The 132,996-nt window shown below is 40.9% G+C and overlaps 4 protein-coding genes and 1 long non-coding RNA gene across 6 annotated transcripts; 1 reads left to right on the top strand and 4 right to left on the bottom strand.

Annotated features, from left to right (window-relative positions):
* The first annotated feature begins 5,922 nt into the window (after positions 1-5,922).
* LOC143127128 (SPRY domain-containing SOCS box protein 2) lies at positions 5,923-7,594 on the top strand. The gene is made up of 3 exons (XM_076288433.1): positions 5,923-5,946; positions 6,271-7,012; positions 7,443-7,594. The coding sequence occupies exons 1-3, from the start codon at positions 5,923-5,925 to the stop codon at positions 7,592-7,594; spliced, it is 918 nt and encodes a 305-aa protein (XP_076144548.1).
* A 3,773-nt stretch (positions 7,595-11,367) lies between these two features.
* Positions 11,368-71,856, bottom strand: LOC143127127 (retinal guanylyl cyclase 2-like). The gene is made up of 18 exons (XM_076288432.1): positions 71,169-71,856; positions 65,816-66,117; positions 65,183-65,558; positions 64,857-64,941; positions 64,524-64,635; positions 47,227-47,346; positions 46,679-46,762; positions 46,190-46,366; positions 39,547-39,703; positions 39,183-39,326; positions 37,947-38,095; positions 37,593-37,756; positions 21,899-22,091; positions 21,438-21,612; positions 19,413-19,511; positions 19,190-19,284; positions 18,859-18,944; positions 11,368-11,458 (listed from the first exon to the last, which is right to left on the bottom strand). Exons 1-18 carry the CDS (start codon positions 71,854-71,856, stop codon positions 11,368-11,370), a joined length of 3,297 nt encoding a protein of 1,098 aa, XP_076144547.1.
* Positions 53,925-57,083, bottom strand: LOC143127816 (uncharacterized). The gene is made up of 4 exons (XR_012987709.1): positions 56,821-57,083; positions 55,620-55,687; positions 55,265-55,439; positions 53,925-54,884 (listed from the first exon to the last, which is right to left on the bottom strand). It is a non-coding gene; the product is annotated as an uncharacterized LOC143127816 (long non-coding RNA).
* A 20,284-nt stretch (positions 71,857-92,140) lies between the features above and the next one.
* On the bottom strand, positions 92,141-120,417 carry cntrob (centrobin, centrosomal BRCA2 interacting protein). Of its 2 annotated transcripts, none has more exons than XM_076289530.1 (20): positions 119,203-120,417; positions 118,239-118,540; positions 117,533-117,800; positions 116,400-116,484; positions 113,682-113,751; positions 112,787-112,949; positions 109,669-109,785; positions 109,339-109,455; positions 104,291-104,389; positions 103,832-104,056; positions 99,189-99,314; positions 98,634-98,767; positions 98,328-98,453; positions 98,096-98,243; positions 97,668-97,785; positions 97,422-97,580; positions 95,202-95,935; positions 94,808-94,986; positions 94,422-94,497; positions 92,141-92,373 (listed from the first exon to the last, which is right to left on the bottom strand). In XM_076289530.1, exons 1-20 carry the CDS (start codon positions 119,344-119,346, stop codon positions 92,236-92,238), a joined length of 3,528 nt encoding a protein of 1,175 aa, XP_076145645.1. In that variant the 5' UTR covers positions 119,347-120,417; the 3' UTR covers positions 92,141-92,235. The 2 variants fall into 2 exon arrangements, with proteins under 2 accessions (XP_076145645.1, XP_076145646.1); XM_076289531.1 differs by having other exon boundaries at positions 92,141-92,370.
* An 89-nt stretch (positions 120,418-120,506) lies between these two features.
* Positions 120,507-123,943, bottom strand: eif4e2rs1 (eukaryotic translation initiation factor 4E family member 2 related sequence 1). Its single transcript, XM_076289532.1, has 7 exons — positions 123,731-123,943; positions 123,269-123,374; positions 123,033-123,167; positions 122,262-122,366; positions 122,009-122,161; positions 121,482-121,618; positions 120,507-120,887 (listed from the first exon to the last, which is right to left on the bottom strand). Exons 1-7 carry the CDS (start codon positions 123,745-123,747, stop codon positions 120,848-120,850), a joined length of 693 nt encoding a protein of 230 aa, XP_076145647.1. The 5' UTR covers positions 123,748-123,943; the 3' UTR covers positions 120,507-120,847.
* Between the last annotated feature and the right edge of the window lie 9,053 nt (positions 123,944-132,996).

Below are 132,996 nucleotides of genomic sequence, written 5' to 3'. Positions count from 1 at the left end.
CCAGAGCATCGCCAGGCGTCCAACATCGTATGATGGCATACTGTTATAGAGTCAAAATAGGGTCTTTAATATTGAGAGCTTGTGAAAAGATGTTCACATGTGTAATAAAGTTTTGCAGCTGTGCAAAAGGAGTTCTGCATGTGAAAAGAAATTTCGTACCTGTAGAAATATTTTGTACATGTGTGAAAAAATTATGTACCTGTAGAAATATTACGTACTTGTGTGAAAGAAATGTGTATTAAAAAAAAAACTAAATTTAGGCTACTTCGCTATGCAATAAGGTTTCCATTAGAGCACAGCGCACGTTCAATGAATGAAGGAAAGGCCTTGTCTCGCAATAAACAGCTGGAAATTCCAACACTTTTTCAACTACACGAAACTTTACAGTGATCATCAAATACCCTCTAGATTTGCCCATCAGTCTCAACATTTAACTATATAATAAAAGTCAAAAAGTAAATTAAATAGCGTCCACACTGAGGCATTGACATTCTGTAGAAAATATTACAGATTCACGCCCCCCAGGTATTGATTCGAATGGCATTATACATGTGGATGGGTCTGAGAATGTTTTCTGCAGGGTAACATACAATACTACTACCATAGATCAAGCTGCTTCATGCAATAGCATGACTTATGCTTATAGTTCTATTCCAACGTTGATTTCTACCAAACGTATAGTAAAAAGAAAAGACAAATTTAAAACTAGAAACCTAACAAATATTCTTTCCATACCTCAGCATATTCCTCAAAAGCCAGAGGCATTTTCAGCTAACATGGGTTTACTGAATATAGGTGCACTTACTAGCAAAACCTTTGCAATCAATGATTTTATTAGTGAAAAACAATTGGATTTTCTGTTTCTTGTTGAAACCTGGCTGACTTCAGACAGCGAAGCTGTTCTTGTTGAAACTTGTCCCCCAAATTATAATTTCTTCCACTCAATTAGACAAGGCAAACGAGGTGGTGGAATTGCCTCCATTCTCTCAAACAAATATAGTTGCACTAGAGTCAACTTTGGTGAATTCGCTACCTTTGAGTACATTGCCCTCACTCTGAAGGCTGACCCAGCTGTACTTCTATTAACCTTATACCGCCCTCCTAAACTATGGGCTGGCTTTCTCGACCAGTTTTCTGAACTTATGTCGCTCATCATCACTAGCTATGATCGGATAATTGTAAATGGCGACTTTAATATTCATGTCAATAAGACAACTGATGCTAAAGCCAGTAAGTTCCTTAATGTGTTGGACAGTTTAGAGCTAAAGCAGCATGTTACAGGACCCACCCACAACCTTGGCAACACCCTCGATCTAGTCATTTCTAGAGGGATAGAAGTCACAGACTTGTCAGTAAATGATATAAATATGTCTGATCATTATTGTGTATCTTTTAATATAGTACTACATACTCCAAAAATGCATCCCGAAATTGCAATCAAATCGCGACTCTTGGACATTAGAGCAGAACAGCAGTTCATAGCTCTTATAGACTCCATAAATTTAGATATTTTACATCATCCCATTGATCAAATGGTAGAGGCTCTCAATCATGAATTAGGCGCTATGCTTGATAGAGTGGCACCCTTAAAGACTAAAAAAAGGCCCTGTAGCAAACTGACACCTTGGATGAACGAAAATATCCATGATCTAAAAAGATCATGTAGAAAAGCTGAGAGAACATGGAGAAAAACTAAGTTACAGGTTCACCGTGCCATTCTAAAAGAAAAAATAGCAAATTATAATAGAGCTATTCGGAATGAGAGAAGGAACCACTTCTCTAAGGTAATTGCTGAAAACAGTGGAAACTCTAGGGTGTTGTTCTCTACCATTGATAGGCTATTGCATCAAACACCTTTTGATACACTCAGTCAGGCATCCTCTCTAAGATGCGAAGAATTTGCAGACTTCTTCAAAAACAAAGTAATTTCTATAAGGGAGGCTATTGGTAACACAAGTAATATGTTTGATAGTACACCCAAAAACAGCCCCCCAAAATTAAGGTCCTTTAGCAACATTACTCAATCTGAGCTTGATAAAATTATAACTCAAACCGGCTCCTCAACATGTGTTTTAGATCCAATCCCTACTAGATTCCTCAAAAAAGTATATGATAGCTTAGCTCCCTTTATTCTCAAGGTAATAAATACCTCATTAGAAACAGGTATATTTCCAACTGCTTTTAAAACCGCTGTTGTGAAACCTTTACTTAAAAAGTCAAATCTCGACCATACCAATCTGAGCAACTACAGGCCTATATCAAATCTACCGTTCCTGAGCAAAGTACTTGAAAAAGTTGTTTGTAATCAGTTAAATACCTTCCTCAACGAAAACAGTATCCTTGAAAAATTCCAATCAGGTTTTAGATCAAATCACAGCACAGAAACGGCTCTAGTAAAAATAGTCAATGATCTCAGACTGGCTACTGACTCAAACAAAGTCTCAATCCTTATTCTTCTGGATTTGAGTGCGGCATTTGACACCATTGATCATAGCATCCTAATTCACCGCCTTGCGAAGTGGGTGGGTCTCTCTGATAATGCTCTAAACTGGTTTCAAACCTACATTACTGGCAGAGATTTTTATATCAGTCTAGGAGATCATGTATCTGAAAAACATGACTTGCCTTTTGGTGTGGCCCAGGGGAGCTGCCTTGGTCCCCTGCTATTTTCCCTATATATGCTTCCATTGGGAAATGTCATAAGTCAGCATAATGTAAACTTCCATAGCTACGCAGATGATACCCAATTGTATATTTCTGTGGAGCCAACTAACCCAGATGGCCTTTGCTCCCTCACTGCATGCCTAACCTCCATTAATCAGTGGATGAGCAAAAATTTTCTGAAACTAAATGATGACAAAACAGAGGTACTTTTGGTGGGACCAAAACTAAAGCGAGATATTGTTCTTAGTAATCTGGGGAACTTGGCACACCAGGTCAAACCAAAAGTAACAAGCCTCGGTGTCATCTTAGATGCAGAGTTAAGTTTTAAGCCCCATATCAGTAAAGTTACTCAAACAGCCTATTTCCACTTGAAAAACATTGCCAAAGTGCGGCCCTTTTTAACTCAACAAGATGCAGAAAAACTAATTCACGCCTTTATCACTAGCAGGTTAGACTACTGCAATGCACTTTTCACTGGTCTTCCCAAAAAACATCTAAAGAAATTGGCACTCATACAGAACTCTGCGGCTAGACTTTTAACTAAGACTAAGAAGAGAGAACACATCACCCCTGTGTTGGCTGAACTGCACTGGCTCCCTATTTCCTATAGAATTGATTTTAAGGTTATGTTAATTACTTACAAAGCTCTGAATGGCACAGCACCTTCATATATCTCTGAGCTTTTAATATCTTATCAACCACAAAGGAAACTTAGATCATCCAATTCTAATCTTTTAATCGTACCCAAAGTGCTCCACAAACAAAGTGGAGAAGCTGCTTTTATCCATTATGCCCCCAAACTATGGAACACCCTGCCTCTGTACATCAAGCAGGCGAGTTCAGTAAATATTTTTAAAAAAGATCTGAAAACATACCTGTACAGGAAAGCTTTTAGTTAACTCGTCTTATCCTGTAGACTACTTTTTCAGATTATTCTACATCTGCCGCTATTGGAGGGCGCAGCCAGCCAGAAGCAGATGGGCTCCCCCTATTAAGTCAGGTTCTGCTCAAGGTTTCTTCCTGGAATATGGGAGTTTTTCCTTGCCACAGTTGCCATATGGCGTGCTTGTGGGGGGTAAGAGGGTTAAGGCTGCCAGTCTTATGACATGTCATTTTCTATATTTTTGATATGTTGCTGAGTGGATCGATCATAAACGGCCCCAGCAATGAAGAAATGTGATTGATAATGACTGACTGACTATTATTTTGTTACATGCTTCAAATGTAAAGCACTTTGAGCTGCATTCTGTGTATGAAAGGTGCTATACAAATAAAGCTTATTATTATTATTATTATTATTATTATTATTATATATAAATCTCATACCAAAACCGAAAATCGTCTGCGTGGCACACGTAAAAATATGACGTCTGACGCTCAGACATCTATTTTTTACTCCTGAAGAAGTAAAAAAATCTACATGTGGATGCGTTATTTTGACAAACGTTATGTCCTAAACGGCTTGCCATACCAACATAACGTGACGGATAAGCTATATGTATTTCTTCACAAAAGAAATGTCAAATAATAATGAATTAAAGGAAGTAATATTAGACCACAGCCCTATTTCTATCAACACCAGTGATTTTTATAGATAAAGATTAGGCTTTAAAACAGATTGTCAACATTTAGCCCACTATGTCGTTTGGTCTGTTTTTGGCTGCATACATGAAGGCCAACGTGAGCAATGTTTTTCCCCTGGTTTGAGGTAGTACTCAAAAAAAATCTTCAAGGATGGCAGGTCTGAGAATATCTTCTCCATCATCAAGTTATTCAATTAGGCTAAACATAGCCTAACTCAAAACAGCTGGTAGGCCTACTGTTAGGACTATGCCATTTTAATATGTAAAAGTGTCAAATGCAGCCATACTTAAATTCTGCTTAGGCTACTGTACTTTTATTAACATAATATAATACTCAATATTATTGAATCCTAAAGTTAGGATATTATACCCTTTACAAACGTCTCATTGATATAAGAAAAATGTAGATTTCCTTAAAAACAGCCTCGATATCAACACTGTAGGTTATCCCTATAATAAACGTTGACCTTGTAATAGATTTTTCAAAATTCCTCCCAGTCTGACCACACAAAGACATTAAGCAGAATGACTCGCCCGAACTTGGCGTCACCGTTTCCCGCGCCCTTGGCACGGAGGCCTAATCTGACGCCACGCTGTGATGGAGTGTCCCGTTCCCGCCTTTGAGGTCGCCAGACAGCGCGCCTGGACCCTCCGGAGTCTCGAACAGGAGATAAGGCAAAGCCTACGACGCAAGTAAGCACAGATAGTGCATGCATATAAAAACATTTAACACGGGTCATTTAGTCATTCTACAACTTGCATCACACATGCTCCGTGAGGTAAGAGGTAATTCTACTTTTTACAAAATGTCCCGTTAGGTTCATTTATGGTTATGGTTATGGGATTTTGCAGACGCCTTTGTCCAAAGCGACATAGGCTACCAATACAAAAACAACATAATATTTAAAATATAACAGGGAACAGATTAGAATGTTGGTCAAACTATAATAAGGAGAATAGCAATAATAAACAACAATGTCAATTAAATCAATAGCCGAATACAATAAGCAATGAAAATGAGGGAAAAAGCAATAATAAACAATAATGTCCATTCAATCAATAATATAAAAAACAATGACATGGTAAGACTATATTAAGGAGAATAGCAATAATAAACAATAATGTCAAATTAATCAACAGCCTAATGCAATAAAACAATATTATACAAACCATAACGCATAAGAAGCGCTTAAAGAACTAAGTGCATGTTGAACAGGAATGTCTTTAGACCCCTCTTAAACGACCCAAAACTACCACAGGAACGGAGAGCACTGGGCAACTCATTCCACCAACATGGAACCACTGAGGAAAAGAGTCTTGAATTAGACCTAATGTTTATGACTGGTCGACATAACAGACGCTCATCAGAAGACCGCAGTGGGTGGTTGGGGATGTATGCCTTGATTATTGAATTAAAATAACTAGGAGCAGATCCAGTCAGTGTCCTATAGGCCAAAGTGAGAGATTTAAATTTAATTCTGGCTACTACAGGGAGCCAATGGAGAGTAACTAGGAGAGGAGTTACATGTGTCCTCTTTGGCCGATTGAAGACCAGGTGTGCTCCAGCATTCTGAATCAGCTGTAATGATCTTATTACACAAGCGGGTAAGCCAGCTAATAGTGAATTACAATAGTCCAGCTTAGAGATGACCATGGTTTAAACAATTTTAGTGACATGTATTTCCAGGAAATGGAAGTGGTACGCCTATTGGGGAGGAGAGTGAATGCACTGTCAAAAATGGTCTTATATGTTCTTAAATGGAGACAGACAGACACAAAGGCTCTTAAAGATAGCTGCAGTGTAAGAAGATGGGGAGAGTGATTTGAAATTTTGCAATGTCTGAAAGACTGAATGAAATAGATGGAAAAACATGTCCCAACAGGAAAAACAAACAAACGTGTGATCTTATCCTGAGCACATGATGTTCTTTGTAGCGAAAGGTTTTAAAAAGCATCAAACACAATTATGTGTGAATTCTTTTGAGGCTCATGGTTCTCATTGGCTTACTTTAATTTTCCCCAGGATCAAGAAGAGTCGGAGAGAATTTCACATCACCCAGACTCCATTCTGTTATCTGCCTGTGTGTGGATGGGTCTCTCTCTGTGCCGCCAGCTGTGTGATAGCAGCACCTCCAGGAATAGCCGGCCCGCTCCCTCCTCTCTAATGAATCTCTCCATCACTCCATCCCTACGCCTCTCCACACTCCTCCACTCGCCACCCATTGCTCCTGGCAACCCATGCTCATTCTGGAGTGTGTCTGAGACATCCCCACACCTGCACGTGCGCGATGGTGGAGCGTGTGTGTGGCGGCAGCCTGTGGAGCAGAGCAGTGACGCCATCCGGTCCAGTGGTGGGATCAAGGAGGGGCTTCACCTGTGGGAGGTGACCTGGGAGGCAGACCAAAGAGGAAGCCACGCCCTCATTGGGGTTTCCACCAGGAAGAGTCCTCGACAGGTTTCTGGTTACACTGCACTAGTGGGCGGAGACTCCATGTCCTGGGGGTGGGAGCTCTCATCCAATCAGCGGTGGCATAAAGGCAAGGAGGCAGGCAGGTATCCTGCTGGGGCGGAGCATCCAATGGACATTCCAGCTTGTGTAGTGGTGGCAGTGGATGCAGACACAGGAACTCTGGGATACGTGGTGGAGGGCTGTTATCTAGGTGTGGCCTTTACTGATCTACCCAAAGGGGAGGAGCTTTTCCTGGCTGTCAGCTGTGTTTGGGGTGGAGCCAGTATACAGCTGCGCTACCTTGGCGGCATATCTCGTAAGTCTAGACATCATCTCTTATAATTTGTGAAATGTAGGAGGGACCAACTGTTTTAATAGCATTTGAAATGTTAAACCAGCCCCTGAAGGGGCTCCAAGACAGTTCAGGAAGGTCATAAGGTGTAGTCATCCCATCTGTCATTTTCAACATACTTTTAGTCAACAATATCAAAGTTATGTAGAGTAAAGTCAGGTCCCCTTAGACTAGTCTTTCATTATTTTCTGATCAGTTGCAGTTGCTTGAAAGCCTTTCAAAGTCCTCATTGTCATCCCTTTCTCTGTTTACACAATTCAGTCCTTTATTATCTCCTCTCTTCATCAGCTGTGTGTCTATTATGTCAATGAAATCAAATTTGAGCCTCACAGTAAGGCAAATTGTCCATGTTAACCTCTTTCTCTACTTTGTTTTCTCTCTCCCTCCTGCCTAGGTGACCCTCCTGCACTGATGTCACTCTGCAGTTTGTCCATTAATCAGACTTTAGGGCGGAGCAGAGCCTCCTTGACTGATAGGCTGCCCCTCCCACCTGTCTTGCAGCATTTACTACAGGAACACCAGTGGCCTGTAAATACCTCCAATTAAACAGTGTTTCGACCTATTTATTTAAGCTTATTTTACTAAAAAAAGAGTAAACTTCCTTGAAGTTAATTTTGATGAGTGACATACTATGTATGAACTCAATGCAGTATGTAATCAATGATATAGTATGGTCATATATTATGATGTTTTTGTACTTCGATTCAAAATTAAATTGTAAATATTATGATTAATAAATATGAGTTTTTTGCAGTTTGTTGTTTTTATTGAAAATGAGCACAGCCTTCTCACAGATTTTCTGCTAAATCAGTGGGCTTAGTCAGAGTGAGTGTTTTAGCAGCTCAGGGTCACATATGTTACATTGGGTAAACAATTTCAAACCCTTTCAAGTTTTCCAAATTTTGTTGTGATTCAGACTCATCTTAAAATGCATTCAATTATGTTCTCAACAATCTACAAACAATACTCCGCAAAAAAAAGCCAACGCTTTTTAATTTCCAGGATTTGTTCTGCCCTAAATTACATAATTTCCAGGGTAACACTAAACTGCTAGTAAGGAGTTACCTGTGAGATGTTGTGTGTGTGTGTGTGTATGTGTGTGTCTTGAATGAGTAATACTTGGAAAATCCACCTGGAAGTCTACCAACCTTTATTTCCACATATAAACAGAAAACCCCTGACACACCTATTCACACCTGCAGAGCATAGAACATAACAGCTCAGCTGGTCATAAGACTACCTTGAAAAACTAAGACTGAATCTCTCTGGTCTGCAAAATGATCATATGCGTGTGCGTACGTACATCTGTGAATCTAACAACTTATAAGAACAGAGCATCATAATTACATTTCTCAAGATGAGGAAACATAGTAGTAGCAAAATTGATATCTGTTATTCACATATATGAAGTATGTGAATCATATATAATTTGAATCACAACAAAATGGATAATTTCAAGCTTAAATTACATAATTATAATATGATAAATATTCATTTCAATATAAGTATATATACATTTTGTAAAGAGAGTGCACACATGCATGCATTATTATAACCAAAGACAACTACATTTTCCAGAATGCATGTCACCTGTTCCCATTGACACCTGAGTGGGGCACAACTAAGTGGCATCCTGAGATTGGCAGAAAGTAGGAAACATGGCAGACCTTTTGTTCTTTCACTTACACATGTACATTTACTCATGTATACATACACACGCATGTATCACACACACATAGATAAGATCACTGGGTCTATAGCTGCAGCAGTGATTTTGTTTTTGTAATTGTGTGCGTGTGGGACTAGGTTCAGTTCATCAGAACAACAGAGACAATGGAGTATACAATATGTGTGTGTGTTTGTTTATGAAAGACAAATGAAAGTGAATTTTGTGATATGGTTGGATTTGTTGTGGAGGGCACGGTGCTTCACACATGAGATACAGTAGTTTAAAAAAACCTTTCCATTCCTCTCTTCTCCAACTTCCCCCCTTTCCTGAGATGGGCAGTTGATGCAGAGGAATCTGTACACAAACACACAGACCACAAGAAACAATTACTTAACATCCATATATGTGCCTATAATTTACTGTAACTGTGCTTCAAGTCTACATTTAGCCCTTACATTTTGTGTGGTTACATGGTGTGGATCTTCTGGCCAATCGATTTCCGTTTCGAAAATGAAAATTACAAAACAAAAAACGAAGGATTATTTGATTTCCGTTTTAAAACACAAAATCGAAAAACGAAAATCAAGTCGTTTTCCGTTTTCCTAATCGGTTTCAAAACATCAAAATACAAATACCGAAATTAGTCTTAAATTTCGACCGTCATTATTCAATGAAGCCTAGTCTTAGGCTAATCTGAGTAGGCTACCCAGAAGCTCGCATCATAGTCTTAGGCTAACTTGGTAAAAATAGGCTACCTGTTAGATGGCGGCCTTGGAAAGTCCATAGGTGCCAACTCTCACGCATTGGCCGTGAGACACACGCATTTGATTAGTTTCACACACTCACACGCCACACCCCCGATTTCTCACGCTGAAGTGTCAACCCGGTCGGTCAGATGCCTGAAAAATGAGTTTAGCCTATCTATAGATCTACCTGTTGAGCCACGGTTATGCTTTCAGAGACGGTGAGAGGGTTCAAGAGCACCCCCTGTCTGTGTCATTTTCAAAATTTTCTCTCATTTGCGATGCTACTTCAGAAGCCGTCCCAGGCGCATTCCCCCCGCATTTCCCCGGCTTCAGGTATGCTTTGAGTATTATTGAGTATTTTTCACGCTGAAGTGTCAACCTGGTAGGTCAAATACCTGGCAGATGAGGTTCAACTAAACTAAACCTATACATATGATATCACACATCAGGTGAACGTGCGGAATCTAAGCTTTCCAATGATATTAGCGCCAAGTTGCTGTGATAAATGGTTCGCGAGAAAATTAACATTGCAGTGAGATGCTACCTAACCATTCTAATGTGGTTCTCCACTGTTTTTTGTAACGTGAGAGCTCATAGACCAGTTGCACATTTTGATTATGTTATCATGTAGGGCGGCTAATTAAACAACGACGAATAGAATGAGTTACTTTTTCATGTGTTGGATGGTGGGGGTACGCGAGCCGAGTCAGGATGTAGAAGATGGTCCGCGGGGAAAAAAGTTTGGGAACCGCTGGCCTAGGGGATGCCAGGCCTACTGCGGTCACGTAGCCTACAATAGGCCTACCTACTGTATGCAATCACTCATTTTACTTTGATGTATTTATTAGGTTGGTCCAACATACAGTACCTCAGAATTATTGGCACCTCTGCTAAAGTTGATGCCAGTAGAAAAATTAGGAAATATCCAACCTATGATGATGCGAGCTTCTAGGGCCTCCTCAGATTAGCCTAAGAATAGGCTTCATTGAATAATGATCGTCGAAATTTAAGACTAATTTCGGTATTTGTATTTTGATGTTTTGAAACCGATTAGGAAAACGGAAAACGACTTGATTCTCGTTTTTCGATTTTGTATTTTAAGACGGAAATCAAATAATCCTTCGTTTTTTGTTTTGTTAATTTTCATTTCCGAAACGGAAATCGATTGGCCAGAAGATCCACTGACCTTACATCAGCCTGTCTGCATTAGGATAACTGTGTTGCAAGCTGCAATTTTTTCATTTTTTTTTTCATTCTTGTCAGTTTGATGATGAGGAATAATGGGAAATGGTTTGTGAAATTAAATAACAGAAAGATCCCTTTCTCTGTTTACACAAGCCAGTCCTTTATTCTCTCCTCTCTTTATCAGCTGCGAACTAAAGTTTATACCATGTCAATGAAATAAAATTTGAGCCTCACAGTAAGGCAAATTGTTCTAGTGTTAAAACCTCTTTCTCCACTTTGTTTTTTCTCTCTCCCCCTGTCTAGGTGACCCTCCTGCACTGATGTCACTCTGCAGTTTGTCCATTAATCAGACTTATGGGCGGAGCGGAGCCTCCTTGACTGATAGGCTGCCCCTCCCACCTAGGCTAGGCTACCTATACTTTACTGGAGCTTCAAGTCTACGTTTATTCCTCATCATTGCATTTTGTATGTTTACATCAGCCTGTCTACATTAGGATTAGGATTGAGGAACAGTTGAGTTGCAGGCTGCATTATTTTTCTTGTCAGGTCGATGATGAGGAATGTTTCAAATGGTTTGTGAAAGTGAATAACAGAAAAAACAATTAATGAAATATAAAAAGTGGAGAAAAGTAAAGCATTAAAGGATGACAGTAGAGAGAAACAAATAAAAGGTCATAAGATAGGGGGGTGGACAGAGAGGAGGGCTGCACCTTTCCTTTTCATTTCTTCTTATTCTGATTCTGTCTGTCAAGGAACTTCTGTCTGCGGTCGGGAGGGAGATCCTCCAGGCTGATGCCATGATTACTCGCCCTGAGAGAGAGGAGGAGTTAGCTGACAGCCACAAACTACAGACCAATACAGTGCACTTAATACACATACATACACAGCCAAGCCTAAAAACAAGCTTAATTACAAACATGCTCAAATGTATCATCTTAGTTTACTACTTTAAGTAGTACGGAAGCGTATTGCTGCCAAACTAAAAAAAAGGCTCAGCATCACTGTATCAACTGCCAGTTGCTCAACTAGGCCCCCTCACAGAGCCAATTAAACTGATTGCACCTGTATCAACTGCTTTCTGCTCAACTAGGCCAACTCTTTCTGTTAGCGTGTTTCCATCCAACTTCATAATGCGCATTTTATCTATTCAAATAAGAAATCCCAGTTGGAAACACTTGAAATGCACATCAAAAATGAGAATGCGCATCTATATTTGATTCTACCTAGAGGGGGGGTGGATTAACTCTCGAAGCGCATAAGATATAATGCAAATAAAGTTGATGGAAACAGTTTATTCGCATCGCATGACGTAACCTTCAGAGAATCTCAGCAATCTCTTGCTCTGCCCCAACATTAGGCAACTTGATGTGCTCTCTTGCTTGTTCCTATAGAATAAAACAAACTGAATACACACATCGGTGCACAGTTGTTTTGCTGATGCCAAAGTTTTTGCCAGCAACTCTGTATGCGGCACACGTCGCAAGTTTATACAACTAGTGCAGTGCCCGTTCAAACCGCAGGTATGCCTGCTTTAACAATAGGATGATAGGGGAAAACATCATTCCAGCTAAGCATTCAATAATGAATACTGAATATTATAATATAGTAGCCTATATGTGTAGGCCTAGTAAGCAGAATTTAGGCATGGCTGCATGTGACATTTCTTCAGATCAGAATGACATAAGCCTAACAACTGTTTTGAGTTAAGGTTATAGTTAAGCGTATTAAATAACTTCCTGATAATAAAGACAAGCCATTTTGTGGAATGATGCAATATCGTTTGACATTTGCAACGATGTGACTCAGAAACTGTCTTTGGTAGCATAAGTGACGTCGCTCTGTCTGCCACTTGTTGTCTAGCTGTGTGGCATATCTTCTGAAACCTTGTTAAATTCGGGAACAATAGCCTATCGCTTGTTTCAATTTGGGACCTAGCAGTCGGAATTGTCGTTTCAAAGTCCAAATTTGGTACAGGGTACCTGGTTGTAATGACGCACTAGGAAATTGGCACCATTTGGCCTCTTTAGGGGGCGCTGCCATACAGGAGGTGAGCTTGTATCTCAGCAATGCTTTGATGTACTAAAGCCAAACTACTGGTACAGGGACTCAGTACTTGATTGTGAGAACATGCACGGAAATTGCTGTACTTTGGCCACTAGGGGCGCTGTAATAAAGTAAACGAGCTTATATTTCAGCCATTCTTTATCCAATTGCCATCAAAGTGCTTGCTCATGCCATGGCAACGCCATGCCTGCTAGTGTACTGCTAGGCGCCCACATTGCTGCTTGCGGCTATATTTATTATTACAGTGCATGAAAATGCACTGTACTGTTATTCCAAGGCTTTTTAGAGTGCATGAAAATGCACTCTACTGTTATCCGATTTATTCTTATTAGAGTGCATGAAAATGCACTCTACTGTTATCCGATTTATTCTTATTACAGTGCATGAAAATGCACTGTACTGTTCTTCCTAGGCTTCTTTTTATTACAGTGCATGAAAATGCACTGTACTGTTAGGCTTCTTCTTCTTCTTCTTCTTCTTCTTCTTCTTCTAACGCAGTTAATGCAGCTTCAACCGTTTAACGTAGAAACTTCATTCAAACTATGTTACGTAGGTCTTACTTATGACATCTGGGCTTTGTATTTTTCATCTTTGTAATTTTTATACTTTTTAAACTATTTATTAAAAACTACTCAAAATTTCCCCATAGACTTAACATTAGGCTGATGACATCACAATGGGCTAATTAACTTGATTTGCACCTGTATCAACTTCCAGCTGCTCAACTAGGCCCCATCAAAAAGCCAGTTAAACCGATTGATTGATTAAACTATTAATTAAAAACTATTACAATAGAGTCCCGAAGTGTGACGTAGCGTTTCCATGACGGCAGAATCACTGGATCTAAACAAACTTTCGAAGTGGCTTAAATAGCATTGAATGTAGACATGTGGCATAATTTCTAGCTAATAAATTGTTTTAAATGTAGGCTATAGCCATTTAAACGTGCTTTACCTGCTAGGCAGCAGCTTAGCCACATAGCACGGATTCCCTGGCAGGTGTAATAGTAAGAAACAAAATTCCAGTGGATATTTCATGTCTTCTCAAAGACTGGCGGCTGTTAAGAGTGACGTTTTTTGCCAAAAAAATATAGCCAAAACACGTCCGTGAATTTAAGGATTTTAACCGCATGCTGTGAAGTTACATGCAGGTCTCTTTTACGGAGGAAACCCATTCTAAAATAAAACTCTGTAGTCACGAATGTGATTGTGTTGGTATGAATATATGTTGTAATATGTGATTCCTACAGTGTAAAAAATATATACTAATGTCTTAGAAACGTTGTAAAATGATTGAAATATAGTAAGAAAGCCACCGCTATGGTGATTTCTAATGGTAGATTGATTTGTTTAGATCCAGTGAAATCGCTGCCTTGACAACTCTGCGTCATGGCTTCGGTACTCTATTTTCCCATAGACTTAACATTGGCCTTTATGACATCACAGCAATTAGAATCTTGTGCCAGGTGGCCAGGCCACCTGCATCAACTGTCAGTTTATCAGGCTTTAAGCATACAGTCTCATTCTCTTAAGACTACACACTTTTTAGATCCACCTTTGAATGTAAACAATCCTCCATTAATGGATTCTCCTCTTTTGAACATCTTGGTACCGTCATCAAGGGCCCTCCTCACATCCTACTACTGACTATTTATAGACCGCCCAAGCAGTCAGTCCGCATCTTCTTGGATGAACTCAGTGATCTCCTATCAGTCATCTGCACTGAATATGATTGTCTCATCGTAACTGGTGACTTTAATCTCCACTTTGACGTTCTGAGCAACAATTAAACCAAAGACTTTATTACTTTACTTGACACCTTTGCTCTAACCCAGCATGTCACACAGCCGACACATACCCATGGCCATACTCTTGACCTAGTAATTACAAAAGGTCTCACTGTTTCAACAAGTGTTCAAGATCTGGCTATTTCTGATCATTTCTGTGTATTCTTTTCTGTTTCTAGCCCTCTACCAATTCAAAATGGGCGCATGGTGACCAAGAGGCGCATGATTAACGCCAGTACCATCACCCAATTTGAGCAGGCTCTCATATCTTCCCCTGCACTACTCCCACCCATCACCAAACAGTCATCCTGTACTGCAGATGATCTACTTGACCATTTCAATGCTAAAGTGGCTTGTATTATTGACGACATTGCTCCCCTAAAGACTAAGGTGCCCACCAACAAAAGCAGGTCTCCCTGGCTACTCAACCCCTCTGTTAAAGTCCTTAAACAGGACTGTAGAAAGAAGGAGAGAAAATGGCGTAAACACAAACATCTATCTGACTACACTAACTATAAAGAAAAACTCTTTGCATACAATAGTGAGATCCGCAAGTCAAGACAATCCTTTTTTTCCAACATCATCAGTAAAAATATCAGCAATTCCCGGGTACTATTCTCTACAGTTGAGAAACTGACAACTCCTCCCTCACAACTTCCATCTCACTTTCTCTCGATTAATGCATGTAACGAGTTTGCCTCTTTCTTTAAAGCCAAAATTGACCAAATCAGATCTAACATCTTACCCTATGCACTCACAACCCACGAACTAGACTCACAACCTACACCGAAGGGTCCTAAGAGCACAATGTCCCAATTTCTTCCAGTAGACTTAGAAACTCTAAGTAAGACTGTAAATAAACTTAACTCCAGCACCTGCTGTCTTGATACCCTTCCCACTAACTTTTTTAAATCTGTCCTCCCCTTTCTTGAATCAGATCTGCTCACAATTATAAATTCATCCTTGCAGTCTGGAGTATTCCCTAAGTCCCTAAAAACTGCACTAGTAAAGCCCATATTAAAAAAGAGAACCCTTGACTCCTCCACTCATAACAACTATAGGCCAATTTCAAACTTGCCCTTTATTGGCAAAATAATTGTGAAAATAGTCTATGCCCAGCTTAATGACTTTTTAACATCTCATCATTGTCTCGACTGTTTTCAGTCAGGCTTTCGGGCTCATCACAGCACTGAGACAGCATTGATTAAAGTTTTAAATGATATATGCCTCAACCTGGATGTAGGCAAGGCATCAGTCCTAGTCCTTCTGGACCTCAGTGCTGCATTTGATACGGTAGATCACACCATACTTTTAAATAGATTAGAGCACTGGGTTGGGTTCTCAGGCGCTGTACTTAGCTGGCTCTGCTCCTACCTTAAAGACAGAAACTTTTTTGTCTCTATAGGCAACTGGACTTCTTCTATCACTCCCCTGTGCTGCGGTGTCCCCCAGGGATCCATCCTGGGCCCTCTACTATTCAACCTTTATATGCTCCCCCTCGGAAAGGTCATACAAAAACACCAGATCTCCTACCACAGCTACGCAGATGACACCCAGCTCTATCTCGCTCTCTCACCTAATGACATTAGCCCGCTTAAAACATTGCTTAGCTGCGTTAGTGATCTCAACAACTGGATGTGTCAGAATTTTCTCCATTTGAATAAGGACAAAACTGAAGTGATTGCCTTTGGGAATAAAGATACTAGGCATAACATCTCCTCATTTCTCAACAGCAAAGGTTTTGAAGTTAAAACAACGGTAAAAAACCTAGGCGTCCAAATCGACAGCGACCTCTCTTTCAGCAGTCACATTAAAACAGTTACTAAATCAGCCTTTTACCACTTAAAAAACATATCCAAGCTTAGGGACCTAATGACCCAAACAGATCTTGAGAAACTTATTCACGCCTTTATATCGAGCAGATTGGACTACTGTAACAGTCTCTTCAAAGGCCTTCCCAAGAAAAAAATCAAACAACTCCAATTAATCCAGAACGCAGCAGCAAGGATTCTGATGAGAGCCAAAAGAACAGATCACATCACAGCGCTACTCAAACGCTTACACTGGCTCCCTGTGAGTCACAGAATCGCTTTTAAAACACTGCTACTTGTTTTTAAAACTCTGAATGGCAGCTGCCCCATTTATCTAAAAGACTTACTCTACCACTACACACCCCCTAGGTCACTCAGGTTGCAACAGAGACTACTCCTGGTTCCACCAACTACTAGAACTAAATGTGGTGAAGCCGCCTTTAGCTCATATGCAGTCAAACTCTGGAACCAGCTTCCTGAACACATAAAGGCCGCACCCTCAACAGATTGTTTTAAAACCAAGTTAAAGACCTACTTTTTCTCCCTTGCTTTCCCTTAACTTTATTTTATCTAATCCTTCCCCTATTTTCCCATAATTTTATATATAATACATTTTTCATTTACCTATTTTCATATGTTTATTTTAATTGTTTATGATTTCTCTGGGTATGATATGTATTAACTTTTATAACTTAGATTTTTATCCAAATTACCTCGATGTATATATGGCATCTCTTTTTATGTAAAGCACTTTGAACTGCCCTGGTATGAAATGTGCTATATAAATAAATGTTGCATTGCCTTACACATCCTGTTCAACTGTTCAGTCATTCAGACTATATTAAACGTCATCCACCTAGCAAATAATTTAACCATTTAAACTATCCACCTATTTAACTATTCAGTCATTCCAACTATATTAAACCTCATCTACCTCGCAAATAATTTAACCATTTAAACTATCCATCTATCCACTGTATTTCCTTCAGGAAATGCTTTTCTAGTTACAGTGCATGAAAATGCACTGTACTGTTCTTCCTAGGCTTCTTATTATTATTATTACAGTGCATGAAAATGCACTGTACTGTTCTTCCAAGGCATTTTATTACAGTGCATGAAAATGCACTGTACTGTTCTTCCAAGGCATTTTATTATTACAGTGCATGAAAATGCACTGTACTGTCTTCCTAGGCTTCTTCTTCTTCTTCTAACGCATTTAATGCAGCTTCAACCGTTTAACGTAGAAACTTCATTCAAACTATGTTACGTAGGTCTTACTTAGGACAAGAGTGCTATGTATTTTTCAGCTTTGTAACTTTTATACTTTTTAAACTATGAATTAAAAACTGTTCAAAATTTCCCCATAGACTTAACATGGGCTGATGACATCACAATACAGCCGTTAAGCAATTAGAATCCTATGCCAGGTGGTCAGGCCACCTGGATCAACTGCCAGTCTCAGGCTTTAAGCATACAAACTGGCTCTATTAAGACTACACATCCTGTTCAACTGCTTCCTCTCCCAAAAACTGTTTCAAAATAAAAGTCCTCACTACAATATTTCACTGTTAAACAATTTAACACTTTAAACTACTGAACTTTTTAACTGTTCAGCCATTGTAACTGTTACTTGTCATCAACTATGACTCCTACCCACTGTAGCTAGTTAGCATGGTTAGCATAGTTAACATTTTTAACATTGTTAGCATTGTTAGCATTTTTAGCAAATCTACTAAAAATGATTAGCTAAGTTAGCTAAGTAACATGGTTAGCATAGTTAGCATGTTAACATTGTTAACATGCTAGTTAGCATAGTTATCATTTTTGACAAAACTATTAGAAAACATTAGCTAAGTTAGCTAAGTCACATGGTTAGCATGTTAGCATTCTTAATATTTTATCATAACTGCTATAAATTATTAGCTAAGTTAGCTAAGTCACATAGTTAGCATTGTTAACATAGTTAACAGCATTAGCATTATTACCTTTTTTTTAAAAACTGCTAGAAAACATTAGCTAAATTAACTAAGTTAAGTAACTTGGTTAACATTATTATCTTTGTTAACATAGTTAACATAACTGCTAGCAAACATTAGAGCCATTCCAACTGTCAGTTATCGTCAACTATCTACCTAAATAATTTAACCATTTAAACTATCCACCTATTTAACTGTTCAGTCATTCCAACTATATTAAACATCTACCTAGCAACCAATATAGTTTGTTTTTACTCTGTATGATATTTTACATCATATTTTTGCATTTTCATGCACTGTATTTCCTTCAGGAAATGCTTTTCTAGTTATTATTATTAGAACTCGATTACATTTAACGGAGCAAAGCCCATTGGCAGTGTCTGTCGCGTCTGTCTGTCGTTTCTATTCTTTAGCGTCAAATGCATAGATGCAAATGTCTTCGCCAGTGGGTGTTGGCCTAAAGTGTAGTGCAGGTTTCTGCTCACGAGAAACAAAGCAGAGATAAAGAATATCATCTGACATCACATCAAATCTCTATTTTCCATTCACACAAACACTTTCAGTGTGCCATACCCTCCAGTGAGGTCTGGTGGTACAGGTAGTTCTTTGGTGTAGCCCTCTCTCCCAACCAGCCAGTAGGTGCTCTCATGACCCTTCCCCTAGAGTGACACATCAATACACTTCCGTGTTTACATTTTAGTTTACTCATTTAAGTGTAAGTGTAAGTGTGAGTGTGTGTGTGTGCGTGTGTGAGAGAGAAAAAGACAGACAGAGAGAGAGCGAGAGAGAGAGAGAGAGATATTGTGCAAGCATAACCATATGACACATGATACAATGTGATATACTCAAGTGTGTGTGTGTGTGTGTGTGTGTGTCTGTGTATGTGTGTTTTGTGCATACATACCTTTAGTTCTGTACTCCCTCTGACAACAATCTTATAGCCGAGCTTCAAGGTTGTTAAAATATCCACTATGCTCTGATTCACATGGATCCTATAGGCTATAAAAACACAAACACACCACTCATTACATACACACATACTGTACACACACACACACGCACACACACACTACTTGTTTAAGAGAAGACTGAGGAAATGCACTGCTGCAGGTGGTGTAGACACTCACGCAGTCCAGTGGACTCCATTCGGGAGGCGGTGTTCACTGTGTCTCCAAAGAGACAGTAGCGTGGCATCGTCAATCCCACCACACCTGCTACCACAGGCCCTGAAAAAGAGGGAAAACGCTTGCTTAGGTTTATCTAGATCTAAGCCTTTATTTCACTTATTTTTCACCTTAACCTAAGAAGTTTTCAACAGATACCGAATAACAGTGCTGCATGCACCTCATTTTTCACACTCCATTGTGCCTTAAGGAAGTGGTAGGCCTATGTTCCCCCAATGAAGGGATGCTGGTCAATTATTTGGACTTTGTGTGGTACCTCTAAGCAGTGTTGGGGAGTAACGGAATACATGTACCGGCGTTACGTATTCAGAATACAAATTATGAGTAACTGTATTCCGATACAGTTACAAGTTAAATAGTTGGTATTTAGAATACAGTTACATTGTTGAAACCAATGGATTACATGACGATACTTCTCTGTTTCATAAGTTTATTCACTCTCTAAATAAATAAAGGCAACTCAGAAGCTCCTAAAAGCAATCTATGATTTCCATGTTTAAATCCAAGCCCCGCCGTCTTGCACTAGCCTCAAAACGCAGCCAGCGCGCATTATGGACGCGTCATCGGAGACCCTGAAATGACTGTTTGCACAGCAAATTAGGAGTAAAGTAAGTGGAGGTAACTCCTGTTCCTCACTGATCGCGGTTCCTGATGTCTGTTCAAAGGATATTTTCCCAAGTATTAATAGCTCAGGCTACTTCGGCCAATCGGTTACACAGTTTGCTAATCAATAAACAGAGCCTATAGTTCACGTGTTGATTTAGACCTAGGCCTACAATTAAACCAATCTCTAAAATAGGCACTGCATTCTAAGTTTTTTATTCTAACTTAAAATAGCTTTATGGATTATTTTTTTTTCTAATTAGATCTAGCCTACGTTTTAAAATGAATTATATGGTGGAGCCTCTGAAGAATTATTCTTGCGAGTAGGCTAGCATATTTTAACGTGCGGTTTTTGATTGTCATTACGCAATCACGTTCATTTTGAGAGCACTGATATACAGTAGCCTAGATAGTGTTTACATTTACAGGTCATTTGCGTTCCACCTGTCATATGCGCCCCTCACTTGTACTGGGTTGATGCCACCGAAAAATCTCACAGGCACTAATATATTTTCTGGCTACGCCCTTAAAGTAGCCTATTTATTTAGTTTGTTTTAATTAGCCTAGTCGCCTGCTGTACAGTAGTTTTAGTGGTCACCTTGCTATTTTAAAGTTGTATCAGGTAGCTTAGTTGACTTTACATTCTCCTATGTGGGCCTAACACTTCAGCCATTTGGAACAGAAGAACACACCAGAATAGGCCTGTTTAGTAGGCCTAAGCAGGATTTGATGGCCGCATTCCTACACTTATAAAATCCAATTCAATGCGGAAGTAATCTAAGTATTCAGAATACGTTACTCAGATTGAGTAACGTAACGGAATACGTTACAGATTACATTTTTGGGCATGTATTCTGTATTCTGTAACGGAATACGTTTTGAAAGTAACCCTCCCAACACTGCCTCTAAGCCACTTTTGGACTTTGTTTAGGATTTTGTCCAGACTTGGGTTAACAGGCTGTAAAAATAGTATGCACACCGTTGTTTGCTCTAAAATAAACAATTTAACACAAACTTCTAACACAGCCTTCTTCAGGTGGGCAGAAACAGGCTGGGGTCCAACACCATACCGTACCATACCAAAAACCCTATGACTGAACCATACCGTACCATACCAAAAACCATACCATACCAAAAACCCTATGACTGAACCATACCGTACCATACCAAAAACCCTATGACTGAATGATGAGACATTTTTCACATAGATCTCTGTTTCTCAAGGTCACCGAGTACTGTCAGTACGAAAAAAATGAAATAATCAGTTCTACCTAGCTCGAGTTGCTCATGTGTGAGAACATGGACACAAACTAATTCATCATGTGAAGTGACGGGGCATGTGGTCGGACATGGTCTTGGAGGTACCTGAGTGCAGTCCGATACGGATCTTGACCTTGACATCGGGCATATGCTTCATACGGAACGTGCCGATGGCATGAAGGATGTCCAGAGCCATGTTGGATATCTCCGCTGCATGCCGGTTCCCATTTCGATTTGGAACACCAGAAGCCACCATGTATGCATCACCAATTGTCTCCACCTACAAAAACAGCAAACACGCGCACACACGTGCACAAACACACACACACATAAAGTTATTACATTTCATTCCTTCACATTATAAACAATAGACAAAATTGCTTTGCATATACTATCTATACACACAGATTTACATCATGGTGTGACAACCAGAAATAAGAATATGTATGAATATATCTACAGTACACACACACATACACACATAGTACATACACACATATCACTCAACAAAAACTCAAACAAACACAAACACACATACACACATTCTGGTATCACTCCCCACACACCTTGTAGACATCGTGTTCGCCGATGATGGCATCAAAGATTGTGTAGAGATCACCGAGCAGGTCCACCACCTCGATGGGCTCGCTGAGGGCCGAGATGGTAGTGAAACCCACAATGTCGCTGAAGTAGAGAGAGGTGTCGTTAAATCCCTCTGGCTCCACCGGCTTCCCCAGCTTCAGGGACTGGGCCACACTCCTGTGAAAGGGAAAGAAAGAAAGAGAGAGAGGTTTTATTACCCATTTATTGAATCAATCATCAAACCATGGCATCACAGCTCCGTTTGACCACATGATAACAGCACAAGCATCCTGTTAGACCCACATGGATTACATCCCCAGGAGGCCTACTGGGACCACCCTCCCCAACATCACAGATAACCCCCCACCTCAAAAAAAAGAGAGAGAATGATGGGGTGATAAGAAAGGCTTAGACCTCCTGAAACTTTATGTCATCAGGAGGCGTTGGCACCGCAAGCCGTAATCCTGTACGCACTGTGCGTACATTTTTTTCACCGCTTTATCATTCAATCATTCAGTATTAGGCCTACAACAATAAAAATAGTGTGTGTAATGTCTAATGTGAAACATGCTTCGTGCACAAACGATAGCCTATGTGTGGGGCAAAAAGAGCGGACTTCTCAGCAACAGGATACATTAGATGATGATGATTGGTGTAAACTTTGTCACGACATGATAAGCAATTTTGGCGCTTAAAAATGCAACGTTCCATTCAGACATATAAATCATTCAAGCCTATAGTGCTCATCATGAAAAGAAAACATCAGCTAAATATTTTTCAGCTGTTTAACAGTAGAAGGCACACTGTTCTTAGCGGTGATGCTGTCAACAGTGAGATTAGGCATTGCATCCTCTACAGTGACTCTGTTTGGAATATTTCGCCGTTTGGGTTTCAAGATTGATAAGATTCAGTTAATGTGCAGAGTATGGATCATCTAAAAGTTTGGGACAACCAAAACAGCAGTGCAAGGTATTTAGCATGTTGCAAGCAAATCCTTATTAGGCCTTTTCACACAGAGATTACGTTAAATTTGCGGGAAGAGGAGACGTCTTTTTGCCGCAACGTGTCTGAAAACGAGGTGAAAATTTGCCGGCCTGCTGATCTGTTCACATGATGCGGCATTTTGGGGAGCCAGGAGGCAGGATCAGCTAGCAAATTAAAATGTGACATGCAACAGGGGGCGTGTAGATTGATAGTGCTTATTATCAAAGTCCTTTTAGGCAAGTCCCTCCACTCGGCGGCCATATGACAACGCTTTTTGAGCACTTGTCGGGCATCCATTTCGGCAGAAATGCGCGTGCGCAAGGCTTCACGACACCAATCTTGCTCCAGCGGCGAGATCACAACACGATTGGCACAATGTCTTCACAACACACCACATGATTGGCTCAATGTATTCACATGTCGACGTTTTGCCGAGGAAGGTGGGATATGTTTAGACAACGGCCATAAGTCTGATTAATTAATCAATTTGTCTACACAGTGTGATGTCATCTTTATCACAGTGCAAAGTCTCTGTCTCACCTGCTGGTTGGCTTTTTCGCAGCCAACCCTGCAGTGATTGCTGCCTCCCTGAATTGTCTCTCCCTCTCCTGAATCTGACTCTTTTCAGTGGGAATCTTGGCTTCAAACAATACCCAAAATACTAGTGATAGGATTTACGGATTTATTTTGAATAAAATAATGAATGTGATGCATTACTTCCATCATTCATTCTTCTTGCTAAAACGAAATGTGAGAAACTAACTATCAGCAGACATGTAGCTTAGTTTGCCTAATGCCTACCAAAAAAATAGTAGCCTATAGGCTATGTGATAATGGGCTGCTTCTCTGCAAGCTATCTGTCTGATTATTTAGGCTAAACGTGGCAAACTCCGCCTGGATTTATGAAGATTTTAATTCATTTCATAAAACTTGATGACGATGATCGTTCGTTTGTTATACATCACAAACTCACCTTTTCCGACAAAGGTTGAGTCGTCTCATATGACAACTGCGACAATCTCCTTCTAGGGCCGCTTATGCAGGCTTTGCTCAGGTGCCGGTGTTACATGGCAACTGGCTCCTATGTTAACTGGCTGCATTGATGACGTTTCATGATTGATGACGAGTCTTTGACAGATGTGGCCGCTTGCAGATTTGTCACTTTCTGATATAGAGACGCACACAAATATGCATGACATGTTTAAAAGTCAAAATTGTATGTAGTACTACATGCACTGGACCATGAATATGCCACCCAAAAAACAAACACCTAAATAGCATAAATAAACTCCACGTGGGGATCGATCCACGAATAAATTGACCTGTTTGCTTGGTAATCAGACGTCTATCCACTTGCGCCACGAACCAGCTGACGGCACTCACAGAAATTGACTTGTATGATTAAAAGAAGTCAGTTAACGTTATTAAGTGTGCTTGCAAAGCAGCACACTTATTGTTCTTCTTAAGTTTTATTAGGGGTCCGAGCAGCGTAGCTGCAGGACCCCTATTGTTTCTGTACCGTTCATTTTTGGCCAAAATCCTGTAAAAGTCATACTTCAGCCTAAACCGTAACTCCAAAACTCTTCAAATTTTCAGGTATGGTTACCAGTAGCCCCCTCTACCCATAACCCAAAATTTGGGGTACTGCACCCAAAGGTGGCGCTATTGGAAAAAAAAGTTAATTATGCTAATTTCTCCTTACCAGATTGACCTAGACTCAAAATTCTTTCATAATATTAATCTCTAAACTTAGATGCATCTTTTTGGCCCCGGTCTTATGGTCTAAAAATGTTTACTTTTGACACAATTTCATGGAAAAGCCAAACATTATAAAAAGTTTCAAAGTCTTCAAAAATAATCAAATCTATACCAAAATTTGCACGGAAGATGTTTAGACCAAGCCTCACAAAAGTTATTGCTCAGAATTTTGATATTTTGTTCCATTTCAGAGATATAGGCCAATAAAGTTAGACCACTTAGGCCTTTTTTCCTAGATCACCTATATTCCTATAAACCGTAAGTCCTAGAAACTTGACATTTTCAAGTATTGTTACCAGTACCCCCCACTACCCATAACCCAAAATTTGGGGTACTGCACCCAAAGGTGGCGCTCTTGTCAAAAACGCTTATTTCTCCTTACCAGATTGACCAAGACTCAAAATTCTTTCATCATATTAGTCTTCTACATTCAGATGCATCTTTTTCACCCTGGTCTTATGCTCTAAAAATGTTTACTTTTGCCACAATTTCAGAGAAAAGCCAAACATCATAAAAAGTTTCACAGGCTTCAAAAATTATCAAATCTTCACCAAAATTCTCACAGACAATGGACAAAGCCTCACAAGTTATCAAAATCATTTGGATATGTTGTTCCATTTCAGAGATATAGGCCAATAAAGTTCGACCACTCAGCCCATTTATCCTATATCACCTATATATTCCTATATGAGTATTTTTTTTTCTTGGATAACAACCATCATTAGGTGTATACCATTAACAGTGCACATTTTCAGATCTGTACTCTTTTTTTATAAAGCCCTTAATTCTTTTGTCAAATGTATGCTAGGAATTTTCTTGATGTTGTGTGTTTAAAACTCTACTACTTGTCTTTTGATGTGAGAGAGTCTGAGACTGTAGTCTTTCAAAAAACTTTTCCAAATCTTTGCAAATCTTTCCAAAGTCTGTCAGTGTAAGGAGGGCTTGAGGTGAAAGTGCTGTGGAGAAATAGACCTCTGAAGTTCGCCTACAAAAAAAGCTGCCATCTTTGACATCCGGTATCTGGCGATTTTTCCTATGGGAAAATAACATGGGGATTTTGAATTATCGCACCTGCTAAATTCTCGCGGGGATGAAAAAGTCTGAAATGCAGACGTTTTCCTGAACACACTTTTGTCCTCTGCCTTCGAGTGGATATTGTGATCTCCAGTACGTGAAGGCGGCACACTTAGATTTTTGCTACCCCAGAGCTAACTTTCAATGCAACTTGCCATAGGTAGTTAACTTCAGAGGTCTATTGCAGGATTGTTTGGCTCTTTTTTTTGGTTTGTGCCAATCATTCACTCTCAGTTCACTCTTTTGTTCATCTCAACCCAGCACTCCGGTGTGTCCTGCTCTGTGTGCGTCTTTGAGTTAAAGTAAGTCATCACTTTAATGACCCTCACTATGACTTTTGTGATGTTTATCAGTTTGTAGAGTAGCTCTGCCATCATGTGTAAAGTTAAGGTCTTTGTTTGTTGGTTTGGTGTGTTGGAGTCCCATGTGAGAGATGATTAAGTGATGTTGGTTGACTTGGGATGTCAAGTATTGTTTAGTTGTACCTTATATAGCCATATGATTTCAGTTTATTGTTCAAATGTCAATTGGTTTGTTTGTGAGTTGGGATCTGTACTGATTTACCCCATTTCACTGATTACTCCATTTTCTGTTTGTTTCCTCTTTGATGCAGCACACATAGAAGTAAAGAACAAAAGAACAGATGAATTGAAACTCAAATAAAGTTAACTTGTGTTGCACCGAAACCTGCCATCTCCGTGTCATCACTCCATACCATTGAGCCTTCTGACCGAGGCTCTGCCTGCTCGCAACACACTCACTCTACCTCGACCCACATCGCCCCCTACAGTTCCTTCAGTTGGGTTGTGGAGGTTAGCATACTAGAATAGAATACTGTTAAGAATACTGTTGGGTTGTGGAGGTTAGCACACTATAACGTTACAGCTACTAGTCAGGACTTGTCGTGCAAGGCAAGTATAACTGTATAATTATAGGCTGTTCATCTTATTGACTCCAACACAGAACCCACCCCACCCCCCTTCACCTACCACCACAAATAAAATTCCATTCTGTGGGAAACACTGCCTTCCATTATCAGACCCTTCATCTTACCCATGACAAATGCATAGTCCTGTAGAATAGAGTATTGTTAGAATACTATTGAGTTGTGGAGATTAGCGCACTAGAATACTACTGTTAGAATACTGTTGGGTTGTGGAGGTTAGCACACTAGAATAGGGTATTGTTAGAATACTATTAGGTTGTGGAGGTTAGCACACTATAATGTTACAGCACAGGGTAATCCTAATTATTTTATGCATCAAATTTATTCCAATCCAACTCAAAAGTTTTGAATAACACAAAGTGAAGGTTTTATCCAGATCAAAACCAAGAATAGATTTTGTGATCTTATTCAATTTCAGGTTCCTTGTTTCCCTTTGAACAACCCATTTTCAAGATTTGATCCAATCCGGTAACTGAAATCCGATAACCGAAATCCAATCACGTTTTTTTGAACAATTGTGCCCAAACAATCAAAGCATATGTAAAACTAAAAAGCTATGCTACCTCATGTTCCTTTTGCTCGGACCCCGTAAATCACCGCTTGCGGTTATATTTATTATTATTCCCGTCTCCCTAATTTTTTGTCAGCTCTAGCGCCTAGGCCCTTTGAGACAGAGACACCGTTCTGTAATCACTGTACACATTTCATACTGGAAGACTGTCATTTCGTTTATTTTATGTTGCTTAGCAACGGGGACAGACTTCAGAGCAAAGATTCTAGAACAGAGCTTCAGAGAGGCACGTTTTTAGTTCGTGGCCAAGTACCTAAAATATCGGTTTCCATGTGTATAATGTGTGTTTTATACAGTTAACGTTACAGACATAATGAGTCATGTTGTAGTGGTCCACATTAATGTGCCCCTTCTGTTATTAGAATGCTAAGCGGATATTTTAACATCATTCATTTCTTGTGTGGCTAGAAGCTAGCTAGCTAGGTCATAGGGAGGAGATGTTGCTGTAACGTTATGAGATTTATGTTGCTTAGCGTAATGCCATGGTCATTTGATATGAGATGCTTGTACTCATAACTTCGTCACTTTAAACTTTAGGACTCCAGTTTTTTTTTTCTAAAAGTAATTCAGGAAGCATTTTAGCCCTAAAAGTAGCGCCTGAGTCGGTGACAGCTTAAGTGAGGACTCCTAATAAGACCGATTAAGAATAAGACAAACAATGTTTTGTGTTGGCATTTCACGTTGCGATGTTTTGAAATGCGTCTAACAATCACGAGGGAACAATTCTGCATTGTAGGCATAACTAAGGGATGCAGTAACACCACCAACAACAACCAAAACTAGCCTACTCATTGTTTACATGTACATTAAATGTAACGTTTCATTGTGAATCAAATTAAAAGATTCTCCTCTTTGCAAACGTTGGCATAGGCATATGGTGACAGATTAATTTAATAATGTTGCTGCGTGAATCACGGTAAGCACGAATGAAGTGGCCACTTCTTAATGGGACTCACTGTATGGAAGTAGGCTAAGTAAAATAGAGATGTTTAAAATAAGATAAAGTTAGGATATGCCCGCTTGACAACGGAAGAGATAACTGGCCTTTGGCCATAGCAACCATCCATTTAGAACGACTGGCCTTCATAGCAACCAAGGATCTTAGCTGTGATTCATGTAGCTACAGTATGCATGCAATGTGATGCAAAGTATAGAAAGGTGATGAAATATACAGACAGGTCAAGAAATATAGTGCAATGTAGACAGTAGTATACAGTTGATTTACAGAACGTGATTTAGAGTAATATGAATTAAATATAAATATGTGCAGTGTAGCAGTTATCTCATACAATAAGTAGAATAATGTATGTATATGTAGCAGTAACATTATAATAGTAGAAATAATAATATAGATATATACAGTGTATTAACAGAATATAATAAAACAGAATAATTATGGATATTCAATATGACAAATATATAACAGATATGTACATAACATACAGCTATGTGCAGTGTGGAAACAGTGTCATTGTAGTGCAGAAACAACATTATAAGAGTAGTAAGAATAAGTCTATGTGCAGGATGAATAGTTCAGTAGAATAACTATGTATAAATGTAATTACAGTAGGCCTATGTACATTTGTAAATAAATAGAAAACTATGGGTGATTAATTTTATTTAATCGTAAAAGTAAATTGCATTCAATTAAATTGCAATTAAAAATCTTTCCAGTAGGCTTTAATGTCACGCAAAAAGTACAACCAAAGCTGAGCTTGATCAACTACAACGTCTAAAGAACCAGAACTTGAGTGTAGTTTTTTGCTGGGTCCCAGGCCATGTTGGTCTGAGGGGAAATGAGAAAGCGGACAGTGCTGCTAAGCAAGCCCTCAATGAAGAAGTCACAGAATGTCAAATCCGTGCCCCAGACCTTAAACCTATACTGAACTCTTACATCACAGATAAGTGGCAATCTGAATGGGATTAATGTACCAACATCAAGCAAGGAATGTGAATTTTGGCACGTTTTCATGATCCACTGGGTCGTTATGGGCCACACAAAATACGGTGTTGCTAAAATTACTCCTATTGTGGCTATTAGAGACATGCGTTCATGAGTATTCAGCTACATTAAATTAGTTAAGTAAAATACATTCACACACAAAAAAAAACATCACTAATGTTGTGGACATTACTTTATTCTGAGATACATCAATAGGCTCTCAAAACAATCCTAAACAGACATAAGGTCTTTATAGAGCAAATCCATATAGATTATTTGTCAAATAAACCAGTAAAACAGAATTAGGGGATGGAATATATAACATTCACACTCATAGCTCATATTTTTTAAATAAATCAGTGAAAAAGTATCCTGACAAACAAGCAGCATTTGAATTCCTTAGTCATATTTCATCATTTCAATTCTTCTAGGTTACCTGATAGCCCAGTTTGAGAGGTGCAAGACACGTGACATTATTTATTTTTGCAGCCAATCACTGCTGTTGTTTTATTTTATTGATTTGATCTTAGTCATAGAAGCTAAATTCAAAGGCAGGCCACAGGTAAAATCCAACGAGCCGCATTCACCCTGCAAGTCAATAGTTGAATAGCCCTCTCCTAGAGCTTTTGCGGTATTGCCACTGCTCCAACACTGAAAGGCACTGTTAGAATGCTTGGATCAAGCCAGGTTCAGAATAGCGTATGCCACTGTCTGCTCATGTTGGTGACCGAAACCAAGGCAAGCACACTTTTGCAGTTCCCGCCGGAAATGCAGTCTAGTTATAATTGTAACAAGTTAACATAGCTGTTCATGTTATCTGGCTACCATGTTATCATGCTACCGTTGCCCAAGCCATTTAGTAGGCCTTCAAAGTATCATGGTTAAGTTTTACAAACGTTTCTCTGAGGTTAGGCTGTGGCCGCCCCTACCTGAAGTGTCTGTAGAGGCACATGAACATGAACCTCAGCAAATAAATCAAATAAAAAAATGTGTTGCCTAATTGTGTATCCTTTTGTCCAGCCTATTCTTTTAAGAATTCAGTTCATGAAACACAGGCATTAAAACGCACACAGCAATGGGCAGGAGAAGTCTATAACGTGTCCATATTTTACACAAAATTTGCGCACAGGGAGAGTCAAAACTCTTAGGCTTATAGGCTATTAACGTTAATGTTGCTGACACGTAAACATGGGTTTAATGTTTTTTTGATACTTGACTTCCCAATTATTAAGTTGGTGCTTCTCCTGTGGCGCAACAGGTTCATGACTAAATTGCTTTATCACGCAGTCGACGTGGGTTCAATCCTCCCCATCACACGTTTTTTTTATTATTATTTATTTATTTATAGACCAGCAACGCTTCCTCAATTTAGGCTACAGATAGACTAGTAGGCGGCCATAGAGAGCCTGACCAGCAGTCAGTGAAATGTTTGAAAACTTAACCTGATACTTTGAAGACCTACTGGCTTGGGCAACTGCAACTGCTGGGCAACTGCAACACCATCAGCCGTGTTAACTTGCTACAATCATCAGCTGACTTCTTCTAATTGCATAGACTAAGTTAAGTAAATTTCACTGACTTATCAGCTGGTTCGTGGCGCAAGTACGTAGATGAATGGGTATCATGTAAGAGGTTTCATTTAGGAAGCAGGTTCGATACCCACGTGGAGTTATTATAAGGCTATTTTGGTGGCATATTCATGGTCTAGTGCATGTAGCGTATAGGCCTACTACAGACAATTTTGACATTTAAATATGTCATGCATATTTGTATTTGTTCGTCTCCAGTTTCTATCAGAAAGTGACAAATCTGCAAGCGGCCACATCTGTCAAAGTAACGTCATTACTCGTGAAACGTCACCAACGCAGCCAGTTAACATGGGTGCCAGTTGCCATGTAACACCGGTCGCGTGCAGCGCTGCAGCCACGTAAAAAGAGTTTGCCCTTCCCCTTCCCCTACTGACTTTTAGTGAGGTTGTTTAAGGCTCAGTCATTTCAAATTTGTGTTAAAGTTTGGTTTTCACTTCCAAGTTGAAGTTTAGGGTCTATAGAACAATTTGAGTCCGAGTGTCAAACACACAGATAAAAAATGGCCTCTGGGGGGCGCCGTAAAATATATAAACTGCTACAACTTTCCATTAGATTATCCAATTTTAACATATGAGGTATGTATGGATTCAGAATTAAAAGGAGAAACTGGTGTGCTAAGCATTTGGTTACCAGATTAAAAACACACTTTATAATAAACACACTTTTAGCCCATGGACAGCAAAATTGTGCTTTTTTTTTAGATAAAGGGTGGAAATGCCCTCAAAGTTGCAATGAAACATAATTTTTAACTAAATTCTTTGATGCAACAGTTGCTTTTCTGGACCAGTGAGTGACATTTGGGTAATTTTCTGCGGCACAACTGATGATCTCTCACGGCCCCAGTGGTTGAAAAACACTGTCGTAGGCCTAATCCCTTGCATTGCCACAAACAAACATTAGGCCTATGATATCCCATGCATGATAGATAGATAGATAGATAGATAGATATACTTTATTGATCCCTAGGGGAAATTCAAGAAATTACATTTTTCAAAGTAAGGTCTGACCCAAAACTTATTGCAACAGAATTTATTTTCACATTTTTATATTTCAATTGGTGATTTAAACACCATAGTAAAAGTCCATGAAAATCCAGTTGGTGGAAATATGTTAAAATGAGGGTTGTTTTATGCATTATCTTTCAGCAAATACTGACAAAAATTGCATTAGAATGTTGTAGAATAAGCATTCTAGAATATCTGATTTTTAGAATATTGCATTGTTGAGGAACATTCTTTTCCTTTTAATCAATGGAAATGGTTGTTGACGGGGATTGACTGATAGACTGTCTGTCCAATCAGAGGGGCCTGTATGATGCCTCTTTACTTTGTACAATTTTGAGATGGGGTTAAATGGGGGTTTCTGGGCTATAGGGCCAGATAATAGCGGTATTAAACCGATGATGTATCATCTTGAGGGTCACCAAGTCCCCAAAAAATCTTCAAAAGTGACCTCACTGCTAATAGCTTATTTAGAGGGCATGCAGGTAAAAGCCTGTCCAGCCATTTAACTACTAATGTAAACGGCAGGAGTTACTGAATGGTACAGTGACTTTGTCTGGAAGTGTGGTCTATTGTCAGATGAAATGAAAATTGAGCTCTTTGGCTAGAAACTTTAGATGTGTTTGGTGTACATAGAAGAATGGCTATACTGAAAAGAACCCCATGCCTAATGAGAATTATGGTGGAGGGGCTGTGCTATTGTGGGGCTGTTTTTATTCCCAAAGGCCTTGAGAACCTAATTAAGGTGCATGGTGTCATGAATACCAAGAAAAACCTGAACATTTTCAAAGGAAATCTGCCAATCTCTGCCAAGACACTAAAAGTTGGTCATGATTGGATCATTCATCAGGTCAATGAACCAAAGCAAATGTCCAGATCAAAACTAAATTGTTTGCTGAACACAAAATCATGCTCCAGACATTGCCATCTCAGTCCCCTGATCTAAACTCCATAGGAAAACAGTGGGGTGAGTCAAAGAGGAGTGTGGACCTAGGAATCTGGACGATCTGGGGAGATTTTGTAAAGACAAACGGTCTTAAATCCCTTGCTTTGTATTCTCCAACTTTATGGGGTTTTATTGGCAAAGGGAGGCTTAAGAAGTTACAAGCAGGGGTGCCAATAATTGTGAGCAATGTGTTTTTGCAAATATTTATTTCTTTATGAGATTTTCCTTTTTCTCCAAATAAATTTGCTTCCCTTCAAGGTTGGATTTTTCCTCATTTCTTTCATTGTGAGATTACAATAAATTAAAGTTTTTAAATTAAAATTAAAGTTTTTAGTCAACTTTAACCGAGGTGCCAATAATTCTGGAGGGTACTGTATATAATTGCTATAATTATTGCTATAATTTTAAACTATATTTTCTGATTCAAAGCTGAACAACTGAACAACAGCTGAACTACAGCTATAAAACGGACTAAAAGCTAGATTCATGTCAATTCAGGTTGGTTTTTACAAAGTTAAATTGTGTTTTGTTTTATAAATCATGATATTGAATTATGCAGTGCAAGATGCCTCAAAGACAGTAGACAAATGCAGAAAGAAAGCCACAAAAGGCAGTGGATCTCTCTCTCTCACACACACACACACCACACATACAAACAAATAGATAAAGATTTCACCTGGTGGGGTAAATGATATATACTATGTTTGTTGTAAGATTCCATGTTGAATTTTGTTTCAATATGGGTCGCTATAATTTAACGGATTGAACTGTAAATTATGCTGACATATGTTTAAAAATCTTGTTTCATGTGGCCCTTTTTCAATTTGAGCCCCTGGCCCTCCAAAGGTCTCTGCACGGCCCTGATATAGAGAGCTAGGCAATGCCCATGATGATGACTGAGCTGTGTAATGGGTCTGTTGCCTACTTTAGGCTATCACGACTACTTCATGACTACCTAAAACCGTCTTTATTCAGAAACTGTGTCATTGGTCATTGATTTATGTACTCAAAAATAGCCCTCTAGCCTTTTTCACAAGCCTGTATTACGCAATGGGTTCCTCAAAATTCCACGCACATTATTATTGATTTACTTTCTTCCAGATATAAAGTTCTTTTGTGATTTTTTTTGTGAATAAAATGATGGCTTGATTGAAAAAAGTTGGTACTCATGATCCTAAATTCATAAACTCAAAGTTGCAAGTTGGGTGCTTAATATCACATCGGCTTTATGCAGCCATATTTGTGTATGGGTATCCTAGGTATCTTTGTGCTTCAGGGATATTCTGAACAACGATCTTAAATCGAGTTGAGTGATTACCCAGGCTTTATTTACAATAACTTTAAAAATGATGTTTCATTGCAACTTTGAGGGCATTTCCTAATTATCTAAAAAAAAAAGCAAAATTTTTCTGTCCATGGGCTAAAAGTGTGTTTATTATAAAGTGTGTTTTTAATCTGGTAACCAGTGCTTAGCTCACCAGTTTCTCCTTTTAATTCTGAATCCATACATACCTCATATGTTATATTTGGTTAAACTAGTCAAAAGTTGTTTGCCTGGCGGGCCATTCTATATCATTGACATGTATAGTCTGGCATCGAATCATTCACCTCGCTTAATCCAAGGGGCGGGCAGAGAATTGTCTTTCAAACTGCCTAGGCATGCAATAGGCCAGCGCTACGACCATATCCGTATCCGGTCGGCAAAACGGCAAATACATCCTTCTTCGAAAGGAATGACTTAAGTGCATTGTGTTGATCTACTTTCAAAGAAAAGCACAAGTCCAACTCCTCCAAAGTTGACGCCAACGCCGATTCAAACAACCGCTCTTCGTTTGCCATAGCCACCTTCCTTGTTGTTCACCGTCGCAGGATGTCGTTATCCTGTTAAGCCCGCCTTAAGACTCTCTAACGAAATAGAGCGCTGTGATTGGCCGTCATCCACGGTGTTAAGCCAATAGAAATTCCTATGGTTCGATACTAGACGTACAAGCTGAGCAAATTAATTTGCCGCCGCTAGGGTGCGTCTAGATTTCTAGGCTAAAAAGTTGTAGCAGTTTAAATATTTTGCAGCGCCCCCTAGAGGCTATTTTGTTATCTGTGTGTTTGACACTCGGACTCAAATTGTTCTATAGACCCTTCACTTCAACTTAGAAGTGAAAACCAAACTTTAACACCAATTTGAAATGACTGAGAAAAATTACACATACATACGACCCCATAATTTCACTTTCGGTGCCCGAATGGAAGTAAATGAGGCTTTGCAATTTTTTTTTTTATCTAGGCCTACGTGAAATTCTGCATCCATTGTACGATTTATTTAGTTATTTTCCCCATTGGAAGGGCAACATGAGTCAAGAAGGGCATATGGGCAGTTGCCCGGGCAACCTGAGCAACCCCCCTGTGCACGTCCCTGGCCTTGACCCATTCACACTGGTGCCGGAACGAAAAAACTCGGCAAATTGTCTAGGGGGCTTGGTAGTAAATTTGGCGAGACACTTTGTCCCGCCGTTCCGCCTCGGTCTATGTGAAAGGGACAGTCGTTCCGCGATTCTGGTACATAAAATCGCGGCGATTTTGGCAGTGTGAAAAGGCCTATTGTTAGTAGGTTACCATAACTGCAGCACCAGATCTGCAGCACCGGAGAACCACAGGGAACTGTGCTCTCTCCAGTCCTGTTCACCCTGTACACATCTGACTTCTGCTACAACACCGAGTCATGCCACATGCAGAAGTTTTCTGATGATACTGCAATTGTGGGGTGTATCAGGAACGGGCAGGAGGAGGAGTACAGGAGCCTGGTGGAGGACTTTGTGCAATGGTGCAAACTCAATCATCTTCAACTTAATACTTCAAAGACCAAGGAGATGGTGGTGGATTTCCGCAGGTCTAAGCCCACTCTGCTACCAGTCCACATTGATGGGGTCAATGCGGAGATGGTTAGCACCTACAAGTATCTGGGTCTCCACCTGGACAATAAACTGGACTGGTCAGCCAACACTGATGCACTCTACAAGAAAGGGCAGAGTAGGCTTTACTTCCTGAGGAGGCTGCGGTCCTTCAATGTGTGCAGTAAGCTCCTCAGGATGTTTTACCAGTCTGTTGTTGCCAGCGTCCTCTTCTATGCAGTAGTGTGTTGGGGAGGAAGCACAAGGAAGAAGGACACGGGGCGAATTGACAGGCTGGTAAGGAAAGCTGGCTCTGTAGTGGGAGGTGAACTGGAGTACATCACTTCACTATCTGACAAAAGGACCCTGAACAAACTGATCAACATCTTGGACAATGAGTGTCACCCACTCCACACCACTATTGTTAAGCAGAAGAACCTGATCAGCTGGAGACTTCGCTCACTGCCTTGCACAACGGACAGACTGAGGAAGTCATTTGTCCCCAGGGCCATTGAACTGTTCAATGCCTCACTTAAGGGAAGAGGAGAGATAGACTTCTCGGCATAGTCTGTCTGCCTCTTCACCCCCTCCATGTTTGGCACTGTCTGTCCACTAGCCACTTGTACCACTGTCTTTATGCCTCACTGTTTGCGTGCTATATTAGCACATTAGCACATATGCATAACCCCCCCCTCCATGCCACAGCCGAACTGTGGCCACATTTTCTTAAATAGTTAAATATATAGATATATAGACTTTACTTTACTTTATTTCTTCATTGTTGCACTGTTGACTTACTTATTTGCACTATCACCATGACCACTATCACCATTGCACTACCACCATGACACTCATTCACACTCATTCACACAGAGCACCTTAGAGCACCTTACCATACCTTACTATGCACAGAGAATCACAGGCTCAGTCCCTGCCTCAGTCATTGCAAGCGCCTCTGATTTATTAATCACCACTATGTGGATACTGTTTTTAGAATTGATTTAGATTAAGTGTTAGATTAGTATTTTGTAATTTGTATTTTAGTATATTTTTATATATTGTATTAAGTGTTAGTATAATTTGTATTTTAGTATATTTAGCATATTCTTTATCTTCTACTGTCCTTACTGCTTAGTTGTGTTTTCATATTATATACTTTAATTACTCTTTCTGCTGTTAAAGAATGTGTATGTTGTATGTATGCAGCTGAGACCTTGAATTTCCCCTGGGGATCAATAAAGTATCTATCTATCTATCTATCTATCTAACTGTGTTTTCTCTATCACAGGGATTCCCAACGTGTGGTACGTGTACCACCGGTGGTACGTGAGCTGCCACTAGGGGGTACAGTACGTGAGATGAAAAGGGCAATGCTGGAAAGGTGTTAAAATTAACTTTTTAAATCTTATGTAATTAATTAATAAATAAATACCGTAAATAATTGGGATTGGGAAATGTGAAATTAAAGGAAATCATTTGTAAATTCTATAGTAGGCTATGTTTTCATTAAAAAATAAGCTACTCACAATGCACGTGATTTCCTGCGGGCAGCCAGAATATCTGGCACAATATAGTTTTGTGGAAAAAGAAAGCCACTTGAGGATTTTTGGACAGAAGCAATGGTGGCGCACTCATCCCTAGTGGCCTGGGCCACGCATGGTGCATACTATGGAACCCGGCGCCCCTGTCAGGAGGTCTATGTTCCAATTATTTGAATTGACCAGGTCATACCTGTCATCAGTTGGAAAGCAGTCCTTTAATTAATTACCATTTTGCATTAGAAAAAGGGACTCGGAGAGAGAAAGACAAACAGAAAAGGAGAGACAAAATAAGAGAGAAAATGAAAGGAGACAGTAAGGGAGAGAGGGAATGAGAGAGAGGGAGAGAAAGGGAAGGAGGTGGAGTTGATACTGAATCTTGATGTCATTTTTATCAACACCTCTGTGAACAGAAAGGTCAGTAATGTGTGTGTGTGTGTAGACCTGGGTAGCATCGCTGCCACTAGCTTGTCCGTCTTCTGCCTCTCCACCTCCAGCTCCTCGGTCCTCTCCCGGATCAGGTCCTCCAGGTTAGATGAGTACTGCTCCAGCATCCGCAGCATGGAGTCAATGATGTTCGTCTTCTTCCCTTTATTAACCTGCTTAAACTGCACACACACACACGCACACACACACACACGTTACAATATCTGCAAGATGAATCCTTCAGGAAGAATACAAGTGTGCAAGACAATTGGTTTGTCTCTATGGGAGAATGTGCTTGGGTGTATGTGTTTGTGTAGTCATGTACAAATGTGTGTGATCTGTGATTTGTCTGTGTGTATGTGTGTGCATTACCTGTTTGAAGACTTCTTCAAATGTGGGTCGTTTATCAGGATCTTCACTCCAGCACTGCTTCATGAGCTGGATGCATTCCAGGGGTGCGTCATCCAGCGACACCTCCGGTCGACACAGCGGCGGAGGGGAGCGTAGCTTATTAATTACCTCTGCAACACACACACACACACACGTTTCTGTTTATGGGATAAGTCTTTAGACGCCTTCTGATACATCCATACGGTACATATACATACATACACACACACACACACACACACATGAATGCACATCATACACATGCACACATACTGTACACAAGTACAAACACACACGCACAAACACACACACAATTGACAATGAACTATGCACAAATCTATCAATAACTCCAGGAACACCTCAAACATGAAAACACTTCCTAATGAATCATCTCTCAAACACCATCCACAAACCTGCCTACTGTAGATGCACCTCCCAAACACACAGAACACTCACCAAACAATTAACATGAAATACACACACATAGGCCTGTCGCGATATTCAATTAATCAATTAATCGCATGATAATTAAAATTAGCTCGATAATTTTTCTGGCCGCGATAAATGCCATTTGCATGCTTGTTTGTTTTCCTCGTCTCTCCCTCTCTCTCTCTCGGGTCCTTAGAGTAACGATGAGTGAACCCTCATGTCAGTCACTTGTCAGTCGCATGGTGTGTGGGGAGGCGGGACTACTGGCGTAGCCTACCACAGAGTGCAGCTAAAGAGCCGCGCGAGAAGTATACCGGTAGGCTACGCCTGATAAAGACAAAAAAGATAGAATTGGTTTCTAAGCCAAACGCGACAGCTGCAGTGTGAGAGCATTTCGGATTTAAACCGAATGCCCGTGGTGAACCACTGAACGTGTGCGAGTCGTGTGTCGCATTTGTTGGAAAACAGTCGCAATTAAAAGCGGCAACACAACAAACATGCATATGCATCTAAAACACAATCATCCGCTGCAGTTTTCCCAGTTGGGGAAAAAAAAACACAACAAGTGGGCCGTCTTCCTCTTCCCGAGGAAAATTCTCAGAACGACAATATTATCGCTTATCGCAATAATTTCTGAGACAATTTATCGTCCAGCAAAATTTGTTATCGTGACAGGCCTACACACACACACACACACAGTTTCCCACTCAACATAAACCCAGATATACACACATATATAAGGTCCACACGCACCATATACGCGTCATACACACACGCCTATGCCCTCACCTTTGGCAGGCATGTCCATCATGCAAAAGGGGGCAGAACGCGTGATGACCTCCTGGATGATGATGGCACAGCTGTAGACGTCTCCAGCAAACGTTCCACCGGCCCTGGGGCTCCGCAAGAGCTCTGGAGCTGTCCACAGCATGTCTACAGACAGCATTACAAGAGGGTGAATGTCTGTGTCTCTCTCTCTCTCTGTGTTTGAGTTACTGCATGTCCAAATGCAACATAAGAGCTTGATACAGCATAAATACAAAGCTGGTGTGATGGGAGTTTTTTTCTGGAAAACCCATTTAATTTAACCTTGTAGGCTTATTGGTGTACCAGGTAAGTGTGTGTGTGCGTGCGTGTTTTATGTGTGGCTCACCAGCAGGGTTGGTGTCTTCTATGCTGACACCCTGGGCCTCCATGATGCTGGCGTAGCCGTACTCGGTCACCTTCAGGACAAAGCGGCCATCCACCACACAGTTACGAGACTTAAGCCTCCCGTGAGTGATCCCACGCCAATGCAGATACCTCATCCCCTTTGAGGAGACCCCAAAATAGAGAGAGAGAAAGAGAGTGAGAGATTTCAAATTGAGCAAGATCACACCTTTTATTACTGCTTTGAATAATTTATCTGTATCTCAGAAATTATTGTCCTACATTGTTTTTGCATTGCCCAATCAAATAAAACATACTCTTGGCCCCGAGTTTGGCAGCGTATTTTGACGTCAGTGCATGCGCACTGTGGACAAAGCGAGTCAGATGCACAAAGTGGGCAGAGTCAAGCCTAGGTTAATTAGGGGTCCAAGCAGCGAAGCTGCGGGAACCCTGAACTGGAGTGCATCACTTCAATATCTGACAAAAGGACACTGAACAAACTGATCAACATTTTGGACAATGACTGTCATCCACTCCACAGCACTATTAAAAAGCAAAAGAGCTTGATCAGCTGGAGACTTCGCTCACTGCCTTGCACAGACTGAGGAAGCCAATTGTCCCCAGGGCCATTGAACTGTTCAATGCTTCACTTAAGGGAAGAGGAGAGATAGACTTCTCCGCATAATCTGTCTGCCTCTCCACCCTCTCCATGTTTGTGTACTGTCTGTCCACTAGCCACTTTTTCCCACTGTCTTACTACTTCACTGTTTGTGTGCTATATTAGCACATATGCATAACCCCTCCCTCCATCCCACAGCTGGATTGTGGCCACACTTATACATTTAATACTTAATGCTTTATAATCGATACTTGTATAATGGCTGTAACCCTATTACGTCAACCCATTCTTGCACTGATATAGTTTTTTTTATATATTACCTTGCCTACTCTCTTATATGTCCATATTTATATTATGCTGATCTCTAGACTTTATTGTTGCACTGTTGGACTTATTCATTTGCACCATCACCATGACACCACTCACTCTCACAGAGCACCTAACCTTACTATGCACAGAGAATCACAGGCCCTGCCTCAGTCATTGCAAGCGCCTCATGCTTAATCACCCCTAAGCACACTATGTGGATACTGTTTTAGACTTTATTTAGATTTAGTGTTATTTAGTATAATTTGTATTTTATTTTAGTATATTCTTTATCTTCTACTGTCTTCCTGTTTTTTATATTATATACTTTTATTACTTTTTCTGCTGTTGGTGAATGTTGTGTGTGATGTCTGTATGCTATGAGACCTTGATTTTTCCCAATAAAGGTTTATTCCTTAGTAAGGGAGTTTTTCCTTGCCCCTGTTGCTCTTGGGTGCTCCTTGTTGGTGCCCCCCCCAATCCCAATCCTCCCCCACCTTTCTTATGCAGCCCTTGCCACTTAATCTACTTAACCCCTCTTCTACTGCACTTTTTACCCTACTACCCCCCCCCCCCCCATAAATGCACAAATAGGCTGACACCAGACATAATTTCACTGCATTTCTTACATCCAGTAACTATTATGCATGTGACAATAAACTTCCTTGTATCCTTGTAAAGTATCTATCTATCTATCTATCTATCTATCTATTGTTTTTGTTCTGATTATTCTTCCCTATTATTAGGGGTCCAAGCAGCGAAGCTGCGGGAAGCCTATTGTGTTTGTTCTGATTATTCCTCCTTCTTATCATTATTTTTCCGCAGCAGAAGTGTATCTGCAGCCAAAACCTTAATAGGTCCAGACACCAAACTTTCACCATAGGTCCCAAATTAGTGCATGATCTCACAAAACAGAAGTTACCAATTTCAGTCTATAGGGAGCACTGTAAGTTTTTGTTCATATCTCAAGAACCGTATGGGATTTTTGAATGTTCCTTCAGAGCACCTGCATCCAATGAACCTAGCCACGACCATTTCCGTCATGGAGCTTTCCAGCCATTTTCAAAAAACTCCAAAGTGAAACTAATCTATCTCCTAGACCGTTTATCCGATTCTCACAAAATTTTGTACACATCATCTACAGAGCAATTTTCCGATTTTTGATTTGTCGCTTGGTTTTTAAAGTTACGCATCAACCAACTTTTGGGGCATGGCCTATAATTATTATATTTATTCTATCTTATCTTGTATAGGGCCAATCCTATTAAATTCCTATTGAGGTACACCTCATCAAAACAACATTCTTTGGATGCACACTGATGTTTGTAAAATTCAATCCATAGGGGGCGCTACAACTGCCACATGTCAATATCTAATGAACTGTTTGACACAATTTGCCACATGTATACCTGGTGTGATTTCATGACATCATCTGCCACTGCCAAAATGGCCAAATTACAGTTGTCATTATAGAGCTCAACAGTCTCGCCCCTCCTCCGAGAGAGCTTAGTTTCTGGAAGTAAGTTTCCCATTCATTTCTCCAATCGACGTCTGGAAAGAGAGAGTTTTAGACCATGCCATGGGCTAACCAGCTACAACGTGACTCATAATCATACAACATATAATTTCGAGCAAAAAAAACTTGAAGAACTGTTTGGCATAAAAAGGTGAAATTTGTCACACTCCTCCTTTAACTTGCTTAAGGGCAGGATTTGCAATTTGCTTGGACCCCAATAATCACTGCGTGTGGTTATATTTATTTATCATTATTATTTTTCCACAGCAAACAGAAAACAGAAATTACCCATTTCTGTCCATTGGGGGCACTATAATAAGCACATTTACGTTTTAGCTCATATCTCAGAGTTCCTAGCCTCGAAAATTTAGACGCGCCCCTAGCGGCAGCAAATTACATTTGCTGCCAGGGCTAGTCTAGCAACTCTCCGTTGGCTTGTGAGCTCCAGAAATCAAAACTCAATCAGGCCAATGAAATTGTGTATAGAGTCGTTAGGTGGGCTTAACATAATGATTGATGGCAGAGTTGCAACGGTTTGGCTTGAATTCCCTGCTACTTGAAAACAAATAAGATGGATGTTGCTGTTGGCGAACAGTGTGACACGAGTTAAGCTTTTATTAAGTTGGCAAACGTTTGAACTAGCCAAGCTCCGCTGGTGGGAAACGCATGGGACTCATAGCGCTGCCACTGTCCTATTGCGTGCAGAGGGAATTTGAAAGACAACTGATTATCCCGCCCCTCGGACTGAGCACTGCGAACGGTGAGTGCCCAGACCCTACATTTTAATGTGGGTCTGGCTCGTCAGGCTACAGAGTTCCCGCATCCTGCATCCAATTCACCATTTGGCTACACTGTAGACAGACATTGGCTTTTTTCCGTTTTTTGATTTGTCGCTCCGTTTCAAAGTTACGTATCAATCCACTTTTGGGGAGTGGTCTATAATGATTCTAATGCTTATACCATATCTTGTAAAGGTCCAATACTATTTTATGACATTCTGTTCATTCTGCTAAAGGGCACTTCTTGCCATTTTGCTTGGACCCCGACAATTACCGATTGCGGTTATAATTACTAAAATATTTAGAAATTTGAGTTTTAATACATAGGAAGATTGGTTTATTTGCATTAATTCATATTGGTCATGCATGGAAATACTAAATTAGGTCTACAATTGATAGCAATAAATTTATGGTTAAAATGGATAATAATTTAACTTCAAGACTACTTTTAGTTAGCCATGTAACCCTTCTTGGTTTTAAACAAAGACACTATCCCCTCCCCCAATGGAATGCTAATGTGCTGGTCCAAGGCCTATCAGTTACACAGGACAAAGGGTATTACCTTGATATAATGTATCCATGTGTCATGAAATGTAAATGTATTCATGTTTGGTATCATTCTGATAGTCTCAGTACAAGGATTGTAATGATTTGATTGTGAGAATGTTTGGAACATTCTATAAGTGATATTTCTGATATATATGATATCTCTCCTCATGCTATTCTGATAAGAATGGATAGGTGTGAAGTGGGTGTGAGTAGGTGTGTCTGATACCAAGTGGAGAACCAACCAAATGGGCTTGTTTTTGACGCCATTTTCTTCTTTGTTTAAAGCATTTAAAAGTAACTAAACTGCAAGGTTTGTCAGATTTAGATTTCTAGATTTGGACTAAGGATGTAGCGGAAGAGAGGAGAGGTTGGCTACAGGCCAACCTAGGCCTTTCAGGCCTGGGCTAGGCCTACATAGACCATAGACCCTTTTTTTGTACCCTCTCTGCTTGTAACAGAATAAACTTGATTCCTGAGTTTTTCCTGAAGTTCGCCAGTCTAAGATTAATATTAAGTAATTATTCACCACAATTACTTTCACTATCTGTAATGGTTGGAAATAATGTAGCCAACTGACATTGTCTATGTAGGCCTATGGGTTTTGTAGCCTTTCCGTTTCCCATCAAGCAATAATTCATCCATATATTTGGAACTTGCAAAATGGGCAACCGATTGCACATTAGCCTATTAGTTATACCAGCAATATGGTGTGCTGCAAACAAAATCTACCTCTGGGTACAAATAAAGTAACTTGAACTTATCTTATATTGGAAACAGAGGGTGAGAATATAGGCTACTAATAGAGCGGGAGCATCAGCAAGCAGTAGCCTACAACAGGGGTCCCCAACCTTTTATGTGCCATGGACCGGTTTGATTCCCATTTTTTTTGTCACGGACCGGGGGGGGGGGGGTAGTGGGTTGGGGTTTCGGGGGTTCCATGTTCCATATGTGTTGTGCATGCATTACTTGAAAAGAACAAGCTCCAGTTATGTAGCCTATGAACAGTGAAGGTAACGAACTCCTAAAAATGTGAAAAACGTGAACTTGAATAAGTAGGCTAAAAATGTAACAATAGGCCTATGAACTATGAAAATTGAACAACTTGAAGCTACATCTATCAAGTGTGAACATGCTTAACAAAATATGGGAACAAAACATGGGAACTAAACGTGCATTACGAATATAATCAGTGGGAGCCCTGTGCTTGTTTCCCTGCAACAAGAAGGTTCCATCTGGGGGTGATGGAAGACAGTGACACCCTCAGTGTGTTTGAAATGTCCAGTCGATTGCAATTTGGTCTTAGTTGCAGTCATTGCAGAAAACCCGGCCTCGCAGATACGTGGTGGAAAATGGTAGCAACGTTTTCAGCGCTTTTACGGCTATCTCGGGATATTCTGCTTTGGTTTTGATCCAAAAACCCGCCAGAGAGGTTTCCTCATACACACTTTTAAGACCACCGTCATTTGCAATTTCGATCAACTGCTCTTCCTCCTGCGCTGACAAGTTAGGACTATTCTGGATATTGACAAATGGGTTGCGGACCCACTCATTGGTTTGCCGTGGATCTTTGGAGGATGGGAAGTAGCCTAACGCTCAAACTTATTTGAAAGCGCAACAAGGTGATTGCGCACCAGCTGCGAGAGAAAGGGCCCTGCCTCAGTCTCTCCCAAAACCCCCACTACTGTTTGGAACATATCAAATACACCCCGTTCCCATTCGTCCCCACAAATCAAGCTTGGCTTTAAATACAGTGACTTTATCTGCCAGTTTAAAGACAGTCGTCATTCTCCCCTGGAGTGACAGGTTGAGGTCATTAAGCAACCCGAATATGCCACACAAGCGAGTTTTGACACCCAGTCCTCATCACTAAAATGTGCAGCTAACGGTGACTTTTTTTTCTGTAAGAAATCTCTGCAGCGGCTCTCGCAACTCAAACACTCTGGCCAGTGCTAAAGATGCTTGTTTTTTGTTGCTCATTCTAGCAGTTTAGCTAACTTCGTGTGACACTATCGTTCGCCAAGAACTGATCAAGTGAAGTGAGCTGACCTGAGGCTGCGCAGCGCTGAAGGCAATATGTAAAGTGTTGAAGGCGGGACAGACAGACGTAAGAAAATAGACCTTGCGAAATGCAAACATGCGTGCAATCAAACAACTGCATATAGGCCTATGCCATGTAAAAACGTGACATTATTGCGAATTAAATTTAGTTTAGTTTGCATGCATTTTTTTTTTAAAACTCATGTCGTAGGCTACGGCCCGGTTAGGAATGTCCCACGGCCCGGTGGTTGGGGACCGCTGGCCTACAAGACCTACTGTTATTCTAATATTCTCATGAACTTGAACTGTCAGTTTGGTTAGATAGGCCTATTTAATTAACGATCATCACACATTAAATTGAGATTAGAGATTAGTTTGAATAAAGACGTGAAACCTCTCTGAACTCCAAATATAAATTCAACACATTACTTTAATAATACAATGACATATGTATACTGTTTTGCCATGACGTGTAAATGATAAGCTATTTGCAGCAAATATCGCCTAGGTATTTTGGCTATAGCCTAGGATACCGTCCTGCTTAGTTTTTCACATAGGACAGCAGAATGTCCCATAGCTAAAGGGATGTTTGCATGTTTTTGCCTATAGACAGATCAGAATTTCAGGCTGGTTGCATGTGATTGGTTTATTTAAATTCACTTCAACAGAGGTCTCACCCAGTCCCAGCCTTGACGGACTTGCACCCTCTGTGTGTTTCTTTATTTTGTGTGTGTCTGTGTCTATGTGTGTGTGTTTGTGTATGCGTGTAAGTACAGTGTCTGTGTGTGTTTGTATGTGTGTGTGTGTGTGTGTGTGTGTGGGGGGGGGGGGGGGTGGTTACCCGGATAAGGTCTAGCAGTAGGGAGCTCTTGAACATCCAGTCCAGTCTCATGTCTTCATTGGCCAACAGGTCTTCCAGGCTGCCACGGCTACAGTGCTCTGTCACCACAGCAAAGATACCCACATCCAGAAAGAGCCCAATGTACAGGTTGAGATTCTCATGTCTCATGTCCCGTAACTATGTAATAAAACAAACACACACACACACACACACACACACACACACACACACACACACAACCAGTCACACATGGGTTAGAATCATCCTTCATTACTTCCACCAAGGAGGTTGCTTTTGTTTCAGATTTTCTGTTTCAGCAATTCTGTTCTCAGTTAACAGGATAAAATAAAGACCAGGCAAGTTTGAAAAGTTTGTGGTGGAAAGTTTGAGGATAGGCCAAGGCAGAACCCTATTCCCAATTTTGGGGAAGATCCATATCACTTTCTTTATAAATTTTTGATTTGCCTCTGGTGTGGATTCTAGCATTACCTGGTTGATGAGGTTTGTCGTTTTCTGGGTGACAGAGATCACCTGGTCTCCCTTGGAACATTTCTTTAGCCACACCCAGTCACCCTGGCAACAACATAACCACCATACAATTCAGAACATTTTTTTACAGAGCCGAGGATTAGAATGTAAACATGTAATTGCTTGAAGGCAGAAAGTTGATATAAAATGGTTGGTACTAGAGTAAATGGCTGATAAATAGATAAAAGTTGATGTATAGATAATATCAAATGGCAAGTACAACAAATGGGGGTCACTTAAACCACAGACAGATAATCAATAGTAAATAGGTAGCAGTTGTGGTGAATAGATAGTAAATAGATAAGATGATAAATAGATCATTAATATCAATAGCAAGTGCAAACAGATGGGGTGGGAATAGAGGCATTGAGACCTGAGGTAGACAATCACAAGCCATGTGCAAAAAGCATTGTGTGTGCATGTATGTGTGTGTGTGTGGGTGGGTGGGTGGGTGTGTGTACTGTGCAAGATTGTGTGAGAATGCGTGTGTGCGTCCTTCAAATGCTTACCTCATACATTGCAATGTTTGTTGAGTCAGGTGAAGTCTGTATGTAACTGCGGCCACAGACAGACCGATAAGGGGTCTTCACATCCACCAAGCTCTTCGTCATACTCTCTTCATTCATCTTCTGCAATGACACCCCCCCACACACACACACACACATTCCCACTTGGGTTAGAAACATCTTTCATTACCTCCACCAATGAGATTTTTGCCTGTTTATTTTTCTGGAAGCAGGATTCCACAAAAAAGTAGCAGGCATGTTGCACAAAAACACACAAACACACACACACATAAACAAAGACCATGTATTACGTTATCACATACATATGCACAACCATACAATCTACACACACACACACACACACACACACGTTCCTCCATTCAATCTTCTGCCTTTGCTGTCTCTCACATGGCGTACTTCCGTGAGTACACTTTCATGCATGTGTGCTAACTGGCAGAGTGCGTACATTTTAACAGAATAGTGTCATCTCATATCCAACACCAACACCAACTCAAACACCAACCAACACAACTTAACGGAAATGACATTAGCAACATTTAAATATAACTTTATTTGTGTCCTCTATATGACAGTGACATGACTGTGTCTCAAATCGCGTACTTCTGCACTTACAATACCTAATTTGAGTGCATGAGGGTGTTCACACTGAAAATTCCAACGACACGAAGCGCGCTGCAAGTTCCCGGATGGTGCACTCATAACGGTCAAAAAGCTGAGTGCATAACCAAAAACAGAGACTATGTAACTGGATTATTGAGGCCAAAAAGATTAATGTTAATGAAGACGAAGGAGTGAAGGCAGCCAAGAGGAGGGCAGGAAGGTCATTGCAAAGCAAAAGATTCACTGAAAGAAAATACCATGTGGTACACCAAAATGTATCTAAAATGTGGAGAATACAATGCAATCAAGCATTTTGGGCGATGTGGAGTCACAGGCTGGCAGCAGATTAAATGCTCACAAGAGAGAAAAAGATGCAGTTTTAGACGTGACTGAAGCAAGCCAGGCGATAGGCCTATAGGCCCGACGGTAATTGTAAAGCAATTTACAAAAGATTCACTGAACAAAAATGCTGATATGATACATGAAAATTTTGCTAAAAATGTGGAGAATGCAATGCAATCAAGCATTTTGGGCGATGTGGAGTCACAAGCTGGCAGCAGATTAAATGCTCATGATAGAGAAAAAGACGGTTTTAAAAGGACGTGACCGAAGCTGAGGCAAGCCAGGCAATAGGCATAAAGGCCCGACGGTCTAGATAAAAAAAAAAATCGCAAAGCCTCATTTACTTCCATTCGGGCACCGAAAGTGAAAGTCAGTAGGGGAAGGGCAAACTCTGTTTACGTGGCTGCAGCGCTGCACGCGACCGGCACCTGAGCAAAGCCTGCATAAGCGGCCCTAGAAGGAGATTGTCGCAGTTGTCATATGAGACGACTCAACCTTTGTCGGAAAAGGTGAGTTTGTGATGTATAACAAACGAACGATCATCGTCATCAAGTTTTATGAAATGAATTAAAATCTTCATAAATCCAGGCGGAGTTTGCCACGTTTAGCCTAAATAATCAGACAGATAGCTTGCAGAGAAGCAGCCCGTTATCACATAGCCTATAGGCTACTATTTTTTTGGTAGGCATTAGGCAAACTAAGCTACATGTCTGCTGATAGTTAGTTTCTCACATTTCGTTTTAGCAAGAAGAATGAATGATGGAAGTAATGCATCACATTCATTATTTTATTCAAAATAAATCCGTAAATCCTATCACTAGTATTTTGGGTATTGTTTGAAGCCAAGATTCCCACTGAAAAGAGTCAGATTCAGGAGAGGGAGAGACAATTCAGGGAGGCAGCAATCACTGTGTAGACGAATTGATTAATTAATCAGACTCATATTTTAGCCTACTAATGGCAATGTTTCATAATTACATTACATTTAAGGTGAGGAGCAGTCACAAGTCTCCAGACTATGTGAGGAAAATGCAGGGCTGCCAACTTTTCAAAAAACCTTGGAGTGAGATTTGGTGGGGCCAACCAAAATTTAGTTTGGCTCATTCAGCATTATACCGTACAGTAAAAAAAACGTACATCAGTGGTTCTCAGGTGTAGGGACCAGGCACGGACGGATTATGAACTTTCGGGCCCCTGGGCCCACATGTATTAAGGGCTCCCCACTAATTGTTGCATATGTGGAAGGGGGGAAAGAATTTTTTTCATTTGTTTGATGTGATTTCCTGTATTCTGGTGCCTAGCGGCAGCAAATTACAAATGACATTTGCTTCCAGGGCTAGTCTAGCAACTCTCCGTTGGCTTGTGAGCTCGCTCCCAGAGTTAAATGAACATTGGTATCAAAGGGATCTAGCCTACTACTAGGACCATGGGCGTCGGAAGCATTGTGAAAGTGGGTGGGACATTTCAGAGGGGGGGTATGGGGGTCCTCCCCCAAAAAAATTTTTTTGGACTAGATGCAATTTCCTGAATTCTGGTACATTTTAATAGGTTATTTAGATACTTCTATATAACAAAATAAAGCCAGCCTACGAAATTAATAAAAAGTAAATCATGCATAATTTAAAAATAACTCAATAGGCTACTTGGCTACGCAATAAAGTTTCCATTACAGCACCGCAGACGTTCAATGAACGCATGAAAGCGGATGGTTTGTTTGAAATCCCGACACTCTTTCAACTACATGGAACGTAATAGTGATCATCAAATACCTCCCCAGATTTCAGTGCCCATCAGTCCCAACATTTAACAATATAATCAAACAGTCCAAAAGTAAATTAAATATCAAACTAAACCGAAAATGTCATGCTTTTGAAGGCCTACCAGTATGCCGCTCCAAGAAACGCATGTCTCAAAATAAAACTCGCATAAGAAATAAAGGGCTGTCTCGAATACAATCCTGCCCCTAAAGGCCTGTACTTTGTCTTAAGACCCCGGCCATAATTTGAGGATTTACAGTATCTAAGTAGACAAACTGGCTTCAGATAACAGAGTGAATAGAGATTGTGCAGTCTTAGCTGTGGTTAGTGACGTGATGCTGTTAATGGGGAGTTTTACATAGCCTAACGTAAACCTATAGGTTATTATTTATTTGGCGTACTATAAGGCTTTTTACCTTATCAAAAGTGAGGGGGATGACTGATCTCTTCAACACTGCGGGGGATTTGGCGCTTGTCACTGTGTGTATGACAGAAGACGAATGGGAGAATGCGTGTAACAAAAAAAAAAAGTTTATGAGCGATTTACGCGCAAATGGGAGAATCCAACGAAAATGACAATGAAGCACTAAACAGATGCTGAAAACAGCACTGGTATTTCGCACGGCAAAAGTGTGTGTGTGTGTGTGTGTGTTTTTTTAAAAGTGGGTGGGTGTTTTGTAAGAATTTAAGAAATGTTTGTATATTTTAACTTTTAAATGCATCAATCAGCAAAATAAATTCAGAGGTCAGACTTGCTTATTTTTATGGAAATATTTGTGCTGTAGCTATTTTGCACTTCAGAATTATAACCATGCACACACAGGTGGAATAGTTATGGTGATATTGCAATAAGTTCACAACCACAAAAACATATGCTACATTTCACAGTTCAGAAATTTTCAAAAATGTGTGTACATTTCAGCACTCCATGAAATTATGCAGAAGTGGTCACCTGTGTTATTCAGCTAGTTTATTTAAGATAATATATTGGTCATTGTAATGGCCATAGCCTATAGCCTACATGCTATTCTTTTTTCAGGATGTACTTATATCTGCATGATGTGAATGTTTGCATATGGCTTATGTCAGGCTTTATATCAATATTTGTGTCTCATTATTTGATTTTCTTCATATTTTTGCATTAATGTCACTAGGAAGCATGCCAATATAAATGTATTCATGTATCTGTAATGGGATTGGCTGGAACCTGACAATATAAGAACCATGATAGTGGGATAATCTATGGCTGAGCAATTTACAAAAATGTATGTAGGCCTACTGACAAATAGTTTACATTAGAATACATTATAATTTCGCCCCAATGAGGCTATGTAGAAATGTGTTGCAATTTCAAAACCGGATTACTCAGGAACCACTTATTGCACAGTGCATGCTTTATATCCTCGTATTCGGTATGGTTTGCTGTTTATTGTGATATTGGGTTTGCCACGTGTTGTGTGAAGGGTTAGTGAAATATTAAACCGAGAGTAATAGGTGTGCACTGTGTGCAAAATGCAAATATGATTAGCCTAAATTGCACGTCGGTTTAATGTTAATTTTCTCGCGAACCATTTATCACAGCAACTTGGCGCTAATATCATTGGAAAGCTTAGATTCCGCACGTTCACCTGATGTGTGATATCATATGTATAGGTTTAGTTTAGTTGAACCTCATCTGCCAGGTATTTGACCTACCAGGTTGACACTTCAGCGTGAAAAATACTCAATAATACTCAAAGCATACCTGAAGCCGGGGAAATGCGGGGGGAATGCGCCTGGGATGGCTTCTGAAGTAGCATCGCAAATGAGAGAAAATTTAGAAAATTACACAGACAGGGGGTGCTCTTGAACCCTCTCACCGTCTCTGAAAGCATAACCGTGGCTCAACAGGTAGATCTATAGATAGGCTAAACTCATTTTTCAGGCATCTGACCGACCGGGTTGACACTTCAGCGTGAGAAATCGGGGGTGTGGCGTGTGAGTGTGTGAAACTAATCAAATGCGTGTGTCTCACGGCCAATGCGTGAGAGTTGGCACCTATGAAAATGTGGACCAGGAGGAGGCACAGGACAGGAAGGCCTAAGTGATGATCACCAAATATGAGATGAGACCATGCTAGAAAGTACAGGATTAAAGAGCTGCATCCTAAATGATTGTAATCTAAAATCTATTTTAGAGGTAATTTCAAAGATCTTGCCTGAGCAGAACATAAATACCACTAAGGGCATTAAAATAATAATAAGTTAATGTGATTGAGTGCTGTATTTCAGTGTTTTATTTCTTTGTGTAGCCTATATATTTTTTTAAAGACGCTGTTATTCTCAGTCCTGAATATAGGCCCTGAGTTTTTTTCTTTTTTTTTTTCTTTTTCTTTCTGCCCCTCAAAATTCCTGTGCACGTCCCTGGTATTGAGCATACTAATAAAAGTCCCGCAACGCTAGCCATCATAATGCGAGAAATTCCCACACATTTTACAGTGCTGTCTGACGTTAATCTAATAATGGAGCGGCCTGAAAGCGGACCAACTCTGACTTCAATTGAACCCCATGCAGAGACACACACGCGCGCGCAGGACCACTTTGGGGGTGCCTCTCTCTCTTTGCTCTCTCTCTCTCTCTCAGCAGGATTTGTCACCGCTAAAGTCAAATTATTATAGCCTATTACGTGCTTCTACATCAACCGCTATCGACAGGAAAGGAAAACAAACGTTTAGCGATCAGGAACCGCAAACACAGAAGCATGACAGCCTATAATATAACGCGAGAGAACATGGATGTGTTCTCCATTTGAGGAACGTTATAATCGATTGCGGGCGTGAACAGACAGCTACAGACACGTAGGCCTACTTTCACTTTCTGTGCGTATTCACGTGAAAGATAATTAGTAGCAAAACAGCGATCAAATATTACATGGCAGTGAGCTTTGTTTTCAAATGTTTTCATGCATGTCCAGATAACGTGAGGAATGTTTAGGGGACAGACTATCGTGAATCCTGAATTTATGGCTGCACAGCACCTTTATTTGGACCATGGCTTGTAGCCTATTCGAGTCAGCTATAGGCCTTCAATTCTTGCGTTTTACTGTGAGACATAGGCCTATACTTTTCGTTTGGAGCAGCATACCGGTAGGCTATCAATGGCATTGGGTCACTATTACGTTTCATGTATGAAAGAGTGTCGGGATGTCCATCCGCTTATTGCGAGATAAGGCATCCGCTTTCATTCATTCATTCATTCATGGAACGTGTGCTGTGCTGCAAGGGAAACCTTATTCCGTATAGCCAAAGAGGTCTAAGATTAAATTATGCATGATTTACTTTTTTATAAAATTCGTAGGCTGATGCCTGGCAGCAACAATTGTGTTTAAATGTAGGTTAACCTGGGGCTGCGTGCTACTGTAGCTTGAGAGCAATGTGTTGGAGACTCATGGTGTAGGACAATGACTTCGTTGGCAACAATATTAAACCAACTAACAATATACATTATTAAGAAGAGCTATTTTATGAGTTAAATTGAAACAAAATTATACTGGCTTTTATTTGCCAGAATCTGAGGCCCAGCTATAAATAGAATCCCAGCAGTAATTTGAGGATTTAAGTATGCACATGTGTTTCACGACTTGTGCATTTGAGAGCGCTCTCTCAAGGCTGTAGAGGATAATGTTTCATGTAGGGTTCATGTCAGTTAATATAATTAACATTTAAAAACATGTTCAATTATATACACTGTAAGAAATTATCCCGTAAAAAAACAGGAATCAACTGGCAGCAGAGTTTCCAGGAGATTCCTGTTATTTAACGGTGCCCTGGTTTAACGTTAAGTTAATGTAAAATAACAACATTAATTTCCTGTAAATTAACAGGAAACAACTGGCAGGATTTCCAGGAGCTTCCCGTTGTTTAACGGCAGACTACCATAACATTAAATTCCTGTAGAACATAATTTTCATGTTGGGTAACAAGAAAAAAATGTGATCTTCGCGTTAGTTACACAACAGGTCTTTATTTTTTTACAATTACAGGAAACAAGTGCCATATATTGAGTTCATCCACTCTCAAATCAACATTTTAAAGATAAAAATCCATGTTTTCACATCAGTTACTTATTTGTAATTTAACAGATATTTTATTTCACAGCACTTACTTGACAGTCTAACAGTAAAGTAATCTTTTTGAAAGATGAAGGGACATGAAGCAAGATAAATAGTAATTTTGGAAAATGTAGACTGACTATAATCGTATTTCAGGATCAGGGAATAAGACAGAGAAGAATGATCATGGAAAATAAAAACATCGCATTAGGCTCGTGTATCATGTATGAATGTAAAATGTAGATACATAGTAGTATTTTGAAAATCGGATTTCAAAGAACAGGCAATAAGACACAGAGGAATTACAATGGAAAACAAAAACATTTCATTAGGCCCGTTTAAAATGTAGACACGCTATCTAGTTGTATTTTGAAAATCGTATTTCAAAAAACAAGGAATAAGGTACAAAAGAATTATCATGAAAAACAAAAACATCGCATTAGGCTCGTGTATCACGTATGAATGTAAAATGTAGACACGTGATCTAGTTGTATTTCAAAAATCGTGAATAAGGTACAAAAGAATTATCATGGAAAATAAAAACATTGCATTAGGCTTGTGTATCACATATGTATGTAAAATGTAGACATGTTATCTACAGTAGTACTATTGCAAAATCAAATAAGATACAGAATAATTATCACAGATAATTATCAATATCATTGCATCGCATTGGGCTTGTGTACATGTGAGAATGAATAAACTGACAGATTATGTCCAGAAGAATTTAAAGTACAGAGATGAGTATAAATGATAATCAGGGAGGAAATCAAGTAACATTCATGAGAAATCAAGTATAACATTCACTTTACTTATTAGTGATTGTTCTTAGGCTTCTTCTGGGCCTTTTTTCTGTGAGAGAGAGAAAGAGAGAGAGAGAAAGAGAGAGTTACAAAAACTGATAGGGTACACTAGGATTCATGTAGAGGAAAATTGTGCCAAAGTGAATGAATCGGATGTGAATTTGTAACGTTAACACACTTTCTCACAATGAAATTAACTGACATTTATTACTTACTGTAACTGCATTTATATTTGATTTAATCAGTTGTATGAAGTAGAAGTATAGTGTTCTGTGGTTATTACAGCAGTACTATGCATGATTGCTCTCTACAGAGGGTGTAATCCTGCATAGTAGTGCTTAAAACTACATAGTAGACTACTACACAACCCCCCCCAATACATACCACACATAAAACAAATTCTGGTTCGAAAGTGTGACATGAACTTACCTCTGGATGAATTCAAGGGTGCACGCTGCCTCCTCCTGATATTGCAGATTCAGAATGTAGAAGGTGGAGAAACATGTCGCAAGGCCTGTTAGAAATGTGGCGAGGTTGGACCCTTCACAAACGATTAAGGATTCAATGCTGACCATCCACTTTTGATGATTACCTTGTCGTTCACCTGAAAAAAATAATTTATCATATTCAATTTAAGATATAGATCCACATGTCAACTATGATTATATTCATTTTAGATTAGATTCAAAATTCAATACAGAAAAAAAAACATTTAGTATTCAAAAGTTGATTTAAATATGTATATGTTGATCATTATTACTCTAGTGAATGAAAACAAACATACCTAGTAATATCAGGCGAGGCGTCACAGGTAGGCTTGGAAGACTCAACATCAGCTACGGTTGCACATCCCTTAGCAAAAGAAAAGAAAGGCACTCAACAACTCTGTGATGTGTGTGTGTGTGTGTGTGTGTGTGTGTGTGTGTGTGTGTATGTGTGTGAGTGAGAAAGTGAATGTAATCTCTGAGTGTGTGTGTGTGTATGTATGTAAGGAGTGAGTGAATGTGAGTTGTCTGCAAGGTGAGTATGAAAGGTGTGTGTGTGTGTGTCTGCCGTTGAATGATTAAAAGTGATGAGGCGGGTGTGATAAGATGTTTGTGTGAGGAATGTGTGTGCAAAGTAAGGGGGCTTGCTTTTGAAATAGTGTCCGTCTTATCAAAACCACATTGTTTATGGTTTCTATATATGTGCGTCTAAAGACCTAGATAGATAAATAGATAGATAGATACTTTATTGATCCCCAGGGGAAATCCAAGACCTGCATGTCTCTTAAATTTTATTTGCCAATCTGGAACACAGCATGGAAGGTCTATATTGGGTATATTGTCATGAATTTAGGTATGGCTCACATAAATAGACGCAGTGGACTGATGCCCACATATCTGACATGTAAACATCTTCCTGTTGCATGCCGCTAGCTCATATGAACTCGGGAGGAATACCATACGCGTGTCATGCAACCACCTCTGCTATGGAGAGCTAGCTAGGCTACTAACTAGCATTAGCTTTCTAAACTGAAGGACTTAACACAACTTTAAGTAAATACCAGCACGGACGAAATCCATGCATACAAGTAAACACTGAAAGCAGCAGTCAACACTGATCCGTTTGTGCCATATTGTTTATTTGGCCACTGGTTTATTAAACTGATGATGCTAAGCAGACTTAGCTAGCAAGCACGTGTTATAGCAGGTAAATCCCACGAGTCAAACTTTCAAAAACTACGCATACCCTACACATACCAATACATTTAGATGGCTCCAGATTGCAATGAAGAAACGTAAAATTTGATCGACAAGTGTAGTGATAACGATAACGCATGGCTTAAGAAGGGCAAAAGCGCGGTCTTGGCTAGCTGAATAGCACTGCTACTAACTTCGTTTCAGCAGGGTAACATTCAGAGATGTATTATACAACTTAATATAAACATGACCAGTGTGCTTTCAAACGTTGTATTTCTGGTCAAAGGTGACAGATAAACTCACCTTATTGTGTTGATGGCTTTCGATGGGTTTGGGTATGATTCCAACGTATCGTCTTCTCTCAGCAGACAGCTTCCCATCACCAGAACGAAGGTAACGTTAATAGATAACAGGAAGTACGTGTGTTCCAGAATAAACATTACGGGCGTGGTAAATAACAGTGTTGGAGCCTGATTTTACATATTAGTCTTACTAATGACCGGAAAGTCCTGTTTATTAAAGAAAACCGGTGAATAATGTTAGAATCTGGGTGTAAATTTACAGAAACTTTTTACAGTGTAATTTTTTTCAGATATAAGTCGCACCTGACTATAAGTCGCAGGACCAGCCAAACTATGAAAAAAAGTGTGACTTATAGTCCGGAAAATACGGTACAAGCAAGTTATAACATAAATGGTTCATGTTTTGACACAGTATGACAATGTCACTGTCGAATTGAGGATGCCAATAAAGTTATATTTAAATGTTGCGATCATCATTTCCGTGAAGTGCACTGAGTTAGTGTTTGATATGAGACAATACTATTCTGTTAAAATGTGCGTACTCCGCGAGTAAGCACACAGTGCACATAGGGTACTACACGAAAGTGCACTCACGTAAGTACACCAATTGAGACAGACTCACGGTCGTACTGTGTCAAAACAATAACAGTTTATGTGTATGTCTTGCTTGTACCTCTGTAAAGTGTGTTTTCCACTGTTGCTGCTTCAGCTTTCTCAACCGTGATTACCACAAGTTTGAAAATGCTCTCTTCCATTCCGCTATGTGGCCAAGATGGCGTCCGTTGAGGGCAAAAAGTGTCCAGCATTCCACACTCAGTTTTTTGACCGCAGACATCCCAACCTCCAAAAAGTCAATAATGTCTAGTCAGGACAATAAATAAGGAAGGCCTATAGATATAAATTGTGAAAATAAAATATGTAGATTTTGGTAGTTTGGTCTTTTCATGTAGCCTATAGCCTTGGCAACTAGCCATCTAGTAGGCTATAGGCCTGAATAATATGCACATGAATTGACACTTGTTAAACTCATCTCAACATGTCTTTTGCAATCATTTAGCCCGCTATGGCAATGCTAAAGTCACTGTTACAAACAGTGCAGGGTGCAAGACTAGGTCCATCATTATGTTTTACTCTTATGAGACAAGGGTAGCCTACACTTTGAAATGGGTCTTACATTTCCCTTTTTTTGAGGCAATGACTCTGCCATGACCCTCCTGTTCCTGAACTGATTAATTAAGTTCGGGAGAAAAGAGATAAAAGCCCGCCTACACTGAAAACTGATTGGTTGATTTAGCGAAACAGGCCAATCAGGATGCTCTCGGTCTTGGATGCGCTCAGACACACACGCACCACCTCTCTCTCTCCCGTCGTGTGCGTGCTACACTCAGATGCACACGCGGTCTCGCATGCGCGCTCTTGATCGCTCACTCTAGATTCCCGGAGATTTTATCTAATTTGCGGGCGTCAGGGAGCCGCTATCAATATGCGGGAGACTCCCGGAACTTCCGGGAGACTTGGGATGTCTGTGACCGTTATGAGTGCACCATCCGGGGACTAGCAGTGCACTTTGTGTCGTTAGAATTTTCAGTGTGAACGCCCTCACACACTCAAATTAGGTTTTGTAAGTGAAAAAAGTACGCCATTTGAGACACAGTGGTAGAAATAAACACACAGATACACACATTCCTATTACACATAGTAGTGCTGGGCGGTATACCGGTTCACACCGTATACCGGTGTATATTTTCGTTATGATATGAATTTTTAATATACCGCCATACCGGTGTATTTGATTACACAACGTTTGGAACACTGCGCCGCGCGACAGTGTTTCAGACGGGACTTTTTTCACACGCACGCATGGTGCCACTGCGAGGCATAGTGAGGGTAAACACAAAACACCATAACCCGGCGGTATGACCAAAAATGTATATCACCTTTATATCACAATTTTCAAAATTCTTACGGTTTCACGGTATATGACGGTATTTTTTCTTTCATGCATAATCAGATGTTCACAGCATTTTCTACAGGTTGAGAGAGGAATTACATTACTGGACATAAACAACTGCCGGAGTTTCTAAACTGGGACCCCGCACTCACTCGGGACGCATCTTCCCCACTGTTGCCATGGACGAGACGCCGCTGCCGCCGAAGAGATAGGAGAGCCGGTGTATTAGTGAGACTGAGACGGCGTGAAAATCGACCACCGCTCCCAAGCATCCTTTTGGCCAATGTTCAGTCTTTGGACAATAAGATGTGCGAGTTGCGTGCAAGGATCTCCTTTCAGAGAGAAATTAGGGACTGTAATATCATCTGTCTCACGGAAACTTGGTTATCGGAAGATGCGCCAAACCATGCTATTTCTCCCACTGGTTTCTCTGTGTTTCGGACCGACAGGTCAAAAGAACTATCGGGTAAAGTCAGGGGTGGAGGGGTGTGTTTCATGGTTTCAACTGTGCTTGGTGTGACAGTAAGAATATCCACTCGATCAAGTCATTTTGTTCTCCAGACAGAATATCTCACCATTCTCTGCCGTCCATTCTGGTTGCCAAGAGAATTCACGGCTGTTGTAGCAACCGCAGTATACATTCAACCGCAAGCGGATGCAGAGCTCGCGCTAAAAGAACTGTACGCGATTATCAACAAAACGGAGAGCTTACATCCAGAGGCTGCTTTTATCATTGCAGGCGACTTCAACCACGCATCTCTGAGAAAGATACTACCCAAATACTTCCAGCACATAGATGTAATTTGAGGGAAGATGCATTAGGAAGGCAAAAAAAATCTTGAATGATCCTAGTCATCCCAACCATGAACTATTTGAGCTATTACCATCTGGCAAACGATATAGAAGCTTGAAAGCTCGTACCACCAGACTCCAAAGTAGTTTCTTCCACCAAGCAATTAGATTGCTGAACTCACGCTGAAGACAACAAGGCACTTTTTTTTTCCCCTACACACACACACCCTTTCATTTATTTATTTTTTGAGGAGAAAAAAAAACACAACGAATTTTACTCTATTATAAACCTATAATGAGATGTAATAAAAGAAATCTTGAATCTTGAATCTTAAATTGCTGCAGTACATTGACTAAGGATGGTCTATTGTACTGTCATGATGTAGAATAACTCCACACAAGGGGTAATGCAGTTTTGCATGGCCCCAGAAAATGATGCTGTTTACAAAGAGCCACTCATGATTCTAATGAAGAATCTAATCAGAATGCAAAGACAATTGCAGTCAAAATACAGAATTTTTACTGTGCAGATTTCACAAACATATTGTATAAAACCAATACAAAAAGTAGTGCAACTTGCAATAATTATACTTTTTTGAAAATTCTACAATTTAAAATAAAACCTCTCTGCTAATATGCTTACTCTGTCAAATAGGCCTAGCAGAAACATGCCTTATTGTTATTGTGTGGTTTACATGACGTTAGTGGTTGGCTAACGTTAACTTCATGTGGATGTGGATGTCTTGTTAGCCAGCCATGAGCTTCGGTTCGGTTCGCTAGGCAAAACATTAACAAAAAAGTTTGTTTTGGTGCACTGATGACAGTCAGGATCATTTCTAACTAGCCAGCTAGTATTGCTCAGTGCATGTCTATAACATGCTTTACTTGCTACCTAGATAATTTCAGCGAATATTCTTAAGGTGAGATGAATGATAAGAACATTAAACTTCACTGTGTTCGGTGGGTTGCTAACTACATCACCTACTAGCCAGCTAGTTACAGCTGTTGAACAATCCAGGGTTCCCGCGGATCCTTAAAAAGTCTTAAAAAGTCTTAAATACAACTTTCGGTTTTTAAGGCCTAAAAAAGTCTTAAATTGTATGGGATGTCTTGAATTTTTGAAAGGGAGGTATTAAATTTGCGTATGGGACCGCCAGCAAGTGCAAGAGCGAGTGAAATGTCTCTATCCGGTTTTTCGTGTATTTAAAACGCAATTGTTTAAGTGACTATAAGGCAACGGGAGGAAGTGTAGTGGTTACAGAGTGAAGATGTTTTCACGGGTGTGGTTAAAGGTGTGAAAACGGTAATAATATGTACAAATATGCCTGACGTTTTCGTGGTGTAGCCGTGGCCTGAGAGATATGCAGGTAGCCTACGTGAGGTAGAATGAGCGGGAGAAAGAGTTGGTAAGCCAGTTAGCGATAGGGCCATACGTTGGAATTTAGGCAGGACATAGCCTATGGATTTTAAAAGCCCTGTCCGGCGCAGCCATAAGCCGGACGCATATTTGTCCTTTTTGGAGTTGCGCTGGGCATCATGGTTTCACAAACTATGGACGTGAAGACTGCTGGTCAAATTATGCGCAGTGATTCTGTCACTCGTCTGATAATTTGCTGCGAAGGAAGGAACCACGGACTGACAGAAAAAGAAAACAAACGTTTTCGCAATCAGGAGGAAATATGTTAAGTTGATCTGTTTGCATCTTTCCAGCGTGTGTTGCTGGCCTAGCCTAGGGAAGAAAATATCTGTCTAAGTTATAATACCTGTAATATCTGTCAACAGCTTGCTTGCCAGCCTTTCCCAGTAGGCCTACTTCGCAAAAGTTGTGAAATATAGCTGCATTTTTTTTAATGTCGGCGACTGGCTACATAAAAAAAAAAAAAAAAAAAACGTGCGTTCATAATACGTGCGTGCTTGAGATGAAACCAGCAGGATCTGAGGAGGACCTGTCTCTTAATTAATTTAAAACAAGTCAATGGTTTTACAATGTTTCAGTCAAGCTTTGGTTGGTTTAGATATAGGTATGCATAGGTATGCAAAATGTAAAGTCGTGGATTAACTTTAATTTGCTGTGCTGCATATGGGACAATAGATGCACATAGTACATGATATAAAGTAGGCCTATTAAAATATTTAAATAGCTTAGTCTAACTTTGAAAAAAATATTGAAGGGAATCCAGTCCAGTGCACATGTCTTTGGCAAGTAGCCTAGGCTACTACAGACACAGGTGAAGAACAGTCAGCCTCAGCCAGTAAGCACAACCAGATATGTACAGCCAGCTTCAAAAGCAAGCAGCCCAGACCCTAAAATTGGGCATTTATAGCTTTGAAGGTAATTCACACACAATTATTTTTCTTTCGCCAAAATATATGTGGTAACTTCTGTAGACATCCAAAATGGGGTGGGGGTTAAAATTAGTAGGAAAAAAAAAACTATTGCATAAAACAGTTTTAAGTTGTTGTATGTATCTTTTTGCCGTGGTATAGTCTTAATTTTTCCATTTAGATGTCTTGAAAAGGTCTTAAAAGTCTTTAAATTTGCACTTGGAAAATGTGCAGATACCCTGACAATCTCAATAGAATTTCCGTGACAGTAAATCCCTTTCGATGCAGTATCCCTTAACGTTTTTCCTTAACTAAAGAAACAATTTAAGGTATTCTGTGCAACACCCTTAAATAAACCCCTTACCTGAGGAAAAATTAAGCCTTAAGGGTCATACTTCAGGGGAAAAACGTATGGTGTTTTGTGTTTACCCTCACTATGCCTCGCAGTGGCACCATGCGTGCGTGTGAAAAAAGTCCCGTCTGAAACACTGTCGTGCGGCGCAGCGTTCCAAACGTTGTGTAATCAAATACACCGGTATGGCGGTATATTAAAAATTCATATCATAACGAAAATATACACCGGTATACGGTGTGAACCGGTATACCGCCCAGCACTAATCAGCGTTAATGCCTTGGAGCAAAATGTTATGCTATGTTTCACCTGAGGGGGCGCTAAAATTTAAATGTTTATTTTGGTGTTCCTAAAACACCTGTAACTACATGCATGCATTCTGTGTGAATGGGACTAGGTACAATATTGGTACTTTACACACTAAATGTTCATATACTTTATGAGCTATTTCCACATAGATTTTCATGGTCCTACTAGCTACCCCACATACCATTTCAGTTGCATGAAAATGACACAAATACATGCCTTGTTTTATCCTTATGGTCATTTGTTGTGGAGACTTCAAATTGTGTGAAAACATTAATAAACTGATGTATTTGAAGAGGAAATAGTGACTGATACCAAATTATTATTATTAATATTTAATACCCTCAATATCTACTACAGACTTTAAATTGCTTACACATGCCTCTTATGAGTTGGTCTTCTACCAAAATTTGGGAAGGCTAGGGAAAATATTTGTCAAGATAGTAGTAATAATAATAATAATAATAATAATAATAATAATTATAGTCATCTCATAAAATGAAAATAAAAGTAAGAGTAAAAGTCAGTCACTCTCTCCCAGGGTGCTGAGGATGCAGTAGGCCTGCTGAGGAGGATCTCAGTGAGCGGGCAGGGGTGTAAACTTCCAGGAGGTCAGTGAGATAGCTGGGGGTATAATTGTGTAGGGCCTTGTATGCCAGGAGCAGGACTTTAAAACATATTATGTAGGCAACTGGAAGCCAGTGCAGTTGCATCAGCAATGGTGTTACATAACTAGTGGATTTGGAGCCTATAATAATCCTTGCTTCTGAATCAGTTGGAGCCGATGGAGTAGCTTATTAGGGATTCCAGACAAGATGGAATTACAGTAGTCAAGGTGAGATGTCACATACGCATTGACAAGGACTTCTGCACTCTGCTGGGTGAGTGCTGGGCGAAGCCGTGCAATGTTCCTTAGATGGAAAAAGGCATTTCGAGACATACTGTTTATGTGTGCACTAAATGAAAGTGTATTGTTCAGTATGACACCAAGGCTCAAACATGTAGTCAAAACAACGGCATACATATTTTGTGCCCATGAAAAGATATTCACATGTGTAAAATAGAGTTTTGCAGCTGTATTAAACAATTTGTGCTTGTGCACAAAAACGTTGTACTTGTGCGAAAAAAAAATTGTCTTTGAGGATATGATTTGCACATGTGTAGAACCGTTTTGTAGCTGTGGAATTAATTTGTCTGTGTGCAAAAAAAAGGCCTACCTGCAGAAATATTTTGTGCACATGTCAAAAACATTTGTCCACTGGGATTTAGTTTGAACGTTTTTCCATAATCTTTGTTTAGTGAACGCATAAAACCGTCAGTTTGTAAGCGAAATCAAGAATTACGATCTTTGAGTTTGTTTATCGTTACCTAGCAAACGAGGCTTTAAGTGTTAAAAATTATTGCAATTTCACTATGTGCAAGATGTGGCGTAGCACAGTGGTTAGAGGAGCAAGCTTTGACCTAAGGATCTTTGGTTCAAATCAAGCATCAATCATTCTGCCAGTGTTAGTTTTGGACTTTTACATTTTACATGCCAACACAAAAGGTTGTAAAAGTAGCCAAATAAGAGTTTGTTAGTGTGTGCCCTTGTAACGAAGGTATGAAAAAGAACTATAGTAATCCTATAAGATTTCTATAGTAGTGTAAAATACTTCTATGATGTTCTGTAATACCTCTATAATATCCTTAGCCGCTATAGTATTTTCTATACTAGTCATATAGTACTTCTATAGTATGTCCCAAAATACTATAGTATTCCTATAGGATTCCTATAGGATTACTATAATATTTTGTCCCAAAATACTACAAGATTCCTATAGTTGTAGACATGGTTTGAACTAAATCTGAGACGGTGCAGCAACAACCTTATCTGATTTGACACGGAATGACCCCCATACAAACAGGTCTTGTCATCCTGGTAAGAGGCAGGTATACACTGTACAAATATGTATGTGCTGCACACACACACACAAATTACCTTTTTGCTCAAAGAGGTGTTGATAAAAAGGACATCATCCAGAGTCAGTATCAGTTTGGTAGGTCCACCATCACCTCCACCGAAGAGGGGACCAATACCACCAAGTTTGTCCCTGCAGAAAACACACACACACACACACACACACACACACACACACACACACACAGACACACACACACACATTACTTCTTAAAATATTTCTAAAGTACCAGTATATTTGTGGATCATTTTTGCCATTATGTCTTTTTTCACATCTGACCATGTTTATTTATGGACCTGTGTTTAAACTTCTATGTGCTTGTGTGCATATGAGTGTACTTGTGAGAATCACACCTATTGCGGATGGCAAAAGCAATCCCTCCACCAACCAACACACACAAAAAAAGAAACAGGAAAAAGATGGTCATTCCACTTAAACCTGCAGAGACAAAGAAAGAGAGAGAAAAAGTCATATACAAATTGCGTTGGGCATACTGCACAATCCTCCACCTTGGACATAGAAGGCAGGCTTGCTAGCAAAGGTTGAAACTAAGGTGTGTTGCTGGGTCTCAGGGAGTAAAGTGTATTTACTGCACAACACTCTACTACATACATATTGAAAAAATGAATAACAAATCATTACTTTATTGACATCTGGTGCTAAAAGAGATGGTACACACCTCCGTTGCAGGCCATGTAAGGACTGAACCAACAGTAAGACTCGCTGGAGGGGGAGCTCCCAGCAAAGTGGATGGACTGGCCCATGTACTTCAGGCCACCAAAGCGAGCATTTGTGTGTGCCGCCTCCAGCATGTGTGTACGTCGAAGACGGCCACCCATCCCATTTGTGTCCAGCACCACGTAGCGGACCTGCATTCCGGCACCTTCCTGTCCACCGTACACCTGTTGGTTAAAGCCTTTGAACTCGAAGTCACCATTGCTGTTGGCCAGCGCCTCGCCTGTGACCCAGCGTCCGCCGGTATCTGAGCGTGTCTGCTCCACTGCCATGGCGATATAGTACAGGGAGTTGTAGATACTACCAAAGAGAGGGGATACCTGTGGATGCATGCACATTTAAGTGAATGTTTAGAAAATTCCAGATAATACATTTGCAATGACCACATGCACAGAAGGATGTCAGAGTGAATATTTGTCTCCACAGGCATGCAATGAATGAGTATATTTTGTCTTGTGTACACTGTAAGAAGTGTAACACTCAATATGTGTGTGTTTGCGATAGAGTGTGGAGGTACCTCTAAACCTCTAAGACACTTTCCTGTGTGTATGTGTGAGTGTGTGCTCATGTCCATCACCTGCTCTGGTGCTGTAGAAGTGCGGATCTCATATTTGGCCTGTGCATCACGGAAGGCCTCATAGAAGTTTCGATCATCCGACTCCTGCGTGATAGTGAGCACGCCGTCATAAGCCCGCCTCAGCGTGCTGTCATTGGTCAGAGCCGGGTACTCCACGTCCTGATAGGGCAGCGAGTAGAGCAGTGTGTCGTAGGGAATGAACACATAGCCACGATCCACCATGCGCATGTGCATTGCTGTGGTGAGGAGCCGTTTCTGCTCCTCTCCACCTATCAGAGCCGAGTGCATGCACATGATCACCACTGAGAAGAGGAGAAGAGCGGATGAGTGTGATGGAAGAAGAGACGGATAATGAAAGAAAATGTGAAATGTGTCGTTTTTCGGCCATAATTTCTAACTCTTTCCGAGCCTGAGAATGCGGAGATGTCGTCATGGCCTCGCCCTAGATATCACAGTATCCACCATGTTTGCAGGATACCCGCCAAAATGCATTCATTGTTTGTGTTGTTAGCAGAAGAAGTTGTTGTGATTCTGCACTACTTTAAGATGCCTGGAAGACATCTTACAGTGTGAAAAACTGCTTCCAGTGAACCATGAATTGTGTTATTTTTGTTTCCCCACATGGAAAAATATGAGGCTACACTCAATGTCTGCAAAGGTGCGACGGCACAATAAAGCTGCATAAGCAAAGTGGGAAAGATTTTAGGACCCTCAACGCTAGCCTATGTAATATTTTACATAAGCCTAACATGTGAAGTAGGCTAAAACATTTCTATGCTGATTGCTGGCGGAGGGAGACTTGTTAACTGATAATGTGATGAACTCATTACGCTCAACCCTTGATTTAGTAGCGCCACTCATAAAGGGAATAAGAAAACATGTAAGGCGTGCTCCATGGTATACCACACAGACAAAAACCCTCAAACAAACAGCGCGCAAACTTGAACAAAAATGGCGTACCACTAAATTGGACGTTTTTCGCCAAGCATAGAAAGATAGCCCTATCACCTACAGTACAAAAAAGCACTCAACGAGGCTAAGTCAACCTACTATTCCTCGCTGATCGAAGAAAACAAAAATAATACAAAATTTCTCTTTACCACAATTCCCTGACGAAGAGCCACACCGAAGTAACTGAATCTATCCCTATATGCCTAAACAGTAATGACTTCATGAACTTTTTCAATGACAAAATTTAAACAATCAGAGATAAGATTAATAACCAATCAGTCTCACCAAATATTCATACTCCATCGCTGAACGGTAGCGAAAACATAATTGAATCACAGATGAGACGAACAACGTTGAATTCATTTACACCTATGGACATATTAGACCTCACTTCCACAATTTCCTCATCAAAATCTACAACTAGTCTACTAGATCCTATTCCTACTCATCTTCTGAAAACTGCTCTCCCTTTCTTGGATAATGCTTTGCTCCAGATCATAAATAACTCACTGCTATCAGGGCATGTACCACAGTCGTTTAAGTTATCTGTTATTAAACCATCCCTCAAAAAACCCTAACAACCAGGCCAACTATAGGCCTATATCTAATCTCCCTTTTTGTCAAAAATACTAGAAAAAATAGTGTCCAAACAAATTGGTGCCTTCTTGCATATGAATAAAATCCAAGAATGATATCAGTCTGGTTTCAGAGCTCACCACAGTACTGAATCAGCCTTAGTTAAAGTTTTTAATGACCTCCTCATCGCTGCCGATAATGGACATATATCAATATTGGCCCTCCTGGACCTCAGTGCTGCCTTTGACACCATAGACCATTAAATACTACTCCACAGGCTTGGACATTTGATAGGCATCAAAGACTCAGCACTCGCTTGGTTTAGGTCATACCTTTCTAACCGCAGACAATTTGTACAGGTTCACAATAAACCGTCTACCCAGACTATGGTAAAATATGGGGTGCCCCAAGGCTCAGTACTAGGGCCCCTGTTATTTTCTCTCTATATGCTTCCCCTAGGCTCTGAAATTAGGAAACATGGCATTAAATTTCATTCTTATGCAGACGATACACAACTATACCTTTCCATAAAACCTGACGAATTAACTCCGTTAGCCAAACTTCACACATGTATAAGAGACTAATAATTTCCTGCTTTTGAACTCACAGAAGTCATGGTTTTAGGTCCTAAAAAGATGAGGGATATCGTATCCTCATCACAGGTTACATTTACTGACCTTCGATTATCCTCATCCACAAGTGTTAAAAATCTAGGAGTTACAATTGATCAAGACCTATCACTAAGTAATCACATAAAACAGATTACCAAAACTTCATTCTATAATTTAAGGAACATTTCAAAGATAAGGAAGTCTTTATCCTTACCAGACGCTGAGAAATTAATCCATGCTTTTGTCACCTCAAGGATTGATTATTGCAATGCTCTATACGCTGGCTGCAATAACACCTGTCTAAAGAGCTTACAGCTGCTCGCACACTCACTAGGACTAAAAAATGGCCTGGCATCTCTACACTGGCTGCCTGTTAAAAGTCGCATTGACTTCAAAATATTACTTCTAGCATACAAAGCCATTAATGGCCAGGCACCAGAATATATTAAAGATCTCATAGTCCCATATAACCCACCCAGACCGCTACGCAGGGTGCGATTTGTGTAAAAACCAGAGGGGGGGATGATTTTGAATAAGTTTGTAACCGCCTAGTAATGTCATGGCTAATAATACCCTAGGCCTATATTATTTTTGCCACCTTTGTAACATTTTAGTTTTAGTTTACCGTGGTGTATGACTTTAAACAGCGAGTGTGCTTGGTATGATGATCAGCTCCTCTATTGCAGGGTAGGACTACGTTTTGACAAGCATACAAATTCACCTTGTTCTTGCCCCATCTGAAATGACTTCTCTACTTTTGCTGCCTCCATCCTTTCTGTATTTGTTGTGTAAAAAACGTTGTATATTATGGCACTGAAGTCTTAGTTAGTGAATTGGCTAACAGTGTTAGTTAGTAACCAAATAGCCTACACATTGCGCTACACGCTGCGTAGGCTACGTGCATTCTCTCTCCTGCTGATTTGCGTTCAGTAGCCAAGTGCGTAATATTGCAAAAGTTGAAAAAATAAATGTGTTTATTGTAGCCTACAGAAAATAAATAGCCTATCATACTGTCAGTTAATTGCCTACAGTGCAGTGAAGAGTTTGGAGAGTAAAGTTATAGGGCAACTTGAAGTTTTATGAAAATAATTTACGAACCAGAACATAAAGACCATAAAGCTTCTATTTCTTGCAGCTGTTAAAACACCCGCTAGATAGTTTAAATACCCACCAACATATGTTTTTGCAGTACAGATTATTTCTAAAAGTTATTTGTCTACTACTGGCTGATTTATCAAACGAGTGCTTTCTCGTTCGTCCTTCGCAAACTACAGGTGTTTCGGTAGAGCCATTGAATAAGCGATGCCAAGCAATTTCTGTAACACTTTTTGTGACATTCAGCAAATATCTCCTCATTCTACGTGCAGTTGTCCTCCATCTCAGTTGCATCAGTTTTCTAATTTTGAAGGTTCTAAAACATTATTATGCTTCACTGAATCCTTCTCGTTTTCTTTCATTTGTCCAGCTAACTTTTCCATTGAACCTAGCCATTTATGATGGATTACACACTCGTCATTCTGAAATGTCCTGCACGATCAAGGCCAAATTAAGTTATCACGCAGCCACTGTGTCAGCAGCATCAGTGCTGACGGTGACGGTGCGTTTCTGATGTCAGATTATTAGGCTAGCCTACTAGACTGTTCTCACGTTGCAGCGCTTTACTTATATGAAGTAGCATTAATCAATATGAGGGGCAGAGGGGGATAAATGTTGTCCCCCCCGACGATAAAAATAATTTAGCAGAGGTAGGGATAGGAAAACCAGAGGGTGGGAAATCCTCACCATCCCCCCCTACAAATCGCACCCTGCCGCTACGATTCGACTAGCAGACACCCTCCCTATTTTTAAGTCTAGACTTAAAACATACCTCTTTACTGCCTCCCATAGTTAGGTATGGTGCAGTGTGGAACTTCACCCACCTCAGGGATTTTTGGAATGGACCACCCTGCTGAGTCCTCGTGTGACTGGTACCCCAGTCACACGTGCAATGGTGGTCACTGACCATACCTGCGCTGGTGTCGACTACCCCTCACCATGCCTTAGTTATGCTGCTATAGCATAGTGCTGTCATGGACTTTTTATGTGCCACGCCGTACAACCCCCCCCTCTCCTCTTCTCTCTCAACTCTCCCTCTCTTGCCTATTCTCACTATGATTTATAGTACCACTGATTACTTATTGACATTAACCATTTTGATTTTCAGTAATACTAACCCACTCTACATTTCTCTTTCTTCCACCTCACTTGTGAGGTATATCATCACCAGTCATCAACCATCCGTGTGCCTGGCCCTCTTCTCACCCATCCCACCTGAAGTCCCATCCTCGACTGCCCTATTACTGTCCCCCTATCTGGATTCCTGGCCCGTACAGCCCCATCACCTGCCTATGACAACTCTGCCCGGATTCCTGGCCTGTCTGCCGACCCACCACCTGCCCCCTGACAACTCCCTTTCCCTGGACAATTCCAATGATTTTCCCTGGACAATTCCAACTATTTGCACTTTCTCTCACTAAATCATGACTAATGCATTATCATACCGGATACGTAATCATCCCACCTCTTGTAACTTTCACCTCAGGTGCTTTAAACACCATGTCCTATTCTCCACACCTGACATATGCATTTGTCATGTATACAGACCTTACTGTCCGTATTGACCCTAGGCAGATGGGTCAAACACCCATAATCCTCTGCGTTGACATGCATCTGAGCAGCGCCCCTACTGAAACAGAAGCGTGCAGTTAAAAGCGGAAGCACTCAGATGGATCGCGGTGATGTGCACGTTCACACTAGCTAGTCTGTTACAAAGTAGAGTCCGAAAATGCTAGGGAGGCCTCCACCCTCATCTTCGTAGAACCTGACTCACAAGTAAGCATTCTATCAAGGAAGCATGCTCGACTTTGGGAAATATCCTATAGGAGAGTAACCTTCTTCTTCTGTGATTTTCTTTAGCAGTTTGCAAACAGAGTGAATTACCACCATCTGCTGGACTGAGGTGTGATGGCAAGTGTACCCAGAGCAATCACGTTCAACTTCTATCTCAGCTGTGTGTTGAAGTCCAAAACTTCCGTTTTAAGTAGTACGGTTCTAAAGCGCAGCTCAGCTAGCGCAATTCTAACTAACAGAGCAATATGCCCCATAACTCTAATGACAGCAGGAGAATACAAAAAAGACTAAGGCAATGATACAAAAATGTATCCCGCATCACTTACCTTTGACCGCGTCCGTCTCTCGGATGGCATTCAGGGCTCTCCGCGGTCCCTCATCGTCTGCCTCCATGGTGGCCACCACGCTGACAGGCAGGCCAAGTGCACGCAGGGCAGAGGCCAGCTCCTGCCCAGTGGCCTCCCATAGGTCCGTCTGGGCACTGATCACGCCCACGTGGGCCCAACGGAAGAAGCGGAAGACCTGGAAAAGCACGTGTGCTGAGAGTGGTAGCGGGCGGCCAAAAGTGGTAAAGGCACCCCGCGGCCTCATGGGCCCGTTGTATGAATTGTCATCAACAGGCTCGTGCGTGCCAGGGTCCAGGCAGCCGGGTGAGAGCAAGCCAGCATGCCAGTTCTTAGTCAGCAGCGCGGCCGCTGAGCACACGATTGGGTTGAACGGGCCATAGTAGGCATGGCCGTAGCCTTTGAGCTCAGCAAATCGGGCGAGGGCGCGCGATGACCGGCAGTCCTCACTGACCAGTGTGTAGTCGTACCAGTAGCCACTGTTGATCCGGGGGTCCTTGTTGATGCGCACCATGGCTAGCCGAGCGGCCAGGTCGGGCAGGGCCTTGGCAAACATTGGATCGCACGTCCAGGGACCCACCAGCGCTACTTTGAAGGTCGTGCCCCACGCCTCTGCCGGCAACAACACCGCTGTGGCCACCCACAGCCACACCCATAGCCAGCTGAACATCGTCCGCAGGATGGGTAGCTGGTGTGTGTGTGAGTGGGTGTCTGCCATGTGAGATTGTGTGTGTAAGAGTGAGATGTGTCTTTTTGTCCGCTTTGAGCTGGCGTCCATGGCAGGACACTGGAGGAGGGAGGGTGTGTGTGTCTTTGTGTGTGCGCACAGATATGAAGCTACAGCAGATTGGCTCCAAATGATAGCACCATGGTCAGCGGGGGGTGGGGGGGGGGGGGTGGGGGTGGGGGCTGAGAGAGGAGAGTGAAAATAAATGTGAATTTTGTTACATTTAGTTTTTCAAAATTAGTTGCAACATTATTATCCATCATTCAAGAAAAACAGATTGATAAATAGAGAGAGAGGGAGAGAAAGAAAGAAAGAAAGCATATTGATGTTTCCATTATACTGTCCTCCAAGCATTCTCTATTTTGTAAACTTTTGTTTCTGAGGGGTACTCCATCAACCTTGAGCGCTGCTAATGAAGGCAGCGCTTAACAAAAATAGCCTGGCTTGAACTAGCGTAGACTTTCACTTGGGGCTGAAGCTGTTCCATTAACTGAAGTTAGCCGCATCTTGGCCTCGTTTATTCAAGCGAGGTTTAGGTCAGCTTCATCTCTGCTCGTGCACGAGGTAGAAAAGTAGACCAAAACAGTAGATTGACAAAAAGAGGATATATGTTGATGTACATGTACAATGAAGGCAATACTAGAGGATTTATGTTCGATTTACAAGCGCCATCTACGGGATTTTCATTGAAAGTCAAATTTTCATTTTCATCAAATTGAACATCGACAGAAAAAAATTAGATAGTTGCCTAGGACTACATAAATTGGAAAATAATGAAAGCATACATTTAAAGAACAATGATCATGATTTGAAATCAATTGTGAGTTTGATTGTCTTCACTCTTGAACAAAACGAGTGAATGAATAAATAGTATAAACTCAAAAAACAACTCTGGCATAGGCTATTCAAAATTATAGGCATAGCCTATGCTACTATTAACAGGTAGCCAGTGCAAAGATGCTTGGATGGAGAAATATGTTCATATTTTTTGGTCCTAGTGAGTGTGTGAGCAGCTGCATTTTGTATAAGCTGTAAGTTCTTTAGACAGGTATTATTGCAGCCAGCGTATAGAGCATTGCAATAGTCTATCCTTGAGGTGACAAAAGCATGGATTAATTTCTCGGCATCTGGTAAGGATAAGGACTTCCTTATCTTTAAAATGAAGTTTTGGTGATCTGTTTTATGTGATTATTTAGTGATGGGTCCGGGTCCATTATAACTCCTAGGTTTTTAACACTTGTGGATGAGGTCGTTGGAAGATAACTATATGTAGCCTGTGATGAGGATAGGATATCCCTCATGTTTTTAGGACCTAAAACCTTCTTCTGTTCTTCTGTACTTCTGTTTTATCTAAGTTCAAAAGCAGGAAATTGTTCATCATCCATGTTTTATATCTCTTATACATGTGTCAAGTTTGGCTAATGGGGTTCATTTATCAGGTTTTATGGAGAGCTATATTACATTAATACACAGGATTAGATGTTAAAATCCCTTGTGCCAAAATCCAAGGTAAAAACACATTCAGAAGCCCCTGCTCAAGTTTAACTTTAAAAAGCACACTACCCACAAATCCGCCAACAAATGGTCACAAGCACAATACAAATGGCCCACCCAACAGCAGTATATAGTATGCGGCATGTCATTGGGGTAATCAAGTGGGCACCCTCATTCACCGATGTTTCGTTAAGTTAGGCCCACGACACCTCATGAAGGCTTAACAGTGAAACCAGCGTCCTGGAGACACTCCCCTCCATGCTGCCACCATATTACCACATTGAAATATCCAATACCCAAAATACTCTTAACCAGCCCAGGCATGGTCAAGGTTGGCTAGGTTGGTCCGTCCCGTTGACGTGGACTGAACCATAAAACCATAAAAACCCTGGCCAACCAACCATCAACCTAGGCACAGCCCATCACAAACACAAAACAAATTAGCCAGTTAGCTAGTTAGCTTAGCCAGTTAGCTTAGGCCCCACCACAAACACAAAACAAATTAGCCAGTTAGCTTACGCCCCATGCTGCCACCATATTACCACAACAAACATCCAAATACCCTTAACCAACCTCATTGGCCACTTCCACTCTGTCTTCCCAAGGAACAGTGAGTTCAATGAAGTAAACTATCTTCTCTGAATCCGACCATAGAATTACGTCAGGTCGTAGCTTAGTACTCACTATATGTGGAGGTACCGTCATCTGCTGGCCAAGATCAACCTTCATTTCCCAGCCCGCCCCATTTTTCAACTGGCCGGTTTTACACCTGTCCTTCGCGGAACAAGGTTTATCCCCCTGACATACAAAGTTAATTTGCCTTACCCCTTTACTAGCTGCTAATGAATTGACTTCTCTCCTTTTATCCTCTATTGCCGCTGCCACACATTTCAATACCTGGTTATGACACCACGTATACTGCCCCTGGGTGAGACTTACCTTGCATCCTGATAGGATATGGTGGAGACTGCCCACACACGAGCAAAGTATGCATTTATCATCCTCACCAAACCATTGACTTAAATTCTTGGGAGATGGGAGCACATCATATGTAGCACCTAACATAAATCTGATCTTACCAGCTTCCATGCCCCATAGATCTTTCCATTTAATCCGTCTTTTTTCCACCCCTTCCCAGTTCACCCACTGCCCTTGTTTTGCCTGCGACACTAGCTTAGTACATCTTACAGCCTCCTCCTGTCTATGCATTTCCTCCACTACCATTTTCCTCTTTTCTTCTGCAGAAGCCTTACTCCACAAGGGTTTACTTGCACCCACCCCTAGACCCCCCCGCCCGTGCTGCACATGGCCCATTATATCCCTATGCTTCAATGCTGATTGAGCTTGCTTAACTGCCTGCTCTGGGTTCCACTTCCTCCCTGCATTAACTGTGGGTGCAACTTTCCTCACCACTCCTTGGACTGAGTAAGAGTCAATTCCAATCTAGCCGTAGCACACTTAAATTCCTCTGTCAGACTAGATATTGGCAACTCTACAATACCCTTCCCATACAAGGCTACACTGCTTAAGCAGCGTGGGACTCCGAGCCATTTTCTGACAAAGGAGTTGATCATTGGCCCTCCCTGCAACTTCTCCCCACCCACTACCCATTTTGAGGCCCTAATGATGACCTCCATTGCCATTGTAAAAGCAAGTGGGGAGATGGTACATCCGGCCATGATTCCTATCTCAAGTTGTTGCCACCCTGTGGTGTAATCAGCTGTAGTAAAACATAATTGAATATCCAGAAAGTATGATTTTACTAGGCTTTTAATGCTACCTGGGATTCTGAAATAATCAAAGGCCTCCCACAACAGACTATGCGGCACAGACCCAAAAGCATTAGTCAAATCCAAGAACACAATGTGCAGGTCTCTCTTCTCACGCTTTGCTAATTGAATTTGGTGCCAAATCATGCTGGTATGCTCCAAGCACCCGGAGAAGCCAGGAATTCCAGCTTTTTGCACCGTGGTATCAATTAGTTTATTCCTTTCAAGGTAATTTTTCAGTCTCCGTGCCACCACACTGAAGAAAACCTTCCCTTCAACATTCAGTAGACTAATTGGCCTAAATTGATTAATCTCCACTGCGTCCTTTTCTTTGGGAATAAATATTCCCCCAGCCCTCCGCCAAGCCTTGGGAATACTCTGCTTTTTCCAAACTATTTTCATTAATTGCCATAAAAATCTTAAAACATCTGGTGCACTCTTATACAACCGGTAGGGCACTCCATTAGGTCCCGGGGCTGAAGAGGCCCTTGCACGTTTTATTACTTCTTGCACCTTTTAAACTTCAACCGACTGACTTGATGCACTTCTTCACCCTGTGTTCCCTCTACCAAGCACTTCTTTTTCCCTTGATGAATTTTCAGGACCTTTAGACTTGTAACCTTCTGCCAACCACACACACACATCTGCAGCTTTTTCTCAGGTTTCTCTGAACTAGTGGCTTCCACAAACATGTTTTCCTTACTCGTAATCAAATTCGTTCCAGGGTCAGTAACCATATCTATCACAAGTGAGTCATAGTTGTGTATCATCTGCATAAGAATGGAAATGAATGCCATGTTTCCTAATTTCAGAGCCAAGAGGAAGCATATAAAGAGAAAATAACAGGGGCCCCAGTACTGAGCCTTGAGGCACTCCATATTTTACCATAGTCTGAGTAGATGGTTTATTATGGACCTGTACAAATTGTCGACGGTTAGGAAGGTATGATCTAAACCAAGCGAGTGCTGAGTCTTTGATGCACATTTTCAAGCCTATGAAGTAGTATGTCATGGTCTATGGCGTCAAGGCCAGCGCTTAGGTCTAGGAGGACCAGTATTGATACATATCCATTATCAGCAGCAATGAGGAGGTCAATTTTTTTTTAACTAAGGCTGATTCAGTACTGTGGTGAGCTCTGAAGCCAGACTGATATAATTCCTGTATTTTGTTCATATGTAAGAAGGCACCAATTTGTTTGGACACTATTTTTTCAAGTATTTTTTAAATGAAAGGGATATTAGATATAGGCCTATAGTTGGCCAGGATGTTAGGGTGAAGGCTAGGTTTTTTTGAGGGATGGCTTAATAACAGATCTTAAACGACTGCGGTACATGTCCTGATAGCATTGAATTATTTATAATCTGGAGGAAAGCATTATCCAGGAAGGGGAGAGCAGTCTTAAGAAGGTGAATAGGAATAGGGTCTAGTAGACTAGTTGTAGATTTTGATGAGGAAATTGTGGAGGTGGGGTCTAATATGTCAATAGGTGTAAATGAATTAAATGTTGTTCGAGGTCTCATCTGTGATTCTATAATGTTTTCGCTATCATTCAGCAATGGAGTATGGGTATTTGGTGAAACTGATTGGTTATTGATCTTACTCTAATTGTTTAAATTTTGTCATTGAAAAAGTTCATGAAATAATTACTGTTTAGGCTTATAGGGATAGATTGGGTTACTTCGTTATGGCACTTCATCAGGTGGGAGATCGTGTTAAAGAGACATTTTGTATTATTTTTATTTTCTTCAATCAGCGAGGAATAGTAGGCTGACTTGAGCCTCGTTGAGTGCTTTTTTGTAAGTGATGGGGCTATCTCTCCATGCTTGGGGAAAGACTTCCATTTTAGTGATGCACCATTTTTGTTCTAGTTTACGCGCTTTTTGTTTGAGGGTTTTGGGTCTGTGTGGTATACCATGGAGCACGTCTTACATGTTTTCTTATTTTCTTTTTGAGCGGCGCTACAGAGTCTAGGGTTGAGCGTAATGAGTTCATCACATTATCGGTTAACAGATCGGCCTCGGCTGAGTTGAGGAAAGGGCCTTCTGATACCTCCTGAGTCAGGAATGTGGCAAGCGTAAGTGGAATTTTTTCTAAAAAGTCTGCATTATTTTTTTCAGATAGGCCGTAACTGTAGTATTCCGCTGAATTAGGTACTGTATAGTGTAGTGTCATTTTAAAAGTAATTAGATGGTGGTCAGTTAAGGTGGGGTGTTGTGGTAATATTGTTAACTGCTTGATGCTTATGCCGTAAGACAAGACTAGATCAATAGTATGGTTATCTCGGTGTGTGGCTGAATTAACATTTTGGCAAAAACCGACATGGTCAATTAGGGATTGAAATGCAATTGTGAGGCAATCGTTCACATTATCCATATAAATAATAAAATCACCCAATATAAGTATTTTTTTCTGTTTGGACAGCTAAAGTGGAAAAGAAATCAGAAAATTCCTTTAGGAATTCAGTGTAGGGGCTGGGGGGTCTATACAATGTGACCATGGTTACAGGCTGATTATAGCCTAGAAATCTAGATGCACCCTAGCGGCAGCAAATGCAGGGCTGCCAACTTTTCAAAAAACCTTGGAGTGAGATTTGGTGGGGCCAACCAAAATTTAGTTTGGCTCATTCAGCATTATACCGTACAGTAAAAAAAACGTACATCAGGGGTTCTCAGGTGTAGGGACCAGGCACGGACGGATTATGAACTTTCGGGCCCCTGGGCCCACATGTATTAAGGGCTCCCCACTAATTGTTGCATATGTGGAAGGGGGGAAAGAATTTTTTTCATTTGTTTGATGTGATTTCCTGTATTCTGGTGCCTAGCGGCAGCAAATTACAAATTACATTTGCTTCCAGGGCTAGTCTAGCAACTCTCCGTTGGCTTGTGAGCTCGCTCCCAGAGTTAAATGAACATTGGTATCAAAGGGATCTAGCCTACTACTAGGACCATGGGCGTCAGAGGCAATTTTTTTGGACTAGATGCAATTTCCTGAATTCTGGTACATTTTAATAGGTTATTTAGATACTTCTATATAACAAAATAAAGCCAGCCTACGAAATTAATAAAAAGTAAATCATGCATAATTTAAAAATAACTCAATAGGCTACTTGGCTACGCAATAAAGTTTCCATTACAGCACCGCAGACGTTCAATGAACGCATGAAAGCGGATGGTTTGTTTGAAATCCCGACACTCTTTCAACTACATGGAACGTAATAGTGATCATCAAATACCTCCCCAGATTTCAGTGCCCATCAGTCCCAACATTTAACAATATAATCAAACAGTCCAAAAGTAAATTAAATATCAAACTAAACCGAAAATGTCATGCTTTTGAAGGCCTACCAGTATGCCGCTCCAAGAAACGCATGTCTCAAAATAAAACTCGCATAAGAAATAAAGGGCTGTCTCGAATACAATCCTGCCCCTAAAGGCCTGTACTTTGTCTTAAGACCCCGGCCATAATTTGAGGATTTACAGTATCTAAGTAGACAAACTGGCTTCAGATAACAGAGTGAATAGAGATTGTGCAGTCTTAGCTGTGGTTAGTGACGTGATGCTGTTAATGGGGAGTTTTACATAGCCTAACGTAAACCTATAGGTTATTATTTATTTGGCGTACTATAAGGCTTTTTACCTTATCAAAAGTGAGGGGGATGACTGATCTCTTCAACACTGCGGGGGATTTGGCGCTTGTCACTGTGTGTGTGACAGAAGCGGAATGGGAGAATGCGTGTAACAAAAAAAAAAAGTTTATGAGCGATTTACGCGCAAATGGGAGAATCCAACGAAAATGACAATGAAGCACTAAACAGATGCTGAAAACAGCACTGGTATTTCGCACGGCAAGTGTGTGTGTGTGTGTGTGTTTTTTTTTTTAAAAAGTGGGTGGGTGTTTTGTAAGAATTTAAGAAATGTTTGTATATTTTAACTTTTAAATGCATCAATCAGCAAAATAAATTCAGAGGTCAGACTTGCTTATTTTTATGGAAATATTTGTGCTGTAGCTATTTTGCACTTCAGAATTATAACCATGCACACACAGGTGGAATAGTTATGGTGATATTGCAATAAGTTCACAACCACAAAAACATATGCTACATTTCACAGTTCAGAAATGTTCAAAAATGTGTGTACATTTCAGCACTCCATGAAATTATGCAGAAGTGGTCACCTGTGTTATTCAGCTAGTTTATTTAAGATAATATATTGGTCATTGTAATGGCCATAGCCTATAGCCTACATGCTATTCTTTTTTCAGGATGTACTTATATCTGCATGATGTGAATGTTTGCATATGGCTTATGTCAGGCTTTATATCAATATCTGTGTCTCATTATTTGATTTTCTTCATATTTTTGCATTAATGTCACTAGGAAGCATGCCAATATAAATGTATTCATGTATCTGTAATGGGATTGGCTGGAACCTGACAATATAAGAACCATGATATAATCTATGGCTGAGCAATTTACAAAAATGTATGTAGGCCTACTGACAAATAGTTTACATTAGAATACATTATAATTTCGCCCCAATGAGGCTATGTAGAAATGTGTTGCAATTTCAAAACCGGATTACTCAGGAACCACTTATTGCACAGTGCATGCTTTATATCCTCGTATTCGGTATGGTTTGCTGTTTATTGTGATATTGGGTTTGCCACGTGTTGTGTGAAGGGTTAGTGAAATATTAAACCGAGAGTAATGGGTGTGCACTGTGTGCAAAATGCAAATATGATTAGCCTAAATTGCACGTCGGTTCAATGTTATTTTTCTCGCGAACCATTTATCACAGCAACTTGGCGCTAATATCATTGGAAAGCTTAGATTCCGCACGTTCTCCTGATGTGTGATATCATATGTATAGGTTTAGTTTAGTTAAACCTCATCTGCCAGGTATTTGACCTACCAGGTTGACACTTCAGCGTGAAAAATACTCAATAATACTCAAAGCATACCTGAAGCCTGGGAAATGCGGGGGGAATGCGCCTGGGACGGCTTCTGAAGTAGCATCGCAAATGAGAGAAAATTTAGAAAATTACACAGACAGGGGGTGCTCTTGAACCCTCTCACCGTCTCTGAAAGCATAACCGTGGCATAACAGGTAGATCTATAGATAGGCTAAACTCATTTTTCAGGCATCTGACCGACTGGGTTGACACTTCAGCGTGAGAAATCGGGGGTGTGGCGTGTGAGTGTGTGAAACTAATCAAATGCGTGTGTCTCACGGCCAATGCGTGAGAGTTGGCACACTATGCAAATGTAAGGGTAGTCTAGCAACTCTCCGTTGGCTTGCGAGCTGGAAAAATGAAACTTCAATCAGGCCAATCACATCGTGTATAGAGTTGGTGAGGGTTCCGTGTGAATTCCCTGCTACTTGAAAACAATGAAGATGGATGCTGCTGCTGGTGAACAGCTGTCTTTGAATCGCGATTCGGGTTAAGCTTTTTTTAAATTGGCAAAAGTTTGATCAACTAGCTCCGCTGGTGGGAAAATGCATGGGACTCATGAGTTGTAGCGCTATCCTATTGCTTGCAGAGGAAATTTGAAAGACAACCGTTTATCCCGCCCCTCGGATTGAGCAGTGCCAATGGTAAGTTCCCATTAGTTTTCCAGTCTGGATGTACTAGATTGAGGACTAGAACTTCAAAAGATTTAAACTTATGTGTGAGCTTGGGAGATGTGAGAAGACTAGAGTGATAAATTGTAGCTACTCCACCTCCCCTGCCAGTGTGGCGTGGTACATGGTAGTTCAAATGGGAGGGAGGTGTAGACTAATTTAATGGAAGATATTCATCTGGTTTAAGCCAGGTTTCATTGAGGCATGTTACATCTATATGATTGTCAGTAATAATTTCATTAACCAAGGGGGTCTTATTTGACAGTGATCGGATAGTAATCGGATGTAAAGCAAGCTTAAGTTGCATTTTTGGAGGGGTTTGCTTAACCGAAGATGTTTTTATCATAATAAAATTGCTATGATTAATTCCCCTAATGGGTTGAGCACGAGTAGACTATTTTGGTACAGACACCCTCTCTATTATTTGGCCCTGTATGCCTGGGTGACTGTGGGACGGCAGAGATCTGTGTAAGACATAATCTCTGCTTCCTGGATCTCTGGTTCGTCAGGAACTAGCCTCGGTTAAGTGATGGTCTATGTTTAGGGTTGGGTCAGATTACTTTGAAATGTAATCCATTACTGACTACAAATTACATGGTAATTTTTGTAATCAGGAACGTAATCAGTTGTATTACCAAAAACATGTAACGTAATCTGATTACTTTAGGATTACTTTTAGATTACTTCAATAAATATGCCCATTAAGTAAAAGACACCACCACAGAATTGATGAAAGAATTCTCATTCTATTTTTCTCCACTCTTCTCCAAACATGCACAACTCAGCTTAACCTTTTTAAGGGCACACCTGGACAAATAATTTAGCTTTCGCTGGATTTTTTTTTTGACCCAGGGACATGGCCTGAGATTGGCATAAAAAAGGGAAGCATTAAACCCAAATAACACCATGTCCATTTTAATTGTGGGGGTGAGAAAATGATTCTTTTTCAACCAGGGGGACCTGGTGACTTTCTCAAAGTAAACAGTAACACTAAAACAAGAGGCTACATTAAGATTAGCCCCAATAGTATGTAAGTTAGTAAGTAAGTATATCTTTTGATCCCGTGCGGGACATTTGGTCTCTGCATTTATCCCAATCCGTGAATTAGTGAAGTCGAATCAGCAAGCCCAAAGGCCGAAGCCCTAACCATCAATATTTGCCAGGGTTATGAATCATTATCTTAAAAAAGTCTAAAAAGTGAACGTCTTGTCAAATTAAAAGATAGCTAGGCTATCATAAAAAAGTTGCATTGTTTGCATGATAAAATGTAATCAGGTAATCCCCAACAATGTAACTGTAATATGATTACACTTTTTTTTGTAATCTGGGCTGATTATAGTTACTTGATTTTTGTATTCTGATTACGTAATCTAGATTACATGTAATCCGTTACTACCCAACCCTGTCTATGTTATTTTAAAGGAGAACAGTACCCTCCAGTGTAGGATGGATACCGTCCCTTTCAACAGTCCAGGCTTCCACAAGAAGGAGCTAAAATGATCTATGAAGCCCACATTGTTATCGGCACACCACTCTGACAGCCAGCGGTTGAGGTCTGAAATTCTGCTGAGCATTTCATCACCTCTTCTAATGGGTATGGGGTCCAGAGAAAGTTACAGAGTCAGACATCTGTTGCGCGAACCTGCACACGGAGATGAAGTTTTGTTTGGTGACCTCCGACTTAAATTGGTGACTTGATTAACAGCTTGATTAAGCTTGAAAGTTAACCTGCTACGGACCAGGTTAGTTCTGTGGCATAAATTCCCATAGTTACCAAGCTGGGATTCACGTAAACCACACTAATGGAACAGAACTCTCACTAAAATTAGTGAGACTTATCGAAATAAGCAAGGTTTGGCCTTTAGCGAGGCTGATGAAATACCCCTCTGCTTTGGCAATGCAAAAAATATGTGTCATGTTAATAAAGCTCACTTGAATTGAATTGAGAGAGAGATAGAGGTGAAGGAAAATGTTCTCTAAAGAATGAAGAACAGAGCAACAGATAATGAAGATAGTGAAGACATTTTAAATAATGAGGAAATGTCATTAAATTCCACACAAACGAAAGCACAAAAAAACAGCTGGAAAAAAACAGATAACAACACGAGGGCCAATAAAAGCACAATGAGATATTATACAGTAGTCATTTTTAAGACATGGGACCAACTGTGGGGCCCTCAGTTTTAACAATTAACATTGTATTGACATTGAAATTTTATGAATATCATTAAAGAAATGCCAGTAAAAAAATTATCCTTATAATCAGTATTTGTAATTTTATAATCAAATTTGTGATACCTAGTGTCTTCTCTAACAACTAACACAGTGTTTTTGTTTTTATTCTGGTGTCTGTTTGCAGCTAACATCAACAGAAAACACAAAATGATTGCTACACTTTTTGATAAAGTTGACTGATACACTTTCTTGCCTAATTTAGGAAATCTCTCAGATGTCCACTTCATCAGATTATTATCTATAACTTAAAAATCAAATATTTAAAATATATGTTCACCAGTATTTTTGTTACAGTGCAGTAACTAATTCAAAGTATACCCAAGTCACCACCGTAAGACATGCATCAGCTCCGAAAATGTCAACTCCATCAGACTAACATTTTGTTCATTTATTATTGTTATTTCATATTTTGTCAATGAACTGTAAGTCATGAGCACATTTAAGTCTCCAAACAAAAGTATGGGTTTAAAAATGACTGGGAACAGAAATAGCTAAAAGGGATGAATTGATAAGAAATTGGAATAAAGAATTGTGAGGTAGTATAAAAACGTAGGCTCTGTTGATTAGTATGCTGAATATATACATGCAGTGTAATTCCTACAAAGTTCCAATTTTGCACTATGCCCCATATCTCAATTGGATATTGTGACGCTCCAGCTTTACCATGCTGGGTTAATCACTAGCCCTCTTGGTCTGTCAGTTGTTTGGCTGCTCTTTTGTGTTTTGTCTCTCGGCCTGCAGGGGGAGCTCTAGGTTTCTAATTGGTGGCGTAATTAGAAGCTGGATAAAACCTGGACCTCGCAGTCCGCGAGAGACCTCTTGCTCTGGCTTGCTCGACATCACACTTGCGGCTGCGCTCCCCACTGACACATCTTTTTGCATTACATTTTATTATGCTGACATACACCACAGTTTTACTTTGGCATACATTTACTGACTTCTGTACATAGTTTATTTAATAAACCTATTTTTCGTTAAATATACTCCGGTGTGGTCTCCCCCTTTTATGTTGTGGTGGCCTTGAGCCAGGAAGTCATGACAATATGTACAAAAAAAGGGAAAGGATGAAAAGGAAAGGACCTGATTTCAGTTCAGTTCAGGTAGCACAAGTCAGGGTGAGGCAAAGGATCTGGTAAATATTCATAGCAGGCTCAGGCCACCATTACACATAATGCGCGCACACACACGCACGCACGCACACACACACACACACACACACACACACACACACACACACACACACACACACACACACACACACACACACACACACACACACACACACACACACACACACACACACACACACACACACACACACACACACACACACACACACACACACAGGGAGCAACGCACAGTGCTAGTGAGGCCATCACTACTAACAGATGTAGAGCAGTTAATAAGCTCCAACACAGATCCTTAACCATCAATAAGCTCATTAAGAAAGAGAGCAAGGGATGGAGGACTGGAGAGAAGGAGAGACAGAGCAAGAGAGAGAGAGAAAGGTATAGTTGAGCTGGATATATTGGAGGCCCCCTTGTCCGCCTGTTTTCTGAAGCTGTATTTTTCTCTTTTTCCTTTCAATGCCTTGCCTTAACTGCTCTCTCACTCATCCCCAGCTCTATACCCATTCTATCTCCTCTCCTCCTCGCAGGGGTCCAGAAAGAGAAACTCTGCTTGTATCCTAATCTCCTCAAAGACCATCTGCACTGTAGATTATCCATGATGAGGGAGATGATAACAGAAGGAGAGACAGAAGGAGACACAGAGGGACGGACAGAGAGAGAGAGAGAAATGAAGAGATGAAAAGACAGAGCAATGTGTGGAATTGAAAATATGCAAATACTGTAATTGGAAAATAAGAAATAACTTGGGGATAGTAAATATATATATGTGTTGCTGAGTAGTATTTAGTAGACACTTTTATCCAAAGTGATTTGCAACAGTCTGTTTATATGACACTTCAACAGAACACTCAAATACCACATTCCACATGCTTTAGGGCCTTGGTGAGTACGGTCTCTCTACATGCAACCTGTCCACAAGTACAGACAGGAATGGATGGAAAAAGATGCAACGGATACATATGTCAATGTGTTAATGCTCCTTATTACACGGCTCTTCAGAGTGCTGCAGAAAGTTCCATTTACATGAAGGGCCTTCCCAACGTTCGGAGGTGTGTTAAATCTATATAATTACCACTGCAAAGTATTTAATGATCACTGTCAATGGCAATGGGTTTTGTGCTTTTGATTCACGTCTTTCATATCATTCCGCAAGAAGTCTGTTTGCTTATTGCAATGGAATTTCATTGAAAGGTAAAGTCAGCTAGTAAGACGTTGCCACGTAACACCTGAAACTGTCAAATTCTGTATGTGAAATATTTATTTGACTCGTTTTGACAAGTAGCCGTATAATAAACGGGATAATGTACTGTCCACCGGTAATTATCGGAAATCATGGAATTTACGGAATAGCTGTGCTATAGCATGTGCTTATAGGTGAAAGAGAGTGTGTGTGTGTGTGTTGAGAGGACATAGGCCTATGGATCACAGCAGGCATTCATTTGGCAAATTAAAGGAGGAAGGCAACATGATGGCTGATCTGTTTGCGTTGCACTCTGTGCATGCAAAAATGCGTTATATATATAAAAGTAACTTGACTAGACTAAAGATGGTGGCCCTGAGTCAGCCAAATTCTCTCACACACACACACACACACACACACACACACACACACACACACACACACACACACACACACACACACACACACACACACACACACACACACACACACACACACACACACACACACACACACACACACACACACACACTCCTGGCAAGGCCATGTCCTTATGCAAAAACGTTACCCCACCTGACTACACTACACTCACACTATTTCGACACATCTTTTAGAACTTCATAGAGCTCATGAATTAAGTTTGTAAACTCTATACAGATGGAGGTTAGGGAATATGGTGAGCATGAACATACACACACAAACACACAACCTAATGAATAGTAACATTTCGAGTACTACAGATCTAAACCTACCTGATGTACAGTATGTGTGCCCCACGGATACTGAATGCATACTCTTCAACTTTACTCTACCTGTTGCACTACAGGGACTCTGCAGAGAAGATAGCAGAGCTATCCAGCATACACCTGAATTTCCCCTTGGGGATCAATAAAGTATCTATCTATCTATCTATCTATCTATCTACATTCTCCTCTGACACATAAACACATGAAAATGTAATAGCTAACCAACAATGCCTACCATGACAAACAACATATAGCACAACACCATCCAATATGACATACATTCCCTCATATCACTGGCCAGGGTTGGTCTGCTCTGCTGCAATAGCTCATCAGCAGTTATGAAGCTACCCTACCCTAGACTTGTGATTCAGCTCCTTCTTCCCCACGATACTCTTATCAGATAGCCTTGTTCAAACAAATACATTTGTCTCTGTGTAGTGGAGTATGGTGTGAACAGTTCAGCAAAAGGCTTTGCAGAGACCTAGGAGGCAAGTTTAATGCAGTGGTGCATATGCAATACTCCAACTTTTGGAAGTCTTCAAACACATCTACAAAGAATAAGCCTCACAGGCAAGTAAAGCTAAAAAGCAAAGACTACCTTCAATAAAATGCAGTTAAGTGCACCTGTTGTAAGTGTGAAAGAAAGAGAGAGAGAGAGAGAGGAGAAAGAGGGGGCAATAAAGATATTTAAAGTTTACATTACATTACATTAAATGAAGAATTTAAAGGGTTTTCTCACCTGCCAGCTATAGGTCAACTCTCAGCAGCATGCCATCGCCTCCAATTGCTGAATGTGCGGTGATTGACAGCAGACCTTTCAGAATGTTAGAACAGACCTTATGCCATTAGATGAAACATTCCAGAAAAATCTCACAGGAAAATAGAAAAATGAAAAAGCAATAATTATTGGCAGACCTTCTCCCCTCGTAATCCAGATCTGATAATCTCCTTTGGGAGTCTCTCTTTTTCTATTCCCAGGTGGAGTGGTAATCCAGAATGCAGGTTCAAAAGAAGAAGTTCAATTTTTTTTTTTTAAAAGTCATAGTTCACCACAAATAAATCCAAGTGGGCCTACATTCTTTTTTTTCTGCTACCATTCATGGAGTGACTGAGGGAAGTGGAATGTGGGGATATGTGAGGGTCGGGGCAGCACTAAAACTAACTCGAACAGCTTTAGTGCAAAGATCAGGATCAAGGTTTCAAGCTTCTCACCTCAGTGGAATTACAGAGGCAGAGGATAGGATAAGAGATTGAGAGAGGTAGAGGGAAGGTGCAAAGGGAGAGGGAGAAAGAGAGACAGAGTGTATGTGTGTGTGTGTGAGAGAGAAAGAGAGAGAGAGAGAGCACATGGAGAGACGGGCTATAATAAGTCTCCTGGCTGTAATCCATGGCCAGTATAACCTCCCGGTCATACGGCTTTGGTGGTTTTTGCGAGACTATATACTCCCAATAAACTTTAATGCAATATAGTCTCAGATACAAACAATTCACCGGTAGGGCTACAAGGTAATGAAGTAGGCAGTACTTATGCAGCTATTTGGTTTGCAAAATATTGATAGTTCAACAGTTTATACAAACACCAATTCTCTCAATCCATCCCACCATCCCACACACATACACAAACACCTGCTCATGTTTATGTTTGTGGTTCTTAGCAAATGCCTTTGTCCAAGGTGACTTACAATGACATCAATTATCATTACAAACCAAACCAAGAATCAATTAGCAAGGTAAACAGATCATCAAAATGGCAAAGTAAAAAAACAATTATGAAGTACTGTTATAGATCTATTCAAATACTAAATGTCCTCACATCAACTTTCCATTTCAATGATCCTTCTTAGCAGCTGATCCACATATGCTCTTCTGTGTTCTATTAAGTATCCCTTGACCTGTCATACATTAGTGGAGTCTTCACTTGGATATTTATGTAGAGAGGAATTCAGAGTAGGTCATCTTTTAACCCTTGTAGGTGTTCATATTTTTGTTACACAGCTAATGTTCCCGGGTCTGGTGGACCCACCACATTATGCTTTTAAATCAATACAGTCATAACAATTTCTGTAAAAATACTTAACAGATGTTTACTTGCTCAATTCCCAGTGATATAGACATCATTTATGGTTCATATTTGCCATTTACCCGTGAGAAATGATCATTTTCATTTTTTTGTGAAAAAATTAGGAAATTCCATTTTAAAAAATGTAAAAAAAAAAATAGAAACAAGATTTTTGATCATTATTGGTGCTTATTTCTTAGAACTTCATCAGAACAGGTGAAAGTGCTTGAAATAACAATTTTGTAACTTTGTGTGGGAATAGCAGGTGCAGAAAGACAACATTTCCACACACAGACACCTACACTAAAGGCTGAGCTACACCAGGCGCGTAACTGAAGCGTTCCGTTCGCGTTGCGTCTGCTGCAACAATTAGCTTCCATTATAAATCAATGGAAGTAGCTATACCAGACGTGACAGTGGGGTGTACGTTCGAAAAAAATAGACCATTCATCTTAAATGGATTTTACGCGTCGCGAACGGAACGCTTCACACATACATACAGACGCACACACACAGACACATACACAGCAGGACCAGTTAGGAGGACACAGTTAAGGTACAGTTGTGTGCAGAATAATAGCAGTGTGATTTAAAATTTTTAACAAAGCTTAAAATCCTTAGTCGACCAACTGGCACCTGTGAACAGGTATTCCAGCCCAGGACTATTGAACTACATTCAACAATTCCTCTGCATTTCTGGGTTTTGCATGTGTATGTGGGTCGTTGGACAAACTGCCTGCGGCCCCCATGCACTGAATTTAAGTCACAGCACACTGTGAAGACAGTAAAGCATGGTGGTGCACAATTAATGTTATGGGGATGTTTCTCATACTGTGGTATTGGACCTATTTATCGCACACCAGAGATCATAAATCAGTTTCAATACATCAAAATACTGTATTTGAAGAGGTCATGTTGTCTTATGCTGAAGAGGAAATGCCTTTGAAATGGGTGTTTAAACAAGACAATGACCCAAAACACACCAGTAAGCGAGCAAAGTCTTGGTTCCAGACTAACGATTGACGATCCCCAGACCTTAATCCTATAGAAAACTTGTGGGGTGACATCAAAAATGCTCTTTCTGAAAACCCAGAAATGCAGAGGAATTGTGGAATCTAGTTCAATCGTCCTGGGCTAAAGTAAACACATGTTTTAGTTTATACAGTAAATGTTTGAGTTTTAAAGAAAAATGCAAACACTGCTATGTTTTGAACAGCCTAACATTCCCTTTTCTTCACTTTCTATAAAAGTATAACACAAACTTGATCAATTTTGGTCATGTTTTAATTGAATGTGCAGTGTTCCCAATGCATTGATATTATGGAATTAACTGGAATTAACAGCTATTCTAAGGATTTTTTTAAAACACCCTATTATTCTGTACACAACTGTACATAACTTAGCACCTACAATTATTACACTCGGGTCCAGTAGACCCAAAATACCTCCTATGGAATAGTTGTACAGCGGGGAAAATAAGTATTGAACACGTCAACATTTTTTTCAGTAAATATACTTCCAGTGAGGCTATTCACATGAAATTTTCACCGGACATTAGTATTAACTTAGGTAATCCACACATGTATAAAAATCCAAACATTAATGTCTAAAAGTAGAGTTATGAGTAAAAAAAGTGGTATGGCACAGGGAAAAAGTATTGAACACGCTAAGAAAAAGCAGTACACAAAGGCAAGGAATGGCAAGGAACAAACTGGAATTTAGAAGTAATTAGAGAAATTATCCCTCCTATCTGTGCAAATTGATATAAGCTGGGTTAGTACATACTGGTGGGCTATAAAAAGGTTTTTTGTTACCAAGGTGTCACACAAGAAACATTTCATGATGTGTAAAAGCAAAGAGCTCTTCCAAGACCTTTGCAACCTTATTGTTGCAAAACAGATCAATGGAACTGGTTACAGATGCACTTCAAAACTTCAGAATCATCCAGCAAGCAGTATTGGAGCCATTATCTGCAAGTGGAAGGAACATCACTGCATCATCAACTGGCAATGCACAGGATCTGAACAGCTCGGCAGCAGGTACAATTGTTACAGAGAAAATCATAGGTAATGCACTCCACCGCCATGGCCTCTATGCACGCTCATCCCGCATGACTCTATTGCTGAAGAAAAACATGTCAAAGCTTGTTGAAAGTTTGCTATACAACATTTGGACAACCCTATGAAATGCTGAGAGAATGTATTCTGGTCAGGCAAGAGCAAATATTGATCTTTTTGGATGTCATACTACACACCATATTTGGAGGAGAAATGGCACTGTGCAACACCCTAAAAATATCCTATCAACAGTGGGGTTTGGAGGTGGTGGCATCATGGTGTGGGCTGTTTTTCATCTCATGGTACTAACAGACTTCATACAGTTGAAGGAATGATGCATGGAGTCATTTTGTTCCGGGAGAATCTTTACATCCACCAGGATGATGAGGATGAGACATGGCTAGACCTTCAGCAGGACAAGTATCCAAACCATTTAGCAAAGGAAACTCTCAATTGTTTTCAGAGAAAGGAAATCGAGGCCCTGTCTTCAATCCAATTGAACAGTTTTGGAAGTTCAGGATTCACAAGAGGGACCCCTGGAATCTTCAATATTAAATGACTATCTGTTTAAAATAATGGGCCAAACACACACCAGAATAATGTGACTAATTAGTTTCGTCAAACAGGAAATGCCTTGAAGCGGTCATTACGAATAAAGGCTTTTCCACAAAGTATTTAAGAAATTTCAGCAGGCGTGTTCAATATTTTTTTCCTGTATCATCCCACTTTATTACACATAACTCTACCTATGGACTTTAATGTTTGGATTTTTTTATATGGGTGGATTATCTGAGTTAATACTAATGTCCGGTGAACATTTCATGAAAATAGCCTCATTGGAAGTATACTTACTGAAAAAAATGTTGACGTGTTCAATATTTATTTTCCCCGCTGTATGTGTGTGTGTGTGTGTGTGTTGGGGGGGGGTGGTGTTCTTCACAGAAAAGGAGTCAAGGCCAATGACTTTGAGTTAGGGGAAATAATAAATTGCATATTTTTTCTTTAAAGGCACACTATGCATAATTTACCTTCATTTAACAGCTTCAGAGTCATTGGAATGGTTATATGACTTTTTTCGGGTTGAATGGTGGCCGTCTCACTTCCCCCTAGCGCCTGTGAGCGGAAAAACCACCCTTTCAACCGTGGGCCGACAGCCTCAGTGTCAGGAAGTATAACGAGTGTAATGAATTGCTTTACTGCATTCAAATACACATACACGCCAGGCACCGGCTAGAAAAAGGTAGCGATGGAGTTTCTCAGACTTTCGTCATGACAGAGCCAGCGAAAAAGTAAAACCGAGAAAACAGTAAGGAAATTGCCAATACGGCATAGTTTTCCTTTAAGCAAACATTGAAAACGGGTCCCACAAACCCAAACACCTTACAAGGGTTAAGAACAAAGGCAAATCAATCAATTAACCAATCAATCAAACAAACTCACTTTGAGGTGAATATCTCCTCAGCTTAGTCTAGACTAATTACCAGTGTAGTGGTTTGGTTAAAAACATATTTTGAGTGAACTGTGGAATGTCATGAGATCGATGGATAACGTGGCAACTCTAACTAAAACAAATTGTGTCCACTTGAACAACTGAAATGTTTATGTCTGAATATCAAAATCCTTCTAAAGGAATTAAGTTCAGCGGCTGAAGGCTTAGCCAAACTGAGTAAAGGAATTCAGCAAATATACTTTACACACTTCCCCAACAAAGAAAACACAAATGGATCAAAAGTATTAAAAACAACAACCATCATTTAATAAAAGTCTGAACACTTAATTTAAAAACACATTGAACAAGACTAGGACAATCAGTAGTCTGTTTCTTGGTTTTGTGGTCAACTGACTTTTCATCATTGATCATCATCTAAAAACAGGTTGTACCATATGACCACACACCCACCCACCCACCCACACCCACCCACACCCACACCCACACACACACACACACACACACACACACACACACACACACACACACACACACACACACACTCTCTCTCTCTCTCTCTCTCTTCTTATTCTCATTCTCCTTCATCTCCATGCGGTGACCTTCGTTGACCCTGTCCTGTTACCTTGGCCTGGTCCGGCCTTGCGTACTCGGTTGACCATGGTTTGCTGGGGTTGCCGCGGGGCTGTGACTGGACAGGGCTGTGGTGGCTCTGCCTCCTGCTTTCAAACAGAACAGAGAGCAGTTAACCAGCAATAGGACCCAAATTAGACTGCTTTTAACAACCTACTGTAATATGCTGCTGATGCTTTTTTTTTTTTTAACTGCAAAAGGTAGAAGAGGCTTTGACACCTCATAAGAAGGGTTCAGCGTGGAGAGCCGTGAAGACCGGAACAGGCATTTACAACAAAAAGGCTATGAGCTATTTTGTAAAAGCATATAGGATAAGGATAGGGATATATACTCTTTTGATCCCGTGAGGGAAATTTGGTTTCTGCATTTAACCCAATCTGTGAATTAGTGAAACACACACACAGCACACAGTGTACACACAGTGAGGTGAAGCCCACACTAATCCCGGCGCAGTGAGCTGCCTGCATCAACAGCAGCGCTCGGGAAGCAGTGAGTGGTTAGGTGCCTTGCTCAAGGGCACTTCAGCCGTCCACTGGTCGGGGCTTGATCCGGCAACCCTCCGGTTACAAGTCCAGAGTGCTAACCAGTAGGCCACGGCTGGTTAGCACTCTTATAACCGGTCTGATTAATGTCTTAATGTAATTTATGCATTTTTGTAATCCTGCTATTGTAAATGTTGTACTTCCCACATTATATTAGTCCACACTGGTTCTCACAAATATATTAACATGCATACACCTATAAACGAGTAAGAGCTGTGATGTGTTAATTGCATTAGAATGCTCTATTTCAGGGGTTCCCAAACTGTGGTACGCGTACCCCCGGTGGTACGCGAGCGACTTCTAGGGGGTACGCGAGATGAAAAGGGCTATGGCAGACAGGTGTAAAATGAAAATTTTAAATCTTTTGTAATTAATCCATGAATAAATACATAATTTCGAATCAGGTCATAATGATATGGAAACATTAAATTAAAGGATATCATTTATAAACTCTGTATGTGTTCATCAAAAAAAGGGCAGCTTATTAAACATGACGCCTGGAATAGCTAATAGAATGCGTTACTTTTGAATGCGTTGGATGGTCCGTGGTCCGTGGGGGGAAAGTTTCACAGATATAACAGGTTTTTGAAAACAACAAAAACAGAAAGGAGGGAAGGAGCAAAGCTAGGAGTTATTTCAGATGGGCAAGAAAGGTAATGTCGTGGAAAAAATCACTAACTTTTAACTCTAACTTAGCACTCTGAACAAAAACCAGCGGAGAACGGTCTGAGATGAGAAGTGGCCGCTTGTGGCCTTTTATTCACAAGTCCTTCTGGGTACAGCTCTGAAAAATGCAAAGACTAAGTGTCGCCAGGCAGGAGTTGCGAATGATGGATGTCCTCTGCAGCGGAGACTCCATGACCCAGGCCTTGGGGAGAAAGTGCGCACGTTCTGAGGATTTTCCTCTTGGGGGAAAGTTTTTGTATGTGGTCAAAAACACCTCCTTTTTACTTATGGCCAACCCTGGCCCAGTGTCTGCCCCCTATGAAATCGGCAGACCCTTTTTCATCCCATCAATGTATGTATATTCAATAAATCATATAGGTAGGCAGTAGACACTGAGCTGCCACAAAAATTATTAAATAATCCCCAGTAGGCCTGTGTCACGTTCGCGCACGTGCATGACATCCTCCCCCAGCTTCTGCCTGGCCACCTGGCTGCACATGAACTCTTCAAGAACTTTACTACATATATCTCTCGGCTGCTGCCTGGCAACACATGACATCTTCAAAAAAAATCTGCCACAGTAACATTAAGCTAGGCTTTACATTTAACAAACTAAAGGTAGCCTAAGTTTAGCCTTTCTAGGCTGCATAGCCTAATGTTGTCCAAACGAATACATCCTTGTCAGGCGTTGTTGTAGGCCTATTATAAGATATTGTATGTGGATGTAGTTAGGCTACTATGCAGGCTACTTTTTATAACTTTTTAACTGACCAAATGCACGTGGGGGTACGCGAGCCGAGTCGGAATGTAGGCGGTGGTACGCGGGGGGAAAAGTTTGGGAACCGCTGCTCTATTTGTTTCTGCTGTATGTAATATCCTGCAGTGTGTTGCAGCAGACTCAAGTGAGTGGTCTCCTACGCGGTCCTCACCTCACTCTTCTCCAGCTTGCTAAGCTTCTGGTCCAGGTTACTTTGGACGGCAGCCATGTTCTTCTCATACTCAGTCCTGGCACGACGGACAGAGGACACAGAAATTAACTATTTACTATTATAACTAATTATTACTTTATAATCTGGATTGTTAGCCTACTACACTAACCATGGAGGACAAGCATAACAAACAGAAACACATATAAATCATAGAAGAATCTACAGACAAAACTATAAGATGAGACACACAGGCACATTCACACACAAGTCATGCAAGCCAAACACACATAAATGCAATAAACGGCACACACAGAAGTATACCCAAGGTATCCACGCCCAAATCACTATCTGTCTGTCTGTGTGTCTGTCCGTCACACACTCCCCACCTGAGCAGGTTGTTGTAGAGCTGCTGAATGTGCTGCATGGTCTGGGTGTTGGCCTGGGGCTGCTTGAGCAGCTGGCTCAGTGGGTCTGAATGTGGGCTTCCCGCTGGCCCTCTGGCGCTCTGGGACAGGGCCGCCACCTGCGCATCTAGGAACGGCTCACCAGGGGAACAGTCCAAAAGCTGAGGGGAGAGTGTGAAGGTGTGTGTGAATTTGTAAGAATAACGGCTAATCCTGGACACAAGACATATACAAGTTCTTCCATTGCCATTACCACTACCAATGGTAGAATGTAACACCTACCACTGATATACATTTCTTTGGATTGAAGCATCTCTTTGGTTAGAAATGTGCAAACTCTTGTAAAACAATGGAGTGTGTATGTGTGAAATCTCACCTTGGTGATATAGTACTGGAGCTCACTATGTCTCTCTTGCCCCAATGATGAAGACCCCTCCACAGTTTTTACTTTCAGGGGCGGGCTGTGGTGTTTAACTGGAGGTCCTCTCTCCAAATCACTGCTGTACACCTCCGAGCTGAAGCTACTGTGATTGGCTCGTTGTTCGGGGGAGGAGGAGCTAACCTCTGTCTGGCTGAGGCTCTGGTTGCTGGTATGGAGGCGACTGGAGCTCTGACTGGCACTGTGACCCCTGAAGTGACTGGGAGGCTGATGTGGCCTTGAGCCATGGCCGCTGTGCTGGCCCTGGACTGCACGCTCAGGCCCATCCTGGCTGGACGGTTGAGATTTCGGTCTAGTTTTCTGGGCCAGGGTGTGACCCATGCTCTCTGCCTCAGTCAAGTTCTGGAACTGACCTGAGCTCTGGAAATGACTTGATGCCTGACTTGAGGTGGGGAACTGAGTTGTGGTCTGGAGCTGGCTCAAGTTCTGGAACTGATTGGATGTGTGGAACTGTCTTAAGCTCTTGAACTGGCTTGGGCTCTGGAAAGGGTCTGGGTGGAGCATCTCACTTGTGCTATGAATGTGACTCTGCTGCTCCCGCTGCTGCTGCCTGTTGTTCATCTCTTTCTCTGCACTGTCTGTTCTCTCCTGTCCTCCCTTCCCTCTCCTCCCTCCATCCCCCTCTTCACCTCGCACTTTCTCCCAGAGGTCCAGATCACAGTTGCCAAGCGCTGTCAACACACACACAGACACACATTTGTGCATGTCAAAACAATGGACCCGTGGATAAGTGAAATAGCATATACTGTTATATACCGTTAGGAACAGAATTATTCACACCGCTGGCAAATATTGATTTAATGTTAACCTGGTGATTGAAAATGACACTGCCACATGCCAAAATGTTGTAAGACAATGTCGGAGAAACAAGGAAAGTAAACAGTAACACCAAAGTAAGCGAGAACACTAAAACAAGGGGCTACATTAGGATTCTGGAGGAAAAGATCAGGCAGTGTGCCGAGAGACCTGCCCCAATAGGCAGCGTTATACCATTAAACCACACAATGATCCAAAACATACAGCCAAACAAGGCAAAACCTGGTTAACAGACAACAATATCAACATTTTAGGGTGGCCCACCCAGAGTCTGGACCAGACCTCAATCCACCAAAAAGTGAGCACAAGGCCAGAGTGATGGCAAATAATCGTTCATGCCGCAAAACCTAGATTGCTGCTAAAAAGGTGCAGTCTAGAATCATTGTGGAGAGTGGAGACATGGAGAGGCTTGGTAGATATGATACGAACCATTTTGAGCTGTGAATGCAAATAAAGATGTTTCCACTGATTATTTAAAAAGGGTATGAATGATTTTTGACATGCCATTTTTCATAAAAACAAAAACAAATTTGATTCCATGTTTCTACCACATTGTCTAACAACAATCAAATCAATCAATATTTGCCAGAGGTATGAATAATTTTGTTTCTAACTGTACATGTTACACCTGCAGAACATATTATGCAAGAAAACAAGAATACTACTGAGCTGACTTCTCCCTCCTTAAAATAGAGAGAACTAGGGCATGAATGTTACCTGGGCACTTTATGTGTGAGCATGTATCTATTTAAAGATAGCACTGCAACAGACTTACAAGGCAGCCAGGGGCAAATATATTTAGCCAGTCAGAGATTAAAGCAGTCTCTAATAAGCTCTTTGCCACACACACACACACACACACACACACACACACACACACACACACACACACACACACACACACACACACACACACACACACACACACACACACACACACACACACACACACACACACACACACACACACAGAGAGTTTCAAGCTGCATGATTAATTGCCGACTTTGCATTAATTTAGTTGAAATTGTGATTTTGATAAAAAAAAAAAAAATCAATTGTGCAGCCCTACTATCTCATAATAAAAAAATTCAAACCAAACTCATTTGACAGATGACAGATCAGATGAGATGATAAAGCGAAGCATGGGATTGGCTTTAAGCTAGCATGCTACTGTGACAGAAGTAAAGCGAGAACCAGATTTTGTGGTGGGTAAAGGTGCTTATACACCTTATTTAGGGGGCCAACCAACATTGTCAGCCTGTAGCCAGCTGCAGATTTACCTTTTATACTATGTGTGTGTGTGTGTGTGTGTGTGTGTGTGTGAGTGTGAGAGAGAGATACCTGTAAGGCCGGTGTCATCCAGCTGCGGTTCGAGGGGAGTGAAGATGTGACTGTGGTTAAAGACGGTATTATCAGACTCTCCTCCTCCTCCCATCTCTCGCTCTCCTCTCATCCCTCCATCTCTCTCTCTGGACAGATGGAGCACCACTGCCTGAGGGACTGTGAGAGACGGAAAGGATAGTCATGAGAGTGTTTTTTGTCTGCTACAAGTGTGTGTGTGTGTGTGTGATCTATATGGGTGTGTACCTGTTGAATGTGTGCTGTCTGTGTTGATTCGCTTGCAATTTGTTTTATTTTCTTCCACTGGAAAGTTATGGGTCCCAATACCTTCCCACAGACAGTGAGGCGAGAGGGGGCCTTCCAACTGACACACACACACACACACACACACACACACACACACACACACACACACACACACACACACACACACACACACACACACACACACACACACACACACACACACACACACACACACACACACACACACACACACAATGTTAAAGTCAATCTAAGTGCTCCACACAAAACCTGAGACATGAATACTGAAAATTCAACAGGTTACCAGTTCTATTCATAAACAGGGTCAGCAGAGCATTAACCTCATGGACCTAAATAATGAAGTCAATCAGTAATGAGGCTTTAGCCAAAGCTAAGCTGCTCTCTCATACCTGACCCTGGTTGGCCAACAATCTCAAAGCCTCAGTCCAATGGGAGCGCATCATGCCCTGCAGACGAGACACTAGCTCTGCCCTCTGATGCTCGAGCCTCCGCTTGCTGGTTGCCATGGAAACCAGCTCCTCCTGCATTACTGACAATCTACATGCACAGACCACAACATAAGAGTCAGGCACAGAAAACACATACACACAGAGCCTTGCAATGATACACACACACACTTACTTGCTATCGCACTGTTGTGTGAAGGCGTGCAGCTTGTCCTCACGCTCCTGCAGCTGGGCTCTGAACTCGGTCTGCTGGGCTGACATCTCCCTGTCGTGCCGACAACTTAGGTCCAGCAGCTGCTTCCTACACACACAAACAATCATATTCAACACACAGACAGTGGAAAAAGGCACAAAGTTTGTGCACTGGCTAGCAATGTTGGTTGATAAGGACATCATGGCAGATTGGTGTATGGATGGTGTGTATGTCTGCAGTTCAAGTGTGTGTGTGTGTAAGTGTGTATGTGTGTGTGTAAGTACCTACCTATGTTGTTCTCGTAGCTTGGAGGTGCTGGTGGCATTCTCCTCTTGAATATGCACAAGTCTCTCAGTAACCTGCTGCTCCACCGACAGCTTCAGTTCCACCTCCAGCTGAGAACGCTCTGCTTCAAAACGAGCCTAACACACACACCAAGTATTATTTTTTTTTTTTCTTTTTAAAAAAAATTAAGTTTTACCATAGGGGTTATACAAATATTTACAAAACCCCACAAATCTTACATAATCCGAATGAGTGTAAAAGACGTGTAACATACAGTATAGAAAGACTATTTGACATACATAGACAGAGCTGGTGAACACCAAAAAATATATATAACATATAAAGACAGTATTTATGCTATAGGGGACAGTTTACAATGGGGGTGGAGGAGGTGTGTGTGTGTGTGTGTAGAACATCAGAGATACTATAGGACACCGCCATGAGTTCAGGAATTGCTTCTGTAATAGGAAGATAGGATGTTTCCTATCTTTGAAACTTAAGCTAAGATAGGTCAAGCAGTAAAGATGTTTTTCTGTAATGAGGTTCTTGGTGTGTTACCTGGTCCAGAGCTCGGTCCACTCTGGCAGCGTCTCTCTCCCTCCTCATCTCCTCTAGCTGCTCCTGCTCCTCCTTCAGCCGACCCCTCAGGTCCTCACAGTCCTGCTGGGCCTGCTCACCACTCAGCTGCACACACACACATTGAATCAATATATGCACACGCAGATTGCAAAATACACAAATACATGTATTATTATATTTACATACAGTGCAACCAGAAGGTTTTCAGATCCTTTGACGTTTTCCACATTTTATGTTTCAGACTCATCTTTAAATTGATTCATTCTTCTTTCCTTATCAATCTACACACAATACTCTAATACTCCACAAAAAAGCAGCTGTTTGGAGTGTTTTGTACATTTCTAAAAAGCCAGTGCAGTTCCCGTTCAGACATGCTATTCCTGTAGAAAACCTGTAGCCCAATTACATGCCTACAGGTAGGCCTGATTTGAAAATAGGATGATAGTGAAAAACATCATTCCAGCTAAGCATTCAACTTATACTATTGAACTCTGATTTCTGACACTAAATAGGGTTCATGCATTATCATAGAGGATATGTAACCATCCCACCTCTTGTAACATACACCTCAGGTGGCTTTAAACACCATGTTCTATTCTCTACATCTAACTAACTTTTTTGCATTTATCATGTATACAGACCTTACTGTTCTGTAACTGACCCTAGGCAGATAGGTCAGGCCCTTGAGTCACAACAACGCCTCTTCCACCTAAGAAGACTCAAGAAATTTGGCATGGGTCCCAGCGTCCTCCGTTCCTTCTACAGAAGCACCATTGAAAGCATACTAACCGGATGCATATCTGCCTGGTATGGGAACTGCTGTTCACAACCGCAGAGCAATTCAAAGGGTGGTGAGGACAGCTCAGAAGATTTGTGGCTGTGGGGTCCCTTGTTTCAATTTGGGACATTGCAGTCGGAATTGTCGTTTGTTTATTCAAAGTCTAAAGTCAGTCCAAAGTAGCCTTGGCTATTCGAAGTGTCAGTTTATTGCACATAATTTTTACGTCATTTTGAATAGCCACTGTAGACCCATGTTTGTTGGTGTGTTGTTGCAAAATCTGCAGAATCATTTTATGCAAGGAAACTGCATACAGGGAGTCTTTATTGTTGAGGTCAGACATGGTAATCATCCAGAGATCTTGTATCTTGACCCACATTGTGCCCTGATTCAGTGCTGCCAAAACTCTGCTTACCCTCTGTCTCTGGTCCTGCGCTGTGCTGTGTGAGTGGCTACAGTAGAGCGGAGAAAGCCAATGTGTGCTTCTTTTACTGATATATTTACCGATATCTTTTGCATTACTTATCCAAACAACGTCAAACTTGGCAAGTTTGAAATCAATCGGACGAACGATTCAAGAGATATGCGAATAACTATGGTGGCGCATTGCATTCACACCACAAAAAAAAAAAATCAGGTTCTGATAATTATGAGATAATTATCTCATAATTACGAGATAGTAGCTCATAATTATGACATTTTATCTTATAATTACGAGGTAATTATCTCGTAATTACGAGATAGCCTAATTATGATTTATGACTCATTTTCAATTCTGCCCCCACTGTGTGGCAATGACATAGTCTAGCTATTAGAGAAGATAGACAACAGCTTCCCAAGAGCAGTCTGAAGCTGAAGTTCCTTTCAAACCTTTACTTAGGATTCACTGTTAAACTAAGCAGACCAACAGAGTACATCTCAGTTATTTCCTTCAATGTTTTGTTTAAGAGCAATCATGTAGACTAGCATTTCAAGTTACAGAATAGAAACTAATGTGTTAGCTTATGGCTAATGTATACAGGGTTGGGTCAGATTACTTTGAAATGTAATCCATTACTGACTACAAATTACATGGCAATTTTTGTAATCAGTAATGTAATCAGTTGGATTACCAAAAACATGTAACGTAATCTGATTACTTTAGGATTACTTTTAGATTACTTCAATAAATATGCCCATTAAGTAAAAGACACCACCACAGAATTGGTGAAAGAATTCTCATTCTATTTTTCTTCTCCACTCTTCTCCAAACATGCACAACTCAGCTTAACCTTTATAAGGGCACACCTGGAAAAATAATTTAGCTTTCGCTGGATTTTTTTGACCCAGGGACATGGCCTGAGATTGGAATAAAAAAGGGAAGCATTAAACCCAAATGACTCCATGTCCGTTTCAATTGTGGGGGTGAGAAAATTATTATTTTGGGATGTTGTTCAACCAGGGGGACCTGGTGACTTTCTCAAAGTAAACGGTAACACTAAAACAAGAGGCTACATTAAGATTAGGAGGAAAAGATCAGGCAGTGTGCCGAGAGACCTGCCCCAATAGTAGTCTATGTAAGTTAGTAAGTAAGTATATCTTTTGATCCTGTGAGGGACATTTGGTCTCTGCATCTATCCAAGTCCGTGAATTAGTGAAGTCGAAAAACGGCAAGCCCAAAGGCCGAAGCCCTAACCAGTATGCCATGGCTGCCCCAAAAGTCAGCATTTGAACATTAAACCACACAATGATCCAAAACATACAGCCAAACAAGGCAAGAAATGGTTAACAGAGAACAATATCAACATTTTAGAGCGGACCTCAATCGATCAAAAAAGTGAACACAAGGCCAAAGTGATGGCAAATGTTCCTGCCTCAAAACCCAGATTGCTGCTAAAAAGGTGCAGTCTACAATCATTGTGGAGACATGAAGAGGCTTGGTGGGTATTATATGAACCATTTTGAGAGCTGTGGTGGTAAATAAAGATGTTTCCAGTGATTGTTTAAAAAGGGTATGAATAATTTTGAACACGCAATTTTTCATAAAAATGTTAAAAAAAGATAAAAACACTTTTTTTTATTCCATGTTTTTACCACATTGTCTTGCAACCTTTTGGCATGTGCAAGTGCCATTTTAAGTAAGAACAAACATATTGGTCAAGAGAAAAATCTATATTTGCCAGGAGTATGAATAATTTTGTTCTTAACTATATCTTAAAAAAGTCTAAAAAGTGAACATCCGAATGAACTGCTTGTCAAATTAAAAGATAGCTAGGCTATCATAAAAAAAGTTGCATTGTTTGCATGATAAAATGTAATCAGGTAGTCCCCAACAATGTAACTGTAATCTGATTACACAATTTTTTTATTGTAATCTGGGCTGATTATAGTTACTTGATTTTAGTAATCTGATTACGTAATCCAGATTACATGTAATCCGTTACTACCCAACCCTGAATGTATATGAGAAATCCCATAGAGATGCTAACGGTTTGCATAATCAATAAAAGTAGATATTTAGAGCCAACATTTACGAAAGGGTTACATAAAAAGAGTTCTTTGTTAACAACTGACTATTTTCTCTCAATATAATAGGTGTAGGAAAAATGTGACTGTTTAACTCATCAATGCCACTTGAACAAGTAGCCTAGCTGCACAAAATAAACAATAGGCGTGCGTGTGACAACGTGGATGGAGGTAGCCCTATGCGTAGTAGTACCTCCACCTATTGGTTAGGACTGTCAATGTGCAACATTGTATTGCCTTTGGGCAAAGAGTAGCCTATCGAAGCATCTATACTCTTTGCTTTGGGGTTGTTGGCGATTTGACAGGCTTATTTTTCATGCCACTTAAAGACATGTTAATCTCTCAAAGTACGAAAGTCATTCAAAGCAGGAAATCAGTAGGAAATATGTGCTTGCTTTTATTGAAAGGCTGTTTAGATCCTCAGCACGGATCCTATCCTTATCTCATAATTACGAGATAATTTTCTCGTAATTATGAGATAGTTATCTTGTAATTACGAGATAATTATCTCGTAATTATGAGATAATATGTCATAATTATGAGATACTATCTCGTAATTATGAGATAATTATCTCATAATGAGATAACCTGATTATTTTTTTTTTGTGATGTGAATGCAATGCGCCACCGTAAATAACAGATCCCCTGGGGATCAATAAAGTATCTATCTATCTATCTATCTATCTATCTATCTAGACAAACAGACAGACAAACAGACAAACGAACAGATGAACAGACAGACAGACGTTCCAACCTCGTGGCTTGCTTTTCACTCTGATATACACCATCAACTGTGAGACCTTATAGAGACAGATGTGTGCCTCTCCTAATAATGTCCAGTGAATTCATTTAGGCACAGGTGGACTCCGACCATTGACAGAAGTAGGATGCATCAGAGCTCAATTGCAAGCGTCATAACAGAGTCTGAATACTTACGTAAATGGGATATTTCAGTCTTTTATTTTGTATGAATTTACAAAACACTCAAAGCACCTGCTTTTTGTGGAGTATTATAGTATTGTATTTGTAATTGAATCCATTTTAAGATGAGTCTGAAACATAACAAAATGCGGAAAACTTCAAAGGGTCTGAAAACTTTCCGTTGCACTGTATACGTCAGTGTATATCCAAGCATTTGCCTATAACGGTCTGTGAATCCACATGCTTGTGTGTGTGCTTGTGCGAGTGTCTGCATGCGCATCCACTGCATGTCTATGTGTACATAAGTATGTTTGCATATATGCAAGTATTGTATCTGCTTGTAAGTGTGTGTATGTGTGTCATACGTGAGTAAGTGTGTGTGTGTGTGTGTGTGTGTGTGTGTGATTGTGTGCCTTACCCTTTCCGTCTCGAGCTCCCGCGCTTGCTGGCTGATTTGCTCCTGCAGCTCCCTCTCCCTGCGGCTGCTCTGCTCCCGCTGCTGCTCCAGCTCAGCCCGAGAGGCCTGGGTCTGGAGTTGGAGCCTCTCCGCCTCTGACCTCACCTCCTCCCCTTCTGCCCGCAGATGCTGTCGCTCTTCCTGGAGCTGATCCACAGACGTTCGCAGCTCCAACACTTGCTTTTCCTGCGTGCCAACACACACACACATACACTCTCTTAACATGTGCATCAGTGGCGGCTAGTAATTGTGTTGTGCAATTGTATGCACAATTGTGTGTCCATTGCATTCTAAAACATTCTCTCCAAAAAAAATAGTCTGCTTTTAACATCTGCCTTTGCCTTGTGTGCCTTATGTGTGCTTCTTTGGGCTGAGAGGTTGTGTTGTTTCTACATACAATTTGTGCAGAGTGTGCATTACCAGTTCTTTGTTGGAGTTTTCCAGCTCCTCTTTCAGCTTCTGTTCTCTGTCTAAAGCCTCTGCAGCCTGAGAGAGGCACTTCTCAAATTCAGCCAGCGTCTGAAACACACAAACACAGACAATACAATTATTTCCTGTGTATTAGCCACATGGTATATACCGTATTTTCCGAACTATAAGTCACACTTTATAGTGTATATTAGTCGACTTAGTCAACGTAATAGACCATGAAAATTAGTCGACGGCAATTTTTTAGTCTCCCGTCTCAAACGGCTCACTGTAACGTTATTATGACCGCCGCGCAGCGAAGCAGCGGTCATATAGGTTTAGTCAGATTTTTTTTTCTTTTTGTGTGTACTTGACCTGCCCCGTGTGTATTGTGTTCTGGGTCTGTGTCCCTGCTCTCGTTCTGAGCTAATAAACCTTTTGATTGAACAACTGTGTGTGTCGCTATCAAATCATTATATTGGTGTCAGAAGCGACTTTCGAACATGGCATCCGCCCAGCGAGAGAAGCTGGGAATGGAAGACCATACCACTGGGTGGAGGCCCACGCAAGAGGATCCAGAGAGAGCCCTTGTAAGGGCTGCTAAAGAGCTTGAGGCCTTCTATCGTTACTGCCGCTGGAGGAGAGGAGCTGTCGTCTGGACCTGCCTGCTGCCATGGGAGGGGATCTTGCCGGAAGAGGGGCCTGAAGAAGCGTTCGCGGAGAAGACGACGCTGGCCTGGGCAGTGACTCCGCGCCGGGCGGTTCGAGGCTGGAGCTGGCGGTGGCCGCGACGCGTGAGCAGAGCCGAGGGAGAGCGGCGAGAAAGAGGTTCCTGGACGACGGACGGTTGGCGGAGACGCTGGGGGCAGCGAACTCACGACGGTGGGGCAGCTTCGACGGAAAGGCTCTCTGAACTCTGAAATTTAAAACGTTTGGGTGCGTGTGAGAGGCACCGTGCTGTGTGGGCGCCCGTTCTAGTTGGCCTGTTGGCCGGCGCCGTTAAAAAAAAGTTTGTTGTGTGGAGTTCGATAGCAAGTGTATTATGTTCTGGGTCTGTGTCCCTGCTCTCGTTCTGAGCTAATAAACCTTTTGATTGAACACCTGTGTGTGTCGCTATCAAATCGTTACAGTATTGTAGAAATTGCAATAAATTAAGTTGAGAAAGTGTCTCACGCTGACAACGCAATGGCGTGCCGTTTATTCATTCATACAAAAAAACTTTAAAATGAACATGACACCTAGCCTGGAAATCCAGACCCTGGAAATCTAGAAAGATTAAGGGTCTGGCCATGCATGCATAAGCATGCATTTGAAAAATCTCACTGCACGCAATTGGATAACACTACGACCAATGCTTACTGACTGATTCCGGACTTCGTCGCAATTGGATAATACTACAACCAATGACTGATTCCGGACTTCACCTTGCAGTGCTGTCGTTATCTGTTTAGCTCGCCTCTGGCCCGCCTATGTCAGATACACCTATGTGATTGGTTTCCCTACGATAGAAGGGACATAAGTAATGATCATCATTAATCATTGCCAGTAGTCTGGCTTTCACCAGACCAAGCTCAATCTTTTAAGACTGAACATAGGTCTGGGGAGTCCGCTATATATTTTCTACTGCACAAGAGGCGTGATTAACGGGAATAGTTCAAATGACTGTACGCAATTGGATAGTCATTCACCAATCTGACCAACGAACCGGGTGACATTTGCAGAGCGGCGTGAAAACTCCAGACTCTCCCGCTATCGTCATCGCTTTAAACCTGCCTATAGCGCGCCAGGTGGATAAGCCAGCTTGTGATTGGTCTCGGCAAAATTGTAACGGAAGTAGCAGAAAAAGATGAACAGGTTTCCAGCCTGAGCTGCAGGGTGAAAAAGAAATTGCCGGCGGATCAGGCTGGATTCACCCAACCTACATTGCACGAAGTTCTAATCACACTGATATCACATGCATATCACCTGACAGAGCACGATCTTAGCTTTCCGATCGTATTAGATACTAGTTGTTGTGATAAACGGAACACAGAACACACTTACCACAAGCATATGTAATTAAGTGAGGGGATACATGTCAATAACACAGTATGGTGAATTATGTCCATAGTGTCCACTACAGTATACTATAGCCTAATGGAAATGCAGATTCTATGCTTAGATTGTTAATACATAATGTTTTTGAACAGTTTACTTAACCCTCTACATTTACCAGTGTTGCACGGTCCGCCCGAAATTAAGCGGTTGCCCGCGGAGTCATAAAAAAAATATTTTAATGATATTCGGGTCATTTGCGGGCGGGTCAGTTAAAATTAATGAAATATATATATTTTTACAAATACTGAAAGTATCACGAGAAGGCTAACATCAATATTTAACTCATAATTGCTTTTCAAAGATCATTGGTTGCAGCACTTGCCACATAGTCAAGTCAAGTCAAGTCAGTTTTATTTGTATAGCGCATTTCACATGCACAGAGTGCTACTTGCCACATAGGCTACGTACCCGTGTGATAGAAGGATGAAGATAGAGACGGTAAAGAAGCTGGAGACGCGAGAAGTTAAAATAATAAAGACACCCCTCCAGGAAAAGCGATACATGGGAAATATTTGGAAAGGTTCTTAAAGATGATGAGTAGTGCAAGTTACGTTCTATGCCATTTAAAAGTATGACAGCCACAAAACACGACCAACATGACTCGTCACAAACGCGGCACTGGCAAACCAAGTAAGTGCAATTCCCAGACCTCAGGCAAGCAATAGATTGCTTTATATTATACACTAGACCTAATAACGCGTCACTCAGTAAAATAATGCTGATACTTTACCACCTGCCCACATTAAACTTTTAGCCTACAGCCATGAGCATTTGATAGGGGATGTCATGGGTAAAGGGCACCTGCAGGAATAAATGTAATGTTACACAGTAGGGCTGGGATAAACGATTATTTTTTAAACGATTAATCTAGCGATTATTTTTTCGATGCATCGATTAATCTAACGATTCATTTTTTCAGTCCGATTCGATTTCGATTCGATTCGATTATCTCCCCATTAATTCACTAATAGCAACTTATACATGTTTATTTACATGAATGAAAAAAACTGAATGAAAAAAAACATGAATTCTTTGACATTGCAATATATGTGTATTGCTCTTAAGATTCAAAAATAAAAGACTATACAAGTGCAAAGTAATGCATTCTTAGTCAGAGGTAGCATTCAATAAAGTTCAGTAGTGTATGTCTAATTGAGTGCCTGTCATTTTAAGACGTTCGTGTAGGAATCCTTGCTATTAACATTAACACAGTTAAAAGGCTGCTGATGTGTGGATGCAATACATAACGTAGTTAGTTCAAATAACGGTTCGTTCTTCTCCTTTGGACAAGCACTTTTGAGTCTTGGAAAACACTTTTCCATTTACATCGGGATTTTGCAAACATTCAGAGTCAATAAAATGAGCCCTGCATGAGTAACGAATACAATCAGCTGCAAGTAAGCATGCTAAACTTGACATCCAAACAGTATTCTAACGTTAGCTTTGAGATACTGCTTGATTGCATACTGTAACTTAACTTAGTTTAGTCTCCTCAAAGTACTATGTTGTGATAAGACCTTAGCAGAGTTTACTTTAACTTTAATGCAGCAGTTTTGAACAAATTTGTGCAGCGTGGTCACGATGCTAAGCGGATTTAATAGCAATTTAGCCCACTGTGTTCTATGCAGTGCTTCTATGTGGCAACAACAATCCTTTAAAGGGACACCAGGCAACGTTTTCGTGTTAATTAATCATCTTCGTAAGTCGGTATATGGTTAAATGACTCATTACAGGGCGAATGAAGACTCTCTCGCCCGCCCCTACTGCCTGTAGGAAGAATATCCCGCTTGCAAGTTCAGTGTATCGTACCCGGCGACCGAAGCAGTTTCAGTTTCCATCCTGCATCCACAGCACAGAGGGAGGCTAACGAAACGCTAGCGATTGTTGCAAACGTGTGTATAATGGCAGAGCCGGCGAAGAAGCAGCGAAAACCCTTGACAGAAGATGCAAAGAAAAGGAAAAGAGCTTCAGACCGAGCGAGGGGGAGTTTCGTAGAGAAAAAGCATCAGGCTTGCCTGGTGTCCCTTTAACAATCGTGAATATTTTGTTAAATGCACATGCAGAGGAGGAGCAGTGGGCTCGTTACGAGAGAGAGCGGGCGGGGCGAGGAAAGGCTGTGTGAGTAAAAAGTGCAGCTCAATGAAATTATTTTATCTTAACTTTAATTTAAATAGTAGGCCTACAACATAGAACATCAATGTGTGGTGGCCGGTTTTGATTTCGTGGTGCCCAGCCACAGATTAGTCAACGTATGGAAAACACTGAAGGTGTAAAATGAAAAATATTTAGCAGCACACGTTATGCTTGACGAATCGACGCTCATATTTTGCGTCGACGTATTTTTTGCATCGACGTCATCGATTACGTCGACGCGTTGTCCCAGCCCTATTACACAGACTAAGCACAGGCATATCTATGTATAGGTCATGGTAGGTTTGTGCATTGGTATGCGCATAAAAATTGCCTTAGTTCATTGTGTATGTGACTTTAAACAGTGTATGTGCTTTAACTTCAGTAAAGCTTTGTGCTTCAATCAGCATTATAAACCAGTTCTTATGCTAACGTTTTGACCAGCAATGTACTGTATTTCTCTTGCCTACCTTGCTGCCTCCACCATTTTTGTTTTATATTCTGTTGAATAAACAAGGTTAGGCTAACCACAACCACTTAAGCAAGCAGTAAAGCTAATAATGAGATATACATGAATTCTGCATGGAAATATGTGTGTATTAATGTATTTTGGCAAATTATGTTAAGGTGAAAATCTTGCATTGTGTACCTCATAGTCGAAGAATATTTGCTAAATCAATGTATAAACCTTGATTAATAGTCGGGACATTGCGATACTTACTCCGCACGCAAACAACATTCTTTAGACTCTACCCTCACTTTAGCCAGTCTAATGTGGTGTTTCTGGATGGTTAAACAGTGCATTATGTGTACATGAATGCATAGTGTGTCACCTCCTGCTGTTTGGTTTGAGCCCTCTCTGCCGCATCCTTCTCCTCCTGGAGTCTCTTCACTCCCTCACTCTTCTCTTGCTCATGCCGGCGCCAGCCTTCCACCACCTTCGCCAGCGTCTGGGAAAGATAGAGGGAGGGAGAGAAAGAGGGACAACATCATTAATATAACATGCTTTGAAAATAGTTTGTTATGGGACGTTGGCACTTTGAGGAAGGAAACTGTACAAACTATACAAAAAATTACTTGAGAGATTCAAATGTGTACCAGTCCTTACCTCATTATTATGCATTTATAAAACGTGTGTGTGTGTGTGTGTGTGTGTGTCTTACCTTGTCTAACTGCTCGATCATGATGTCCTTCTTCCGGTCAGCTGAGATGGCCAGGGCCAGCTTCTGCTGCAGGGCAAGAGTCCTGTTCTGCAGCAACGACAGCTGTTGCTCACAGTGCTGAGAGAGAGACAGAAAGAGAGAGTGAGAGAGAAATTCAAACAAAGTGAAAAAATAGTGAGAAGATCAGGGACATGCACAGGGGGGTTGCTCAGGTTGCCCGGGCAACTGCCCATATGCCCTTCTTGACTCATGTTGCCCTTCCAATGGGGAAAATAAATAAATAAATCATACAATGGATGCAGAATTTCACGTAGGCCTAGATAAAAAAGTCAGTGAAAGTCAGTAGGGGAAGGGGAAGGGCAAACTGTTTACGTGGCTGCAGCGCTGCACGCGACCAGCACCTGAGCAGAGCCTGCATAAGCGGCCCTAGAAGGAGATTGTCGCAGTTGTCATATGAGACGACTCAACCTTTGTCGGAAAAGGTGAGTTTGTGATAACAAACGAACAATCATCGTCATCAAGGTTTATGAAATGAATTAAAATCTTCATAAATCCAGGCTGAGTTTGCCACGTTTAGCATAAATAATCAGACAGATAGCTTGCAGAGAAGCAGCCCGTTATCACATAGCCTATAGGCTACTATTTTTTTGGTAGGCATTAGGCAAACTAAGTTACATGTCTGCTGATAGTTAGTTTCTCACATTTCATTTTAGCAAGAAGAATGAATGATGGAAGTAATGCATCACATTCATTATTTTATTCAAAATAAATCCGTAAATCCTATCACTAGTATTTTGGGTATTGTTTGAAGCCAAGATTCCCACTGAAAAGAGTCAGATTCAGGAGAGGGAGAGACGAAAAAGCCAACCAGCAGGTGAGACAGAGACTTTGCACTGTGATAAAGATGACATGACACTGTGTAGACGAATTGATTAATTAATCAGACTCATATTTTAGCCTACTAATGGCAATGTTTCATAATTACATTACATTTAAGGTGAGGAGCAGTCACAAGCCTCCAGACTATGTGAGGAAAATGTGGACCAGGAGGAGGCACAGGACAGGAAGGCCTAAGTGATGATCACCAAATATGAGATGAGAGGACCATGCTAGAAAGTACAGGATTAAAGAGCTGCATGCTAAATAATTGTAATCTAAAAAAACATAGGCTATTGAACAAGTCGGCTTCTTTCAGGTCAGAACAACTGCCCCTCAAAATTCCTGTGCACGTCCCTGGAGAAGATATTCTTTTTAGCTAAAAAGAGCTCCCTTTAGATTTTGCTTTCGTGGCATATTAGTAGTATTAATATAGATTTGATGAGTAAAAATGCCCATACAAATTCTGACAACTTGAAAATGACAACACATTTACTGCTCTAAACTACTACACTTTTCACACACGGACAAACACACTTTCAGTCTGCCAGCTAAGCAGAGTAAGAACTAAAGCTTCTAGATGATTCAATTGAGGCCTGGTTAAGGAGTTAAATACCGCTGCTACATTCCTCCCACACACACCACCAGCGATTAACATTGTACTGAGTGCTACTGAGTGCTACTGAGTAATTAAGTAATGACATTAAGTAATGACATCACTACAGACACACACACACACACAAACAAAGAGTTCAGATGCGAAACCCTCTAAACGCCACCTCTATCAAAAATTAGATAAAGATGGTGAGTGAATGCTCTCCACACATAGTATAGGTTAAGTAAGGAATAACGGCCGTTGAGGTGTCCTAATGGACGAGAGCGAGGCAAAAAACTCCCCGACGCGCAGCCGAGTAGCACCAAAATAGTACGCAAAGGAAACAATCGGTTCCGTTTAAAAAAAAGCCGACTTGTTCAGTTTGTTGTAGAACTTTCTTTGGCCCTTACAGTTAGCTTGTTTACAGTTGATTCCACTGCTTCCAGGCTCAACCATCTTCCTACTATTGTTGTTATAGTTATTCATAAGCATTGATATGGAACGGTGATTAAACTTTTTTTTACCAGATCTACTTCATAGATGTCCCGTTAGTCAGAATAAATAGCCACCCTTTCTTCTCTCTGTGTGATAATCAAATAATTTCAGACGGATTTACACACATAATAACCATCTCACTTTCTCTCCTTCCACCAACATTTTCCTTCCCCGTCTCTCTCAATCTTTTTGCCAATACAACACAACATTGTGACCGCAAAGAGTAGCCCCAGCAATACTGATAAAGCAAATCAGGTGCCACTGTTTGACAAGCTGGTGTCCTACCTGGCAAACTGTTACACAGATCATTTAGGCAGAGTATGTGTGTGTGTGTGTGTGTGGGCAGTGCACTACCTCTTTTTCTTTAATATCATTAGAGTAAGGATTTGGCTGGGTGAAATGTACCTGTGTCCTAAATCATGGCACACAGACACAGATACTTTGTGGCCAAAAAAGCTTACTGTGGCTATTTCCATCTGAGCAGTAAGCTAATAATCCTACTCACTCTGTTCCAGGTCGTATATATGTGTGTGTGTGTGTGTGTGTGTGTGTGTGTGTGTGTGTGTGTGTGTGTGTGTGTGTGTGTGTGTGTGCGTGTTTAGAAACTGGGCCAGAACACTCATTACTACACCAAGATGTTAAAATTCTTAGAAGAGACATTCACATTTAGAATTCCTTGCCAAAGATAGCCTTGAGCTTGAGTTGAATTAGAGAGTATGTGTGTGTCTCCATAAAGTGTCTGTATGGATACATACTTTAAGCCGTAACAATCCAACAGTGCTATGGCAACTTTAACCTACATTGTCAGTAATAGAGGTCCTTGTGTGATGCAGAAAGTATCTTACTTATGGACTTCTTATTTGTCTTTTTATCAATTCATAATTAAGATAACAGTTTGTGCAGAGTCTGTAATGTCAGTTCAGTGTTTCCCACAGAATTGAATTCCATTTGTGGTGGTTGGTTTGCAAAATTAACTTGAATGCAACAGTTTTTAACAAATTAGCACAGTGTGGTTATGATGCTAACCAGATTTAAGCACAATTTAGTGCAACCTGGAAAATCATTGTGTGGTGGTCAATGTTGATATTGTGGTGGGCCGCCACAAATAAGTCAATGTACGGGAAACACTGCAGTTACTGTAACTGGCAGTACCTTTCGACGTGTGCGTTCACGCTCCAGACTCTCCTTCAACACCTGTGTCTCCCCTGACAATGGCGGTGGAGCGCGTTCAGAGTGCAAGCGGGTATAGCGGGGGAAGAGGTCTTCCAAACCAGTCATGGAGAGAGGAGGGGAGACAGAGGGGAACAGAGGAGCACTGAGAAGAGAGAGAAAGAGACAAAGGAAGAGAGAGGGAGGAGATGGTTTTGCTTCTTTTTTTTTAGGTTCAAATGAGTGTACAGTAGAAGTGTCACCATTCTCCAAATCCTCATTTCGATTCGAATATCGATCTTTTTTTAAATTATATTACTATTAATGCATTTCTAATATTGTTTACTTTTCTTGCCTTATTTCCAGTTATTTTGAAACCCTTCCTACTGCAAGCTACAGAACAGAACAGACATAAACATAGACGTGAACATAGTGAAATGAAATAACACACAATTATAATCTGATTGTTGTTATAGAACACTAAGTATTCACAGAATATTACATTGTTGTGTTTTATGCCTTAATGTAATTTTGGACTCAAAGTTGAGTAGCCTAAGTTAGTGTTAACTGATATGAATAAATGAACTTCAAAACCGGTGATTTCAAGTTTGAGGAGATAATGTTGACGTGCCGGACTTCAACATGCATGTGTTTTCCCCTCTTGCCATGCATACTGGATGTGACATTGGGGGTGTGGCTGCATCATCATCATCATCTAGCTTTAATTTCTAAGTTCAAGATTGTGATGTTATCTTGCTATATGATTGACTTAAACCGAGATTGTGACACCCTTAATATACAGTGTTAAAATAATATGCATATACTGTATGTGTATATGTGTGTGTATGCTTGTGTATGTGTGTGTGTGTGTGTGTAAGAGTATACGTGTGTGTTTTACTTCAGCAGGTGAGTTGTTGCTTCACTGCCAAACGAGTCATCTTGAAACTGCTGGCTGTGTTGTGGAGCCTCTGTGTGAATAGAGGAGAAAGGTTAAGACTCATCTTTAACTAAGAAGTTACAACACTGAGGCCTAGATGTACTAAGAATTACTGCCTGTTGCTAACACTATTTGCACCTTAAAACATTAGCCTGGGTGCCAGCCGAACTTAGCCCGCCCACAACATTTGAGGTCGGGAAGTTCGGTCTGGCATTGCCCCGTTGTGGAGCAACTATGCTCAAACCAGAGCTCTTAGGACCAATCAAATTGGGCTTTACGATGATGGACAGGTGTGCAACAGTGCCTCGTCTATCACGTCATCTGAGCATGCTTAGGTTGATTTTGCTTGAGACAAAAACACTGTGGCTAGAAGGAGATAGATGGCTTCTAAGACCCCATATGGAAAAATGCATATTATTTCCATGAGGTTTCATCATCAAAAACGATTATTTCTGAAAACTTTGCCCAAAGTTGATATGTGGGAAAACTCCGGTTTCACTTTCATTAAGGGAAAGCGTGTTTGCAATTGACATGTTGTTCTCTCATTTGTTTGAAATCTCTGATTGGCCACCTGTTTGCTCGAGGGGTTTGCAACACCAGTCCCCAGTTTATAACATGTTCGTAGCATCAGTGTTCAACGGATTTTTTTTTAAAAATGGAGGGGAAATATCTGTTTTTTTCGAATAGCCTACCCTGCTACGTATTTAGTTGTCTTAGATTTCGCTATCGGGTGTTGTAGGAGATATTGACAGCACAATTCTTTCACACAAACTCGCGTCACAGACGTAAGTCACCGCCCATTTGGAGGTGCAAACAATCGGATTTTTGGTTATTTAACCATCAAAACTGGCATTTTTGCATCATATAATACATCATAGGAGTGATTAACGTCAAAAAATCTAGACTGGAGTAACTCAACATTTGACACCTCCGATATGTTTAGTGTTCTAAAGACGTCAAATAGCCTGTCATCGTTACCAAATTGATAACCAAGGAGCCAGAAGTGAAAACGCATGTATGGCTATAAAAACTGTGCCTTCATTTTACAACTAAACACGAAAATACTTTTATAACCCTTGAGCCAGCTCCTTACTATGTGATCTCAATGGCGATGTAGCATTTGATTGCACCTCCAACAGCATGGCGTACCTGATTACCTCCCAAAAATGCCCTTAAATGCCCACAAATACCCATGTTTGTGTGAAAGAATAACTTTTACAAAAGACCAGAAAACAATGTTAAGGCATTTGTGGAGAAGAAGGATGGTTTGTGTGTTCACGGTAAGCTATTTCGTTGCTCTGATTGGTTAAGGTCTATCCAATTGAGTGCAGAGGCATACCCACCTGTATCGGTTGAAACACGCCCCATAATTACGTCCCAATGGAGCAATATCAGACTCATATTTTGACTAGAATCTGAGTATGACGTGTCAGGCTATTAAAACATGGCATTGTACAAATCTGATTGCACATGGATCAAAGCGCATCTTGTGTGCCACTGGAGCGCAGAATGGCAAAGACAGGGGAGGAGACGTGCTAATAGTGATTGATTAGGTATTCCGCCATATGCATGAAAACAGCGCACGTCTGATTTGCGGTGAAAAACTTCCGCCCGTTAAAAGCCAGGTGTAATCCAAATTGCGGTTAAATGCGTCAATTAGAAACATTTTCAGAGACATTTCTAAGGCATCAGTTTTCTTCATTATACTATGTAAAAAGTAACATTCATTTTTGCTTGCCTTTCTAATGTCGTATTTTTACTTTCATGACATCCACTTCCCAATCTGCTATTAAGTCATAGCCCTAGTCTATGGGCATTAAATAGTTTGAGTATTTTTTAAGTTGAGTATGTCGCTGCTTGTTGACATCTTATTGTTATGCATGATCGCTAAACTTTTTAATGTTTAATTGCAATCGGTTAACTCCATTCCACCGTCCTTGTGGTGTAACTGTGGGCACGCAATTTGTGTTGTAGAGGGGGCGGGGACAGGTGGTGAAGAGTGCTGTTTACGTAATGAAGTGACAGCTTAGTATGACAAAGGACAGCGTTCACTTTCTGCCCATAGAAAAACTTGGTATTAGCGCTTTCTTTGTACATCCAGCCCTGAGACCTTTCCTGTAGTTAATGTGAGTATGCAGCCATCTACTGGATGACTGCAGTATTACACAGTTAAGTATAAGTACACTGCTCAAAAAAATTAAGGGAACACTTACAGTTTTCCACAATTGAAACCTTCCACCCTTTTCTGCATTCTCAAACTACATTCACAGATTGTCTGACAGTTCTTGCAAAATAAAACACTCGCCTCAAAAGTTCTACTTGTGCTCAGAACCAAACAGTGTCAGAGTACCGATCCAGTGTATTAATGAAGTGTTCCCTTAATTTCTTTGAGCAGTATATATACTCTTTTGATCCTGTGAGGTTTATTAAACAGGTAGTGTTTAATCAGCACTGAAAAGTCCCAAGTCAATGCATGTCCCATGTGCCTTCAGGGTCAATACCTGGCCCATTAATTCAAAAACATAATGAATCACACAAGGAATCACCCCTCATTCGGAAAATAGACCTAAGACAGAGCATTCACGCACCAATGGTTTGTAAAACTGGTCTGTTTTACTTGAGACAGCAGACACGGATTGTGACACGAATCACAGAAGGGACCAAAATGTGTTCACTCACCCCGTCTCTCAGCTGGCCTCGTTTTCAGCATGGTCTGCAGGTGACTCCTCAAATTTTCCATGTCCTCAATGTGTCGTCGGCCACTCTACACACACAAGATCAATTCTATCAGGTAGATGATAAATATTGTGAAGGGTAGGCAGGTACCCACACATAGTTAAGTAAGCAAATATAGGGGCATGAGTCTTTAAAGTAAATGGAAGTGATTGAGTTCATGCCACTGGACTGTACTCAGAAGCAAATTAGGTACAACTGCACTGTTAACGCAGAGTAAGAATGTCTACATATAAAGAGCGGATGTCTGACTGGGATATGCATATGAGCCCACAAACTGTACAGGTCCCAAACCGGATCAGGTATTTTACAACTAAATGTTTGAAAGCAGTGACTTCGGATATATGGAAATTTCCAAGTATACTGCACACTCCAAAGTATTCAAATAATGTAAAGCTGATGATACACAAGGCAACTTTTTAAGCAATGTTCTTGGGCAATGCCCCTGAATACTAGCCTAGAAATCTAGACGCACCCTAGCGGCAGCAAATGTAATTGCTCTCCGTTGGCTTGCGAGCTGGAAAAATTAAACTTCGATCAGGCCAATCACATCGTGTATAAAGTCATGCATAATGATGGCAGAGTTGTGTCAGTTCCGTGTAAATTCCCTGCTACTTGAAAACAAAGAAAATGGATGCTGTTGCTGGCGAACAGCGCAACGTGAGTTAAGCTTTTTTTTAAATTGGCAAAAGTTTGATTAACTAGCCAACTAGCTCCGCTAGTGGGAAAACGCATGGGACTCATGAGTTGCAGCGCTATCCTATTGCATGCAGAGGGAATTTGAAAGACAACCGTTTATCCCGCCCCTCGGATTAAGCACTGCGAATGGTGAGTTCGGAGACCCTACATCTTGATGTGGGTCTTGCTCATCAGGCTACCTGAATACTGCTTTTCTGTCACATGATATTGGGCAGCAATAAACAAAAAACAGTAGGCCAATTGTTTTGTGGTTATGTAGTTGCCTAGCAACAATGCTCAATAAGTAGCCCCATGTATCTTCAGTTTAAGGGATGGGGATGCAGATTCTGTCAAGGACAAGGTGAGGGATGTGGCATAGGCATTCCACTGAGTTCTGTCACCTGTAAGCTGTTGCTGTGGCTGAGACTTGTCTTCAGATTTGCGCTCATCTCCTCAACCAGCTGCCCCACCTCTAACTGTGGCCCCAGGTCTGCATGTGTCTTTGCGAGCCCAACCACCTCAGAGGAGAGGCTTGTGCTCAGAGTAGACTCCTCCTCCTCCTCCTCCTCCGTGTGCTCTGGCCTGTCAGAGGCAAATGGGGGAGTGGTGTCTAACCAGCTCATTTGAGACGCCTCTGGGGAGGCTGAGGAGAGTTTAAACGACACCTGCCTACAGAGGGACAAAGAGAGAAAGAGTGGGGGGAGTGAGAGATGGAAGGAAAGAGGGAGAGAGAAAGAAAGACATGCCAAGTGAGGAATTGGTGCATTTTTAGAGGGAAGAGAGAACCACAAAAGTGAAATTGAGCAGCACAAATAGCACCAAACATTTTTCTGGTCTTGTGTTGATTATCGGTATCAAACAATAAGTGTTCCATGACATCTCCAGTTTTATCTTACAGATTATTTGAATAAAAGAGTGTGGTGGCTAGAGGGTTGAGGTTTAACAACATAATGTAGGTTAGAGTGTGGGGCTCAGAGCAAGGGTTAGAGTTCAGTTTTTGTATACATTACTTGCTTAGAAATGTTGTGGGAAAATCAGAAAATCAGAATAGGGAATTATGACAAAAAATGATTGCCAGGTGAGGTGAAGGGTCAAGACAAGACCTACCTTGGTTTGATGGAGAGCTCCGAGAACGAGCGTGTGACCCCTTCTTCTGTGTCCCCGTGCACCCTGCTCTGCTGCAGGGAGGAGTAGAGGCGGGCGGTGACCTCACGTGAGGATGCTAGCACAGAGAGGGGAGAGGAGGGCCAGGAGCGAGCGAGGGAAGACGGCGAAAGAGAGGAGAGGAGAGGCCGAGGCTTAGAGAGAGATGGCGGAGGGGATGGAGGAGGAGAGGATTGAAAAGGTTCGATGTCACTCAGCAGGTCCTCCACTCTGTCTGTTGACATCTCGGAGCGATGGGTGCCCACCTTCACACACACACACACACACACACACGACACTAGGGTTTTTGAGCGTTTCCACCAAATTTCAGTTTGTTTACCTTGGTGGGTTGATTTAAGTATTTATGTAATTAACTAGAGGGTGTCTGCATACATCAAAAACTCGCCGACTGATTGTCAGCAAACAGTGGGCAACGTTAAAGGCTTTATGATGAACAAAGACCAATTTGCTCAACAAGTCGTAACTTAACGTTGCCAATCCTGCCATATTCAACTTGGCAAATGTTAATATTAGCGAGGTGGGTTATCATCATTCTTGTCACAGATTGATATACACAACTATGCATACTTGTAAACATGAAGGTTTAAGGTTACTCATCCCAACCCTAAAGTTACCTGACAATAACAGCACAGCTGAGGCAGTCCCTCTAACGTTAGCCATCACTAGCCAAAAAGTAGTAAAGTTTGCAAGCAGTTTCACAGAAGTAAATCCGCATTAACGTCACATTCTTTCGACACGGGTGTGTTAACTCTGCACACTTTAGTTAGCTACATGGTTAGCTATCGCTAACGTAACGTAAACGGTAGCTTACAGTTGAAATCATTTGCAGCTCAACTTAGCAAATACTTCACTGGAGTCGATACAAGAGCACTTTAGAAGTGCTTAAATAAAGAGAACAGTTTCTTACCAACTCTGAGATTTGACAGCTTGTCCGAAAGTTTATTCCAGTACTTTGTTTACAAAATTCCCGAGAGGAAAAGGTTTGAAAGAAACGGACACAAACTCTCGGGCCCCAACCGCGCCATAGCAACGAACGACCGTTGGACGTCATCAAAAGGGGACGGGATATAAAGCAGGCAGGACCTATCTTTTACTGTCAATGGGCAGGACAAACTTCTGATTCCTAGATTCCTTATTTATATAAACAACGAATATAAATTAATCAAGAAAGGAAATCTGCTGCAGTACGGAACTGTTCCCAAAGAGTATTTTGAAGTTGCATATTCTATATGGGCCGCTGAAAAGGTCTAAGCCAGCAAACCTCAAAATCACTTTCCATGGAAAACAATGATGACCTACCCATCTTTCATGAGGCACATCATAGGTTGACCAAGTGATGCAAAACTAACTGGACAAAGTCAAAACCTTGCTCTTCATCCCACTACCAATAACACATAGGATGGATCAGGCCCTAAGTGAACCACACTTGACTTGGGAGAACACCCCACCACCCCTCATTCTTCGCCATTGGGCTGACAACCGGGTGGTATTCCAGATACGTAGCTTAATGTCAAACTTGGGTAAATTAACTCAAAGTGCTAAACCTCCTAAAAAAAGCCCTGTTGCTTTGTTTTGCTAGGAGATAAAACCACAGGTCTCTTCTATAGGTACATCTACCACTTACTCTGAGTTAACTTACAGTTTTATCATAAAACCACGTTGTTGTCATCAGACAGGCTGCAGATAATGAAAACGTTTCACATCCTGAAATTTTTCTGCAAAATTTGACTTCAAAAAGAGGGATGAGAAGCCAGGAAATTACCACCTAGAGAAAACAATAATTCATTCTTGCACCATTTTATATCCCGAAAGTAATGCCTTCTTGATGCAACATACTGTTCTGAATGTCAAAAAGTAGCACGTAAATCATCTGGACATATTGCGGTGTGCTGTGATGGACCTTAAGGCTTAAATTACATGAAACACAAATGAATGTTGCGGTCAGGTAGGCCAGCCTAAATAAGCCTTACTGTTGAGTGGACCTTGGTGTTATGGATACCATTTGAAGATCTATACCTTTAACAGCCATTTACATGAGATTAAGAAATCTGCTATTCTTTGGTTTTCTGAAACTGCACCAAAGATTGTCAATGTATACAAGCAACAGGCTATTGAATTACATGTGGGCAATGTCACGTTTAAATCACGTCAGTTTAAATCACGTCAGTGATTTAAAAAAAAAGTTAATCAAGTGAATCAAAGTGAGGCAAGTGAATCAAATCAATCTTATTTAGACATTTCTTTACAAAGATAAGGGAATTGTTCAAGAGAGATGATCATGCTTCACTGTCTCTTCTCTTCAGCTGTGTCTGAGTTTGAGCTTGTGAGAGGATGTGTGTGTGGTCCCATCAAAACATGAACTCCAATGCTCCTCTCATTCCACACAGACATCAGTTCTGCACTTGACCAGGAGAAAAGCAGCTAGGGGAAAAGATTCATGTGCACATCCAAACATATGTCCATTGATTCATTCATCCATCCATCCATCCATCCATCCATCAGTTTGTCCATCCAGTCTGTCAGAGTTCCCCTCTACATGTCCACAAATGTTGTCACAACGTAATCTTTGTGTTACGAAAACTTGAGTTATCCCTGGAGAAAGAAGACAGACAAGCCATGGTTAGCTTGAGAGAGGAAAGCATGCATTTGTGTGTGATGGCAATCATGGCAAAAATTGGTATTTCTGCTAATATTTAAAATTAGTCCTCCAGAAGATCTTGGTATGTTCTTAGCAAGATTCTCAGGCGTAATGCATTTCCTTAACCTGACCAGTCTAGCATAAAATGGCTACCACATTATGTAAAACCCTCTACAATAGACGTGTCTGAGGGCAACTCATTTAACTATAGAGATAACCAATGTAAAATTGGCCTGGGCCCAAATATTCCTTGATGGCAGAAATCTGGCGATTTTTCATATAGATGTCCATTTCTCAAGGTCACCGTGTACTGTCGGTACGAAACAATGCGAAAACAATCGGTTTTATCTTGATTGAGTTGCTGCAGCCAACAGCTAAAGCAGCCAGGCAGCTACAGAGCTACACTCTGGGGGCATGAACATGGGGGCTCACAAACATGCCCTCAGAGTGTAGCAATGTGTGCAAATCAAGATTGGGCTTGAGAGACTCACTATAAAGTAGAAGGTAGGTAGTTCAATATAAACTGTTTGTGTGGCTGTTGTACATACTTGAGGCTGTCATTGTGGGTCTTGTACTCCATAATGGTGTTTGGTGGTAGGTTGAGAACACGTCTCAGAGTATCACGGATACGAGAAGTGGTAACCTGGTCACTGGCCGTCTTGTTCCAAATGGACAGGATGTCCTCCTGCACACAGGAAATTACATGACAAAGGTCATGACAGGTACTTATTTTTTAGTGCATGAACCTACCTATATCTCACATATTTATGCAATATACAAAGAGAACCCCAGTACTTCTCCTTTGTCTACTTTCATCCCTTTATGCCTTCTGCCTTTCTATTGCTCTACTTCTCCAAACAGTTTTCCCAAACCCTAATTAATCTCTTTACCAATCATTTTGTTCTCATCAATTCAACCTTCCTCTCATGCACATAAACACATAATACATCTCTAATGTGATGGACATGGCACCATCTGAAATGTTTTCACATTTCCACCACTTAATCACTCGCTCGCTCTCCACCCTGTAAGCTCTCTGGCACTGCTAAGTTACTATCCAGCAAAAAGGACACACCTGGAAGCGGATGGACACCACCACGCCACAGATCTCCTCCCCCACCATGAACTGCTCTCCCAGCATGGCCAGGATGATGTTCTCCCAGAAGCGGGAAGCAAGGCCCTTCCGTAGCCGGATGATCCACTTTCCTCCGTTCTTGTTGGCCTCATCCTACAGCACATACAAGGTTTACGCACAAAACCATACATACACCATCAGATACACATGCCGACCCCTTACACATACATAAATGTTTGAAATGCAAACTAACCTCCCACATTGGTTTGATGCCCTCTTTGAAGAGGTGGAAGTCACTGTGCCCTGTGAGGTCACCCGGCCGTACCAGATGGCTGTAGAATTTCCAGAACTGCTCCACCTATCAGATTTAGAGATCAGCCAGACTGGTCAATAACAACACGCTACCCAGAGATGGACATGTAATACAGTTGTCTGTATCAACTCTCTTCTCTCGCACATCCCGTGAGCTTTCAAGTGATCCAAGGCAGACCAGCTTGATAAAGTCTGTTGTTGCTAGCAGGATGCCTGATGTCAGTTCATGCATTCTTCACCCACACACTTTGTATAAATGCATAACACTGTCAATGATATACACATCTGGATGTTAACTTCAAAACAGGCACTTTACTTTGGATAGACAATAGCAATATATAATAGAGTGATTAATGTAAAAAAGAAAACATTAACTCAACTCAACATTCGGCACCTCCGATATGTTTAGTGATCTAAAGACGTCAAATAGTTCGTTATAGTTACCAAAATGATAGCCAAGGAACCAGAAGTGAACACACATGGATGGCTATAAAACTGTTTTCATTACATAAATAAACATGCTAAAATACTTTTATAACCCTTAAGCCAGCTCTTTTCTATGTGTTCTCATTGGCGATGCAGAATTTGTTTGCACATCCAACAGCATGGCATACCTGGTTACCGCTTAAAATAAACCCACAAATGCCCGTATGTTTCGGTGAACGAATATGATCTTTATGAACTATAACAGGAGTCAGCGTTGAGCACTTACCGAGGCCACAGTACCGATTTGGCGAATATTCTGTTCGTAGCTTTGAGTGTTGGCAGGTCGACTAGGCGTTCTGCGGGAGTACCAAAATGTGTAGTTATACTGAAGTGGATGTTCTCCCGCCGCAGGGGATATAGTCTGAAAAAGACAATGAAACAGAACGAGGGGGGTAATGTGAGAATATTGTGACAATAAAACACCGTTCGCTAACTGCAATAGCTGGATGATGTAAACGTTACCTTCCGCCGGTTGTTATTATTGTTGTTTACTGTCCCACTGTCAATATCATTCTTGTCTTCCCGTGAGGACACCTCTTCATGATCCTCCCCTTCTTCCTCCTTTAAACTGCAAACACATGTTCAATCACGAGGTGAGAAATATCACCATAAATTAAGTCAACTACACTAAGAAAATAAATCCATGAATAATTTTTAACTCCACGTTACTCAGAGGAGGCACATGTGATTGGTGTGAATGAAATCAACTTGGTGATTGCGTAAACAAGGGGTATTCGACTACAAACGCATGGTGCCGCCAGCTCACCAACAAACATTTGCACCTCAAATTAGATTTTAGCGCCTCATTATGGTTAACATTACATTTACCGGCTGTTCGTTTCTATTTCGCTGCCCTGTCTCAGACACTTAGCTAGAAAGCTAGCTTGCTAGCTATCAAGGTGTTTGAACTCCGTGGGGACTTACTGTTCAAACTGATTCATTCCGTCAGGTCGCCTATTTCTGAAGAATAAATCGCAGAAGTAAAGTTAATCCTGCGAGGAAGACTCTCTTAAAAGGAGACCGTTATGTAAGATGCTCGAAAACAGAAGTTTCTAAATTACAGACGGTTGTTTCATACAGATTGTTGTCTTCAACTCGAGGGCTAATTTCCATTTGACGCAGGCGCACTAGCACATCTGTGAATCAGACTACGGATCCTGGAAAGAGACAAACTTCGTAAAAGACTTACGTCTCACGTGAACAGGCTTTTTCTTCTTGTTTTTTGGCCGTTGGCAAACAACGTTTGGTTGCATTACCGCCACCTTCTGAAAAGGAGTGTGAGTCTGAATAATTTATTTCCTTACCCTTATTCTCTTTATTAAACCAGTTCTTCTAAAAAAGGATAAGGAAAACCTAGAACACAACTCTCCAGAATTCCTTTGCAAATATCAAAGGTATCTCATCTTCTAGCTGATGGATTAACTGCTGTCTCTCATTACAATATCTAGTATGCTAGGCATTATTGGTTCATTTTACTTCAAAAATGGCAAATATTATGGATGACATTGCTCCTTTTCAATTCAAGAAAGTTAAGGACAAACAGAAAGTACCATGGAAGCAAAATCCAGCGGTTAAACTACTAAAAAGAGAGTGTAGGAAGACCAAAAGAAAATGGCGTAAATACAAACTTCAGATCCACTATGAAATCCATAAAGAGATGCTCCGCATATATAACTCAATATGCAGAGCAAGACAGTCTTTCTTCTCTAACATCATCAGTAAAAGTTCAAATAACACTTACTATTTTCAACCGTCGAAAAACAAATCCCCCTCACAATTAGCGCCTGAATTTCTCTCAACTAATATGCAAAGACTTTGCATCTTTTTTCAAAGGTAAAATTGAAAAAGATGATCAGACTCAACATATCTGCTCAATTAATTCAACATCCGGAACTTCCAGCTACAATAGAGAGAAATTTTACTTGATGTCAGATAGACTACGAAACACTTGAAAAACAGTACAGAATCTCAGCTCTTCCATATGTGGCTTAGACAAACTGTTTTTCACCTTATAGTGGCAGATGTCCTTCACATTGTAAATGTATCATTCATGTCTTATACTTTTCCTAAGTTACTGAAAAAAGCTGTTGTAAAGCCAATTCTCAAGAAGAATACCCTGGATGCCTCCATGCTAAACATAAAAATAAAATGGCAAAGCATATTGAAAAGGTAGTCTCTAATCACTTTTCTAACATCAAATGGGTATTTTGATTACTTCCAGCCAGGTTTTCAGGCAAATCACAGCACTTATGGTTTTCAATGACATACGCCTCGATACAGATTCAGGTAAAACATCAGTCCTAGTGCTACTGGACCTTACTGCAGCATTTGACACTGTTGATCACAATATTTTACTACACAGACTAGAACAGTGGTTGTCAACCTTTTTTCAGTGATGTACACCCTGTAAAATATTTTTTTCAGCCAAGTACTCCCTAACCGGCGCAAAGCATTTTTAGTTGAGAAAAAAAGACTTAAAACAGAGCACTGTCCATCATGTTTTCACAAGAATTACCGCTTCAACCACGACTCCATCGTTTGAGTTTTGACAGTGATTGACAGGTGATGTCGGGTGGCATGTGACAGGTTGGGTTGAACCATGCTGGTATGGGGGGGGGGGGACTCTGGGTTTTTAGGATAATGAAATTGAATAGCCTACTGAAATATAAAATTCATTTTATGAACTTATGTTTTCCTGAAATATTTATTAAATAATTGTTTTTAAAGTATTTTTGCATGGATTCTACTTTTTAAATATATGTATATTTTAAAATCTCACGTACCCTCTGGAGTGCCTTCACGTACCCCCAGGGGTACGCGTACCCCCATTTGAGAACCACTGGACTAGAACACTGGGTTGGACTTACAGGCATATTTATCAATTGGCTTAAATCATATCAACAAGAAAGGAGCGTCTTTGTTGCCATTGGCAACTGTACCTCAACACCAACGTCTTTGACCTGTGGTGTTCCCCAGAGGTCGATCTTGGGGCCACTATTATTCAACCTCTATATTCTCCCACTTGGACAAATCATCAAAAATAATTTGATTTCATATCATAGCTACTGTATGCAAATGACACAAATTTACTTAGCTTTGTCGCCAAATGACTATGGTCCCCTAGAATCTCTTTATCATCGTATTGAACAAATCAACAACTGGATGTCTCAAAATATTCTTCAGCTGAACAAAGACAAAACTGAAGTAATTATATTTGGTAAAAAGGACGAAAGACTTAGGGTTGGCACTCTTTTTGATACAAAAGGTTTGAAAGGGCTGATGTCAAAACATGATTTAGGAAAAACTCATTCATGCATTTATCTCCAGCAGGGTTGATTACTGCAATGGACTTTTCACAGGCCCTCCTAAAAAGACTATCAAACAGCTCAGGTGATACAAAATGCAGCAGTTAGGGTTCTCACAAAAACTAAAAGAACTGACCACATTACTTCAATTCTTAAGTCCTTACACTGGCTTCCAGTAAGTCACAGAATTGACTTTAAAGCACTACTGCTTGTTTATAAATCAGTAAATGGAGAAATTTCTGTAAGGGTGACCACTTTCACCAAGTTACAGACCCCAGACCCCAAATCTCTAGCGCCTCCAACAGGTCAAAATTCATTCATTTTTAACAGCATTAATGCAAATATCTCCGCAATACTTCGACCTATCAAATGGATTAAGGCAAAAAGTACAGCCCCACCCACCAATTTACAAGACTTTACCATGCTCGCTGTAGCGCCACCAACAGGCCAAGGTGAAAACCTTCCAAAAGCTTCATGCGTCTCAAATTTTGTCCGTTTCTCACATAACTTGACACACATGATCTTCAGACCAAGCCACACAAAAATTACGGGACAAAACTACTGGTTGGTCCTTTCTGTCTCTTTTGACATTGTACCAGGGTTGATTGGCTTAAATTGTCTTCCCTATGACCTTCAAGGTTTGCCCAGTACACCTGACTCAGCTGGTCCCTTCTAAGATTTAAAGGCATCTCCCCTATCTCTCCTTGGATGGCTGCCACTGGGGTTGTCTTCAATTCTCCACAACATAGTCTTACACATAGCCTGTATTTTATCCAGTTTGTTTAAAACAGTCTTAGTGTAAAGGGTTGCTTTAGCACACGACACTCTGGTCTTACACACGTCACACGCACAACACAACACAAACACTGACACACGTTTTGTTGTATTGTTTTCAATCCCATCACAGGGATAAATGCTACAGAGCCACACTCGCACCCAGGCGTGGTGGTAACATTTTGGCTCATCCGGGATCATCCGGGATCGGCGCCACCTAGTGGACGATGATGATCAACAAAGAACTACAGAATTGTTAGCCTAGAAATCTAGATGGACCCTAGCGGCAGGGGTCGGGTAGTCTAGCAACTCTCCTTTGGCTTGCAAGCTGGAAAAATTAAACTTTGATCAGGCCAATTACATCGTGTATAGATTCGGTAGGCGGGCTTAACATAATGATGGCAGAGTTGCGACGGTTCGGCGTGAATTCCCTGCTACTTGACAACAAAGAAGATGGATGTTGCTGTTGGCGAACAACGTGACACGAGTTAAGCTTTTTTTTAAGTTGGCAAAAGTTTGAACAACTAGCCAACCTTACCCCCACGTATTCTCAGATTCAGGCTGAGAATGATGAGATTCAGGTACAAGATCATTCATGTACCAGGGAAGCAGCTGGTGCTAGCTGACACGCTGTCACGAGCGCCACTTGGATCTGAAAACAACACAGTGTGACACACTGGAAAGAGAGTGTAAAGTCTACATAGATCACATTATGGACAACATTCCTGCAACAAAAACAAAATTGGAACAGATTAAAGACTTACACAGAAAAAGGGTGAACAGTTCCAGAGAATCTCCAGCCATACTGGTCATACAGAGCGGACATACATATCGCAGAAGGGATCCTCCTGAAGGGAGAACAAATTGTAATACCAACATCTATGCGCAGAGAGATGCTGGAGAGAATCCACCATGGCCATCAGGGCATGACTAAGTGCTTTGCCAGAGCACAACAGTCTATGTGGTGGCCAGGGTTAACAAAGGACATCAGAGAACTGGTAGAGCAATGTGAAGTGTGCTGCCAGTACTCTAGTTACCGCACAGAACCGCTGCTCACGACCCCCTTACCTGCAAGACCATGGCAGAGACTGGCTGCAGACCTCTTTCAGTGGGTTCACTATTTCTCAAGATACATTGAGGTAGCAAACCTGCCAACACTCACAACTGCGACCACAGCGGAGAGGCTGAAAGTCATCTTCGCCAGATTCGGCATCCCAGAGGTCTTAGTGACTGATAATGAGCCGCAGTTTGCGTCTTTGGAATTTGCAGCATTTGCTAATGAATATGACTTTAAACATGTCACTAGTAGTCCCAGATATCCTCAGAGTAACGGGGAGGCGGAGAGAGCTGTCAGAACCGTAAAGCAGATACTGAGCAAGAATCAAGTTCATCAGAAAGCTCTCTTGGCCTACAGAACAACACCGTTAGCTAATGGAGTCTCACCCACCGAACTCCTGATAGGAAGAAGGTTGAGGTCAACAGTTCCGGTTCCTCAGCAAACTCTCAAGCCAAAGTAGCCAGACCTCCAAGCTTTTAAAAGGGAGGACTCAAGGCTGAAAGAAAATCAAAAGAAAGCTTATGGAGCAAGACACAGAGCCAGAGAGTTGGCAATACTCGTACCTGGTCAGAGAGTATGGATCAGGACAGCCAAGACCACCGGAACCGGAACAGTCCAACCACAATCTTCAACTCCAAGATAGATGTGGAGACAGAACCTGCCAACCCCGACTCCAGGGCGACTGTGACCAGATCCGGGAGAATCTCCCGTCCACCAGAAAGACTGGACTGGTAACACACACACTTTAGCTTTAGCAGGCCTGCTGTTAAAAGGGCAGTATAAACCCCTAAGGCAGAGTCAGAAGGTTCAGGTAGTCTACCCTGTCCTTCAGATTAGGAAAAAAAAAAGAATGATGCTGTTCATGTTTGAAGAAAATATACAATACTGAAAGTGTGTCATATAAAAAGAATATGGTTAATGACTAAAGGGGGGGGGGGGGTGCAAAGGAATGTCAGGACCCTAGGGGGCACTAATGAGTTGTGAAGTGTTTGATGCAACATGGAGAAGAATAAGTTAATAAAGTAACATAGTAAGTAACGTAGTAAGAATCATCGTCGTCATCTTCGTTGTGGTCTAATCGTCAAGCTCACACTTCAAACATTGTACAGTTAGTGGTGTTCGCTGATGATTAAAAACAAATATCGGCGCAATGTATGATTTCAATCTGTGTTATTTGCTATAGTGGAACTATTTTTTCAGATACCTCACAACCGCGTATAAACTTCCGCTCGGTATTTGAGTCTGAAGCATAGACAGTTGCTCTGCTCACGCTATGGAGAGTCTTCCAACAGAAATCAATGGGATTTTACAAAATGGCAAATAAATCACGACAGAGACTGTATTTTGCTACGCTACTTCTTTTGGAACACCAACGAACATCACTAACCACTCGGTGAGTTGCAGTTTTGAAAACAAACGTTAAGGGTTGTTTTAAAGACATGTTGTTGCATGCCTGTAGCCAGCCACTCTGAAACAGTCAAAGGCGATTCTAAACGAGTCAAAAAGTCGAGACAGGACCCATCGTCAACATTTCTGTCTCCACCGCTCCAGTTTATCCAAAACAAACCAGAAAAGGGACTCAAAGTGCTAAATACCGAAATTATCCTTTAAGTTCATACTTTTGGCGATATAGTGTATGTTTCCTACTGCCGTTTTCAATCCATTAGTTAAGGAAAACAAACCAATTTCACCTACATCTTGCCTTTCTTTAAATTTAACGACTACTTTCAAATCCTCTTCCTGAGTTTACTTCGCACATCTCTTCCTACTGCATCAGATATGTCTTCAATACTCCTCTTCGATGGTCCTTTCCCCATTCCCTCAGCCCCATTACACCTATAGCGTTGTTTAATCCTCCTCTCCCTCTACCCTGTACATAACCTTGCTTTTTCCATTCCTCTAGACCTTTTAACCAATCCTCATTCCCACCATCATCCATTATACTATTCAGACCCAGTCACACATCATTTTATGCCAAACTGCCAGATAAACTTATAGTAATTAAAGAAAGATCTCTTGGAGATTCAAACAAACCGCTAGCCTGGAGATTCCAGACCCTAGTAATCTAGAAAGATTAAGGGCTGTATTTTGCACCCTGGCGCATGGCGTAAAACTCGTTTTCCACCCGGCGCAAACTTTAATTCCTTATTTTGCATGTTTATTTTTTAAACAATGCGCCCAGGGGTGTGGCAATTCACAACTTAGGGAGTGGCTTAGCGCATTGTCTAAAAATCACCATTGTACACCTGGTCAGATGTCTATGGCGAGTTGTTTATATGTTATTTTAAGAGCGCATTGTCAACAGCCATATTGGCGGGTGCACGCACCATCCTTCTATCATTCATGAACGCACACCAGCGCACGTCCATGCAACTTTTGACGATTACAAGGAAACATAATTAGAATAAAGATATTACGAAATACTGTACATCTCATGATGAGTAGTTATTCACCATCATTTGCAAATTGGTAATGATGGTTAAAAGTGATTAGGGGAGAGGCGAGAGACACGTATGGAGCACAGCTGAAGACGCACTTTCACGAGATATAAGTATATATACTCTTTTGATCCCGTGAGGGAAATTTGGTCTCTGCATTTATCCCAATCCGTGAATTAGTGAAACACACTCAGCACACACTAATCCCGGCACAGTGAGCTGCCTGCAACAACAGCAGTGCTCGGGGAGCAATGAGGGGTTAGGTGCCTTGCTCAAGGGCACTTCAGCTGTGCCTACTGGTCGGGGTTTGAACCGGCAACCCTCTGGTTACAAGTCCGAATCGCTAACCAGTAGGCCACGGCTGCCCCAAATAAGTAACTCCTCTGCAGGATAAATGTTTTTTTTATTCAGTCATTTGAGCAATATTAGGGTAAGTGTTGCTTTTTCCAGCCTATGTTTTCGATGGTAACCCATTGTCAGTCAATAGTGAAAGTAACTGCATATAACTGACACCATGGTGAAGTTAGTTTCACTTTGCCAATGAGTTCAAATAATAGAGGAGTGCAAATGCGTGAAGGCTATGCTAGGTTTTAGTAAAGCATGGTTTAGTGAAATGACTATTCCATACGTCTCGCAAGCAGCCTCCTTCAAATGCACCATTGAATGTCAAAATACAGATGCATTTATTTGACATCGCGCTTTGCGCCGTTAAAGGGAATGGCAGATGTCATTCTCAATGATGTTATGTGCCCCAAACACACCCATGACTGATTAAAAAACATAGGAACACCTTGTTGCGCCATGCGCTCGACGTTTGATAACGAAAAACCCTCCCAATGTGGACTGGACATCCTACTAAATATGAATAAGCTTTTGAAGAGTGACGATGCGCTTTAGAATGTCATGATAGGGCCCTAAGGGTCTGGCCACAAATAATGTAATGGCCTAACTCAAGGGGCTGCACCAAGCGTGTATTTGAAAATCTCACCGCACACAATTGGATAACACAATGTGACCAGTGTTTATTGACTGATTCCGGACTTTGACGCAATTGGATAACACTACGACTGTCATCTGTTTAGCTTGCCTCTGGCCCGCGGCCCGCCTATATCAGATACACCGATGTGATTGGCTCCCTGTGATACAAGTGGCAAAAGTAACGTGCATCATTACTCGTTCAAATTGTGCTCTTGCGAGAACTCTTCCACTTCCGTCATCCGGGCCCGTGCACGACAGGCTCTTCATGTACGCTCATTTCTTTCCGGTGGGGCGTTAACTGTGCATTTTCTATTATATTCTGCTCCTTACACTTTCAATCTGACACTGAATATCTTGTTTGCCCAATAACTACAACCGGGTCCGTGTAGACATTTAGCGGCAGGTTCAAACACACCTGGCTCCACCGTAAACAAACGAGTGTACAGAGAGCCTTTTCGTGTACATAGCCTATAGCTTACACTTCACAGCCCATTAGCCACATGAGGTCACTACCACCACCACTTGGGGATTCTCACTATATTTTATCTGGGGTATGTTTCTACACAATATCAAATAGGATCTTGTAGCTTTGTGATTTTACAGCCGCTTAAGTAGGCCTCCTTTTCAAAATGAACGGTGAGTTGTCATGCAACACTGTTTGTGCAATATCTTCTGAGCACTTTTAAGAATCTTCATAAAACCATGCACAGTTAATGACTTTGAAAGCCACATTTTATTTTTGAATTAAGACATGCACCATGACCTGTAGGCCTACATAGTGCTGTACTTTATTTATGTGTACAGCTGATATATTTTGGCCTGTACCATTAAGGAAAAACTCAACCACTTAAACTATAGGTTTAAGAAATGTGGTGTAACATGTGTTGAGAGATGTCCCACCCTTCTCCATTGTTGCACAATCCACAATTGGTAATAGGTAAACCAAGTGTATGGCTGATACATTTTGACCTGTATTATCACTGGTATTATCATTTCATCATTGGTACAATTTGTAGCCTTTTATGTGTTTCTTTTGTGGATTATCATGCCCTTTTGGTTTAGGAAGAACATGTTAAGCTATTGCATTACATTATATTTCCCAATGCAACCACATAATTTTACATAAAACAAATAGGCCTATTTCAAAATCACTGAACTTTATTGAAAATAATAATACTAATTAAAAATTCAAAAAAATGTATTTGGATAGAATACATCCTCCATCATTCCTTGTAGACCATCATATATATAAGTATATGTACTCTTTTGATCCCGTAAGGGAAATTTGGTCTCTGCATTTATCCCAATCCGTGAATTAGTGAAACACACTCAGCACACAGTGAGGTGAAGCACACACTAATCCCGGCGCAGTGAGCTGCCTGCAACAACAGCGGCGCTCGGGGAGCAGTGAGGGGTTAGGTGCATTCCTCAAGGGCACTTCAGCCATGGGGGTTCGAACCGGCAACCCTCCGGTTACAAGTCCGAAGCGCTAACCAGTAGGCCACGGCTTCCCCCAAATTCATCAATGTTTCATTCAAAATGTATTCATCAATGGAGATCATTCACCATCTCATAAACATCTAAACCTGCACATTACAAATTCACAACTGTGTGCCAAACACACACACTTAACAGATG

Source organism: Alosa pseudoharengus, unplaced genomic scaffold (assembly GCF_046254945.1).
Source record: "Alosa pseudoharengus isolate Yale_2024_CS ecotype anadromous, Long Island Sound unplaced genomic scaffold, YU_APseudo_1.1 YU_APseudo_1.1_scf_17, whole genome shotgun sequence".
NCBI lineage: Eukaryota > Metazoa > Chordata > Actinopteri > Clupeiformes > Clupeidae > Alosa > Alosa pseudoharengus.
The sequence above is the reverse complement of the archived record's forward strand: the minus strand, read 5'-3'. Positions and strand labels throughout refer to the sequence as shown.

Bases quoted from the DNA above. Each gene is read 5' to 3' on its own strand.
- LOC143127128 (XM_076288433.1), top strand. From the start codon at position 5,923: ATGTATTTCCAGGAAATGGAAGTG. The intron at 5,947-6,270 runs GTACGCCTATTG...AATTTTCCCCAG, and splicing joins ATTTCCAGGAAATGGAAGTG to GATCAAGAAGAGTCGGAGAG. The intron at 7,013-7,442 runs GTAAGTCTAGAC...CCTCCTGCCTAG, and splicing joins CTACCTTGGCGGCATATCTC to GTGACCCTCCTGCACTGATG.
- cntrob (XM_076289530.1), bottom strand. From the start codon at position 119,346: ATGACGTCCAACGGTCGTTCGTTGCTATGGCGCGGTTGGGGCCCGAGA. The intron at 118,541-119,202 runs GTAAGAAACTGT...GTGTGTGTGAAG, and splicing joins GCTGTCAAATCTCAGAGTTG to GTGGGCACCCATCGCTCCGA. The intron at 94,498-94,807 runs GTGGGGAGTGTG...CCGTCGTGCCAG, and splicing joins CTCTACAACAACCTGCTCAG to GACTGAGTATGAGAAGAACA.
- eif4e2rs1 (XM_076289532.1), bottom strand. The intron at 122,367-123,032 runs GTAAGTGCTCAA...TAAATCTGATAG, and splicing joins AAATCGGTACTGTGGCCTCG to GTGGAGCAGTTCTGGAAATT. The intron at 120,888-121,481 runs GTATGTACAACA...TTCTTTCTCCAG, and splicing joins ACCCACAATGACAGCCTCAA to GGATAACTCAAGTTTTCGTA.
- LOC143127127 (XM_076288432.1), bottom strand. From the start codon at position 71,856: ATGTTCAGCTGGCTATGGGTGTGGCTGTGGGTGGCCACAGCGGTGTTG. The intron at 65,559-65,815 runs GTGATGGACATG...ATGCATCCACAG, and splicing joins CTTCTACAGCACCAGAGCAG to GTATCCCCTCTCTTTGGTAG. The intron at 11,459-18,858 runs GTATGGCACACT...CCTCTCTCTCAG, and splicing joins CCACCAGACCTCACTGGAGG to GGCGAGTAATCATGGCATCA.